At 43.1% G+C, this 144,179-nt stretch overlaps 7 protein-coding genes across 8 annotated transcripts; 2 read left to right on the top strand and 5 right to left on the bottom strand.

Annotated features, from left to right (window-relative positions):
- Nucleotides 1–32,346: 32,346 nt before the first annotated feature.
- Nucleotides 32,347–55,259, bottom strand: LOC306916110 (DENN domain-containing protein 2A-like). Its single transcript, XM_079493849.1, has 23 exons — nt 55,040–55,259; nt 53,265–53,336; nt 52,079–52,297; nt 50,901–51,544; nt 50,354–50,574; nt 49,546–49,829; nt 48,836–48,939; nt 45,055–45,152; nt 44,392–44,607; nt 42,490–42,583; nt 42,351–42,401; nt 41,632–41,864; nt 41,339–41,448; nt 40,436–40,505; nt 39,921–39,998; nt 38,522–38,662; nt 37,159–37,307; nt 34,931–35,108; nt 34,462–34,503; nt 34,043–34,142; nt 33,111–33,380; nt 32,662–32,748; nt 32,347–32,512 (listed from the first exon to the last, which is right to left on the bottom strand). The coding sequence occupies exons 1-23, from the start codon at nt 55,069–55,071 to the stop codon at nt 32,481–32,483; spliced, it is 3,525 nt and encodes a 1,174-aa protein (XP_079349975.1). The 5' UTR covers nt 55,072–55,259; the 3' UTR covers nt 32,347–32,480.
- A 5,011-nt stretch (nt 55,260–60,270) lies between these two features.
- Nucleotides 60,271–61,917, bottom strand: LOC306916399 (zinc finger protein RFP-like; the record flags this gene model as incomplete). The annotated part of the gene is made up of 1 exon (XM_079494237.1): nt 60,271–61,917. The coding sequence occupies one exon, from the start codon at nt 61,915–61,917 to the stop codon at nt 60,271–60,273; it is 1,647 nt and encodes a 548-aa protein (XP_079350363.1).
- A 5,487-nt stretch (nt 61,918–67,404) lies between these two features.
- LOC306916375 (integrator complex subunit 11-like) lies at nt 67,405–69,222 on the bottom strand (the record flags this gene model as incomplete). The annotated part of the gene is made up of 1 exon (XM_079494208.1): nt 67,405–69,222. One exon carries the CDS (start codon nt 69,220–69,222, stop codon nt 67,405–67,407), a length of 1,818 nt encoding a protein of 605 aa, XP_079350334.1.
- Nucleotides 69,223–70,443: 1,221 nt separating this feature from the next.
- On the bottom strand, nt 70,444–70,779 carry LOC306916374 (CDGSH iron-sulfur domain-containing protein 1-like; the record flags this gene model as incomplete). Its single annotated transcript, XM_079494207.1, has 1 exon — nt 70,444–70,779. One exon carries the CDS (start codon nt 70,777–70,779, stop codon nt 70,444–70,446), a length of 336 nt encoding a protein of 111 aa, XP_079350333.1.
- A 1,832-nt stretch (nt 70,780–72,611) lies between these two features.
- Nucleotides 72,612–91,800, top strand: slc37a3 (solute carrier family 37 member 3). 2 transcript variants are annotated; one of them, XM_079494923.1, is made up of 15 exons: nt 72,612–72,975; nt 73,672–73,750; nt 75,365–75,634; nt 79,523–79,637; nt 80,367–80,459; nt 81,320–81,403; nt 82,203–82,348; nt 83,639–83,735; nt 83,928–84,012; nt 84,238–84,482; nt 85,163–85,304; nt 86,622–86,723; nt 88,358–88,557; nt 88,693–88,758; nt 89,661–91,800. In XM_079494923.1, exons 3-15 carry the CDS (start codon nt 75,555–75,557, stop codon nt 89,751–89,753), a joined length of 1,548 nt encoding a protein of 515 aa, XP_079351049.1. In that variant the 5' UTR covers nt 72,612–72,975; nt 73,672–73,750; nt 75,365–75,554; the 3' UTR covers nt 89,754–91,800. The 2 variants fall into 2 exon arrangements, with proteins under 2 accessions (XP_079351049.1, XP_079351050.1); XM_079494924.1 differs by having other exon boundaries at nt 73,672–73,759.
- A 9,862-nt stretch (nt 91,801–101,662) lies between these two features.
- cdkn1d (cyclin-dependent kinase inhibitor 1D) lies at nt 101,663–108,627 on the bottom strand. The gene is made up of 4 exons (XM_079494412.1): nt 108,460–108,627; nt 105,177–105,378; nt 104,498–104,831; nt 101,663–104,372 (listed from the first exon to the last, which is right to left on the bottom strand). The coding sequence occupies exons 2-4, from the start codon at nt 105,372–105,374 to the stop codon at nt 104,314–104,316; spliced, it is 591 nt and encodes a 196-aa protein (XP_079350538.1). The 5' UTR covers nt 105,375–105,378; nt 108,460–108,627; the 3' UTR covers nt 101,663–104,313.
- A 20,943-nt stretch (nt 108,628–129,570) lies between these two features.
- sapcd1 (suppressor APC domain containing 1) lies at nt 129,571–139,863 on the top strand. The gene is made up of 4 exons (XM_079494032.1): nt 129,571–129,898; nt 135,262–135,438; nt 136,817–136,972; nt 139,594–139,863. The coding sequence occupies exons 1-4, from the start codon at nt 129,815–129,817 to the stop codon at nt 139,678–139,680; spliced, it is 504 nt and encodes a 167-aa protein (XP_079350158.1). The 5' UTR covers nt 129,571–129,814; the 3' UTR covers nt 139,681–139,863.
- The last annotated feature ends 4,316 nt before the right edge of the window (nt 139,864–144,179 follow it).

Genomic DNA, 144,179 nt, shown 5'->3' with positions numbered 1-144,179 from the left:
TCAATCAATAAGTCCGTATTTTTTGGATGGAACTAGGCTACTTTGCATCGGAAAGGATCGGGCCCGTTCGTTTGGAACGATGCCCGCTGGAACCAAGAGTTTGTTTGCAGAATCAATGTAATATATTGATGCCGTCGTCGGGCATAAAAACCTTGTATCTCCATATTTCTATTTCTTTTTGTACTTTGCACAAGTGTCACGCAAAAGTAGTGAAAACCACAGAAACTGTAAGCTTTTTATTTATTTATTTGTGATATTTTGAAAGTGAAAGTGTTATTTTAGAGCGTATGACTAAATACTGGGTCAATTGGAACACAGGTTCCTTTTTCAATTTCCTGAAAAGTAAACACCTTCAGACTTACGAGCTGTCTGCCCGACAGCGACGATATTCATAGCCTATTGTTTTGGTGAAATATCATTACTCAGGCTCTGGACTCACATTATAAACTTTAATAGAGCTTTGGGTTCAATTTGGCGTTCCCTACAATCTCTTATGAAAGAAAGAAAGAAAGAAAGAAAGAAAGAAAGAAAGAAAGAAAGAAAGAAAGAAAGAAGAATTATTTGTTTTTATTGTGTTTTATGGCTTGGAACTTCTTATTATTTTATTTTCAGACATCTCCTTTTGGGAGGAAAGTGTTCAAATGTTCCAGGGCCTGTGCAGCCAAGTTGACCCGTATCGTCAAAATCGTTTCATTAAACGCCTCTTGGCCTCTGCTCGTTAAAACGTCTCTGGTTTTGCTCACGGGCCAATTACGACCTCACGAACGAAGCGAAATTACGCCGTACAGCACTTTTCCTTCACAACATTATATTTTTCTCTCCCCGCGGCGGTTCAGACGACACCACCGTCCACCGCGTATACGAGCACGTTTGGGAACATCCTGCCGAGGGAGTGTTAGCTAAGACCTCTTCCATCACGCTCCCGAAAGCCTACCCTGTTTTGAAGACACGGCCCTGTTTGCCAACTGCCACACACACACACACACACACACACACACACACACACACACACACACACACACACACACACACACACACACAACTGTTCTTGTCACTCCTGGGACAGAGCTCAGTCGGTGGCTTGGACGCTCGACAGATAAGATAGAGTACAGCTCAGCCACTTCCCTCTTTCCCACATTTATCATGGCGACGGCCTGCTACCTCATGTGAACCGAAGAGACGCAGAGGGAGCGTGCATCCCCCCTGAACGCAGAGATACAGAGGTAGCTGGACGTGTGATGAGTTAACTGTGGGGGGGTACGTGGGTACCAGTGTTGTTTTTGGCAGCAAATTTTGATTTTAGTTTTAGTCATAGTCTCTTGAATAGTTTTAATTTAGTTTTAGTCACATTTTAGTCACCTGGAATGTTTTTGTGTTAGTCTAGTTTTAGTCGACTAAATGTCATAAGATTTTAGTCGACTAAATCTACAGTTGATTTAGTCGACTAAAATGTATTTTGGTGGGCCTTGATGCTGTCGTAATGACAGATTTTATACTTGCTGAAAATAGCAGATCTACAAGCTCACAACGCGTCGCAGCGCGACGTGTTGTGAGCTTGTAGATCTGCTATTTTCAGCATGCAACCAAGTGTAAATGACTTATACTGGATCTCTTGTCCACTATTCCCTCCCTAACATTTTTGTCTAGTTTTTATTTGTTGACGAAATTGTCAATATATTTAGTCTTAGTTTTAGTCATCATAGCTTAGTTTTCATTTAGTTTCCATTTAGTTTTCGTCAGTGAAAAAAGGTAGTCGACGAACATTTTTCGTCTTAGTTTTAGTCGACGAAAACAACACTGGTGGGTACGTGCTACTTATTTTTGCACGTAGTGTACCTATAGTGACTGAACCTTCCAAACAGAACATGATACCCATCTAACTATATGTATTAAAGCTCTGAAAACAAGCGGTATTATTGTGGTAGTCAATGGCAGACAAGAGCAGAAATCACATCGGTGGTGTCTTTATCTCTTTTTGGTCTGAAACAATAGGTCCAACCCTCAATTGTCTTGGCTCTTATAAAGTGATTGATAGCAGAGATTAAAACAAATTATGCTTGAAGAGGGAAAGCAGGGCTTCTAAGTTGATAAAGTGCATTCCAGATGGGAGCTTTTAATTTTTTTGGACGTATTTTGGACTTTCATAACTTATAAAATGTCACTTTTGGTCTCAAGCGTGGATATACATCATTCTCAAGAAAATATTTAGTGTTAATTCAGCCATTAGTAACACAGAGAGCGTGTGTTGTACTTTCTGAGTGAAATGAACACTGAGGACTTCGTGTTGTGCTCCTGTCTCCATGGTTCTTCACGGTCATTTGAGGTCTTCCGGAAACAAACAGCCGACAGACAGACTTGTTATTCTACATATGAAGTGGCTATCCCATATTGTCATGTTGTTGCATAAGGCTGTGCTTACAGAATGTCCTACAGTGGGAAAGGAAAACACAATTTGTCTTCCACAATGGAATGCATTATGTCCCACACCCAGTGACCCTGTTAACGTGCACATTGGAGTTGTCACAACAGCGTTGTTGTACTTATTTCTGTGTTCTTCTCACAAGAGGCCAGTATATTATATAGATCCCATTGCAGAATGACGTCACATGACTCTCACGCATATTGTACACAGACTTACTGTAGTACACCCATGTTGGGTATACTGTATTCATTACAAGAGTAGCCTACAACTCAACCCGTTTTCACCTATCTTCATATAGCCCTCACTAATGCACATTAGAAGATGGTGTTGTAATCTAAATACTGGACCCTCGTCTGGTTTGACAGACAGGTAGTGTGTGCAGGCTGGGTGGTGTGTGACAATCCTGTTGAAGTATTCCTTTGGTACGGCGACTGCGGCGGAGGCCGGCGGGTACCCGGGAGAACAAATTAACGAGACACGAGACAGTATCACGCTAAGGTTCACAAAGTTTATTACACAAACAGGAAACATATATAGTGCTGGATCATAATGACGTAACAATAAGATATGAGACAGAAGAACGTGCCTACTGCAGCAAGGCTGACCTTGCTGTCGCCTAGATGTCTCTCGTAGCCTATCTATAAAGTATGCTACAGTACCGGCAGTACACAATACATATCACGTACACTGTATCTCAAGTTCAAGTACATAGACTAAGATGTACTGTGCATGGGCTAATATCATAACAGATCATAACAGATGGTAACAGAGATCTGCCTACCAATGACATCATCGGTAGGCAGATTTGGTCCTTAGAGTATATATGAATAGAGACGGCACCCGAGTTCTCCTCCCATCCACTTGCATTAAGTTGCTCAAAAGCGCATGAGCCGATTTCACTGTGCATTCTGGGTAGGAACAGAGTGCATTCTGGGATGGATTGGGCCCAAACACATGAACGCGCTGCCGCTGACTATCATTGCAGGCATTCAGCGTTCACGTGTCATCGTGAACGTGCACAATGATAGTCACCGGACCAGCGCGTTCATGTGTTTGGGCACATGCTGCAATATCAAATTCGGCCACTATGTCCATTTCGCCTCAGGGTTTCATCCGGGTGCCGTCTCTATTCATATATACTCCAAGGTTTGGTCATATCAAATACGATTTATTTTCATTTTATGCCAGAACAGTGGCTTCTATATATCAGCATGCTAACTACCTAGGAAGAGAAAGGATGTAGTTGCTATTTGCTTGGAATCCCCATCGATGATGCGATGGTGCGCTACTGACAGAAATAGACAAATTGTTATCTTATTATGGACATTAGTGAGGACCAATTATATGAAGATAAGGTTGAAAATGGGTGCTCCTGTAAACCTCCAAATAGGAACTATCGTCTACTGAACCTATATTGTCTATAGTGTATGGCACAGTTTGTCTGGAGTGGCAGTTGCTTAGTGGGTAGAGCGGCCATCTGGCAATAGGAAGGTTGCTGGTTCGCCCCGCTGTGTGACTAGTCTGTGTTGAATTTCCCTTGAGCAAGACACTTAACCCCTTCTGCTCCCTCCCTGGGTGCTGTATTGGCTGACACTACTGACTATTCCTAAATGTCAGAAAGTGATATTTTACTTATTTTTGAATTTATAATAGTTTTTGTCTGTCTTCTAGGTACTTAATCGCCTGAGGACTAAATGTTAACTGTTTTAAACAGGGAATTGAATCTTCTCAAAATGTGATGACGAAATTGTCTGGAATGATTGAAGAGACATTAATGTCAACTGGAGCTGAAACTCTTTATTTAGCTCCAGTCTACATTGCGAATCAATCAATGCAAATGGACTCTGCTCATGTTGTGATGTCTCCATTTCCAAACTCATGTTAAATGTTGTCAATGGAGAATGTATTTGTATGTGGGAGACCCATACGCTCTGTTCAACGGCGGGTTGGGGAAACCCTGTTTTCTGCAACCCAACATATGTTTTGAACAGACCAAAACAGTAATGACATCATGGTACTGTACGTTCTACAAGTGAAGTGGCTGAACAGAATAAGAACCGAAGAATGTTCTTGCACAATGCTCCTAATAAATACCAGTTTATTGCTGATGATGGTGCATGTGAAACCTGTCCAAGAAGAGAAAGTTATGGACTTTGCTCTTTTGTGCCTATTTATCTATTTTATTCACGTTTTCTCATTAAATGCATTTGATGACTTGTGTAAAGCACTCTGACTTCGACTTGCCTTTGGGTGCGTTCGGATATGCCCACTGGGAATGTGCTACAAAACTTTAGTGCGTTGGGCGGTCACGTCACAGAGCGCACCAAGTGTGTCTTATATTTGCGAACGACCAGTTAAAACTGCTTGTTTTAACCAGTTAAAACGTGGGCCAAGGTAAATGATGAACATTAACTTCTGAGTAGGGTAACGTTGGCCAGTGGCAGTGCGGGCACTCTGTACACCCGGGGCGCAGCGCACCATATTTTCAAACGCACCGAGTGCACTGAATAAACGAACGACAAGAGGACACACCAGTGCGCACAGTGTGAATTTCCGAACGCACCCTTTGTGTATGAAAGGTGTTGTATAGACCTGCCGTGTCTATTTCTGTTCCTCTTTCCCCTCAGCTTTGTTCAGAACACTTTGGTAGAGGTTTGGGTTGTATTACTTGCCATGATGTAACTCCAAACTCCAGTGATTAGAAATTGATAATTCAAAAATGAAAATATGCTCCTCATTGACTATCATTGTACACTGAAACAGCTCTCTCTTTTAGCACATAAATGAACACAAAGTTGATTCAGACAATATAGAGCATCACCAAACCCAGTAGGCTACTGGTTTTTTTTAGCAGTGCACACCGCTCCTTTACATGGCTGTGTGTCCCTGTGTCCGTCTGTGTGTCCCAATATCCGTTTAGAGTAGGACCTTTGACCCTGCTGTTTACACTATTGACCCCAGGGCCCTTTCTGAAACCAGTCCCTTGACTTGAAGTGCTCTCGGGAGGTTCCCTCGTCAGAAAGTGCCCCTCCAGCTGAATCAAGTTCCCTTGATTAGGGTGCTGGGTATAAAAAACTGTTTGGAAAAGCCATAGAAATACACTCGCCCTCCTTGTGCAGAAACAGGAAACAGACACCATTCGTTGCCATGGTTACCATCACGCAATTGTGTTACATGTTATTTTGTTTGTACAGTTATATTGCATTGCATCGTGTATGTTTGTGACATGTGGATTTCATTCATATGGAAAAAGGACATGTCATATACATCCATGGTGTTTATAAATCATTGTGTTAAAAGTTGTTTTGTTTGTGTGGTTTCATAACTTTCATTTATAGTTTTTTCACGGTGGGGTAAATAAAGAGCCCTTGTGAACATCAGTTGGAATGTTGTCTATTCTGCATCAGATGAAGATTGTTTAGGAGTTTATTTATCATTTATTTGTGGTGGTACTTACATTTGTAGGTCGCGGTTTCCATGCGGACAGAGTCACAGAGAACAGGGCTGCACAAGGCAATCGAGTCTAGATCGGCACAGACTCGCTCTTGAGGGCTTTATAAGCCACTTCCACTCAAGGCTGCTTGGTTTCGGACGACACTTAATATGGCGCAGCCTCGCGTGAACGCGCATATCGAGGGCAAGTGTGTAGGGCGAGTGGCGAGGAGCTGGTTTCAGAAAGGGGGCAGGTCTCTCTCTCTCACACATTAGCAGTTTATATTATTTTAGCCCAAGTTCCTGTGCCATCTCCTGGTGACTGTTAGGTATGCGGTCTAGCCTAACTTTGACTCAGGGGGGTGGACGCCTCTGCCTTGCATGGTCCCCAGTGAATAGGCATGCATGACACACACACCCCAAACCAAATATGACGTGCACACGCAGGTACGGAACAGAACGGGGCATGCACGTGCACGCTACTACGTGCCCCATTCTTAATCATGACTTTTATTAATTGTCATTTTGCTAATTTAATTATATTTTTATGCTAATATCTTTGCACTTTGCTCTTTGTCTTAAGATTGTTGAGGACTTTTAGTTTTTTTACGCATTGCGACTAACACCACTGTCTGCCCCTAAAGGCAAAACATAGTGCAGGTGACAGAAGGGTGCGGGTTGTGAGGTTGGGTGGTGAGAGGTGAAGAATATATAAAATGATTTAAAAAATGAATGAAGTTAGTGAAGGAGTTACAGGAAGAGTAGAGTGGGAGTGGAACAATGGAGGGACGGAACAATGGAAGGATGTGGGCAGACGCAGTGGCCATCCTGGAAACCACAAAGATCTCCAGTACCGATAATGTCTTCATGCAGTCCCACGTGCACCGTCATCACGTAACGAGAGCTGTGACAATGACAGTGAACGCTGAGAATGTGGCCCTGCGGAGTTGTGCAAGATGTCGCCAACTTTGTGTCAATCCTTCATGTACAGTCCAAAACAGCTACTGTCACTTATCTATGTTTCCTGTTGGGGTGTCCTTATAGTGCCTCGTAGTTTATTCTCACAGTTCCTGAAACACTATATTATTGAGTGGTGCAACCACTCCAAGGAACAGCAATGTCCGTGTTAACCTATGTGACTATGTGACTCCGTGTTAACCTATGTGACTATGAGTACCTACCAGTAGGGGCAAAAGTGGCGCTGTTGTGCCAGAAACAGAGAGAGAGAGATAGTGCTGCACTGTTGCCTGCTAATGAGAGAGAGAGAGAGAGAGGGAGAGAGAGAGAGGGGGGGGTGGTGGGGGGGGCGGAGAGGGGAGTTGCACAACTATTCTGTTTTGCTTTTGACAGGTTGTGAGCCCAAGACATCCACAGACGTCCTGGGAAATCCCACTATGTAGTGCCCAAGACGTCTGTGGACGTCTTAGCAAAAAGGTTTTTTGCTTTTTTTTTGTTTTTTTGTGTTATGTAAAAAAGAAAAATAATGTAAAAAGTGGGCACCATGGGTTATTTTTTTGAAAGTGTTGTGTGGGCACACAATGTGTTAAGTGCAGATAAAATGGTTTTGTTTTATTTTGACGGAAGAGTCAGGGGGTTTCTGAAAGACAGTTGCAATACCTTCTGTAACGAAGACTCTGACTAGGACGTTGGGCTATATGACATACGACATGTTTAGTATGACAATCCCTATATTTGGGCCCGAGCCGACCTAGTGCTGATATCAGATAGATATGGTAGAACCATATATGGATAGATCTAACTGGCTTAGTCATCGTGACAAGCCTGGTCAGAGAATATATAGAGGGTCGGCTTCAGGGAGAAGGCAGAAGTCAAAGCATCCTGGTTTAAGTTCTAACCGGACACCACTGCGGGGGTCCTAAGCTAAGTAATCAGCAATACAGCCTTGAGCTATTTTATATGGTCCTTCGAGCCGGATTAGGGCTTACCGCAGTAACGGGATGCTGAAGTCTTCCAGACACATACGAACCAAGGTATCTGGCTTTACAACCCATATACCTTGAGTAGCCTCTATGACTCAGTGGCAAGATTCTAACCAGATGGTAACCCAGTCGCTGCCAGAGTCTGAACACTCTGGCAGTCCTGGCTGCTCCGCAGGTGAGCAGCAGCATCTCGAAGCGGTGAGATGCACTCTGTTGCCGCCAGAGCATGAACGCTCTGGCGGTCCTGGCTGCTCCTTAGGTGAGCAGCAGGGTCTCGAAGCTGTGAGACCCACTCTGTTGCCGCCAGAGCATGAACGCTCTGGCGGTCCTGGCTGCTCCTTAGGTGAGCAGCAGGGTCTCGAAGTTGTGAGACCCACCCTGTTGCCGCCAGAGCATGAGCGCTCTGGCGGTCCTGGCTGCTCCCTAGGTGAGCAGCAGGGTCTCGAAGCTGTGAGACCCACTCTGTTGCCGCCAGAGCATGAACGCTCTGGCGGTCCTGGCTGCTCCTTAGGTGAGCAGCAGGGTCTCGAAGTTGTGAGACCCACCCTGTTGCCGCCAGAGCATGAACGCTCTGGCGGTCCTGGCTGCTCCTTAGGTGAGCAGCAGGGTCTCGAAGCTGTGAGACCCACTCTGTTGCCGCCAGAGCATGAACGCTCTGGCGGTCCTGGCTGCTCCTTAGGTGAGCAGCAGGGTCTCGAAGCTGTGAGACCCACCCTGTTGCCGCCAGAGCATGAACGCTCTGGCGGTCCTGGCTGCTCCCTAGGTGAGCAGCAGCGTCTCGAAGCTGTGAGACCCACCCTGTTGCCAGAATCTGGATGCACTGGTGATGTGCAGGAAAGAGAGAGCACTGGTGATGTGCAGGAAAGAGAGAGCACTGGTGATGTGCAGAGCACTGGTGATGTGCAGGAAAGAGAGAGCACTGGTGATGTGCAGGAAAGAGAGAGCACTGGTGATGTGCAGAGCACTGGTGATGTGCAGGAAAGAGAGAGCACTGGTGATGTGCAGAGCACTGGTGATGTGCAGGAAAGAGAGAGCACTGGTGATGTGCAGAGCACTGGTGATGTACAGGAGAGAGAGCACTGGTGATGTGCAGAGCACTGGTGATGTGCAGGAGAGATGGAGCACTGGTGATGTGCAGGAGAGAGAGACTATCGGTCTTAGAGGGAGAGAACTGGTGATGTGCAGGAGAGAGAGAGAGCACTGGACATGATCACCTCCCTGAAAGTAGCCAGGGTTGAAGTGATGGCGTCGTGTTGTAGACGCCAGGGTTGACGTGATGGCGTGGTGTTGTAGACGCCAGGGTTGAAGTGATGGCGTCGTGTTGTAGACGCCAGGGTTGACGTGATGGCGTCGTGTTGTAAACGCCAGGGTTGAAGTGATGGCGTCGTGTTGTAGACGCCAGGGTTGACGTGATGGCGTCGTGTTGTAAACGCCAGGGTTGAAGTGATGGCGTCGTGTTGTAGACGCCAGGGTCGAAGTGGTGGCGTGGTGTTGTAGAAGCCTGGGTCCGAAGTTGTGGACCACCCTTGATACGATCAAGAGGGCGTTACTTCAAACTGGAACTGCATGTGTTGGCTGACTCTGACCCATTGACAGGGAACGCCCTTAATGGGTGGCATGTGTTTTGATCTTGAGGTTTTTATGACCCACCGTAACATCAAAGGAAGAAAGCGGGAAGCTTGGACGCCCTCAATGGGGTGGCTTGAATGGCTGACGTTTGCTGTTCAAGCCTCAGTATGCTTGTATTGGGGTGGCCTGAGGGGTCTACTGTTCAAGCCTTCTTGATATGGTACAGATTTCCATGAGAAATCTGGGGGTGGTGATGAATGTAACGAAGGCTTTCACCTAGAGCTTCATGTGTCATTGTGTAACGAAGGCTTTCACCTAGAGCTTTATATGTCATTAGGGCCAGAAGGCTCTGGTGGATATCAGGAGAGCATTGTCTGGACAGCATGATGATGCAAGGGCATCGGAGCTATATCAACCCTCCCATAGATGTTGGAGCAGTCGGAGGACGGCAGAGGCTTCGTTCACCGATAGGATATCGAGATGAAAGTGCAAGCTGACAGACCAGAAGTCCAGGTTCATAGGGACCGAAGTAGTCCAGCAAGGAGGCTGGACGGTCACTCTTGCAGAAATGACCATGAGCATAACCGGAGACGAACAGTCATCATGCATGGTACGGTAGTAGCACCCAATTCTGCCGATCGTACACCAAGCAACCAGCAAGACGGCAAGAAGCCGTATGTCAGTACTGTAATAGCGGCACACATCATCTTGGGGTATGCGGCAGGTTCAAACGACTGAGTTTAATGGCGAAACGAGATTTGATGTGACAGATGAAGCTGTGTTATCAGCAATGGACGTCGTCATGCAGGCAAGAAACTGTAAACTACAGACTAGGAGTGAAATGTGGTGGAAGGCACCCTCTGGCTCTTCACAGTATTAATAGGAGCCGGACCCGGTTGAACCGGAGAGCAGATGAACCTTTGCGGAACCCTAGGACACGTAAGATCGAGACGGGACAGGATTTACAAGAGGAATTACCGCAGCCAGCAATCTTGACTATAGCAGGAGAGTCCTTGCATGTGGGCTATCCACCGACTAAAGGGAGAAATGTCATGTTAAAGGTGTGCAAAGTTCTAATTTGCAATTGTGGCAAAGTAATGGAAGTATATGCAGTTCTGGATGATGGTTCGGGGCGAACCATTTTGTTACACCCAGTTGCCAAGCAGTTCGGATTGAGGGGTCAACCTGAAGAGTTGCGTATCAGAATCATGAGAGATCTTCAAGTTTTGCATGGGGTGGCTGTATCTTCCGAGGTATCTCCTGCCGTACAGCCAAACCAAGTCAATAATATTGAGGGAGCATTGATCGCCAAATAGCTTGGATTGTGAGTATACACTGATCGTCAGCAGACTAATGGAGAGAGATTAACATCTTCGAGAGCCTCCCTTGCTGGATAACTACCAGGCCTGGCCTGTTAGAACCTAGCCGAAAGAAAGGAAAATTGTCTGAGTCTTCTGGATGCGGTATAGATTTCAACGTGAAATCTGGGGTGGCTGTAACGAAGACTCTGACTAGGACGTTGGGCTATATGACATACGACATGTTTAGTATGACAATCCCTATATTTGGGCCCGAGCCGACCTAGTGCTGATATCAGATAGATATGGTAGAACCATATATGGATAGATCTAACTGGCTTAGTCATCGTGACAAGCCTGGTCAGAGAATATATAGAGGGTCGGCTTCAGGGAGAAGGCAGAAGTCAAAGCATCCTGGTTTAAGTTCTAACCGGACACCACTGCGGGGGTCCTAAGCTAAGTAATCAGCAATACAGCCTTGAGCTATTTTATACCTTCAGTAAATGACTAAAATTCACGCTATCATTTCGGAACAAAGCTCTTCTTCCCCTACATCTAAACCCTAGTTTCTTTGGGGTTTTTCGTGATCTATTCTGAACTCTGCTGTTGTGGCCACTGTAAGACATTGAAGTCCCTCTGAGAGCATGAAGCTGTGAAGTCTAGACTACAAGATGTGATGTAAAGCGGGTGTCGTCTACACTGCAGGGTCACTGGCAGTGGAGGCTCGGATGGAGAGATTAGGATTGCAGCTTTAACAAGTGACTGATGTTTGGGCCAACTTCTGCCTGATGTTTGACTGGGCACAAAATGCTACTGTCAGCACAGCCATTGCGTGCACTGGTTCTAAATGTGGCATGACGGTTTATGTCTTTCAAGCAGGCAGGAAACCTGACTCACAAATGTCTGTCACCTTCAGTGTGTCAGAGTTTGCGCGCATCTTTCGGTGTACATATACTGTGCATGTCTCTGATATGATGTACAGCAGAGTTTCCCAAACATTTCAGCTCCAGACCCATTGTTTGGATATACAGTAACCATATAGCATTTCATCTCATTGTGTCTTGTCTCTGATTGAAGATGGAACTTGATATTGTGGCAGCAAGTGCCTAAAATGTAATAATTATATTCCTCTGCACAAATAGTCTCTTGCATACTGTACACGTGCGGTGCACACACTGCACATGCACACAGACATTTCCTTGGACAACTGCTCCTTTATTACTACGCTCTCTCTCAAATCTATTCTCCATGTGCTCACAGGCTCACGTTGCCAAGTCCTCGCTCTCTTTCCCCAACTTGTCAAATCATATAAGTGAAAACATGTCAAATATATTCAGGCCCTCTTTTTTTTCTTTATTTTTTTTTCTTTTTCACAGATGGATTTTCAATATTTAAAGCATTTTTCTGTGTGACATCATGGTGGGCTATTAAAAGCCATTATATCACCAGCTCCGAGAGACAATAATGGACTCAATGCCATCCACAGGTTTGGAAACTCTTCTCCATAACTTCTCCGAAGCTTTCCAGACGCGTGTTGGTTAAGAAAATATAAAAACTACGGGTTGGCCCACAAATCATCGCAAAAGCCGGCCGAGGTGGAAAAACAGAAAGGAGCAGACTGCAAGAGGCATGTTTTCAATTACCGAATAATCTTTGGTGCAGAACAAAAGAATAATACAGCAAAGATGCAATGTTTAGACCAAATGCAATGTACGGTATCTGTTTGGCAGTTTGATAGCATCTTGTTTAACCCATTCTGTGTTATACTTTAGCTATTGGAAAAATAGCAGATCTACAAGCTCATAGCGCGGCACCGAGTGCCGCGCTATGAGCTTGTAGGTCTGCTATTTTTGAAACATCGTGAAAAAGTGGCACAAATCTTTGAATATACTGTATATTCTTTCAGCGTTTTTAACTCAAATCTACTTCTGGAACAACATATTTTCAAATGGGGGTCGGCGGCCAATTACATACTATATATTTGTGGGCGGCCAATTACATATATATTTGTGGGTCCTTGACATGAAAAAAGGTTGAGCACCACTGACATAGAAACAGGATTCAGAAGACATTTTTTAGAATCGGTCAGGTCTAAATGGGTTAAGATTCAGGGTGACCAGGTGTCCCACTTTATGTGGGACTGCCCAGGATTTAGTCCTTGTCCCATGGATGAAGGTGTCCCACCCTTTTCATTGTCTCAGTGCCTGGCGCCAAGTTGTTCAGACAGTCGGTTGTTCAGAACCGTCGATCCGACCAATATGCCCATATACTGTATAGAGTAGGCATACCATATATGGAGGACCTGCACTGTACAGGACTGCTAATATGCTCATATATACCGATGACATCAGGGATCTGGGTTTAAGGGGAGTAGGGGACCAGGACTGACAGATGCAGAGATCTCCACATATGGGCATAAAAGGGACACAGACAGACAGGCTGGTACAACGGGTACTCTGGCAACACGTATTGCATAACCGCATGCGGGGCATGACCGGTTTAACCTGTAATCTGCTGTGTGCTTCTGAATCGACCAGCTAAGCACCGGAATAGAAATGTTTATAACTATTATATCAAATGTTTTAGAGTAGACTATAGCTCTCTCAGCCTTGGTGACGTGTCCCACATTGTCCATTTGTCCCACAAAAACTCTTTGTTCCACATTTAGTTACAGGGGATATGGGATCTGGTCAAGATGTACAGGACAGCCTGATATCTGTGGAAAGTTGCGGGGGGGGGTTGGGGGGTCTTGGCCAAGAACACCAGAGCTACCTAAATCTAACAGATGTGATCTTGCGTTGTGTATCACAGGCCCTCGCCTCGTTCCCAGTTGTGTTTGTTTAATCTGACAGTGGACAAAAGTAGACACGAATTTTCCACCAATGAATATGTGCTTTAATCTGACAGTGGACAAAAGTAGACACGAATTTTCCACCAATGAATATGTGCTTTAATGGGACAATTGAAGAACAATACTGTAGGCACGTTATAAAGGGGAATTTTGTTTTCTTTAAACCCGGGTCCTATTTTTAGATCATTTGAACCGCATGAAAAGTATTGGAACTGGTCCATTTGGATGCATTGCCTCCGGAGTCCGGACGTTTCAGGTCTGGGTGTTTTTGGTTTTGGTTTGTTTTTTGCTTTGATTTGTTTTTACCCTCGGAGATCACTGGAATGTTTTCAGGCAGATAGGCCTATAAGAATAAACTGGCAATGGAAAAAGTATTTGAATTACAGGCTTGCCTTCCAGACGGACATGGATGTCTGGAGGCGAACGAATGGACCAGTTCCAATACTTTCACTCCCACGCTTCATTTGTAGGTCAAATTATGTAAAAATAGGGCCCAGCAGCCTGTGGTGAGTACAGTACATGACACATTACTGTATGTGCTAGATCTGCTATTCTTGCCCATCGACAAGGAGGAGGCGGAGTCCAGGCGGACCCAACAGGTAAGGTTCCTTCTGTATCAAATAATTAACTTAGGCTTCTTCTATTCAAGGTAAGGCGGCCAGGTTTCCTTCCTCAGGCCAACAGGTAGGTGAATGTTCTTCATTTTACTCTATACTCACGGGTGGGGGTCTACCGGGGCTCACTTGAACCTCTCTTGCCTCAGAGCCCAACGGTCACTTCAACATGCATCGGGTGAATGAGCCTAGGAGGCGAGAGACACATAATTACTATCTTGTTTGTTCACCATGAAATGTAGAGAGGGGAATATAAGCTCCTCTTACTAGGAGCCGCACGCCAGCCTGTCTCAGGGAGAGTCTCACGCAGAGTGAGGGATGACAGAAGCTGCTGGGTGTGGTCGTGCAGGTGGCAGCTCATCAGGTTTGATTGACATGGTAACGAGGGAAGTATCGCCCCTCCACAACGTATCCGAGTTGACAACGCTTCACTCCGCCACCCTCTCGCTCTCTCTCCCGAGGAGGAGTGGCGTGCGGTCCCGTACCGTGTGGCTCTTAGGAGCCAGATCACAATGTTTGAATGTGTTTTTTTGTGTTTTTTCAGATAGAATGTCTATGGACGTTTTCACAATATAAAATAAAGTGTCCGGAACATCGACATCAACTATGCCTATAGTTTGTCAGCCTGTGGACATTTATAGCAAAAGAATATACTTCTAGACAATAACAATATCATTCATGAGTGTCCTGTCCTGCCTATAGAAGAAGGTGGTCTGTCTGTGAGACTGTCCGGGGCTAAAACTGTATTGTGCACGCTGCCAGTATAGGTGAACTATTATGCTTATGCACAAGTTGTTGCACATTGAAAGGGCTGTTATAGGCTAAAGGGGTTACCTGAGCGGTTCCTTCCATTCTGTATTTACTGTAAGTGCTGCACGTTAACCAGACCTCGGGCTGACTTGAGAGAGGCCTCTGATGCTGCTTGTGCCGTCCGTTCAGCATAAAAGCACAGAAGAAGAGAGCTGTTGACAGCTGGGGAAAGGCGCCTCGAGACAGACAGAGGTTGGACTGATGGCGGAACGCCTCCCTCCAGCTATAAGTGGTGGTGTAGATTAACGCTGCTCTCGTTCAGACACAGAGGGGGCTGAAAGCACTCATGTAGCAGCTGTAGAAGGAAAATAAACATGGCAGCAGAGAAATGAGCATTTATAATCCGCGCTCGATGAACGACGGACTGGCAGCACTAAAGACGACATCTCACACAAACGGTGTACAAGTTGTCATGCGATTGTCTCTCTGCAAATAGCACAGCTCTCTTAAGGAGTGCTCCGAGTGCCCCCAATGCCCCCGTGATGCTATTTGTTCCTATTCAAATACCCTCAGTTACCAACAAAGAACAAATTGTATTATTCATAAAGGAGGTGAATTGTTATCTTATTTATGTTTTACTGGCATTGACATCGTTTCAAAAGTCTCGAGTTATGCCCTCCGTAAAAGGGGTTAACATACAGTAGAGTGTGCCTTATTTACTCAAGGCCTAAAATGAATTACTGCTGTTGTCAACAGCCCAGAACATCATATTATGGTGCATGTGGTACGTTGAATGTCTTATAATAAATTGTGTCTTATTCATTCAATGCCTAGCAATGAGTGGAAGTTGGCTAATGTTCAAGTGCGTATTATGTTCCCTGAAAGGCGATCCAATCCCAATGCATACACACTCACGCACTGTACACACACGCGTCTCATAGCTGATGTGAGAACCACCTGTTATTACACATTCTTATGCAGTCTTCATGGTGAACCGTAATTGTCACTCAAGCTGTTTTATGTCACCGTAAAGCCGTCAGAGTGCACGGAATTGAGCGCCTTCGCAGGTATGCGCAAGTGGCTCGCGTTTCACTGCATCTCATGGTCTTAGCAGATGGTGTGTCTGTCGTGGAGCAAACATCTCATGGTCTTAGCGGCGCACAGGCTGTACGCGGGGTGATTGGCGCTCGTTGTGTTGATGTTGGCGAGTGTGAAGGTGAAGGTTGAGGGCTGAAGACGAGACATGCGGTCACAAAGAGACGTGCACAAACACATAATAGGTCATTCTAGCTGATGCATATTGTTCAGCGTGTAGACTGCGACGTGGACTATTTTCTTTGACCATTATTCCATCGATGACTTTTTCAATTAAACAAATTGTTTTACATTTTCATCTATCAACAAATCGGTTAACATCTTATGCCCTATTTTGTGCTTAGTTCATTGCACTACAGTGTTATGCAAAGAAAGGGTTAAGAATAATGCAAATAGCAGATCTACAAGCTCACAACGTGACGCATCGCGGAGTGTTGTGGGCTTTATTACAAGTATTTTCACCGTTTTTGAAAGTTCGGTTTCTCTTTCGAGTATTCGCTTATAGTGGCATGCCGGAAATAACAACCGATTACTACAGTATAGAAGAAGAATCAGAAACCGGCATATAGCAACTAAAATTGGAGGGAGGGAGGGAGGGGGGGGGGGGGGGGGTACAGAACAGAAAAAGCAGTATGCAATCACTTTCTTTATCAGGAAAAATATGAATTAACCACTTCAACAGGCTTGTGCGAAGACAGCTAGACCACATCAAAAATGTGAAGGAAAAAAAAAGAGAAAAAAAAGCACCGGCACAGAACCACATTACTCACAAACAAAATGGCAGCGCCAAAGACATATGTGACACAAATCCGGGACTGTTGGCTCCCTGTCATTTCTAATCTGTGGTGTGGTGTCGGCTCAGCCGTTTGCAAAGCTTCAGAAATGTCAGATCAGGCTGACATGAAAGCAAGTAACTACAGGCCTACCTCAATCCCATCACATGTCTGACATGCAGTGGTGGAAAGTATCTAAGTAGATTTACTCAGGTATACTGTACTGTACTTAAGTACCATTTGGAGGTGCTTTTAATTTACTGTATTTGAACATTTTCAAGAATTATATTTTATATACTAGTTATAGCTAGTTACTTTGAAGATTTAGATTATTAAAGGATCACTCCTGCAACATGAAATGTTTTTTGGGCTCCCCTATGTGTCTTCTATCCCCACAAATACCCAATTTTTAACAATCAGGCCTTCTCATCAATGGGGTGTCTCACAACAGGCCAACTGATTTGGTGCTACTTGTGATGTCATATCTCCCTACTTTGTATAATCACTTCAGTTCCAAATTTGCATTTTGTCTGTGGCGACTGTAGGAGGGGGGGGGCGAAAATAATATGCATACATAGCTCCCTCACCACATCAGGACATTGTGGTACTGCAGCTATAACTGCTTTAGAAGCCAGACAGAAATTACATGGACTGGTTATATCAGAGTGGTAATTTAGGCTCAAAATACATTTGAGGGACATAAACAATATGATATTGAAACTGTTTTATGCAAATGCATTAACCAACCATTTTTCAACATTTGACTTTGGTTCTGTAAGTATATCTCGATGCCAATACTCAAGTAATGTTTTCAATACAGGCCTTTTATACTTGTAACAGAGTATGGTTATATTGTGGTATCGGAGCAGTATAATTCTTCCAACACTGCTGACATGTAATAAATGTTAAAGACACCCAAAATCGTTCAGTCCGCAGACACCGTAAATCCCAGAGGGCTGACACGAATAGCAAGAATAAATGCTATGAAGTTTGAATCGCCTGACTTATTTTTGAATATTACATTTTTGTTCTGGTAGCCAAGGCATAATCTGATGAAATATTACTGTTGTACTACACATGGCCCACACAAATACTCACATGCACACATGTCTACCCACCCACACACACACATGCACATCACACACTCGCACACACAGGCACGCAAAACCACATGAGGAGATACTGGATGAGTGTACAGACTACTAGACCACCCTGGAGCTGACACTCTGACAAAGCATCCGCAGGAAAGAATACACAAGACTGGGACCGTGTGTGTGTGTGTGTGTGTGTGTGTGTGTGTGTGTGTGTGTGTGTGTGTGTGTGTGTGTGTGTGTGTGTGTGTGTGTGTGTGTGTGTGTGTGTGTGTGTGTGTGTGTGTGTGTGTGTGTGTGTGTGTGTGTGTGTGTGTGTGTGTGTGTGTGTGTGTGTGTGTGTGTGTGTGTGTGTGTGTGTGTGTGTGTGTGTGTGTGTGTGTGTGTGTGTGTGTGTGTGTGTGTGTGTGTGTGTGTGTGCGTGCGTGCGTGCAAATCTTCTCACACTCGCATGCAGGGTCCATTTGGGTCCATTTCAGTTCAATTAGACACAAGCATTTTACTGTGTGGGCTCAGGTACTATCATTCTTTGAGAGAGAGAGAGAGCGAGAGAGAGAGAGAGAGAGAGAGAAGCAGCAGCAAGTGCGTGAGTGAGAGCAGATTTGGAAAGTATTTACTCAAGTACTGAAAGTATATTTACTCTACTTTTTCAATACTTCAGGACCTCCACTCCACTACATCTCAGGCAAATAATGTATACTTTACTTATTTAGATTTAGATTAGTAATACAAAACATACAGTAACCAATTAAGACCTATATTTTATACTCAAGCTATTCGAAATGATCCTACTATATCTATAAGCTTGTAGGTCAGCTATTTTGTCAAATCTTTTAAAATCTGTGAATAAATGTATGTTGACTTTGGTCCTGTAAGTATATAATTTGATGCCAATGCCTTGAAATTTCACTTTACCTTGAAAACAGGCAGTGTACTATTAACAGTAGTTATAGTATATTCTCTATTATGGTGTTGCTATAATCGGAGTACTTCTTCTACCACTGAGACAGAGAGAGATTAAATGGCATGACTAATGGTGTGGTGGGGTTGTGGACAGACATGGACACATGAGAAATACAGACAGCTCTGACTGACGGACGCGCCCTCGGGCCTGGAAATCTATGTGTGTGGTCATCTCTCTCTCTCTCTCTCTCTCTCTCTCTTCTCACAGGCCCACACACATGTTCCAAGTGTCCTAGGCTCTCTATCTAATTCAAAGGAGCTTTTATTGGCGTGACCGTCGGAAAAAATAACTGTGTGCCCAAAGCATGTCACAGAGCCTTGCGTCGGGGTCAAGGGGTCGGTTGATCGATTGGTTGTTGCACAGAATGTTGATCACATATACATTAATTCAACATACACATGAAAACAAAAATAGATGTTACAGTAGGCTACATGTTACAATGTTACAATGCATAAGATCTATGGTCGGTCGGTCGGTCGGTCTGGGTGTGTGTGTGTCCGTGCGTGTCTTTCATTAAAAGGGAACAAGGGGAGAGAACAGGAAACAAGGAAAGGTCAAGTTCACACACCACAATAGTTTTGCTCTCTGTCTTCCCTCACTTTCCCCACAGCCCCTCGATCCCCTTCCTGTTATTCCTCCTCGTCGCCTTTCTATCCCTCCTTTCTCCTCCTCCACTTTTCTATCCATGCCTTCTTCTCTTCTTCCCTTTATCCTTCACTTTCTCCCTCTCTCTGGGCGTGCGTGCATGTATGCATGTGTGCGTGCATGTATGTATGCATGTGTGCGTGCATGTATGCATGTGTGCGTGCGTGCATCCGTGTGTCTGTCTCTTTGTATTTCTTTTGTCTGTCTGTCTGTCTCTGTGCGTGTGTGCGTGTGTGCGCGTGCGTGCGTGCGTGCGTGCGTGTAGTGCTGTAGTGAAAGGGGAAATGAATCGGGGCTGGCATGCGTGGCAGGGCTGCAGCTGCATGGACGCAGCACCTGCAGCCTCCCACAACGTCAGGGAAACGTGCTGACAGCGCGCATGTTAGGGAATGTGTGCATGTGTGTGTGGTGGTGTGTGCGTGCGTATATGTGCGTGCCTACAGTATACTACAGTGTTGACTACAGCATCTGTGAGTGTGTGCATGTCTTTGTCTTTGTGCAAGTAAGCACGTTTGTGAAACTCCGCCCCACCCTGTGATCCCTCTACTTCCCTCCCTTTATGTCTATGTCTCTCTCTCTCCCTCTCTCTCTCTCTCTCACTCTATGCCTCTCTCTCTCTCTCTCTCTCTCACTCTATGCCTCTCTCTCTCTCTCTATGCCTCTCTCTCTCTCTCTCTCTATGCCTCTCTCTCTCTCTCTCTCTCACTCTATGCCTCTCTCTCTCTCTCTCTCTCTCTCTCTCTCTCTCTCAATCTATGCCTCTCTCTCTCTCTCTCTCTCTATGCCTCTCTCTCTCTCTCTCTCTCTCTCACTCTATGCCTCTCTCTCTCTCTCTCTATGCCTCTCTCTCTCTCTCTCTCTCCCTCTCTCTCTCTCTCTCTCACTCTATGCCTCTCTCTCTCTCACTCTATGCCTCTCTCTCATCTCTTCTCTTTCCTTTGTTCGTCCCACAGTTGTGTTCTGTCTATGGCTCTCAGACAGCTCTGTCTGCTCTAATTGATTTCTGTATGAGACAGCAGACTAGGGTAGCAGGTTAATACGGCCTATGGGAGTCTGTCGCTAACAAGCACACGGCCGCATCCGCGTGTGCGCGTACTTTTCCTATACATGTGAGGGCCAAACGTCCCCAGTATAGCGGTGCTCGCGTTTGTGTGTGTGTGTGTGTGTGTGTGAATTCTCACTTAGGGATCCAGTGCGATCCCAGAGCTCGTTAGTGAATTCAGATCACCTGGGAGCGTGGCTAATGAAATGAACCCTTTAACAAAGGCGCGCAGAGGCTCTGAGGTCTGGATTGAATGGAGGAAAAAAATGACATTCATCTTTTTGTCTTGATTGATGGTGATTACAACTCGGTTTAGCGCGCACGTCCCAGCCACCATAAATCATCCCATCCATAAATCACGTAATTAGCGATAGCAGAGCTCCTGAGACTATCATATGAGCTTGGTAACGGTTGAAACAGGGGGCGATGAAACTCCCATGATGCTCTCTGATAATCCAGCCAGTGGTTTAATGGCCCCTGATATTGATTGGTGGTAGGATCTATTTTTCCATAGTTCTGCTGTGAATAGTGCGGTGTAACACACACACTCTCACACATGCACACACACATAGCGGCTACTATAACTTTAAAGACGAGCTGAAATGGCTTTTTTCAACCATATCGAGAAGTACGCTATTTCCTGGTGAAACAGCTGGGCCTATACAGTATGTGTTTCTCAAGGCCAGTTGACACCAGCAGCACTGTAGTGCAGTAGTCTACTGTACAGAAAATTCCATGAACCCAGAAATGGTGATTAATGGTATATGGTCACATATTGTGCTAATTAATTACTCAAACGTGCAACTTTTAGCAACCAAGCTTAATCTCATCTGCTAAGCCTATAGATGACATTTGAATCACAAAAGTTTACATTAAACAACATTTCTGGGTCTAGTAACATGGGACCTATGGGGGCTTCCAGTAGACTACACAGTATTGACGTGCCACCCATAGCACCAACTAGAATCGCCATGCTGCTGGGAGAAAACAAATTGAAAAAAACACGCAAATACTTTTCCAACGTCAACGCGCGCTGTCCGGTGCACGTCTACCGGTGTTGGTTGGGCAGGTACAACCAACAGGTACATTATCAATAATCAATAATGCCCATTTTAATGACCATTTTAATGCCCATTTTAATGCCCATTTTTTAATGCCCATTTTCATGGGCGCCGTTCACAGCCAGTGTGAAATGGTTTGCGGCAAATCATGTCGATAGCGGTGGAGGGGGGTGGTCATTCACCACACTGGGCAACACCTAGCCGGTTGACTGTTTAAACGGGAGTACTGGAATTTGGCAGAAGCACCGCCCAAGGGAATGTCGTTGATGCTCTATCAATCTGTTTACATTCTCTGTGAATGAAACAAGCGCTGGGTTGAAAAAGATTGTTTCCGGGAGACATATACGACGGAATAGACACACTCTAAATTAGGTTGTGACCTCAGGCTTTTCTCCTCTGAGATGAGTAAAGGCTGGGAACGAGACTAGTCGTTCACCGACTGAATCAGTCAGCGCAACGAACACATTCAGCTGACCGTCCCGCCCAGTCCCCCCAAAGCTATAGGATTTAAACCAAAACCTTCGTTGCACACTGTAGCAAGTCAGTGCAGTACCAGGTTTGTTTTACTGCAACTCCAAGCAGGGTTGCAGTAACATAAATGTGTTTTTATGTCTGTAAGCAAACAAACATTTGTTTAATTGAAACCTTTTGTGAACACTGACAACAGAGTAACACCACCCTCTAGTGGTGAAATTGGTTCAAACATGCCGATGTAATCTCTGAATCGTTGAAGCCAGCTGTGTAGTTGGGTGATTGGTGCCTGGAGATCTGATTGAGGGTGGAGTCTGAAGAGTAGCCTATATAAAGGAAACGTCAGGGTCAGGAACGGAATCTGGAGAATAAGAGGACCCAATAATGCAGAGAGAGAGAGAGCCGGAACTTTGCTGACCGTTTTATTAAACAAAGAATACTTGCCACGCAGGGCGGAATCAAATGGCCCCAATACTTCTTATCCCCCACAGGGAACAGAAGGAGACATGTATAGGGCACCAAACAATAACATCTAAACGCAAACACAGAATGTCAGACAATCATTAGCGCACCTGGGCAAACGGGTGGCAATGTTCAGCAATCACTACAGTCTCAGCATGATGGTGGGAAGCATAGAGTATATAAAAGGATAGAGACTGATCTGGCGCGAAGCTCCGCCCCCTCCGCTATTCATGTCAGTGGAAGTTGCTCAGTGGCGTTTTGAAGCACCCGGAAGACTGCCGGAAGTCCCTCCTCCGGACCTCAACTTTGAGGTCCTGGGTGACGTAGGGCAACCGAGCGCTCAATGTTAAAGCCCAGCTGCACGGGGTTTCCCGGTCATGAATCCACGGGTCCGCCTGTAGTCCCTCCTCCTACCACTAGGACCCAGAGCTTCAACGTTGAATAGCCTCACTGGCCCCTTGGTGGGAAGGAAGGGAAGCAGCACAGGGGAAACGAGGGTGAAAACATGAGGGAGGCGACCCAGCCGTGGCACACTCTGGGTGTGACAAAAACGTAGTAATGTACTGTAAGTAACGTAAGTAATGTATTCTGCTATGGGGAGAACTTGTCACTGTGCCTCTCCATTAATTGTTTGTTAGATTTTTGTTAGATGTATTTATTCAGTTGCAATACATCTGGCATCGATCAAATTTTATTTAAATTTCAAACCTTAAAATGTTGTTTCTGCAAGCTTGCCTCCTGTTCCATTTAATTCATTTTATTTGTGCCGATTCGCCCACCCACTTTGTGACATTAGATTATGGTCATGCAAATGAATGAATGAATAAAAATACAAATATTGTCAATAAAATACATTTGACGAATATTTGCTGGAAATCTACAAGGTCAATGTGTGCATTGGTGCGTGTGTGACACTGTGTGTGCGTGTGCGTGTGTGTGTGCGTGTGCGTGTGGAGTGACTGGCTGTTTGTGTGTTCTGCAGCCTTTCTCATGTGGTTTTGGCAGCAACCACTAACGACTAACCTGTTAAAAAACCTGTTAATCTTTCCATTCTATAAATAGCTTCAAATAGATATCGTTAAAGCACAATAAACACACATGAATCCATGCATAATTCCTGCATGGGCTGTTGAACAGGTCCCTTCATTGGACATTTTCCAAAAGCACACTTATCTAGGTCAGGGGTTCTCAACGTTTTTGGCTGGGGACCCCCTGAAATGCTTTGGCCATGTCTCACGACCCCCTGCCCCGCCCCCTCAGTACAAATTGACCTCTACAATAACCTTAAAAATAGAGAAAATACATCATAAATAAATATTGAAACCAGATAGAATCATATATATGCATGCACTATGTGTACTATGTAAACTCTTAATTTCCATTTCCAGCCATTCCGTTTTTTTTCTTTTTTTTGGTAATAATCTGGGGACACCCCCAAATAATTTGGCGACCCCCAGGTTGAGAACCCCTGATCTAGGCTATACTACTAAGAACAGTGGTTCTCAAAGTGATGTCCGGGTAACCCCGGACATCCTTGAGTCGGTTCCAGGGGGGTCACGACTCACAAGCGACATTTATATAGCATCAAGCTCAGTTTAACCACTTTAACCCTATTTGCTGTAGCCTCCATCAAGCACCCAACGTTGTGAGCTTATAGATCTGAACTTTTTGAATGTTTTACACATTGTAAAGCAAATCTTGAATGGGGGTCCCTGACAGTCTGACATGGATATGGGGGACGGTCCTAGTAATGAAAATGTTTGAGCACCACTGACTTAGAATCAACAACACCTTAAATCGCCATGATTCTTCTCAATGACCACACTGGCTCCTATACAGTAGCTTTTTCTGGGGGTAACATTTTGCTGAGCTACATAACAAGTGTGGTTTTTGGCAGCAAATTTCTATTGTAGTTTAGTCATAGTCTTTGGAATGAAACTTCATTTAGTTTTAGTCACATTGTAGTCACCTGGAATGTTTTAGTGTTAGTCTTGTTTTAGTCGACTAAATGTCATGTGAATAGAGCGTCGCAGTCCCGCCTCCTACCCTGACCCAGGAAATGAAACCCAATGCATTATTCTCATAGACATTTCGTAAAGTATTTATTTAAAGACGGTTACGCCGCGGACAAAGCCAACTCGAGTCGTGACAACTCATGACAACACAAACAATATTTTGGACCAAACAAATAATTACAAAGAAGAAAAACAACAAAAAAAGTGTTGTAACCTGCCGTTTTTTTCTTCTTTCTAATTATTTGTTTGGTCCAAAATATTGTTTGTGTTGTCATGAGTTGTCACGACTCGAGTTGGCTTTGTCCGCGGCGTAACCGTCTTTAAATAAATACTTTACGAAATGTCTATGAGAATAATGCATTGGGTTTCATTTCCTGGGTCAGGGTAGGAGGCGGGACTGCGACGCTCTATTTAGTCGACTAAATCTACAGTTGATTTAGTCGACTAAAGTGTATTTTGGCGGGCCTTAATGCCGTCGTAATGGCTGATTTTACACTACGCAGATCTACAAGCTGACAATGTGTCGCAGCACGACGCATTGTGAGCTTGTAGATCTGCTATTTTCAGCATGCAACCAAGTGTAAAATGACTTATACTGGATCTCTTGTCCACTAGTCCCTTCCTAACATTTTTAGTCTAGTTTTTATTTGTCAATATATTTAGTCTTAGTTTTAGTCATCATAGCTTAGCTTTCATTTAGTTTCCATTTAGTTTTCTTTAGTTAAAAAAGGTAGTCGACGAACATTTTTCGTCTTGGTTTTAGTCAACGAAAACAACACTGCATAACAAGCTCACAGTGGGTTGCGTTGTGACGCATTGTGAGCTTGTAGGCCTACTGTAGATCTGCTATTTTTGAGTGGTGCAGCCACTCCAAGGAACAGCAATGTCCGTCCCTCCCTATGTCCCTATGTATTTATGTATGTTTAGGGTACCAACAGGTGCCAAAGTGGTGCTGTTGAGCTAGAAACAGAGAGAGAGAGAGTGTTGCACTGTTCCCCTGGGTGCGTTCATGGGGGTCTGGATGTTCCAGGGACCCCCCCCGGGGACCCTCACATGCAGGTAACTCTGTTATTTCTTAACCGTTTCGGACGCGCGGCAGCTCGCCAGAACCGGGCCGGCACCATGGGTGCGTTCCTGGGGGTCTGGAAGTTCTGGGGACCCCCACATGGAGTTGCACCACTCAGTTCACACGGGTGCGATTTTATATTGTAAATGGTTCTTCAAGCTCACAACGCATTGTGATGCGACTGTTAAAATAGCTAGGGCTTAAGTGGTTCTGAGGATTTCACTTTGTACAAACCCCTGTAAACACACTGATGCACGCGCACACACACACACACACACACACACACACACACACACACACACACACACACACACACACACACACACACACACACACACACACACACACAGAATTAGAGTCAACATGTCAGAGTGATTCTCTCACCACATCCATCCATCACCCTCTCACCTTGGAAGCACACACTGTAAAATCCATTTGTACAGTCACTCTCTTGGTTCAATTCACACGCTGCATTAGCAAGAGGATGCGCTCTCTCTTTTGGCTGTGTGTGTGTGTGTGTGTGTGTGTGTGTGTGTGTGTGTGTGTGTGTGTGTGTGTGTGTGTGTGTGTGTGTGTGTGTGTGTGTGTGTGTGTGTGTGTGTGTGTGTGTGTGTGTGTGTGTGTGTGTGTGTGTGTGTGTGATGTGCACGTGTGTGTGATGTGCACGTGTGTGTGATGTGCACGCATGTGCTTTACTTGTATTGCTATGTCCCCACAAGTATAGTAGAATGTGAGAAATAGACATTGTGAAGGGTTTAGGAATAGGATTTGGTTTAACATTTAGCATTAATAGGTTAGGTTTAGGGCTGAAGTTTTGTCTGATTTATATACTTAGTTGCTCGCCGGTGTACAATTGTCTATGTAGCTTAACAGTAGATTGGCTATTTTTGGTTTTAGGTTAAAATGGCAAAAATGCCAGAAAAAGCAGATGTCCTCATAACTATACAAATCATAAGTGTGTGTCTGCATGTGCGTGTGTGCGTGTGCGTGCGTGTGTGGAGTGCTCAGAAAGGCCCTGCGGCTAGCTACGCAGGGTTCACAGTGTGCACGGTAAGCTCAGCATGAAGACAATGTGCCACTATGCTCCGCCGGTGCACCTGTGTTATGCTTTGCTGCTGACGAAGACGTGCGCTCCCCTTTCGGCGTGAAGATCTGTTTTGTTTCCATGACTCACGGGACAGAAACAGCAACAGTCTGCCACCGACTGTAAACTGACGGTCTTTGTGGTTCAAAAGGGGCAGATCATTTATGACGTGAAGGCTAGCACGGGAAATGGGAATTAGTCTCTGAGTGAAACAGTTTACGTGTAGACTTGTTTTACTTCCTACTGGGACTTTTTTTTAGAATGCTCTGTGTCAATGGCTATACTAGCAATGGTGGACAAAGTACGTTACTCTGCAACCACTGAGCATTTTCCGGGCTATTAGATGTCTAAAATATGTCTAAATGGCCATCTAAAACCAGGTTATAACTGATCTAAAAGTGAACTTTTTAGTGATCTACGTTTCATTTCTAGACCACTATAACCCAGTGATCAGAGTTCCGTCAAGTTTGATGTAAATTAAACATCAAAACATTAAACGCCATTGACTTTGAAGGGAAGATTTACGGCATATGTAAACGAGCAAATCGGCTAACCAATCACATGTTGGAGGGAGCACTTGGCCAATAAGGGACCACCTTATGTACCTTATGTAGCAATGTCAAATGTCCGCTAACATAAATTGATGTACGATGACAAGAGTGCCCCTCATTTCACACAGGTGTTTTGTGTGAGTTTTTGATTTACATTAACTACTTGGGCCCTAGCATCCCTATTCTGGAGGAAAAGAGCCGATTGCATTGTAGGCTATTTTCGGCGTAGAGGTTTGTTGACGAGGGAAAACAGAGCGAACCAAGTACAGAGCCAATGGTCAAAATATTATAATATAGAGAGTATGCACATGCCTCCCTCATCTAGACTGAGAGCTAGCAAAACATTGAGCAGCATGCATGGAGCAAGGAGCATTGGAGTTTGGAAGTGCTAGTGGAAATCGGTGAGATCTTGTCCTGCTTACCACCTGTTTCTAAATTGCACATATTGCAGAAGGCAGCAGGGCATTGCATAATTGAAAACAAGCTCTGCCAAAATAGAAAAATAATCACCTGGGGCATTTTGCATTGAAAAAGCAGGCTGGCAAACTGGAAACTTGCCACCCTGCCATTAACTTTAATGGCAATATGGCCACCGTGTGAATATGGTCTTTAACATGTCTCTGGTGGAACAAAAACTTTGCAGATAGAAAGAAGTAATTCAAGCTTTCCGTACGTACAGGTACAATGTTGGTGAGTTCTTTTTTTCCTCTAAATTTTTATCCCATGATTTTGTAACCCATTTTTCACCCGGTGCCAATTACTTAAGCTGTAATCCTGGGTGTGACTCTCCCTCTGCCAACCTGGGGAAAGCCCCGAACCTCATGCTTCCTTCAATGCATGAGGATTGAGCAGGCTGCATCTTATCACCTGACATGGGGAGTTTCCCCGGTAGGGCGTAATGCGTGGAAGGAAGATGTTATTCCAACCATGTCCTTTCCCCTCCATCAGGTAGTATAGAGACCAGCATTACTGCATGTTTTTGTCTGGGTACCTATACAGTTGGAGGCCATCGATATTGTCCTTTTCTTTTTGCTGAGGTTTGCGTGATCTGCGCAAAAGGACAGTTAACCCATTTTGGGCGGGAACCCCTTTTGGTGTTTTAAACATTGTTATAATTTAGCTATTGAAAAATAGCAGATCTACAAGCTCATAGCGCGCCACCGAGTGGCGCGCTACGAGCTTGTAGGTCTGCTATTTTTGAAAAATCGTGAAAATATTTATTTCAGAAAACTGGAGGATTTAGAAGGATTTTTTTTTAAATTTTGAGGTCAGGCCTAAATGGGTCAAATGATAAGGGACAATATCGGTGGCACCCAACTGTACCTACCCTAGGGGACATGGGGAGAACAAGCACACTCCACACAGAAAGGCCCTTTCGCCAACCCCATGAGTATTGGCGCTGCTGTTGGCGAGTGTAACATCATTTAATATACAGACTTTTCAGTTTGGATGTACTGTATGGGCTGTCAAGGCCAGTAAGTCGTTTTTTGCCATTCAGTACGTAGGCGTTCCCACATACTGTAATTTCCAGGTACGATGATGTCATGTGCATAGCCTATATTGAGAGTGCTGTCAAAGAAGTTTATAAAGCCATCTATGAAATCTGAATAATAATAATAATAATACAGTAATCTGGTAAGCAAAAGGTCACCGGTTTGCCTGCTCCGTGTGCATGTGGTGCTGTCTGAGTAAGGCACTTTACAATAGATCTCAAATCTAACCCTGCTCATAATAATCTATATGCACGCTGATGGCATGCATGGTGATACTATATCATGTGTTGTAAACAAATGTTATACATATCTTTACGTTGTCATATCGGATCATCTGATATTTGTCTCATTTGTCAGTCAGTCAACGCACGCACGCACGCACGCACGCACGCACGCACGCACGCATGCACGCACACACACACACACACGCACACACACACCTCCGATGTCATTAATCATACTGTAATTTCTAGAGCTGTTAGCAGACGGTTGAGATAACCGGTTGAACTTTTGAAGTACTCCAGAGGAAGCTTACGACATGTAATTCCATATGTGTGATTATCAAAGGATCACATGAGATACATTGCTGAGACAGTGCCAAAGTTTTCAGGTGTCACCCAAAGAAAAAGGAAAGCAAACCCGGGGCAGTCGTGTGTGTAAACCGTGGAACGCAACTCGGTACATTTTCTCAAGTGCTCAATTGTTTTGACATTTAATACTTACTCTACTACTTCTCACAGGCATAGTGTACTCCACTACAATTATTTAAAACATTAGTGACTAGTTGCTTACAGATTTAGATGACAATGAAACCATATTAGATATGTCAGTATATGGTTGAAACCCCAATTGGTTTGCAATGGTTTTTGAAAACCATATGCCCATACCTAACACCATGCCAAAATTCAAAAAGTAGTGCATAATTGTTGTGATTTTTTACATTGCGTTTTTTGACATTGCGACCAAAGGTCGCAGCAAACTATGGAATCGAGCATTTCCCGTCAGTTAGTGTTTGGATATATTTCAGAACTCTAGACGGGCCTGCCCCAAAGTTCTCAACAGGCCCGAAAATGAAGGCCCGGCCCTACCTGGGTCCTCATCATACCCTGTACACTCAAGAGAATGTCCCCGCTACCACCCTTAGATCTCTATATATGGAGCTGACCTGTTCTGACATTCCATATGTTGATCTGTCCTCATCAAACCCTGTACACTCAAGACATGCTCCTTATATGGCCAGTACAGAATTCATTCCATATGGATCTGACCCCCCCATGCCAAAGCGCCAGTGCTCGCCCATCAGTCTGCCATCAACAAGGCGGATGCGTGCCCTTTAGGGCGAGGTCGCTTCTCGCCCTCAGGCGTCTTATACTGGTTACATTGCATATTGCTACTTCTACCTAACCACTTTAACCCCAGCATCTGAATTCTGTGGAAAACGTTTGCAAAAAATAGCCGACCTACAAGCTCATGACGTGCTTGTAGATCGGCTTTTCTCAGCGCAGATATTTTTTAATGAGTCAAAACAGCAACCCCGGGCCTGGGCTGTGGCTCAGCGGTCCAGGCACCTTGGCTGGCAATCCAGTGCCACGGGTTCGACTCCCGATCCCGACGGCCTTTACTGCATGTCATCCCCCCATCTCTCTCCCCATTTCCTGTCAGCCTACTGTCTGTCCCTCCATAAAAAATATAAAATAAAGGCGAAAGAAAAAAAAAAACAGCAACCCCGTAGGCCTATAGAGCCCTGAGGGACAACCAAGTATACGTGAAAAAAGTGTATACTTTCTCCAGCGGTGAAGGTGCAGCAGTTCGGCAGGCTCTCCTGTGAACTACAGCTGCTACTGTACCAATGATCCCATTCCAAACAAAGGCATGCAGGGATATAGCAGGTTTATTTATTCATCACATGCTCAGAACGCTCATCACCAAGAAAACAGAGCTGAAGCACAGCGTAAGGCAGTGTTTCCCAAACGATGTTGGTCTTTTTATGGGACCTTTATATATCCAAGTTGTTTTTGTTTTGTTTATTTTCCCAAAATAAACTAAATTCTACATAAAATTCTACAAATTATTTAAAAGAAAAGTAAAAAAAAAAAAAAAAAAAAGATTTCCCAAGGGGCTCTGTATCCACCAGATTTTCTGAAATTCAAAAAGAAAAGAAAATCTGAAAAATAAATTAAAAAGATATTCACAAATACAATTAAAATTTCAATAGTTTCCAAAACATATTAGTGGTAGAAATGAATAATGAAAATAGCTAATCTATAACCCCATACACAATGCATTGCATCATGGCACCTTTTGAAATAAGCTATAAACTAAAGTGATTATGTATCATGCATTTTTGTACATTTGGATCACGGGGAGGCACTACATTTCTCTTTAGGGTCTTGAGGCAAAACGTTTGGGAAAGTTTGGCATAGCATGTGTGCCTTTGAACGTGATCTATTTGTGGCAGCGGTGGCCGAACGGATAGCGGCGCGGTCTAGATACCGGAAGGTTCCCTGTTCGAACCAGCCGTCCGACACGTTAAAAATTACCACCGCTGAAATGCCCTTGAACAAGGCATCAACCACTACGATGAAATGTGTTCTATGAGCAGGGCCTGGCTGGAAACAAGTTCTTGAGCTTAGCCCAGATACCCTGGGTAAATATGCCCTCATTTCATTTCATTTCATTTCATGATTATCAGCGCCACTTGTCCAGCGAGTGAAGATATACTACTGCCCCCTGGTGAAATTATTAAGTACTACTGACTGACCTATGAATGCTGTTAAAGGTGCTGTAAAAGTGATATTGTTTTGTTAAAATAAATCTATCTTCTGATAGTAATCATTGCTATAGAGTGTCAGTAATAGGGGTCCCCGTATCTCCGGTTCTTTAGTAAACAGAAAATAAAATGTCAGGTCATGATAACAATTACATCTAGTCGGGAGAACTCATGCAGGATACTGGATAAACAAGTGAAATTGGAAGTGATGAAAAACAAATATTTTAAAACTAAAACATTGTTTAAACAGGCAAAAAAGAAAACACGAAGGAGACAACATTGTTACTACAACAATATAAAATTGAAGCTGATAAATGGGTTCTTTCTCCTGATAGGATGAAATTGGTGTAGGCTACCACCTGAAAATGTATTTAGCTGTTTAGTAAAAAGCTACAGAGACAGGGAGATCCTGTTACTGAATAAAGTAATCTAGCAATATTTGTTATAGTAATAGAAATATCACGTACAGCAGCTTTAACTGGTGGTGAATCAACAACAAAAAAGAACAAGCTTGTAATTATTCGAAGTAAATGATATCGCCAAGATTGCTGTGCTTTGAACCCACACTGACTGAACAGTATATCACTGAGAAGTCAGATGACATCCCTCTTTGTAAAAAGAGAACGCGCAATTCTTCCATCAATCATTAGTCCAAGTACACTGCGTCTCCAGCAGAGAGGTCGTCTCAACCTCTGTAGCCACTAGCCAGCATTATTGTGTCCATTGACAGATGTGGTGTCCACCGTGTCCTTGAGCAAGACAGTTAATTGAACAGCTGCCAGTGGGCTCGCTCACTGTCAAATCTCTCAGTTAACCACCTGTTTCTTGGAAAATAGCTGATCTACAAGCTATTTTCAAATGGCCCAAAAGTTCATAGGCTACTAGGGTTTTAAGTGGTTAACAAGTGAACGTAGAAAATGTTCCCCAGTCCCTGGAGCGGACCTTCTCGTTTCCACGATGACCGACCTCGGTGCACGGGTTGAACGACCGTCATCTCTCCACTGGTGCAGCTGTGGCGATTTTATTTCTTGGAGAGGAACTTCATCTTGTTTCCTAAAGCGTAACGGAAAACGATACAATGTTTTTGGTTAGATTGTTAGATTGTTTGTGTGTTGTTGTACCTCTGCCACCTGCAGAGAGCTGGCCTTCACACATAATGCTATTCTGGTGAAATGAGTTGGAGGGAAACAGAGGTTCCTTACCCAGGCCTTTCAGGAACCTGTTGACCCGACGGTGCTCGTTGTCACGAATGGACTCCAAATACTCCTGTACCCTCTGCTCAAAGAGCCCTAGAGAGAGACAGAGAGAGAGAGATGTTTAATGTCGCAGCTGAAATTAATTACTTTATGTGATGCCGGTTAGTTTAATATATAATAATACTTGTAAATTGATGTTTAATAAATTTAATTGTACATTTAATATAAATCTGCAACGTAACTAGTGACTAAAGCTAAAGAAAAAATAAACTTTTTTCTATTTCTTTTTATGGAATTCAAATGCGTTTCCTTTGCTTAATGTTGAAATGTGCTATACAAATACTATTTGCCTTGCCTTGCCAGGACTAAAAATATAAAGTATTTAAAAAAGCATTTGACTCAGAGCATCTAAAACCCCCGGCGAAGGCCTACAAAGGCCGGTTTAGGCGCAGTACCTCTGACGACCCGGCGGTGGAGCTCTCTCTCCTGGATGAACCAGCCGAACATCTGGGTGTCCATGAAGACCTCCAGGAAGCGGCGCGTCGTCTTGGACGACACCGACTTGCAGAAGCCCTCGCGGCGGAAGGAGCACGGCGCCGGCGAGGACGAGGACGAGGAGTAGCCGTCCTCGCGGTCAGACACCACAAAGAGCGGGTAGTGGCCGACCAGCTCCACGAAGAAACGGACAAAGGCCTCGGATACCACGGTGCTGTCAGAGCTGGAGTCTGGGGATCGCGGTTATGTTTTGAACCCAAAGACCTGAGGCTAAATGCCTTCGAAATCAGTAGTTCTCACACTGTCAAGCATTTTGAAAAATATTCAAAAATAGCAGATGTACAAGCTTGCAGCGCTATCTACTTGTAGATCTGCTATTTATAATGGTTTTTCGGTTTTTAATGGGTTAAAACTTAACCTCATGAACCCTAGTGTTTTTATCTCATGAATGTCGTAATAAATAGGTGAACAATCAACAAAAACAGGCAAATATTCTTGGAAAATAGCAGATCTACAACTTCACAATGTGGCGTATGTTGTGAGCAAAATTATTTAATATACTGTAGCATCACAATCATTTTGACCACTTTTTTCCATAACGTAGGCCTATACGTTGGCTATTAAAAAAAAAGCATATTGGCAATATTTGAAAAAATATAACAAATGTTTGGAAAATGTTGAATACTTTTATGTTATTTAAAACATTTTACATAACTCTTCTCCTGGCACAAAACCTGTCTGAGAACCACCAGTGATTAAACCCCAGCAATCTTATTCTAGGGAAAGCACTTGCAGAAAATACCAGGTTACACGGTGGTAACCTTGTAGATCTGCTATTTTCAGTGGCGATAATTATGTCGAGCAAAAGCAGAAAAGACACTATTCCCCTCACCATCTCCTCCTCTCTCATTGGCTAGCTCCTTCCTCCTCTCCAGGACATTCTCAAGTGCTGACTGGAGCTTGGAGGGCAGGATGGTGTCTTCATCTTCTAACTGCAAACAATCACACTATTATCACCAGTATCACTGTTACAACTACACTAAAAGTCCGGATAATCAAAATTCACTTGAGTAAACGTACGAAAGCGTTGCCATCAAAATGTATTTATAGTCCAAAAAGTACTAAAGTACTATAGTTATGCAGAATGTCCCCTCTAAAATGTGTATAAGTCTTTTGAAAATAGCAGATCTACGTGCGCACAATGTGTCACAATGCGTCGCGTTGTGAGCTTCTAGATCGTCTATTTTCAAAATAGCCAAAGTTTAAGTAACTAGTAAATAAAGTTTCCAAATAATTGTAAACGTGACGCACCTGTCTGAGCAAGCGGCTGTTTCCCAGGTCCACCACCAGAACCTGTGTAACGAAAAACAAGGTTCAGCTTTTTAAAGCACTTTGTGACCAGTTTATCTAGTCACGATAAGTAACTTTAAATAAGAGTAATTTTACGTACTTATTTTTTTCTGTTGTAGTTTTACTTTTATAGTTTTCAAATATCCTTTCATGATGTGTTTAAATGCTCGCGTCTTGATCACTTGATTTTAATCACTAGGAAAATAATCAACAGTTGCAGCCCTTTTTTTATACAAACTTGCTGCAAACCAAAAGCCTCGTTTCAGCACAATGAAGCCAAAATAGTCAAAAATGGACTACAGTTTGAATGTGTAGATTAGCTATTTTCACTATTCATCATACGAGAAGTTTGAAAAACTGCGTGTGTGTGTGTGTGTGTGTGCGTGCGTGCGTGTAGGTCAAGCTATTTGAAGTTTTTGAACTGTCGGACCTCTTCCAGGGGTAGTTCGGTCAGCTGGGGCAGGGAGCTGGACAGCAGGCCCACGATGAATGGCGTGGGGGTGCACACGATGTCCAGCATGGCCGAGGGCAGCACCGGGATGTAGGTATGCTGCCACACGAACGGGTACAGCAGTGCCACCATGGCGTGGCAGCACTGGGACAGCGTGCTGCCAAGCAGATTGATTGATTGATTGATTGAAGTAGTTTATTATTTATTAACGGCATGCAGAATATGTACATTTCAAGCACAACTCAATACAAAAACTGTTAACTGTGGACGACACCAAGCATTACACTTGTTTACAATAGGGTCCACCATGTCCAATTTATCAGAACATTTAGAGACGTACGAATATACCACTTCTATATAACAAAAAACAGGAAATCCTCATGAAAGGAGGTAAAAAGGGAAAAGAAAATATACAGCGAGGGGAAAAGGTGGTGGGGGGAGGCCAGTTTCGAATTTCAGCCGTCCGTAGGTGCCCTTTGAGAGCGGTTTTGAAGGAGTCAAGGGATTCACATGTCTTAATTACTGTTGGTAGGGCGTTCCACATTTTGGTGGCATAGGAGCGAAATTAATTTAGTCCCTTGTTTGTGCCGAATCTGGGTTGCACATGGTTTGTTGAAATCCCTCTGGTGTTGTGGGTGTCGTTGACATTAAGTATTTAGACAGGTGGGTTTCTTGGTGGTGTATCGAATCTTGTGGACCAGACCCATTGCAAGATGCTGTAGCCTACTCTGTCGTCAACCCTAAGCCATTCCGGCCTGTCTAGAATAGCCCGGGAGAGAAGCAACTAAAATAAAACTTGATTTTGTTATCATATATAGGATATCGGCACTCTCGGGTGGAAACCTTGTATGTCCAAAAACAAAAAAAGTTCATTTTTTGTATTACCATATTCAATTAACATGCAACAAGTAGGCCTATACAGATGTGTGAAAATTAGCCAATCTGCAAGCTCGCAATGTTATTGATTGTGACGTGTTGCAAACTTGTAGATCTGCTATTTTCATTACTTTTGTGTGACACTTTTGTATGAAAAAATGTACTTGAAAGGAGATACAAGGTTTCTGCCTGACAGCAAAGATATGTCTAATGCGTTTTTCTGGGTCAAGTCAACCACATTAACCCTATGTACTTTGTTGAATGGAGTCCCCCGAGGGTCTATACTTGGGTCGCCTTCCATTCCCTCCACAACAAATGCTTTGCCAAAAATAGCCGTTCTACAAGTTTTAAACTCAGCATTCCTATTCTGGACATGCCATTATAGGCTAAAGTTCAAAACAAAACATTCAGGAGATTTCAAGAAAAATACAAATTTTGGGGAAACAATACAATAGGGAAAATAGCTGTAAGGTGTAATGTGTACATAATGCGGTGTGAGCTTGCAGATTGGCTATTTCCAACTTTTGTAATTATAAAGCAGATCTTACTCTTACCACATGAGGGTGGTGTCACCTCAAATAATCGCAGTCTGTATGACTATTCCCTATGGTATCAACTTTTCCCAGGAAGGAACCCTACACACCACATAACTCTTTAATACACGTCATCCCGTTCTGCATTCCTGTCCTCGACTACTGTGACCCCCCTGGGCTCCCTCTGGGTTTATCCCCCCAAGAAAACAAACTAACTGACCCCGGTAAAGCCTTTCAACAGCAGGCTTCCCTCAGAATATAACCCCATGGCAAATTCCCCCGGACTGAATCCTTAAAACCTACTATTACAAGCAGATAAAAGAATGCAGTGAATGTCTGGACCACCCACGGGTATAACAACTCTTGATTAAAATATATGTACGTATAACTCAGTTACATTATGCGTTGTTTTTCTACTAGGACGAAAAAGGTTTGATATGCATTAGGTCACGGACCCTCATTATTACATTTTATTTCAGGGACTACAAAATACAACGTAATATGTTAATTTAGGGGCGCCCGCTGGCCTAGTGGTCCAGGCGCATGCCACATATAGGCTCTGGCCTGACAGCGAGTCACGTGTTCGAGTCCCTATTCATGACGACCTTTTCTGCATGTCCCCCCCCCTCTTTCCTGTCATTATTCACTTGTATCGAAGGCAGAAAAGCCTAAAAGAAATCAAAAAAAGAAAAGAAATTGAGAATACAATTGAAACCATTTGATAGTTCCTAACTATGAATTGTTTATCTGGGGACCTCCTGGTTGAGTGTGTGTGTGCGTGTGTGTGCGTGGGTCTACCTGAGCTTGTCAGCAGTGAAAATGACCCTGCGCTCCAGCAGCAGAGAGCCCAACACCTTGAAGAGCAGCCTCGGGTTCAGACAGGAGAACAGACACTCAAAGTCCACGTGCTCCAGGCGCGAGTCTGATGGACGACACAGCTCCATCGTCTGGGGAGACAGAGAGACAGCAACCGAGACAGACAGGGGTCATCCATATATTCCCCAGGTTCTATGTTTGATTGAAGTATTTATTAACAGTATGCAGAATTACAGTAAATTTCAAGCACAACTCAATACAAAAACTGTCAACTGTGAGTGGACGACCAACAAAGCACTACGCTTGTTTACAAGAGGGTCCACCATGTTCAATTCATCATAACATTTAGAGACATATACAGATATACACTTCTAGCCAAAAAACAGGAAATCATCATCATAAAGGAGATAAAAAGGGAAAAGAAAACATATACAGTGAGGGGGAAAAGGGGTGGGTGGGGGATTCAGATTTTACGGGGGCCAGTTTCGAATTGCAGCCGTCCGTAGGTGCCCTTTGAGAGCGGTTTTGAAGGAGTCAAGGGATTCGCATGTCTTAATGACCATTGGGCGTTCCACATTTTGGTGGCATAGGAGCGAAATGAATTTAGTCCCTTGTTTGTGCCAAATCTGGATTGCACATGGTTTGTTGAGCTCCCTCTGATGTTGTGGGTGTGGACTTCGTTGACATTAAGGAAGTATTTAGACAACATGGGTATCTTGGTGGTGTATCGAATCTTGTGGACCAGACCCATTGCAAGATGATGTCGTCAACCCTAAGCCATTCCAGCCTGTCCCTGTTCCCCACTTACCTTAGGTTTAGGTTTCTGGTTTAAGGACTTCAGTGTTTTGTACCATACAATTGTATGTATAAGTACAGAACAAAGAATGTTTGCTTTCGCCATCTTTGTCGAAGAAGAGTGTGGGCAATTGTCAGTATACATTTTTAGTTGGCTAAGACTAGATTAAAACGAAATAGTCAGGCCTAAAGTTCAATGGTGTGTTCAAAAACTGAGCTTAAATCAGAATTTGCTACTAAAAGTAACCCTAAGCCTAAATTGCTAAAAGGGTTATGGCTAGGTTTAGGGCCACCATGGGATGGTCAGCTTGACACTTTGCATGCATACATACTCCTAGTAGGCCAAGGAAGAACCTTACCTCCACCCCACATTTTGCTTTCCCCTGCAAATCTAAAAATGGACGCGGGCAATTCGTTTCTTGTATTTATTTTGGACAGAGCTACTGTAGAACACTTTAACCGAGTGAAAATTTGACAAATGCGGGGTTTAAAAGAGAGCAAAACTGTGCCTATACGTTCTGTAAAAACCTTTGATAGATGTGGGCCTCACCTCGGTGCCCGATCCAGGCAGGAAGGTTTTGATGGTGATGGTTCTGCCCGGGGCAGGAAACTGGGCCTCCATTATGGCTCTCATGAAGGGCTGGACCAGCGCTGGAGACAGAGCCCTGCGTCTCTCCACCTCATCCAGTACCTGGACGGAGCACACATACTGTATAAGCTAAAAAATGCACAAGCGCACACACACGCAAGTCCACATCCTTCTATAAATTCCACAAATCGCTGTTTTGCACTTGCTTTTTGTATACCTCTCTAAAATAATTGGTAGGCTGGTACGTTTCTTGTGTGACATCTTCAAAGTGATTGTTTTACATTAGGCTATTCCTTTTGGGGCTCTGTGACATTAATGACTACAGTATAAGCCCTTTTACAAGAAATGCCATTTTACAAGAAATGCTAAGTTAATAACAGCAACAATTCACGCAAACAGTTCTGGCTTATAGGCAAGGGTTCCCAAGCGACCCCCAAATAAATCATAATTTTAACTGGGGACCCGTACCCTGACAAGCACTTGGAATTGTAGGCATACATTTAGTTTGACTCAGCTAATCATCCTCCAGGCTATAAATGTTTGGTCTTCTCTCTGTGCCGATGCCAGATAGTTTCAAAACGCCAGTGCATGGTAACGCTTCTAGTCAAACTCTCTGTGTGTAGTAGTGTAAACCCTCGTGTAGCAGTAGTGTAAACCCTCGTGAATCCTTGGTGTTAGTGTTTTTTTTCAACTTTGCTTTTCGCTCCTCGTGATTTTTGACCCTTGCTCTTCTCCTCTTTCTCAGTGCCCATCCGACCTGCTCCTTTACCTTGCCTGCCTGCCACCAGCCTCAGCCTGCTCCCCTCGACCACTCCTAAGCCATCACCGAAAATAGCAGATCTACAAGCTCCCTAATTTCACCGTTGGACTTTGGCTTGTGTTCTGCTTTTGGCTCTGCCAGTTTTTGCAAATCGTGACAGCTGGCCTCTTTTTGAGTGGTGTAAACCACTCCTACAACTGGCTTTTGTGTGCAGAAAAAAATGACCACGGTTGCTATGTTCAAAATAATTTCTGACGTAATTAAATCACACCCGGGTGAACTGGATGACCGTAGCAACCGTGGTCATTTTCTCTGCACAAAAAAAGCCAGTTGTGAAATCACATCCGGGTGTGATTTCATTACGTCAGATCAGAGCTGATCAGGCTATATAATACCTTATTACGTCAGACCACAGCTGATCATGCTATATAAAATCTTACACCACTCAGTTCACACGGGTGTGATTTTTTACATAATATTTGACAATTTGACCAAGTTGGTGTTATAAAGGTCTAGATATGTGCAGATACCCTGTATACTGTATGTTGGTTTGTCTACTTTTGAGTGAGAAAATAATGTTGGACATCAGATTCAGTTTACCTTGGAGAACAGGTTGAAACATCCCAGGTGGCTCACAATACAGTACACCTCTGGAAGACGCTTCCCTCTACCACTGGGCTGAGAGGAGGAGGAAGAAGATGAGGAAGGAGGACGGTAAAGAGGGAGAAGGGGGGACCAAAAGAGAACATAAACATCTAATTCCATGCCCCGCAGAACATTTTGTACTGTGTAAAATTGGAGCCAATAAAACACTGATGTCACACTCGCGCACGCACGCACGCACGCACGCACGCACGCAACGCACGCACGCACGCACGCACGCACACACACACACTTCCTCCGAGTCTAGAATCTGAGACTGGACGCATTTTCCCACAAGTGCGTCGGCTATTTGGGTTATTTTCTTTATTTATCCAGCTGACACGTACTTGGTCACTTCCTGTCCAGTAGCTCCACAGAAGAAGGAGGGGGGGGGGGGGGGGGGGGGGTGGAGCCACAAATAAATAAGTGTACAGGAAATGTATTAATGATGTTTTTCTTTTTTTCTTATTTACCAGTAAACGCCGGCAGTATCCGAACCTTCGGCTCCCGTCCTCGCCAGTCAAAACAAAGGAGAACATTTCACTGCACAGAAAGAGCCAAGGAAAACACACAATAGCATCACTGTCACCTGCAGGAAACCTTGTATGTCAAGAATGTATCCAATGTAGCTATTATTTAGTCCCACGCTCTTTTCATACTTTTCATTGGTATAATATTCATTAAAAAACAATTAAGTTACTATACAACAAAGTAGGGCATCATTTACCCCCTCCAAACCAACATAAACATGTAATATGGAGATACAATGTTTCTGCTCGTCAGAACGATACACATCTGTGGCTGTAATTAATAGGAGTGATATGCAACTCAGGGGTGTCATTTGGCGCCCCAGGGGATGGCAAATACAACCCCTTATGGTTTACATTGATTTAACCTTAAATTCAGTTATTCTATGCATATTTTTTCCAGATCACTGAAGGTCACTGTTTTGCCACCCATATATCTCTCTCTCTCTCTCTCTGGACCTGTATTCATGTAAGGTTCCATTTGGCTACTTATTTTAGCGCATAATGGACTTATAATTCCATCCTTGTATAGGAACAACTCAACTACAGTACTGTTCTCATAAACTCACACTCACGCTCGCATACAGGCTGGATGATACAAACCTTTAAATGAAACGCATTCCTCCTAAACAACCACAAAACGCACATTTCTAAAGTTATTTCCACTCATATGTGCATTAATACACAAGTATAAATGAAAGGTTCAGTAGACAGCAATTTGCAGTTTGCAACGTTGTGATGTAACAGTGTTACTTTAGGGGGGAACTGAAGCTGAAGCTTTTAAAATGTTCTGTGGATGTAGTATTTTCTTTTTATATTAATCATCTACCTAAAAATGTTAACACTCACCTGGGGAAGCTCTCCACAGGCTGCCAGTCCTTGGCGTCAGGAAAACAGAACTGAGGGATGATCCTCAACTGGTCTTCTGTCTCCCTCATGAACTTAAAACTGCGTTCCAACTGCAAAACAAATATAGAATGGATTAGTTATTAGCTATTCTGTGGTGGGAGAAAAGAACGTACCAATTTATCCATCCACTGAAGTGCTGCATGTCCTTTTCGAAAACAGAGTAATTTACAATTACAGTATAGTGATGCAGAATGCATACGTATCAGCACATGTTGCAGTTCTCTGCTCCTAACCTTTACGGGGAACTGCTGTGTGACCTCCGGCAGGTAGGGGCCGCCAGCCTTGGGCCTGTGCAGTGACACGACCAGGAAGTACTCAAAGAGCTGCCGTTGGAGGAGCTCCTGTTTGAGTGTTTTGTCCAGAGAGATGGGCCTGCCGCCGCCGCCTCTGTTGTTGTTGTGGTGGACCTGGTTCTGGTTGGGCTGGCTCAGAATGGACTGGACCGACACCAGCCGCTGCCGCTCTGCTGCCAAGGCCAAAGGGAGGTGACTTTAGTAAGCCTGGATCTCTGATGATCATTTCATACTTAACCACTTTGCTATAGTGTCTTTTCAACCCTTGATTGTGACCTTGCAGTCACTTTTGCAACTATACACCATAGGGGGTCTTGGGGGGGCTTCCATGAGCTCTCCAGCTAAATGATCGATAGGTATTATGAGAATAGGAACCAAATGGACCCTTGTGGTTCTGTAACTCTGAGAGGTTACAAATGCAGCCACAAGTTGTACGAACGAATGGAAGAGGTCCATGGCATGATGCGCTGGTTCTCGAAGTGGGGTCTGGGGACCCCCACGGGTCCTTGAGGGGTTTCCAGGGGTCCCCAGCCAAATGGTGGAGGGACCCTTATGAGTCTATAACTCAGAGAGTGTACAAATGGAACCAAATGGACCGAACCACTCCTATAGAGCCACACCGTACAAATGTGTTCTTCCACTGTCATGCTATACTGTACCTTTAGCCCTCTCCTCCACCTCACTCTCTGAGTCACTGTTGTCGTCTGTAACTGCAAAGAGACAAATGGAGAATTTATAGCTGACGAAAAGACCCCACCAATTATTGAAACGGTGTGCGTATTATGGTCATGTTCTCACCTCTCCCAGAGCTGGTCTCTGCATAATGGTACACTCTTCTCAGATGTTTCTTCCCAATGCGAGCCTCAAAGATGCTGTTGATTTTCAGTACAACCTGTTGACAAAGAGTTGATGTAAATCGGTGGTTCTCACACTTTATCATGAGACAAACTGAAGTAAAATGAGACACAAGTAGCATGTGCTTAAATTCACATTTAGAAAATGTTTCTGAGATGATAGAACGGTGATGGATGATGATGGTCATGGAAGGGCAACCTTCTGAAAGCTTCATGGGCAAAGATAATAAACTTCAAAATCTAAAAAAAAATCGGTCAAAATGACCTCTCAGACATGCTAGTGATAAGAGACAATTTGTGTTGTTTTTCCACAATGTTTCAAAAATAACTGATCACAGCTCATTGCATCACGCTTGGCTTGTCGATTGGCTGAAGTATAAAAATTGTTTAGTGGTTAAACATGTTTTGGTGCTATATTAACTTATTTTGCGGCCCCCTTCCCTTGGAACCTCTTTTAAGGACACAAGGGGGCTCCCAAACCCCACTTTGAGAACCCCTGTAAATAACTACACTCTTTGCATTGTGTTGTGAAGCAGAATTTTACCCTTCTCTTCTGGAGCATAATTGATGCTGTTCTGACACACACACACACACACACACACACACACACACACACACACACACACACACACACACACACACACACACACACACACACACACACACACACACACACAGTGTAATAGATTAGAACACTAATACACAAGCCCAGGTGTAGGAAAATTGAGCATACGTATCAACAACCTCCAGTAAATTATATTTTTTTTGGGGGGGACGAACTAAGGGGAAACTTGGAGGCCATGTTGGAGTCAAGGAAAGTTGACTATCATGATGATGAAAAGTAATGTTCTGATGCCAGTGATGTATAAATATCTCACTCACTAACCATGATGAGTGAATGACGCGTTTGGAAGCTACAAAGGAATCTTGGCTGACATTCTGGGTCTGGGACAGAGTCCAGTGTAATTCAGATTTGGAATGCCAAAGTCATGGTGCATGGTAAAAATGTTATCAAATGTAACCCTTTGGTTACACTCTTGTGTACACTCATGCTGTGACTCACAATGTGTACAGTACATCACAGCACGATGTGTTGTGAGCTTGTAGATCTGCTATTTTTGGTGCACAACACTGACTCCCAATAACTAAACCTAACCTAATCTAATCCTAACCCCCACCTGAATCTCTTCCAAATTGTAAATCTAACTCCATAAATAACTTTTAGCCATAAAACAACCATTGCTACAGTATTGTGAGAACCATAGAATTGTCTAATCTGTAGGAACGAGGTGGGTGTCTGTTGTTAACGTTCCTGTATAAGAATTGTACTTGCAAATTATGTATATGGTGTTTGTTTAACTTTGTTTATAGAGGAGTCCTTGCACAACAAAACAAACTAACCGGGAGACGTATTATGTTATTTCTTGTCAGGTACAGTATGTTTTATATATGTGTTTTTACTGTTTTATATATTTTATTATCAATGTCATATTGCTTGTATATTTCCGTGTAGCCGTGTAGGGACGAGTGAGGAGTCCTTGCACTACAAAACAACCTAACCTGGAGACGTACTATTATTTAGTAGTTTACTAGTTATTTCTTGTCAGAATAAAAGGAGGTTTGTCTCCAAAGAGAGTTCTGGGTCCATCTAATCCCTTCAACACAACGCAGAGATAAAGACTACATCGATTACGCTTGTTTGTCTCTCACAAGTATAGTAATGTACAGTAAGGATGTGACATGTACACACACACACACACACACACACACACACACACACACACACACACACACACACACACACACACACACACACACACACACGTGCACAAGCGCACACACGCACGGTTGGTATCCTGCGGAATGTTCTGTTGTATGTGTCCCCGGTAAGCCAGGAGACTGCGTTTTCGGGGCTGGCGCAGGGAGTGGAAGGGGGGCTGAGCTGCGGTGGGGAGGGCAGCCCCCCAGTGCTGCGGGTGCGCTGGTGCTGGTTGACCCTGCGTAGGTCCAGCAGCTTAAAACTCCTGTTGGAGTTCTGCCTGAAGAAGCCTGGCCTGGAAGCCTGCACAGTAAAATCCTGAGAGTTAATAGAACTCCCATTTTTTTTTGTCCACATGTCAGAGTTACAAAGTGGACAAATAACAGAATGTGAGGATCATATCGTTGCTGTCTGGCAGAAACCTTATCTCCATATTCTAACTTTGTGTTTTTGTGTGTTTTTTTAAATAACCCCCTAACTGGTCATACTACAGTGTCACACAAAAGTATCAACAAGTATCCTAGCATGTCCACAAGCTTGTTTTGTAGATCTGCTACTTTTGAATGTCAATCCTTAAACCAGTTTTAATAATAATAATAATTTAAAAACATTTTATTTATAAGGCGCCTTTCAGGGCACTCAAGGTCGCCGTACAACAGGTTAAAACAGTTTATACAAACAAACTTTGAGTTTTCCAACCAGACAGAGACGATATTACCGTATATCATGTTTAGCATGTGCGTCGCTGACCTTAATGGTGGAGTCTGCGCCAGGAGAGGAGGGCAGGGACTGCTGGGAACTCTGACTGTCCACCTCAATGTCCTCGTACGGGTTCTCTTTAGACGAGTCTGTAGAAATAGTCAGAGAATATTGTCAGAATAATGTCAAACCTTGGAATACATTTCTTACCAAGACATTTCTTCACCAATGTGTTTGTAACGGTGTCTACTGTCTACTAACATATGCCACATTGGTTTCTATTCAGCCACCCTAGGGGAATTTTTGACAGCTGCTGAGTTGAGGGTACCATTAACAACCAATATAAGGCAAAATGTTCTAAATTTCATTATGCTTTAAGTAGCATGTGACGTGTCAAACTAGGGAGTTTTCAGTATTCTGAATACATTAGTTTTGCACAAAAAACACTCCTTGGGCTAAAAACGGCCATAGCCGTCATCATGAGGTCAGCACATTTGGGCAAGTGGATATGGGCATATGGCCAAACTTAGCCCAAGGAGTGTTTAGTGCAAAACTAATGCCTGGAATGGGTTCAGAATCATGAAAACCCTCTAGTTTGACACGTCACATGCTATTTAAAGTATAATGAAATTTAGAAAATGTTGCCTTATATTGGTTGTTAATGGTACCCCAACTTTCAGCAGCTGTCAAAAATTCCCTAGGGTGGCTGAATAGAAACCAATGTGGGATGTGTTAGTAGACACCTTTACAAACACATTGGTGAAGAATTGTATTAATATCCCCTGACTTAAAGACAGAGGTATAGGACTTATCGTTGCTGTCGGGCAGAAACCTACCATGTATCTCCAACTTTGTATGGTTTGTATGGTTTGCCGTAAATGAATTTGCCCTACTTCGTCGTACAACAGTGTCGCATAAAGTAGCAGAAACAGCCAAAATAGCCGCTCTAGAAGCTCAAGTAACCTTGTTGGACATACAAGGTTTCCACCCAACAGCGACGTCAGTTTGTTCATGTTTTCTTTCCAATCATTGTTTATTGTCTTCCTGCAATTAAAAGGACATATAGCTGTTCTCACAGTGGGCCTGCTGGGGAACCCCAAGGGTCATCGAGGATTAAGCCTAAATGATCTGCTTCTATTTTGTTTCCTTGTCAAACTGATGACAAAGTTATCTATTTGTACATCTATGTTGGGGTCCCCTCGCCAGTGAAACGTTTTCAGGACACTTATATAATACAATACACACAATGTTTATGAGTGACATACAGTTGGGTGCCACCGAAAAAAATCCTTCTAAATCCTCCAGTTTTCTGAAATAAATATTTTCACGATTTTTCAAAAATAGCAGACCTACAAGCTCGTAGCGCGCCAGATCTGCTATTTTCCAATAGCTAAATTATAACATAATGTTTAAAACACCAAAAGGGGTTTTGCGCAGATCACGCAAACCTCAGCAAAAAGAAAAGGACAATATCGATGGCCTTCAACTGTACACATACAGTATACAAATATCCTATATTACAATTGAAAACATGTGCCCAAAAGCACGCACAGGAACAAAAGGCACCAGCTACTACGTCACTGACACACTGCAACACGCTGCAACACACACTGCAACAACACACTAACACGACACAGCCTTACCCTCCGCGTCGATCCACGGCTATCTCCTCATGTCGCGCCGCACGACCACATTCCACAACACCCGCGTAAAAACTGTCATTGCACTGCCACTAAAGCCGCCTCCCGTCCACACTCACAAACAACATCAATATCAATAATAAACACAAACACGCCACAAGCACCGACACCCCCGCCTAATTTGTTGCCAGGTCTATGAAAACTAGCCCAGAAAAAATGCCATTCAACACGCTACTTACAACTCGCTTACAATTCGCGGACCTGGCAACACTGCATCCTGTTTTCCCATTGGCTACGGTTGCTACAACACGCATTTGCACTGCATGATGGGAGCAACACAGCTTAATGTAGGGGTCACCGATTGCTGTGCTACATCCCCCTCATGTTCTCAACACCCCCTTCGGCTACACCACACACACTAATGCAACAGGCCCCTTATTGGCTAGCCCCCTCACATGGCGATCCCCACGCAGCCAGCCACACACACACACAACGGACACGTTCGCAAATATCGCACTGAGCGCACTGTGCAAATGCAATGAAAACTAATAGGCGAGTGTGCTTCGGTGCGGTATTTCCCAACGCGCCCATCTCATCCACACAACGCGCGCAGTCGGATGCCAAGCTCTTCCGCGATTTATTCCTTTCCCAGTCTCACCACACCACGGACTCATTGTAACCTCGCATCAGTGTCACTGCAGACACGTAATCACACTGTGGAGGATTTGTGACTGAGTGACTGTGTGTGTGTGTGTGTGTGTGTGTGTGTGTGTGTGTGTGTGTGTGGTTTGATTTCAGCATTTTTTACACTGCACAGTTGCGCAGTGCACACCATGGGACAAATCGGCTTTTCACCCCCTGCCACTGTGCCCACAAACGCATGTACAAGAGGAAAACAATCTAAACATTATATACTAACGTCAGCATCGGGCAGATTAACACACACAAGCGTTATTAGTTGAGTTTTCTTATTGAAGTGCCTCTGATTTGTAACTGTGCGTTTATGTCAGTCAGCGATGCGATCCGTTGTTATTCAGCCACCAGCAGCAACATACGCACGGACTGGAGAGAGGCGACGTGTTTCTCTCCCTTCGGCTCATGTAGCCCTCATTGTAACTACAAATATTGTTCCCGAAGAAACAATGTGGGGTCACTGCAATCCAAAAGATTGTAGGCCTACTATAATGCAGTCAAGGTCCCCACAAAAATATACTACAGTATGTTCTGCTCCATTCTCAACATCTTTTGGTTTCCAAAAACACTAACTTATTGTAAGTAAACCAAAACAGTAAAAAGCAGTTTCATGTGTGCTTATTTTAAATTAATTTAATTTGCTTTGATGTGAAAATAAAATACAACAAATACTAATAATACCCATCTGTTAATACATGTGAAGGGCACAATACTGGGTTTAAAAACACAGCTGAAACATGAAGTGGAGTCTGTCAAATCTCGCAATTTCCTTCTTCCCATTGCGCTGCAACGGAACTAGGATGAGCCGCCCGAAGGGCGGCGAAATTCTAGTAACAGTACAATAGTGTTGTTGTGTCGTGCAAAAGTTGCAATAATATAGCAGATCTACAAGCTCTGAGCTTGTGAATTGATTATCTCAGATGAGCTTAGAAACACACATGAAAGTGGTTAACTGTGTGGGTTTTATATCAATCAATTAAAAGTATATGAATTAGTAATGAATTAATTATAGTAGACCACAATGCAATGGAGTGTAAGAGAACCATCAGCTTCTGTTTGTACACTGAGTTCAATTAACACAAGGGGGGGTGCAGCGTAGATTTGGTGTCCCAGCTATGACACAATTGTATCAAATGGGGGTCCGTTGTCTAAGCATAATTATCAAAACACGGGGGTCTGTCATCTGTGAGTATATTCCAAATGGGCCACCAAATAACTGGCGACCCTAAATTATATCGAATCCATCCCGGAACACAATCGATTGATTGATCATTAAAATAAACATGCTCTGAAAATGCACACGGACACAGCCTACTTCCCATCTGACCACTTAATACGGCAGCCACGAACGCTTTCGAGTGCCCTGGCCTGACCCAGGAAAGGTTGAGAATCCGAACCGCGCTATTTGAGGACAGGACACAAAGTAGAAATCAGGCTTTAAGGCTTGAGGATGTTTTCTTTGCTGTGTAGCTTAAAGAGATTAAAGAGAGGCTTCTGACCGGGTATGACTTCATAATGATGCTCCTGTGACAGTCGACGAGAGAAGAGCAGACCGCTCGACGGATCACGAGACTCTGGCAGGTCTTCAGACTCTTCAGATTTCCTGACCCAGTGGGCAGTTGAAAAGAAAAAAAAGTATTAGCAAGGTTTGTGGACTGGGAATTAAAAAGCTACAGTAGCACCTATAGCAGCCACATTTATACTGTTGAGCTAAGATGGAAAGCCTGTTTTGGCAGATAGAGATATTAGACTTTGAGTTTCAGGCAGTACTACTTACTTGTTCTACCCAACAACAGGGTCTAAATGTCTCAGTGTAAGTATGGAGACAGACCACCTCTGCAGATGTATTGTACTATAGTTATACAGTATATATTGCATGTATTACATAGCCTACTCTACGATACAGATTGGTTAAAATAACATGTTATTCACTAAAAGCTTTATGCAATGCAGCTTTCTTCTTTCTTCTGTCTTTTTTAAGCCAGCAAGACATTTGCTTACAAATTAAATGGTGTCACAAAATATATGGAGGGATTCATTGCAAATAACTTTAAAGGCTGAATAAATCAATTATTGCAATGAAATATACCTATACAGTACTGTCGTATATTATAATATTTGTACCCACCCACCCACGCCTTCTTTACACCATTAAACCTGTGATGAGGCAATAAAGTCGTTTCAGCATTCAGTCTCTCCCTCCGTGTACCTGTTGGTGGTGTCCCGGTAACGGCCACCCCGAGGCCTCTTGTAGCCCCCTGCAGCGGGGGGCTGTGACGGGGCAGGTGGCGGCGAGATGGAGGGCAGTGGGGGTAGGTTCCTCCCGCCGGGCAGGGCGGGGTGCTGAAAGGTGCGCTGGGGCTTTGGGACGGGGTTGATGGGTGGAGACCCCGGCTCCGTGTTGTAGAGCTGAGGACGCCTACGCCGTCCCTCGTCCCGGGCGTCACCGCAAGGACTGATCATGGATTCTATCTCCTTCCTCTTGGCCTCCACCTGCACAGTGTAGGATTTGTTAGAAACAGAAAAGAATATATATATATTATTTTTTTTACATTTTGGACGAATTAACATCTGATTAACATCTTTAATTGTTAAATTGCAATATCAATACTAAACATGTCATGCCGACATATGTACATTTCTTAAAGGAAATTCATGTATTAAATCGTCTGTCGGGTGCAAACCTCACATGTCAAAAAACTGTTACTTTTGTTTTCAGGATTCAAACTCGAAAATAGCAAATGTAGCAGATCTACAAGCTCAAAACGAGCTTGCGGATCTGCTACTTTTGATACTTTTGTCTTTTGTGTGACACTGTAGTATGATCACGTAGGGCATTCATTTACAAAAAACTATAAAAACACGAATATGGAGATACCGTAAGAGGTTTCTGCCAGAAAACCAACAAAATTCAGCCTGACTGCAGATAAAACATATCTCCACAGGCCACTAAAAATGAATGACCAGAGGGGGGGCGGGTATCAAAAGCAGAGTCATGGTTCACCACCGACCCTCACCTGTCTGTCCCTGCTCGGTGGGCAGAAGTAGTTCCCCAGTTCGGCCGGGGTCTTGCTGTGGTTCTGTGCATTCAGCTCTAGTTTTCGGAACAGGGTGAACACGGCCCTCTTCTCCTGGTCGCTGCGCTCCGCCGTCCTCCTGCCATCGCTCTTCTTCAACGTCCCCGTCGGCTGGTCAACGGCCTCCACCGGCGTACCGGCTCTCGGACCCACAAGATTTCCTACATTCAGATAAGGCATAAAACGTGCTTCTCGATTGTTCAATTCATCGGAAACGTAATGGATAGAATAATCGCTAAGAAAACAATGGCCCGACCTCCCATTAGTCCGACCTCCCATTAGTCCGACCTCCCGTTAGTCCGACCTCCCGTTAGTCCGACCTCCCGTTACTAACCCTATCCCTAACCTCATTACTAATCCTATCCCTAACCCTAACCTCATTACTAACCCTATCCCTAACCCTAAACCTAACCGCACGCAGAGGCCACGTATGTTCAGACTAACGGGATGTCAGAGTTATGGACAGTCCCCAGCGGCAACGCTATACCTGCATTCTCCTTCACAGGCTGCTGGTTCTCTTTGCAGGACGTGTTGCCGCTCTGGCTGGGCTTACCGCCACAGCCCTTAAGCGTCCCAGCATGCTCTACCTCCACAGGCGAACAGGGCCTTGAAGCCCAGAGCGTTGTGACGTTCTCCTTCCCGTCGGCGTGCTGTTCCTTGGGGGCCACTCTCCTGCAGTTCTCCCCTCTTTCCTTATCACAAGGTTTGCCACTGTTGCTGTCCACGGATTCAGCAGGTGAACAGGGCCTCGAACCCCCAACCCGTCCTACGTTCTCCTTCACAGGATTCTGGTCCTCTTTGCAGGCTGCATTACTGCTGCTCTCCCCTTCCTGGCTCTGGCTGGGCTTACCACCGCGTTCCTTAAACACTGGCGTATGCTCCGACCGGAGAGGCGAACAAGGCCTTGAGCCCCAGAGCTTCGAGATGTTCTCCTTCCCAGGATTGTGCGTCTCTGTGTACATTGCCCCCCTCTGGTCCTCACGGGGGTTACTCTTGGTCTTTGTCAATGATTCTGTCCTCTTCACAGCACTGGTTGGGCCCGCTGATGGTGATGGTGATGGTGATGGTGGATGTGTGGATTCCTTGCCCTCCCACTGCGAGATCTTGTCCTTGATGTTGGCTCGCTGGGTCCTGGAGAGTCAGACCAGTGGTGGAAGAAGTACTCATGATGTTTTACTTAGATAAAAGTCACAACACCACAATATAAAAATGCTCTGTTGCAATACTCTCCCACAAAGGCCAGCATTCCAAATTATTGTCATCAAATTGTCAGATATACTTGAATTGTATATTGTATTAACCTAATCTACCATAAAGATTGTATAACGTAACATTGTATGGAGTTTTAAGTCTAGTACTAAAAACTCATGTGAAGTGACCCACTGTGGCTTGCAGATTTATTGCCACTATGAATGCAGTGTGCTATTGTATAATAAATCTAAAACTAAATCAGTCACAAGAGACATGTATGCAGTGTGTTATTGTATAATAAATCTAAAACGAAATCACAAGATGTATTCATATTGGCCACATGGCGTCTCACGTCGTCATTTAGTGCCCTAAAACAAACATAAAAGTCCATAGACCTGGCTGCCATATGATGACGTCATTTCAAAAGCCATCTATTGGAAGGGCCCCTCCAAAAAAGTACTTTATATTAGTTACTTTCCGCCGATGCTGGAGACCTTGCCGCCGGCCGGCGGGGTGTTCTCTGAGCCGTGAGGGTCCGTGGTGGTCCGCCTCCTCTGGGACATGTTGGGCTTGGTGAGGTTGTCCAGAGGGCTGAAGGGCAGCTTCGGTGTCCCCTCCTCTGTCCCCCGGCCGTCTGCTTTGGGTCCCGCAGACACGTGGCTACGTCTCGTTCCAAAATCCCCCCTCTTGAACCTGAAGCAAATAAGTATACATCATTTATACTGTATGCTTGAATAGCCGAAGTACTGTATGAAATGCGATTAAAGTGGTCAAACTGATTTTTTTTTTGCCGGGGACCCCCTGTAAGCCCTTCAAGGACTGAGTTAGGGTTTATGGTTTATAGTTCGGGGACATACATGCGCTCAGCAAGTCATGGCAAACTGTCCATTACATTTTGAGATGTGAGGTGTTAGGTGTGACTTGAATGGAATTTGGCACTAGAGGAAAGGTAAGGGTCACCAACATCAGTAAGGGTCATTCTCTGGGACCAGAAGGTGCACAGCAAATGATGTGGGAAATGCAATTCAGCCTGTATCTTTTTAGATGTTTTGTTTTTTTGGTGGACCTTCCAAGCATTGCGTTGTGAGCTTATCTACCATTTTCAAGTCACAAGTCTTCTCTTTTGGGGGTCCCTGGCACTGTGGCACAACATATTTTCAAATGGGGGGTTTGCAGCCTAATTTGGGGGGTTCCTTGACATGAAAATGTTTTGTATACAATTCCATAGCGAGACCAAAAGACTGCATACTAATAGCCCCAGTGAATTCCCAGTACAGCTGATGGGACTGCCTGTGAGGGGACATCTCAGAGCTTTTTCTGGCGTCAGTGGGAAAGTCCAGGCCTGGTTTATAAGTCTGGGAGTAAAATGCCAGAGGACAGGCCTGTGACCGAACATCACTGTCTCACCGACCTCTCTACGTAAACACATAGTTGGACCAGAGCCTGCTTCATCAAACTGTTCTATTTCAACAAATAAATGAGAGGAAATGGGAAGGCCCAAGTTCAAAGACCTTCCATGACCATACAGTAGCCTATACGTCATATCCAAATGATGTTTGTTGGTTCCAATGAGATAGGCAGGCACCAATCCCATTTTCAAAGTGCAGTTTTAGAATGATTTTAGAATGTTCAATTGTCCTTCTGACTGTTCAGTCCTAACCTGTTGACAGTGGAGTAGATACAGTCTTGACCAGCAGGCATCCTGCTAGCAGCCGCCATTGTTGTTGTGCACCTGAAGGGAAGAGAAGTATGTCAGAAGTAGCCTGGTTAATAAACCAGACCGAATCAGCCGTTGGCAAAAAAAATTGCCTACCAGCGGATTACGGTCTGGCGAGGCTCAGTAGCACGCCTCTTTCCTACAACCGAGAACAGGTCGGACCAATCGGGACACGGTATGCAATATGGGGGGGCTTTGGTACAGTGACGTTCAATGCTTGAGACTTTTGACTGACAGTAGCTCTGACCAATTGCGTCAAAGAGAAAATGTTTGAACCCGCCCCCCGGGAAATGAAATCCAAGTGGAGCCAGCCCAGACTAATATACCGCGACAGTGTTGTGTGATATTAGTCTGGCTTATTAGCCAGGCTATGTCAGAAGTGTCAAGTAGGTGAGAGAGACTGACAGAGAATGAATGAGGATGAAGGAGAAAGATGGATACTGAAAACAATTCATCCTCTCTGCTCTCTGTGTGTTTCAGAGTTGAATGCGTTTCTCAGATTTGAGCCATCTTTTGTAGCCCTTTATTTATTTTAATTACCATATATAATTCACTTCAATTGAGAGCTTTAGTGTCAATGGGTTAGGACACTTAATCAATTAGTGGTCCACGGGGGTTAGCTTATTTGTAGGCCTTCCATTCTGCGTGGCACCCAACCACTTTGATTAGGAAACAGCCTGCAATGTTTTATGTTTAACTGTGAGGATATTGATATAATAATAATAATACCACGCTGTGATTTACTCACAGCTGGTATCTAATGGATACATTTATTAAGGCCAGCTGGACAGACTTTTGACTACGTCAGTGCAGCTCCCAAAATGGGTTCATGTATCACACATTACTCCAGGGAGTAATGACTGAAGGATAACTCAGAAGATAGCAGATCGTTGTGAACTTGTAGATCTGCTATTTCCATTGCATGTCACCAGAGCAACGTAAATCAGGCTTTACTCTGTCGTATCTGCTCTCCCACTTTATCTAGTATATATTTTTTATTTTCATCCCTTTGGCACTTCTCCCCTTTTTCACGCTCTCCTCTCCTCTACCATCTTTCCCAGAGCTGTGTTTCAGAGTTCAGTGACCTCTCAGATAAAGCTTTTATTCTCCCGTTCTTCATTCGTTTCATTGATACGAAGCCAAGTGACAGCTTGTGCATAAGCACACAGATGACATGGCCCCTTAAAGCAGTGGTTCTCAAACTTATTATTATTTCAATAATTAGTTATTAGGCCCCCACCCCCCCTTAACTCTGACAGTGTAGAGGTTGAACCTAAATGGACCCCATCCGTACACTCAGAGTTACAAACCGGTGTGTCCAATTGGTTCCTAGTTAACTATCAATCATTTTGCTGGGGACCCCCTAGAACCCCCTCAAGGACACCTGGAGGTTTACAAAAAGAGGAAAAGACAGCAGGCTGGAACGGCCAGCACTAGGATATACTGTTGAAGAACAGCTGTGTTTTATTCTGTAGTCACAATACATGAATAAAGGAAGGTATAGGAGTATCACACAGTCTTAAAAGCGCAAAATATATAATGTTTTAATTTCAATGACCCCTGGTTTTATATGATTTTTACCAAATCCTTAAGACCCCTGCGGGTCCTTGAACCCCACTTTAAAAGCCACTGCACATGTACTGTAGGTGTATACACATTTTATATATAGCCTAATTGTCATTGAATCTGTGTGAGGACAGATCTACAGTATTCCTTACCCGTTTGTTTTCCCCAGATCCTGTGCATTCATTGCAGGGATGGAAGCCAGTCGCCTCAGTAGAAACCTCTGAAAGAATTGTATCCATTGGTGTAACTTCCAAGCAAGGTGATCCTCACTTTTTTATGTTATTTTGTTGCAGCTTATATCCAATCTATATTAGTGATGAAATGGTCGTAATGCAGCCTACTGATTTATTATAATGTGCATATTTCCATGAAGCGGTTCATCAGATGTGGTCTTCCAAATGAATAAGAGAGAGAGAGAGAGAGAGAGAGAGAGAGAGTTCAAGTCCCACCCCAAAGTTTACTGTTTTTATTACCCCTTCCCCCTTTCCCATCTCTCTCTCTCTCTCTCTCTCTCTCTCTCTCTCTCTCTCTCTCTCTCTCTCTCTCTTCTATACATAACATAACATAACACAATGAACATGTTTTTCTCACTTGTAAGTGTTTAACTACTGCAGTACAATGCTTAGTGTACTGTCCACTCTGAGGAGGTACAAATGAAACCATTTGTACCCTCTCAGAGTTAAACTATCCAGATGTTATATGTATGCTGGCACTAATAATATAGCCTACATATTATGTAGGTGACCAGCAAAGTTACTCCCATACCTGTCTGTCTGTCTGTCTGTCTGTCTGTCTGTCTGTCTGTCTGTCTTCAATACTGCTGCTAATTCGTTGATAATTCCTTTTTGTCCGTATTGTGTTGCTTCATGAAAGAAACCGCAAACCAACAATGAAGGATTAAAAACGTAAAACAAATCAAAATAAATGTCAATAGTGGTGTAATAATAAAGTAATCCAATAACCATGTTAGCATGTTACGTAATTTCCCTCCAAAACCCATGCTGGAATCGACATGACAACTGTCTGCTCCACAGTTGCCATGCCAGCTGTCACAAACGTCCCATTGGAAGTACATAGGTTTAGTTTAATATGTAAACCTGTGATGTGACAATGAAGTTGATTTAACGATGAAATATCTAAAAAATAAAACACAATGCAATGTCCAAATTGTCTAAACTACAATGCATAATTAACCACAAAAGAAAAATGGCAAAAGTAAAGGTTTAATTTTATAATTATCACTATTATTATCATTATCATTATTATTATTATTATTATTATTATTATTATTATTATTATTATTATTACCATTATTACCATTATTATTATTATTAATTAGTAGTAGTAGTAGTAGTAGTAGTAGTAGTACACTAGAAGTAGGAGCAGTAGTATATGAGTAGTAGTAGTAGGAGTAATAGTAGTAGGAGTAGTAGTACAGTGGTAGTAGTAGGAGGAAATATTAAAATGTGTGACCTCTCAAGACAATTTAGCCTTATTTGAAAATTAACAAAAATGGTACAAACAAGCTCACAAAGCTTGTAGATGGGCTGTTTTTATTATGTATTATAATAAAAACAGCCTATCTACAAGCCATGACATTCTAAAAACATTCTAAAAATAGGGACGCCAGATTGAAAGAGGTTAAAAGCCTACACTTTACCTTCAAGTAGTGGTCAAGTTCAGTGGTGGATCCCTGCAGTTCTGTGCAGTAGGCTTGTTGAATGCAGTGTGTTTGCGGTGAAGGTTTGAAGCACACTTAGTAAGCTAAGACAGCCAATGGTTGGCCTGTACAGTGGCATAGTGACACGTGACAACTGGACAGCTGTCACTTATAAGAGACTGACTGCTGCACAGTAGTGCACACCACGGTCAACTGTACACTCCTGTCCGTCGTTCCACCCCTGGTCAGTTGGTGGCGGTAATACACCATCAACCAAGGGTGAAGTGATGTGGTCCAACTACAGTAGGCCTACTACACTCACACTGTTAATTTGTAAATCAGAGAGTACAAATCCCTTTGGTTAGAATTTACAATTAGTAATTTAGCTGCTGTCATCCACACTTACAGTAGACTTACAGCGACTTACAGTAAGTGTGCAATCAGATTACAGAGTATATGCATGAACCTTAACAAAGTAAATAATACAGTCACAAGAATGCAGAGAGAACAACATGGTATCCCATAGAAACAAGAATACACATTGCAATGGGTTCTGTCAAAACAACATACAAATAATAATCTGTACATTTGTGGTCAGGAAGAAACAAATCTAACTAACAAAAGCATTGAAAGGTGACAAGATGGTATACAAGCAGAGAGGCGTGCTAGGGGGTTAGTAGAGTGAAGAGGTGAGGGGGTAGCCTGGCTTGGCCAGCCTCATAGCGGGGATTCACTGAAGATTCTTCCCCGCATATGAGGAAACATCAGTGAACCCTCGCTATGAATCTGGCCGCGCCAGGCTAGTGAGGGGGAGTCTGAGGTGAGTCCTCAGACTACAGGGAAAATTGGGAGTGAGTCTGCAGTTCTGACTGCAATAGTTAGTTAATGGGTAGTTTGGAGAAAAAAAAGGTTATACCACAGGTGGTTTTACATCTATAAACCTGAGATGTGACAATAGAGATGATTCTGATTATTCCACAGTTTGGGGGCCAAGAGGGATACGATTCTCTAGAACTGACGTCAAGTGGGTCTTGAAGTGTCTTTAAGGTATGGGGGTTGCCATGCTTGTTGCCTTGGGCAAATGTAGATGGTCTGATATCGATATGTTATGTTTGGTATTCGTTTAATTCAAAATCAACTAGAAAAAGTGCCCCTCGGGGCACAGGTCTCCACCAGGGCAGGTGTGGCCTCCTGGTGGCGCTATAACAGGCCGTTCTGGAAAGTTTGGGGCAGAGGTTCATCGTTGGCATCCAGGGAGTGTGTGGAAAATTTGGCATCGACCGGGTTAAAACCCTTAGACTCCCGTTGACGGAATTGACGGATTTAATCAATAAGGTCTAATATTTCTACAACTGCTACAACACCTGTATATCCAGTCATGTTGGGGCTTAAACAAGAAGTTCAAGGATAAAATTAAGTCTGATAATGATGTACGGTGCAATGTACAGTATGTACAGTATGGGAAAGTCGTGGTGGGAGGGGGACTTTACCTTTGTTTTTACAGGGGCCAGTTTCAAAATGCAGCAACCCGCGTAGGTGCTCTTTGAAAGCGGTCTTGAAGGAGTCTAGGGATTCACATCTCTTAACGGCTGTTGGTAGGGTGTTCCACATTTTAGTTTTGGTGGTTTAAAGACCCCAGTGTTACAAGGAAGGACATTTCAAGTTCTAGGAATACACTGTGTCAGTCTGTGAGACACGAGGTCTCTGAACAACAATATAATACATACAGTAAAGAATAGTCTGGACACTGGATAATCTCCTCATGAACATTTATTGTAAAATCCACCAAATTGTATTTTCCATTGTTTCAAACATCAAAATCTTCCTCATTAGCAAATCCCAGACATGCAAAACATGCTGTCACAATTTAACATGAGATGAACACCAACATATACTATATGAAGGTCATCAATGTGACAACATGTTGTACCCCAGAACCCCCAAATCACAAGTCTTAACTTATACCCTATATACTTAAAACAGACCTGAATTGGCACTGTACTTGGTGCACTCTTTTTCACCCCTTCTACACAAAATCTCTTCACCAAAAATAGCAGATCTACAAGCTCACAACGCATGGCATTGCTAGGCCTTAAATGACGATAGGAGGAGGAGGTAACTTTGTCGCCGTTATGAATTTCCTTTGCTACACTGAAACCTTGAACTGTTTATTTTATTTCTATGTGTACCATGCTCTTTTTACTGTGTTTTATGTGATTCATGTGTCTGCCTGTTATGCCTTGTTGTAAACCAAATCGCCCTTCGGGGACAAACAAATAAATTAACCTGAACCTGAACCTGAACCTGTCAATTATTATTATTACATGATGGCCCAAACGCAATTTTTGCATAATTGTCAATGGTTTCCATGTTGATTTTTTTTTGGAAAGAACAAAATATTAAATGTCTGTGATTTCTTTGTATATTTCAGTTATTCATCATATCTGCCCTCTGCAACTTTTGCAAGCCTAAAAGGGAAACAGAAATACACATGTTCCAATGTACAATGCAAAAAACACTTAAATCATTAATCTCAAATATTTGTGTGAGAATTAATCGTCAACTTAAAGGGATAGTTCAGATTTTTTGAACTTAAGTTGTATGAAATACTTGCCAATAATATAGTGGTTGCAACTGTATTAATTGATTGCCCGAGTCCCATGGTGGGAGTTCTGCTCTGGTTTTGGGCAATATTAAGTAGTTCCGGTCATTTTGTGGGGGGCACTGGGGCCACGCAGTAAAAGTAAATGAATCCACAAAACGAACGTAATTTGTATTGTTGACCTATTTCTAAAATATTAGCGCGACTTTCGTTCAACTTTGACCCCTCTATCACATGGAACTATTTTTTGGGCGTAGTGATATGGACACAAAAAACATAGTTCTGTGTGATTAGAGGGGTAAAAAAAGAACGGAAGTTGCACTAATATTTTAGAAATAGGTCAACAATACAAATTACGTTAGTTTTGTGGATTCATTTACTTTTACTGCGTGGCCCCCAGTGCCCCCCACAAAATGACCGGAACTACTTGATATTTCACCAAAACCAGAGCAGAACTCCCACCATGGGACTCAGGCAATCAATGAATACAGTTGCAACCACTATATTAATGGCAAGTATTTCATACAACTTAAGTTAAAAAAATCTGAACTATCCCTTTAAGTTTGTAATCGTGACAGCGCTACGCATTGTAATGCGTTGTGAGCTTGTAGATCTGCTATCTTCGGTGAACGTTCCCCCAGAATACTGTAAGGATGCTAGGGTTCAAGTGGTTGTTTACCGTCATATGAACATTATGTACAATAACTGATTATTTTGTCCATCTTCTATGATTGATAACATCATATTAGATTACTACTGTACTTAAGAGACAATAAAATAATCATTGCAGAATCACTGCATTCCTATTTGCACTATTAAATGTTCTAGTATATTAGTACAAGACTGATGTATTCCTGGTAGATATCAATCTTGCCAATGTTGAGTAAACCTGAATGCCATAAAATCAAATACAATCTAGTCCCAATTCTAAACATGTTTTGCTTATTTAGCTACAACACATACACATTTGTGTTTCGATAGATTAATATAATATATATTTATACATCTGTTACGAACAACAATGGATTTATTTGAAATTAAAGTTGACTGACAAACCTGTATGAATTATTCTATACACACATTTGTTTTACATGAAAGAAAACCTTTCGCTGCGGATTGGTCTAATCTGTGTGATTGACAGGAGATATGATCAGAGGAGCAGAGTTTTCACCATTTCTAATAACACATGGACTGAAGTATGGATAGAGTCTCTCAGTGAAGGCGCAGCCAGTGTAAGAATAGAGGTGAACTCTGGTCTCCACGTCATAAAAGGAGACCAGACCCTCCTCATAATCCACAAACACTCCCACTTTCTGGAGCTCCTCTCTTACAGGGAGGAGGACACCAGGGCCAGCAAGAGCCTTGTACTCATTTCCATTCCTCAACCATATAGTCCAGTAACCATTGTTGGGACTCAGTGTGATGTCTCCCTTCCTGTTGATGGACTCTCTGGCCACTCCTACTGTCCAGGCAGTCTTCCCTTTTACCTCGACCTCATAGTAAAACCTTCCTGAGGAGAAGCTTTGTTTTCCTAAAACAATGACACATGTAGAGAATCTCTCTGGATTGTCAGGGAGATTCTTCTTTATGTTGTCATCACTCACTTGTTTTCCATCCTCAGATAGGATGAGTTCGCAGTGTGCTGTATCAGGGTCCAGAGTTACATCCACCTCATATTGCTGGATCCTCCTCAGCTCAGCATCATGCAGGTTCTTCTCTATCTCTTGACTGAGTGTCTTCTCCAGCTGAGCCACAGCTGTTCTCACAGTCCCTGCATGTGAAGACTGATGTACATTGACCTTTGTCCAGTCCTTGGTGGGTGGAGGGATGTTGATGGATGTGAAGTTCTGGAGGAGGTGGAGGTGGTCTTCAGTGTGTAAGAGCTGCTTCAGCTCAGAGCTTCTCTTCTCTAACTCTGTGATTTCTTTTTGCAGCTCTTTGATGAAGCCTTCAGCCTGTTTCTCTGTTGTTTTCTGCTTCTCTTCGATCACATCAATGAGCTCAGCCTGGCTTCTCTCAATACAGCTGATCAGAGCAGTGAAGACCTGCACACTGACAGCTACGACTGTATCCGCATCTTTCTTACCGAGCTCCACTGAGCGTCTGACCTCCTTAATCTTCACTTGTCTCTCCTGGATCATCTGCTGAACTTCAGCCTCTGTCTTTCCCAGCTCAGCCTTCTTTCCTTCATATGCCTCTTCCAGAGATACAGTTGTATGTAACTTATGGTCTGACTCAGTGCAGAACTGACAGATGCACATGAGGTCAGTCTTACAGAACAGCTCCAGAGGTCTGTCATGTCTCTTACACAGAATGTCTTCCAGGTTCTTCACAGGGTCGATTAGTTTGTGTCGTTTTAACCCCGGGAGTTTCAGGTGAGGCTCCAGGTGAGCGTCACAGTAGGAGGTCAGACACACCAGGCAGGACTTCAGAGCTTTGGGTTTGGTCTCAGTACAGACGTCACAGGAGACTTCATCTGGTTCAGCAGGTTCTGGGTTTGTGCTGGAAGTTTGTCTCTGCTGCTTTGACTTCCTGAACTGATCGGCCATCTCAGAGAGGACTTTATTAACAGACAATTTTGGTCTCATATTGAAGGTTTCTTTACATAGAGGACACTGACACACATTACTAGTATTCCAGTAATGTGTGATACAGGTGTTGCAGTAGTTGTGTCCACATGAAGTGCTGATTGGATCAGTGAACACATCCAGACAGATAGAACACAGGAACTGCTCTTCAGACAAGAGACTGCTGCTGGCAGATGCCATTTCTACACACTGAAAATAAAAGTGAAAAATATTTAGTTGGATGTTACTTCTCACAGGTATCCGAGTATCTGACTAATTACCTAAAAAAAGGGATTGACACCCACAGCCACAATACTAGAGGGAGCTAGAACAACGATCTGGTACCACACACTTAAATTCTCCTTCTACAGCACTGCCACCCAAGTGTGGAATGCCCTGACCCCCTCCCTCAAAAATGAAGATCACTGGGCGTCCTTTAAGACAGGCCTGAAAAAGTGAAAATCCACCTTTCAGCAGGCCAAAGGGAGAGGAAATGATCACTTCTCCTTTAGACAGGTGATTATCAATAGGCCAAAGATTATTTTCTTTTGTATAGCACCTTTAATGACATCAAATGCAGTCCAAAGTGCTTTACATAAAAAAAGAGATCAAAAAAAGAAAAATAACATTAATAATATTAAACCAGATTAAAAACAATAAGATCAAAAACATGATCAAGAACACAATTTAAAAGGAGGCAAGACCAACATTAAAATAACATAACATCACTACATTTTACACTTTTAGAAGAATTACAGACTCACAGATCTCACACCTGTTCATTCACTTTCACATTTAACCACACAGACTACCTGTCACCTATTTAGATAGATAGTAGATACACACTTCAATAAGGAACCACACATACTCTACCTATTGAAAGATAATATACTAATGTACATTTACAGGTAAAGCTAGAGTAAAAAGTGGATATTTGCTTTTAAAGCTACTGTATATGTGGTCGTTACCTGTCTCACGTAATGGGAGCTTGTTCCAGGCCAAATTGGTCTATAAAAGCAGAAAGATGTTTCCACCTGTTTTTTATAATTCATTTTTGGCACCTCGAGGAGGCCAGCAGCACTTAATGACCTAAGGAGACAGGTTGTGCAGACTCTTAAATGATAGTAGATTTTAGATTTGCTTTTTACGTTATTGGATTCTTGGATAGGCTGTTGAATACACATAAAACTGTGTTGGAACATATTTGGGCAGGCAACAAGAAACATAGGAATTAATTATAAGGTGCTACACAATTTATACCTCAAAAACAATTAAAGGCATTTTTTAATTCTAAAGGTTACCGGGAGCCAGTGATCTTAAAGATGTTAAAACTGGAGGAATATGTTATTTGAGTAAGGCAGAGGGGCAGACAGACAGACAGACAGACAGACAGGCGCATGACAGACGCACACGCACACACGTCTCTCACTAGCCCCATATGTGCCCTCTCCCTACGCTCATTCTGTAGCTCCGAGATGAGGTCACAGAAAGAAACCCCTCCCACCCCGTTCAGAAACGGCGCATGTTTCCACAATTCCCCATTGCTTACCCTTTTCTTAACAATGCACCAAAACCTTGAAGTGACGTTCCGGGTTTACACTAATTCAACGTCAACAACGGAAAAGAAAATCCAACTTTAAACGGTTACACGAGCGTTACAGCGGTTGTTTAGCATGTTTTTCAAGGAAGTTGAAAAGCTTTAGCGCCTCCCCGGCGCCTCCCCTGGTCGAAAATGTCCAACTGACTTCAGTTCACTCGACATGCCCGCGCACACGCACCAATCCCTTGATAAACATGGAAGCGACTGACAAAATTCGCTTCGTAAAGGCTCGGTTCAAATCGCTAGTTGGATTTTCTTTTCCGTTGTTGACGGTAAATTAGTGTAAACCCGGAACGTCACTTCAAGGTTTTGGTGCATTGTTAAGAAAAGGGTAAGCAATGGGGAATTGTGGAAACATGCGCCGTTTCTGAACGGGGTGGGAGGGGTTTCTTTCTGTGACCTCATCTCGGAGCTACAGAATGAGCGTAGGGAGAGGGCACACGCACACACAGCAGCTCAGCTGAAATCATAAAAACGGACTAATATAGCTTAATTAATTAAATTTAGGCTAAATAATTTGGGAAAGTGAAAAACGGGTTTATGATGGTCATGTGAGGAAATCAGGATTAGAGTTTAATAGACAGACTGACTGACAGAGGCAGGTTTCCTTATTAGGATAAATCATTAACTAAATGCAGTACTTACCAATGTTTAAGTTGTCGGTATGTGTGTAAAACGTCTTGTTGAAAGGTTCTGTCTTCTGTAGACTCAGAGAGTAGCCTAGTAAGCCTACTAGAGACTCTAGACTATAGAGTGTCGCTGCCACCAAACTTTTATCTGTTAACTTTCGTTTCTCCAGATTTCATTAGATTCCATTTCCTCACTGAGGAACTGTAGCTGTTAACCCTTTACTGCCACCTGCTGGACAACAACTCAGATTGTGTACACAACAATTTGAGAACCCCAGCATCTAAAATTCCAGCCAGGGAACATTATCCAATCTACAGTGGTGGAAAAACTACTCACATGTTTATATTAAGTAAAAGTATCAATACTGCAATGGAGAACTACTCTGTTACAAGTATAAGTCCGGAATTCAAAATGTACTTGAGTAACAGTACAAAAGTATTGGCATCAAAACATGTACTTAAAGTACCAAAAGTAAAAGTAGGCTAGTCATTGTGAGAATGTCCCATTTCAAGATTTCAAATGTATAAACATATTTGAAAATAGTCGATCTACAAGCTCACAATACGTCACATCCGACGCATTGTGAGCTTGTAGATCGGCTATTTTCAAATGGCAAAAATGTATAGCCTAGGGTTGAAGACTGAAGTGGTTACTGTATGTTTAGTTATAATAATCTGAATCTACAAATTAACTAGTAAGTAAAGTTTTCAAATAAATGTAGTGGAGTAAAAGTACAATATTTGGACCCCAGATGTAGTGGAGTAGAAGTAAAAATATTGGAAATTGGAAATACTCAAGTACAGACTCAACTCAGTTCCAGTTTGCTAAGTGTAAAAGCCTGGCCCTGACCTCCTAGCTGGGAACATTATATTTGCTCTATAGAAAGATGAAATAAATATATCTGCCGCTAGACATATTTAGAGATTCATATCATGGGCACAGTTTAGTTACAGTACGGTAAGAGGATAGGTGGGTAGACTGGGCACCAAGGAAGAGTGGGCACCACTGGGTTAAATTGGCTATTTCTCCCAAAATATATACAAAAAAGTTTGTTTTTAAGAAAGGTATACTTTGCATGATTAGAAGAACATGCTTTAACATTAGACAATTAAGGTCTAATATTTCTACAATTGCAACAACACCTGTATATCCACTTTATCCAGTCATGTTGGGGCATGAACAAGAAGTTGAAGGATAAAACTAAGTCTGATAATGATGTACCGTGCATGTTCACATCATGCCTACATTTTTCAAATAATTTATTTTTTAACATTTTGGACAAAAGAGTGCCCATCTATCCTGAATCCCTTTCGACGTCATGGACTCCGAGGGCCTAAACTTTTATTAGACAGGTGGTCCTCATTATAGTAATGATTATGTCCTGATTGTCCTGTGACCCCCATAGTAAAATGATTTAGCTCCCGTTGTCATAACTGTGCTGCAGGAGAAACACTCAGTGGTGACACTAGGGCAGGGGTTCTCAACCCGTGGGTCGCGACCCCTCGGGGGGTCGCCAAATTATTTTAGGGGGTCCCCAAATTATTAAAAAAAAAAAAAAAAAAAAAAAAGGGTTTTTTTAAAACTTTATTTTCACGATTTTTCAAAAATAGCAGACCTACAAGCTCGTAGCGCGCCACTCGGTGGCGCGCTATGAGCTTGTAGATCTGCTATTTTTCAATAGCTAAATTATAACAATGCTTAAAACACCAAAAGGGGTTCCCGCCCAAAATGGTTTAAGGTTATTGTAGCAGTCAATTTATATTGGGGGTCGGGAGGGGGCGGGGCGGGGCGGGGGTCCCGAGACATTGCCAAAGCATTTCCGGGGGTCCCCGGCCAAAAACCTTGAGAACCCCTGCACTAGGGTACATGTTTGTATGGTAAAACATTTCCAGTGACTTTTAATCAGTCAAATTGTGCCACCCTGACCTGATCCCTCAAGGCAGGGGTCATCACCATGCTGGTTTGTGGTGGACGTTTCTGTCAAAATGTGCCACAAAGAGCTACAATAGCCCTGAATGACCACAGGTCTATGTAGATAATGTAGGTCTATGTAGACATTTTGATATTCTGTCTCTCGAACATGTACAGTATAAGGATAAATGTCCACCTACTTTTTACATCTGTAAACTGTCTGTCTGTTATGTGACAATAAAGGTCTCCACCAGGTCTCCACCAGGGCAGGTCATGTTGTGGCCTCCTGGTGGCGCTATAATAGGCCAATGTTGAAAGGGTGCCATTTCTTCATACGCCTTTGATGGCAATTGGATGATTTGAAGCATTTTGTTCCAAAAATGTGTTTTGCAAAAAATAACCTGTTGGTGGCGCTATAACAGGCCAATGTGAAAAGGGTGGGATATATTCCTCAGCCTAGTAAGAAAATGTGTGAAAGATTTCACGTAAATTGCATGCTGCGTTCATGATTTGAGGCTTTTGTTCAAAACGGGGCAATCTTGCAAACTGTGAAAGCCAATTATAGCCAATTAGGATGGAATATGAAATATCGGACAGATCCGACTTGAGCACATGACCATAGAGATACTGTGTAACGATTTGTGAGATTTTTGGACAGAATCTGGAGGAGTAATATCAAAAAATGTGTTTTACAAAAGTCGGCCTCCTGGTGGCGCTATAAAAGGCAGATGTGGAAAATGCAGGTCAAAGGTTTGTCCTTGGCCTCTAGGGAGTGTGCATGCAACGTTTCATGCAGATCGGTGCAGTTTTAGGTAAAAAATGTGAAAAGCTGCCTCATGGTGGCGCTATAACAGACCGTTCTGGAAAATGTGGGGCAGAGGTTCATCGTTGGCATCCAGGGAGTGTGTGTGCAAAGTTTGGCATCGACCGGGTTAACGGTGCCGGAGATTAGCTGGTAACGGACGGACGGAAGGACGGACACACGGACGGACGGAGTGCAAAACATACTCTCTCCCCATGCCTTCGGCCTGGTGGAGACAAAAAAACCTGGTGAGTCCTTGATTGAGAGACTGAGCTCCTCTCAGGTGTTAGGTGTTGGCCTAATAACTGCCCTGTGCAGTGGTTTAATGGCATTTATATCTCGGGGACCCCAATGTATATTGTAAAATCAATGATAATTTAACTCTGAGAGTGTACAAATTGAACCAAATGGACACGATTGTGGTAACAAACATTAAATGCCATTGATAATGAAGGGAAAATTTACGTCATATGTAGACGAGCAAATCGGCTAACCAATCACATAAATCCAGTTGTTCATGAGATGATGTATGATGATGTATAATGATAAGAGCACCCCTCACTTCACACAGGTGTGATTTTTATTTTGTAATGATGTTTAACCACTGAACCCCTTCAGTCTTCGTGTACTTGGACCGCGAAAATAGTGGCCACACGTTGTGAGCTTGTAGGTTTGCTATTTTTGCCCAATGCTCCCGACAGAAGAGGAGACTGCATGGGGCTAAAGTGGTTAATAATCGTTCTTTTCAATAAACATTTAGAGAATTTGACTTTTGTCCCGAGGGAAGTGGAAGTCCTTTTTCCAGGAGAGTAAAAAGATAGCGTCCGAATTCTTCATCCTGATAACTCCAAGAGAGCTTAAGAACCTTTGTGTTGCTGTCTTTAGCTGAAGTGCCCACTTTGATGACTATAGACTTCACCGTGACCGTGTTGTCAGGGAGGTACTGGATCGTGTAACCTTTTAACACACTCTGCAGGTGTGTGTAGATTCTGTGGACGTCAGGGTCACTATGGGGGTCCTGGAGTTGCACAATACAGGTGAAGCGTAACTGATGTTCCTTGAGGCCCAGTTCCATCAAAGCATCCTCCGGCGAAACCAACTTCCGACTGTTTTCTTTCAGGATCAGCGTTCCATGTATGGTGCGAGGTTTCTTTGGATCTGGAAGAGGCCCCCCGTAACCCATTCTCCTCTTGAGCAGTTTGAGTGAGATGTCCACTTGTACAATAGGGTCGGTGGTCACGGTCACGGTCTCTCCATTACGTGGCATGTAGCAGTTTATGCCAAACTCCTCAATTTTGCCCTTGAGGAACTCCATCTTCACCGTCTCCCCGTGAACAAGTAGCACGTTCCGAGGCTCCGCCATGAGGATGAGCTGCATGATGCCCTTGGCGTCTGCGTGGGCACTGAAGGACATGTACTCCACCTGGAGATTCACGTCCAGCGTTCTGCCGTCCATCTCCAGCTTGCGCTCCCCGTTGATGATCTTGTTTCCGATTGTCCCTGGGGCACAAAACCCAGGCAGGATTATCATGTTCTTGTCATCACTGGCCCACTTCTTGAAAAGGTGTAAAGACTGACCACCAGACAGCATACTTGGTGTGGATAACACCACCATAGATCCAGCATTATCTGCATAGGAGTGCTCAAAGGCTTTGATATGCTCGAAGTCAAACATGTTTCTCTGTACAAAGCTCTTGCGAATCTTCTGGTTGGTCCATGTTATGAAGGCCTTGTAGTAGTGATTGGCCTTCTCCGTCATCCCAGTGCAGAAGTAGATTGGGGCCTTCAGGTTCATTCTCTTCCAAAATGAGTCCAATAGGATGCACAGTTCCTGTGCTTTCCCCAGGGCTGAAACCGGAATGAGAACCTTTCCTCCTCGTTCTACTGTCTTGTGTACTTTCTTCAGAAAGTCTCTCTCCCTGCATATCTTTGAATCACGGATGGTGGTGGCATATGTGGACTCTGAAATGAGGAGGTCTGGATGACACTTATCGATCCATGCAGCCCCTAAATGCGTGTCGGACGTCATGTTATAGTCTCCAGTGTAGACCACAGACTCTGATCCTACTGTGATGAGCACCATGACTGCTCCAAGAACATGGCCTGCATAGTAAGCCTTGATCGCCAGCACATCGTCTACCTGCACAGTTTGATGCAGGTATAACGGAATCACTTTCTTCATGCAATCCTTGATCATTTGCACAGTGAAAAAGTTGCCATCTCCCTTTTTGTCAACACTCATCTTCCGGAAGTCTTCCAGCAAAAGAGGGCAAATGGCTTTTGTGGGGAGGGTCATGTAGATGGGCCCATTGTAGCCCACCATCTCACTCATATATGGCAGAGCACCGCAATGGTCCAAGTGGTAATGGCTGATGATCACGCAGTCTATATTCAGACGTCCGTTCTGCATTATGTGGGTGAAATCGGGGAAACGTCTATCGTCATTGTGTCCCATTTGCATTCCACAGTCCAGCATGATGTTCTTGCCTCCAAATGACACAAGGATGCAGCTGCGACCAATATCCTGTCCAGCACCCAATGGTGTTACTTTGATTTCAGGCATTGCGCTTATTTGTCCTACCAAATCTATATGTTGGCCAAGTAGACTGACTTTTTGAAGCTTTTAACTATGAGCACAGCTCCCGCTGTGGATGTAACTGTATTAATGAGTCAACAAGGGCTCTCACATTTATTTACACATACTCTCCCAAATTGGTGCGTCACAGCTGCACATCAATTGGACATGTATGTCGTTGACGACATGAGAGATCAAACTGAAATAGCAAAGGTTTCACACCAAGTATAGATCAAAATGTCACAATGCATAATTGCGATGCAACCCATTGTGAGCTTGTAGATCTGCTATTTTTGAAAAGGATTTTACGAAAATTGTAGATTTGCGGTGGTGGCTCAGGGGTAGAGTGGCTGGATGGTAACCGCAAGGGTCCCAGTTCAAACCCGGGCTCCCCCAGAGTTAGTGTCGAAGTGTCCTTGAGCAAGACACTGAACCCCTAAATGCTCCTGATGTGCTGGTTGGTGCCTTGCATGGTTTCTGCCGCCATCAGTGTGTGAATGTGTGTGTGTGAATGGGTGAATGTAATGCACAAGTAATGCACAATATATGTAAGCGCCTTGGATAAAGGCGCTATATAAATGCATTGTGATTTTTGTATGCAAAAATCACACTCGGGTGTGACGATCTATAGAACACAATGGCTCTGAACATCCGGTCCTGGGACCACCAGGGTTCCAAATGGACCGTTACAGGCCTGTAGGACCATTTGTACACTGAGGTGCCAAATACCAAAATGGGGGTCCTTGGAAATCAAAAGGACGAGAAGCTGGTTTAGGCATCAGGCCACGGCCCTATACTGTCTGTTCCCCTCTGCTCAGGGTTGGGGATGTGTTGGGGGTAATGGTTGACGGAGCATGCAGGTGATCCTTTAGGCACACATACAGTTGGGTGCCACCGATATTGTCCCTTATCATTTGACCCATTTAGGCCTGACCTCAAAATTTTAAAAAATCCTTCTAAATGCTCCAGTTTTCTGAAATAAATATTTTCACGATTTTTCAAAAATAGCAGACCTACAAGCTCGTAGCGCGCCACTCGGTGGCGCGCTATGAGCTTGTAGATCTGCTATTTTTCAATAGCTAAATTATAACAATGTTTAAAACACCAAAAGGGGTTCCCGCCCAAAATGGGTTAACTGTCCTTTTGCGCAGATCACGCAAACCTCAGCAAAAAGAAAAGGACAATATCGATGGCCTCCAACTGTACACGTTAGGCATTAATCTCCACCGACGGCGTACGTCTCTTAATGATGAGCGGTCCAACATTGTCGCCCGTCTCCTCGTTGTCCTTGTTATGGGAGCCGTCACAGTGCGGGAACGTCTTGGACTTCCAACAGCGGCAGAAGACAGCATTGGTGCCGATGTCCTCCATGTCAAAGGTGTGGACCACCTTGGGGCTGTCTTTGCTGATGCACGAGTTAACCCACTGGGCCTTCTTGTGGCCGCTGTGTCTGCCCAGGTACCGACCCACCAGGAAACCTGCCGTGGCTGCCATCAGCGCCACCGGGACTGCAACAATTAGCTGCTCTTTTGATATCAATTTCATTGACATCAATTAGATTTTGACCTGTTTCTGTCCTGTTTTTCTATTCTCTCCTGCTTCTGACTGTCAACCTCTACCCTCTCTCTTCCCACGAAAACGACCATATGACGGAGCATGCACAGGAAAAAAATATTTACACCTCTGTAAACCTCTGATGTGACAATTAAGTTTGATTCCGATTGTGATTGTAGCGAAGAGATTCGCTTGTCATGTACTCCCCAGGTACCGGCGGTTGCTGCTGTATTGTCGAGGGAGATTACAGAAATGTGGCAGAGCAAGGTCAGCCCGGCGTTCTACACGTTTACTTATATATCCCAAAGCCCTCCCAAAGTAATGTGTCACAGATACACAGCACTGATTTGACGTCATCATGGTTGCTATGGAGATTAAAAAGCATTTCTATGACATGGCTTTAATGGTGCGTTCACACGGGCAGATGTAAAAGATGCAGTCTACCATATATTGTCAATGGAAGCCAGCGACATGACGATGCAAAGACTCAATGATGCATGTAGCTGCTCCAAAATTGACAATGAATGGTAGACTGCATCTTTATACGTTAGCTATGTAAGCGAAGCGATGATTTAAGATCAATTTAGAAATTCAGTAGGGAATTCAGGGATTCCATACCTTCTGGCAGAGCATTCCACACTGAGGCCTCTTTTCCACTAAAATAACGTAGGTTCTAGAACTTGTTCCGTTCTAGATTCTTGGAACCTTTCACAGAACCGGCGACCATTTTTTTGGCTCCAGTGGCAGTTCCAAACCCACATTCAGGGTTCTGATCTGAACCAATTCATTTTCGTGGAAACACTGAATATTAGGCAGGAGAAAATAACTGAACCAGTTCAAACCCGGTGGAAAGGGGGCCTGCAGTGGTGGCGTAGAGCAGGGGTTTTCAACTGATTGTGAACCAGGAACCACCACCCTGACTTTAGAATCAACCTGGGGACCACTGTTGCATTGGGTGGGGAATCTGGTGATATGGGCTAAGATTAATGCTTTTGTAACACTTGCTATGCATCCCATGTGTATACATTCCACTGTCTGTTTCTCTCACTGTCCATTGACTACTAATAATTTCCTAATAATAATGACTCAACCAGACAATCAGCTGCACTTCCCCCTCTTGAGATTTCTAACTCCCTTTTTCTGTTGAATTTCTTGACCTCCAATTTGTCGGTAAATGACTACATGGACGGTCATCATATAGGTCACCAGGTCATTCAGTTCACTGTTTCTCAACTAGTGGAATGACATTTTTAAAAATCAACAAATCCTATACATTACTAAATGAATGGTCAGGGACCACATGCAATACTTCCAGGGACCACCAGTGGTCCACGGACCACCTGTTGAAAACCCCTGGCGTAGAGCCAGTCTTTTGTTTCCCTCGTACCTGGCCTGCACAGCACACCTTATCACAGTAACCTTGGTTGTATGTATAGCATTTAAGCTGCCCTGAGGGCAGCATTCAAAAGCTGCCCTGCTACCACCCTACTACTTTTCCCCATACTGTACATGTTTTTCCCTATTATGATTTCCTGTTTTTTATAGAAGTGTATATGTGTATGTCTCTAAATGTTCTGATGAATTGAAAATTGTGGACCCTGTTGTAAACACTTCTCAATGCTTTATCATATGGTTCGTCCACAAGTGTTTTTTGTATTGACTTTGCTTTCGTTTTCAATCAATCAATCAATCAATCAATCAATCATGTTTTACCTTCAACGTGTCTGTTGTTCCACCTCTGGCCAGTTGGTGGCGGTAACACACCATTAGTTAACGGTGACGCAAATGTAGTATCCCATATACTGGAGTGCCGGTGTTGTCAGGCAACTGCGGACGCGTGGAGACAACAGATTTATTTGGGCTGTTTTACTTAAGATCAATAGGCCTATTATATAAAACTATAGCATTAACCCGAGTTAACCGCTATGGCTATATCGCGAGAGACCTCACTTGGAAAGACGAATTGACTACTACACACAGTCACACCATCATCACCATGAGTCACACAGACAACACATTTAATGTCGTCTCCATTGGTAGCGCAAACCAGCCAATCACAAGCACGCCTGTCCCTCCAGGCTATGGGATGCAGAGCCTTCCTATCAGCATCCTGCTGTTGCAACAGTAAACACACTAACACAGTGACAGTCAAAGCGGCGCAACGCTACAACAAACACAACATAAGAGGTAAGATTTACAACTCTACTGCTATATTTGTATCGTTCTTTTATTATTATGTCTCAACTGTACGCGTTGGCTCTATGCTCGTCTGTTATATTAGTGTTAAATGAGCAGAGAGTGATGTGGCTATTGTATTATTAACATATGTTTCTAGTATGGCACATATGTGCCATACTAGAAAAAGATACAGACATACGTCTTCAAGAAAACTGTTAAGTATAGCTGCTGATATTGCCAAGGGCTCTGTTTATTTCCCTACATGTTTAGAAAAGATGTAATATGGCTCAGATCCACCAACAGTCTCAGACTGGTATTAAAGCAAATCTGATCAACAAACGGAATATGGGTGATTCTGGGACACCAGCAAAGCAAAGCAGAGCAAAGCACGCCTGTTCAACCGGTTTGCTTGATTTTTTTTTGATTGAATATTTAGGCCTATTACAGTTGGCAAATAATACAGTGGTACTGTACGTATACTGTACATACACAGCAGTATGTCTACATGCCCTTCAACAGAGATTATCTGGATTGTTATAGTCTATATAGGTACAGTACAGTCCATCATCAGATTCAGAACTGGGATTTCAGTAAATATTTACTGATGCAAATGCTTGGACCACTTGATAACCCAAATAACAACAACAACACCCAGTCTGTAACTAATCTCCCTTTCCCTTTCTATGTGGGTTTCTGGTATTTCAGGGCGGAGGGCTGGCCGACATACCTGTCTTATGGTGACACGGTGACACCTCGTCTTACCTCATCCAAAGGTGCACCAGAGGTAGTTACGGTAGATGACTAGGATTTTACTAAGCTTAACTTAAACCTGAACCTGATGTTGTATGACAAATAGCAAAAAATACACATCACATCATGTCATCATGTCATGTGGCAGCGGTGGCCGAACGGATAGCGGCGCGGTCTAGATACCGGAAGGTTCCCAGTTCGAACCAGCCGTCCGACACGTTAAAATTACCACCGCTGAAATGCCCTTGAACAAGGCATCAACCACTACGATGAAATGTGTTCTATGAGCTTAGCCCAGATACCCTGGGTAAATATAGATTTCATTTCATTTCATTTCATGTTGTGAGCTAGTAAATGGGCAATTTATTTAGGCTGTTATTGAATTAAGAAAAAATATATATATATATTGATTGATTGATTGATTTTTTATTGCACAGTAGGCTATGCAGAATGGGTACATTTCAAACGAAAGCACAAATCAATACAAAAACTGTAACTTTGTGGACAATCCATGATAAAGCATTACACTTATTTACAACAGGGTCCACCATTTTCAATTAATCAGAAGAATGCAGAGTCCAGTGTTTTATAAAGTAAACAATTTAGTCCAAAATTGAGACCCCAGGGTTAATGTAGCGTACATACTTCTATATTTCTTATTAAATTGCAATCATCAATCATATCATACAGATTACATTTCCCAAATGGAAATGCATGTATTTAAAGGACCACTTTTCAACCCATCTTCATATAATAGGTCCTCACTAATAATCATCATAAAATAAAACTCAGTCTGTCTCATAGGAGGGCTGTGGGCAGTTCAGAAACCCGTCCACCAGTGACATCATCGTTAGGTAGATTTTTTACAAAAATGTTTAGATTTTTATTATCGTGAGAACGATGGCTTCCTTTTTCACATTGCAACTTTTCAGGACTAGAAAGCCTGCAGTTTCTATTAGCTTGGATTCCCCATTGATGATGTCACTGGTGGACCGGTTTGTGAACTGCCCACAGCTTTCCTATGAGACACAGACTGAGTAGAAAATAATTGTGCCATTTTATCATGATTATTAGTGAGGACCTATTATATGAAGATAAGTTGAAAAGTGGTGAAGTGGTCCTTTAATTCAGTCCGACCTGAAGGAGGGTTAAAACATAATCCATTACAGCCATAAAAACAAATGACAAAATCAAATGGCAAAATCCAACCTTGTGTGTATCGATACATGCTTCAGCATACAGCATTCCACCATAGCAACATCTCCAACTACTTGTACTAGTTCCAGGCAGCCTGAAAGCGTTGTTCCCTAGGTTCCCAGACCTTTTCAGCTCGAGACCCAAAAGATTAATTTGGTGTCTCCCTGGGACCCATATTAATTAAACTCTTAAGCCCTATTCCAAAAACAGCGAAACTAGCCGAATCCAAGCTCACGATGCGTCGCAATGTCACGTGTTGTGAGCTTTGTTGATGTGTTTTGTTCGACTTCCTTTTTGTATGTCTGAATAATGTTTAAAAATACATCTCTCTAGCAATAAACGTAAGCAAAATGTTTTTTACTCGTGACTCATTATAATTAAAGTCCTCATTCAGACTTCTACCAGGGTATCTAAACATGAACTCTGGCCGGCGTTTTCATTTCATTCACAGACAAAGCTGTTGTGTGTGTGACTGTGGATGTAGGCCAGTGCGTCCTCCTAGCCGCCATTGTGGACCACCTTAGCTGATCCCCTCCTCCTCCTCCTCCTCCCGTGGCTGTTCCCTGAAGTCACACCTGCTCCACCTCCCCCCCCCCCCCCTTCACCATCCTCCGTCCTCCTCCCAGCCAGCTGACCCTGTGATGCCTCCCTCCTCGTGCTGTGGCTACCTGTCGCAGTACACCCATCATCACCTCGCAGCCTTCCTCCTCACCTTCTTTAGGTAATCTAGTTACGCAACGCTTCCCCGCCTCTCTTCGCAGATGGGTGGGCCTCGTGTACTATTCCGATTCTGTACAGTACAGAATCGGAATAGTACAGACTGTACTATTTGGCCTGCAGAATAGCCTACATCTTCGTGATGTCACTGATCACATGGCCCCAAGTTCTAGACCTCCAGTTCTAGGCTAAATAAAATGCTTTCTAATTTACATTTAGAAAGCATTTTATTTACAACACACTCGGTACACAGAACATTCCCCAGTGTTAATTCATCAAGAGTCTATTTAATGAACAGTGAGGATTTGCTACTGTGAGTGGTGAGTTAATGTTTGACTGCACAGTAGTTTTAAATATCCAAAGTGTGAGCCCATTTCAAACGTACTTATCAGGAAAGTCTAGATAAGAAATGTAAAGTGAGGTGTGCAGCTGTGCCTTTAAGAGACTACACTCACACTTGAGACAAAACCCCAACGTGGCGGTTTTGGACCACTTCCAGCCAACCAGACCACTCTAAACCTTCTAGGCCTAAAGTCTTACTTAGTTGCGCACCACGTAATAGTGTAAAATGCAAAAATATCAGATCTAGGGGTAATACAATTATCAATAATATATATACTGTATATTTTTCAAATCGTTCAAGAAATGGCAAAAATAGCCGATCTACAAGCTCACAACGTAGCATATGTGACACGCTGTGAGCTTGTAGATCGGCTATTTTCGCTATTTGTGTGCCACACTGTTGTACAACAAAGTATGTAAATTGGGAGTCTTTCTCCAACCTACAATTGTTGCCAAAATAGACTAGTCTCTTTGAGACCCATGAGTGCTACTAAATGATAGGCAACTCGTTTCAGAACTGCAGTTACCACTGCCAGACCCCTCAGAGTTAAAATGATTGGCTCAGGATTTTTGCGGTATTACTGTGTTTCTTCTCCTAATCTCCCTTGGTTCTTTTGGGCCTGCCGCTTTTACACTGCAGACTGAGTAGACGGAGGCTGAAAAGAAAACCACTTTGAGAACCTGTTTGTCCGGTCTGTCACACAAGACAAAACCTACACCGCAATGCATACGTAGCATTCAAACACTGCATCGAGCTACTATTATGCGAGTATGCAGAAGTTAGAATAGAGTATGTACTGAATGACTGTGCTATTGTGTAATACGTTTGAGCTCACTGCAGATCTATAATGGCAATCAGTGATTAATGCAAAGGCTTGCGTCTACCTAAACAAAAGTGTGACATGAATTCTCACATTGTTTGACGACTACACAGTAAAATCCACAATCCACATTTGGTGCCATTTGTACCCCCTCTGAGTTGTGGAGAAAAAAAAACCACCGCTCATCTATATATGTATATATAAAGAAAGGAAGGCTCCGCACAAAATCATATTGTTTAATTTTTTATATCACAGATTCTAAATCCTGACCTAAGTTTTCTGAAAAACTCAAAAATATTTATTCAAACAGTTCAAAACATTTATATTGCTATGTACTGTGTACTGTACTGTACACTGTACCAAAATGTGTTCCTGTCTTGCAAGGTATAGTTACAAATAGGCCGTTTCCCGCCCACAATTTTACGGTACGCTTGAATATAATTATGTGCCGTGCAGGCTACCAGGTTGTTGCTTTGCTAAGATACTCTGGGCCCTATTAAGCAAGTGGAATCTAATTACATATAATTTTACAGTTTTTAAGACGTGGGGGCGGGTGCAATGTCATATTACAATTATGGGCCAGGTAAGAAGCGCTTTCGACACCCCGTGGTGTGAGCAAAACGGCCTTGAATTAGTCATGGGAGTGTTTAAGGGAGTTTTGAGGCTTACCCAATGAACATGTCCGTACTATTCTCTTTACGACACCAGCTGATGATGCGCCTTTTTCGGCAAGTGGTATTACATTTCTGCAGACTGGCACCATAGACATGACATGACTTTGTCACATTTGGGTTAATTATTCATATTGCACTGCATGCTGTCACCTTTATGCCTCCAAAGAACAGTTCCACAAGCTGTCACAGCCATGATGTGCATAGCTTGTAGGCCTATGTCTCTATTTTGTTAAGTAACTTGCAGTTTTCATTGGAAAGTCATTACAGCGGCGCAGCCATATGCTAAGGGAGGGAGATATACGCACATCGTCACTTAATTTGTTTCTGTTCTAAGCATGAAAAACAGCTGTAAAAATATGTATTCTAGTTGATTTGATTCATAAATGAATAACTAAGACTTTGAAATGGCACCTACCTATACCTTTCAGATCGGAATGGAACTGCGAGTAGATACGCAGCATTGGCTGGCAAATTGGCAATCCATGCGTAATGTTCCCAGAATCGTCTAACCCCCGAACATACAAGTTCGTTTGATATTGTTTAATTCGATAAAAATAGAACCATGTACCATACAGCGAATGAAAGCAAGATTCCTAAGGAATATGGGGATTTTTACATTTTAAAAAACGGTTGAGAAATGAGAGAACCATGAGTGTTTATAATATCAAATATTATAAGAATAATATGAAAGACAAACGGGCTGTGAAGAGCTCAGCTCACCATCCCGACAAGGAGGAAATATAGCCTATAGTGCATGCACGTATATGCACTGACTGTTGCACACACGCTCTTTATTTGTTTCTATTGAAAAACACCAGTAAAATAACGTTTATTTTATTTTATTTCATTCGAGTCACGACGAAGGAATGAGTTGAAATGGCATACGTGGGCCATGCGTATTGCTGCGGCCCCAATGTTATGGTCTTCGCTCGTAGCATTTTATTGAAGAAGAATTGAGTGGGGTGTGATACAGCGTATGAAAGCAAACCTCCCAGTGATTATGGAGATGTTTTAATTTTTAAAAAAGGTTTAGAAATGAGCGATATATGACCCTTTATAATCTCAACGAGAAAGCCAGAAAACTCGCTGTTGCCATGTCTCATAGAAACAAGTAAATAGGTCTATAAACATACTCCCAAAAGAATCGCATATAACAGGGGTCTACAACCTATTTTAAATGAAGTGCCATGTTTTTATTTTCTAGACAGTGAGTCTGCCATATCAAGATTCCTTTTAATGACACCACATTAAAATTTCCAGCATATTTTGATTGTCCACAAATATAAAGTTCTTCCTTCTTTTTACATATTTTCTTGCACATTGTTATAATGATCATTATAAATATATATCCCCCTGCAGTCAGAGTTCATTGTTTTAATGAATGAATGTGATGCATTGTGAGCTGGTAGATCTGCTATTTTCAAAAGTAATCTTTGAAAAAAGTGACAATAAGAATATTTTTGAAAAATGTTATTGAAACATTTAAAAACACAAATCTGTCATGGGGGTCACTGGCTTAGTTGGGCAAATGCATTCATCTGGGGGTCCTTGCCATGGGAATGTCGCTGTGTGAGGATCACTGGTTTAAACAACATTAGGAGAAAAGCCCAAATAAGCACTTTAGAAACAAGAAAAGCAACCACAACTACCAATATTTACAAGCAACTTTGCAGAAAAAGAAGCCGCTTATAATAAACAGACATGGCAACACTCCAGCAGCACTCCAGAGCCGCTCAAGTGTCAAATCAAACAGTGCTTTTTGCTTTTAAGACGTGGTCAGACCCAGGCGGAATCGGTATGCGCTGAGTGTTTTTAGGTCAAGGGGCTTAATAGCAAATTAGCGCAAAGCGAAAATAATTAACATATGGACACTCCCCCAATGCTAAATTATGCAGGAACGTGGTATTCCATATGAGTGAGCGCTCACCACGGCTTCCATAATACGAAAAGGCGCAGAGCGAGGGCGAAATCTGTATTACCGCATGGGTTTTTCGTCTTGCTTAATAGGGCTCTCTGTCTCTCTCATTATCTCTCTCTCTCTCTCTCTCTCTCTAGCTATGTGCTGCTGCACGCGTCCAGGAAGACGTTCAGTAATGTGAAAGTGAGCATCTCGGCTCAGTGGACCCCGTCCGTCCACAATGCCAGCGAGCCCCCGTTCTCCCCGGGAGAGGTAACGTATTAGCAATAATCATCTGTACAGTATCACTGTAATTCCCTGGAACACGTGACGCATTTAAAACCTAAACACCAGTCTGTAATAATTTAAAGCCAAATGTTTATTTATGGATATAAAATACACTAGAACACGAGTCACCTCACGAGATCACCTAGTGTTCTAATTCTAAACACGTATATATGACTGACTTTTGATTGTAAAAACTAAACACATTTATGTTTTTAAAAAGTGTTACCGGCGATTAAACATGTTCTTCAGTTTATAATCTAAACACTGTGACACCTTTAAAAAGTGTTACAAATAAGTGTTTAGAACCTAAACGCTTATATGCAACGCAGCGCGAGTAGGACAAGAGAAGGTCACCTCCATTCCAGGGGAATTGTTCCACTGGCAAAAATTATAATAATTGCACTCCAAAGATAGAGCAGGTTACACTCCCCCCACCCTGTGTAAGAGGTCATCTGTGGGTGCAATCACAATAGACCACTGTTAGATAGACTCCCCTCTCCTTTTGTGTTGTGTTGTTACTCAGTATTGTACTGGCGGAAGTGGTTCCGAATATAGTGGAGCTTATCAGTTGTAGCAACATGGTCTGTCAATATGCAGAGATCCATGGAATGTACCGTAGAGTATAGAGGGTATGTGCATGCACATACCCTGAATGAAAAGAAAGAAAGACTATGCTCGGTTAAATGGTTATTCTGATCTTTGTGTGTGTCCCAGACATGGGAGGACAACCGTCTGTTTAAAGATGAAGAGGAGGCCACACTATTCCTGGGAGCCCTGGACACCATATTCCTCTTCTCATATGCTGTGGTGAGTGAGCACTGAATGTCAACATACATGCACATGTACATGTACCGCTACTCAACAAGTAGCTACTGGGGCAGTAGAGTTCTCATGTGTAGGGTCACCTTTTTTCCCTCACATAGTAGTAGTTTTAATTATTTTGTTTGTTAGTTTTTGGTAAATGTACTAACCTTGCTTTTAGTGCCTGTTGGGCACTGGCCTACTTGGAACGATGCATGTTGTAAATGAATGCCCCACCCAGTTATTATGTCTGTGTCCCTTGTATTTCCATATATGGATTTATTTGTCAGGCATGCCCAAATATGTAGTCCCCAGCTCAATAAAGGAGATATGGTAACCAAATAGACCGTTAGATCTTTAACTCTTGAGAGCGTAAAATGAAACCAAAATGGACCCTAAAGGTCTCCACACACCGGGCGCGAATCGGATGCGAATTCGGATTTTTAGCTGCGTTTCTCCATCGGTTTTCCGAAAAACGTGGCCGGTGTGCAACCACCTTTACGGTCCGGCTCCATTTGGTTTCAATTTACTCTCTCAAGTGTTACATTTTTGTTAAATAACTTAATTTACAAGAAGTCTACACAATTAGGCTAGAGAATGTAAATGAATTGTTATTTTGATCAACGTTTACCTGTTATCTCTCCTAATGGTGCCACATCAATACAGCATGGAAATGTGGACAAAATCGCATCAAACGACAACAAAATATTCTAAGTCTTCCATTGGTCTGAGAGGCTAAATCTCATCATGTGGTGGTCCGTGGCTCAAAAGTCGAATAAATAATGGGCCTAGATATGAAAAGGGTTGAAAACCACTGGTCTTCATGTTTTCCTTCTCCACGTGTGTTCTTGTCCTTGATGTCACAGGGTCTGTACATAAGTGGTGTAATCGGGGACCGACTGAACCTGCGCTATGTGCTATGCATCGGCCTGTGTGGCTCTGCTGTGGTGGTGAGGAGTTACTGTACACGTCTGTGTGCACACACACACACACACACACACACACACACACACACACACACACACACACACACACCACCTGTATTGTAACCTCTGTTTGTCCAGGAAAGGTGACCAAACGGATGGTTTTTCGCATAATATAACAAAGGCGTGGAATAATATTAGTTTTTGCGTGAATTTGAAACATTTCCACTTCCTTCAAGTTGCAATGACATAGTCACAACGTTTTCAAATAATGTAATCAACATTTCGATTTAAAGTTCGACTTGTGTTAGTGCCTAATTAAAATATTCCCATTAAATGGGCGTTAGGCCACGGACTCCCATTTCGTACGATTACGTTACATCTCTGGGAGCCCCATCAATTTGGGGGTCCTTGGCACGAAAAAGTTTGAGAACTACTGATTTAGAAGGCATTTGTAGAATCGGCCTCAACTAAGTCTCACTTTGAGAGCCCACGCAAAACTGCCCAAAAATCACTTTCACCTAGAAAATCCATTCACATTTTTTATAATTCAGCTGACTGTGGAGACACATGCTGGAACTTTTTACTTTGAAATGTTTTATAGTTTCTGAGTTATTTAATTTAAACGCCCAATGCATTCTCAATGGCGAAAACACAAACTTTGGCACCACGTATTAAAAGAAAATGATTTAAAAAATAAATAAAAAATAAGACGTCTTGGGCACTGCCCGTGCGGTAATACCAAAGACGTCCACAGACGTCTTGGGCAATTGATGTGTTAATGGGATAATAAAGATAAACATCTTCTTTTCGGGTGTCTTTGCAGGAGTTTGTGTTCGGGACCCTGACAGAATGGCTCCATGTCTACAACATCTACCTGTACTGTGGCCTGTGGGTCCTCAACGGCCTGCTGCAGTCAGCCGTGTGGCCGTGCGTGGTGGCTGTCATGGGAAACTGGTTCGGCAAGTCCGGGTGAGTCTGGGACTTCTGATCTGCTACTTTGATGCTTCTGTGTGATGCTGTAGTATGATCAAGTAGGGCCTTAATCCATTGAGACCTGGAACGCATCCATGTCACGTTAGCGTTTAACCACATTAACCATTAATATATAAAATAATAATAAAAAAAAAGTTAGCCCGACAGCAACAATATACATTGTGTTACGAATATAGCGAAAATGTACAAGTTCATAGTCTCTCAAGACAGAGTTGTTGTCTCTCACAATTTTCAAACACTTCCTTCCGCCAAAATAAGGTAAGTGGATGTCCTGGCCTTTGCAGTCGCATAAAACCGTTTCCTACTTGGATCCAATTAGTTACCTATCTAGCTTAGCAGAAATGGAATTATTTATTTATGAATTATTTATTTAAAATTGTATTTTCATGGAGATAAAGGACACAAATGTCTATCACAACGTTTGCGATGCGGAGTTACAGTCTCTGCAGCATTCGAAGATTGTGGAAGAGTTTCAGGGACGAACAAGCCCTCACGTTTTAGATTTGCCCAAAATGGTGATGCGGCGTGCCAGGGTTAGTGTTTCAAATGGATAATGTAATTAACCCACGATTTGGTAGCGTGGGAGTGGAGAGTTTGCTTCAGTTTAGCAAGTTCATGTCATGTGAGATACTGTAGATGAGAACTCTGTATGGTAAATGCCTTCTGTAAACTCAAGGGAATGGCTCAATGCTGCTTTGAGCTTGCCTTTCAACCATTCCCTTTAATCTCAGAAGGGCTTGTCCTTATCCACAATCACTTTATGCTGTTGACATTGCAGAAGAATATACTGTATGCGAGCAAGGACTGGGTGTGTGTGTTTACCAAATTGCAGGTTAATAATCTATCCAACATCTGACCTTACAACATGTCATCACGATGACCATAATCTAGAAATACACACACACACACACACGCACGCACGCATACATACACACACACACACACACTCACACTCACACATCCCCGCACATGCACACGCACATGCACGCTGAATCATATCCATTCATGCCAGTCTGCAGCCAAAACACAGGCACCATTCAGGGGCCTGAGTCACAGAATGTGCTTTTTTGGCAGTTGGAGGACTTGTAAACATAATTTGGGGATTTTAATAGCAAGAGTTAGGAATTCTGTTCCAAAATGTGATATGTGCCATTTCAACAAATCATGACATGATTGCACAATTTCAACAAACGGTCCTCTTTTGAAGAATCGTACGAGGTAATTTAAGTAACACTAAACACAATCAATATCCACTTGGTCTTATAGGCGAGGCTTCATCTTTGGGCTGTGGAGCGCGTGTGCCTCTGTGGGGAACATCCTGGGAGCCTTCCTGGCATCCAGTGTGCTCAAGTATGGATATGAGGTGAGACACACACACACACACACCACACACACACACGCGCGCACCAGTGGTTGGGGTTAGGGTTTTTTAGTAAAAGTAGCAATACCACAATATGAAAATACTCATTGTTACAAGTAAAAGTATTTGTACTAAAGTACAAGAGTAGATGGCTAAAGTGGACGTGGTTCTGTCTGTGTGTGTGTGTGCGTTCAGTATGCCTTCCTGGTGACGTCTGTGGTGCAGTTTGCTGGCGGCGTGGTCGTGTTCTTTGGTCTGCTCACCTCCCCCAAAGAAGCTGGTAAGTGTCCCAACGTGCTTCTTGGATATCGATTGCCGTACCCAGGGGTTGAATGTGTGTGAGACTCGCGTTGAATGCGTGTTGGTCTCACGGTTCATTCTAACCTGTTGTTAAAGCTACGATCCGGGACACATGTTTACATTTCTGTCTAAAGTATTCAATCAATCACAGATTGTATTGAACATGGCTCTCTGTCTCTCTCTCTATGGTGCGTCTCTCTGTCAGGTCTGAGTTTGGAGGAGGAGCCGTGTGTGCGGCGGGTGGACACGGTGGACACGGACAGCCACCGGCCTCTGATGAGTGACGAGGAGGAGGAGGGGGAGGAGGAGGAGGGGGAGGGGGAGCGGGAGGTGGAGGTGTGTGACGGAGGCTACTACTCCATCCAGGGACAGGACGAGACGCCGCTCCATCCGCCGCCCCCCGTCCCCATCGGCTTCTGCCAGGCCTTCTGCCTGCCCGGCGTCCTGCCCGTGAGTCTGCATTATCTTATTAATACAAATATCTCAATTATAAAGCGGGGGGGGGGGGGGAATAAAATCATCAAAATCAATAAAAACTGTGGAAAGGGTTGGCTAGGGAAAGCAATATTGAAGAGGTGGGCATTGAGGTTGGTTTTGAAGGTTTAGAGGGTGGGGGCATCTCAGAGTTTTGGGGAGTGCATTCCACAGGGTTGAGGCAGCAACGGTAAAAGCTCTGTCGCCCCAGGTACGGTAATTGGTCTTGAGGACGTCTTGCAGGTTTGCATCACCAGACCTGAGGGTGACTGAGAGCTTGCATATCTGCTATTGCCAATACAAATATTGAAGACACTTCGTTGTCTGCCTCTGGGCATGTCACGATGCTTGTACGAAATAAGAACACCGTGTTGAAAGTGGTTAAGATGCATTCCAGCTAGGGGAGAGTCGCACAGGACACAATTCTAACTTGTGACGTCCTCACTATAATATTGTTTTATTTGTATAGCATCTTATACAGGCCTCATAGAATTCCAGTAAGATAAAACAATAAAAGTTAGATAAATACACATTTAGACAAAAAGAAGAGCTAAACCTCGACAGGCGTATGTGAGTTTAATGAGTTGAACCCTGAGTTGAATTGATTGATTTGATTGATAATTCTCATTACCCCCCCCCCCCCCCCCGCGTTGCAGTATTCCCTGTCCTACGCCTGTCTGAAACTGGTGAATTACTCCTTCTTCTTCTGGCTTCCGTTCTACCTGAGCAACAACTACGGCTGGAAGGAGGCCCAGGCCGACCGACTGTCCATCTGGTATGACGTGGGCGGGATCATCGGTGAGTGACGAGCGTGCCCCACCAATAGTATTGAAGACGACACCGAGTGTGTTCACGTCGTACACGTTGATGATACAGCGAACCCATCGTACCCCGATTAGGGCATTACACCTTGGATATAGGTATGATAATGTAAACATCACACCATTATGGTAATCTGATTAAGTATTAGGGTATACTTAAAGGACAGCTTCACCCATTTTCAATCTTCATGTAAACGGTTATCACTTAATCCTCATTATATTATGTAGGAACAGGAGTTAAAAGTTTGCGAGGCAGATGGAAAACTTTGAGTGATTGTGAGACCTTTTGTCCAAGAAGGATAGGGAGATAAAAGACATCACACATTGTTTCAATGTGCAGCAAAGACTAAATTTCTTGCCTGGGCAGAACTGGCCAAGACTGTCCACACAGTTGCTATTTAGATACCTCTTATATAGGATGCACGTGATAGGAACATGTGATATATGTCTTCTTTTATTGAAGTGACAAAGGTCATAATAAAAATAGACAATGCTCTTTGACTTCAATGCATTCCGTTCCAGTTCGCCTCCCAGTTCCTAGAAGAATGAGTTCTCTGTGTTCCAATATACAGTGTATACACAAGGTTTGAATTGTGAAAACCGACTGCAGTGACTTTTTCTTAACCACTTAAAGGAGCATTCAGTGATTTGAGTGATTTGGAAAACCACCCAGTCCACCCCGGTAACAAAATGTGCACATGCACGCTCTACAGTGGGGGGAAGTGCAACAGGCCAACAGCATGTGCACAAAGCCCGCCCCCACACGATCATGATTGGAGGAAGGCCTCTCTCATCCTGATTGGATGAAGGCTTTGCCACCCGCCACCAAAACTGAAACTAGGGTTTTTTGACCCCAGGGGCTCACTGGGGACAGGGAGGAACTCCTTATATGGTCAGCAAACTCTATAGTAGGGAGGATTATCCAGAAAAAAAGAAAAAATAAGTGATATTTAGATTAAGTCAAATCACTGAATATACCTTATTGTGGACCTGATTTACAAGCTCATTGTGACACAGTGTAAGCTTGTACAGTACAGTAGATCATATCAAAAAGATTTTCACCCCATCCCCCCCAGCAAATCGAAACGGGTATACTTATTTAATTGATCACACCTGTGCTGGGTAGAGTCAACGAGACACAAGTGGCTTGAATCACTTGTGTCCATTGGTCTGTTTGCTTTGCCACCAACCAGACCTGTGTCTAGTTGTGCTTCCCATTACAAATTCAGTGGAGGTGAATGGGAACTTCTCGTAATGCCCTTAATGCCGTTCCATTTGTCCCCGTCTCTCTCAGGAGGTACAGTGGTTGGTCTGATCTCTGATTGCGTGGGAAAGCGAGCGCCTGTGTTGGCGGTCAGTTTGCTGCTGGCCATGGGGTCCCTGGTGGGCTACAGCCGTGAGTCTGAACACACACACAAACACACACAAACAAACAAACAAACAAACTTATTTTTTATTAAATATTTGTATTAGTCAAAAATGTAAACAGCATGTGGTACAGTCAGACATGAGGTTAAAACAGGGTTCCCACTGTCATGGGATTCCTGTAAATATTATATGAGAAACACAATTAAATGCTTTGGGAAATGTTTGTATATACATTGTTTTTTACTATTGATTTTGTAATTTGTTCACAATAAAAAAGAAACTGCCCCAAACATTATGAGAAATACCTGTGGCTTAATTGGCTTAGATGTGTACAGGACGTCACATGACAAAAGGAATGGAACTAAAAGCTGTAAATCTGCTCTTTTTGTCATTTGACACCTTCTCTAGAGTCGGTCATCGATGGCACACAGGTGTAAGAGCCTCGTTATTGCACTGTATGATTGCTATTGTTACAAATGTTTGGGAACCCTGCTAAACCCTGCTATAAAGACAACACATACATGTCCTTTGGACTTGTTTCCATTGTGGTACCATAGCATACCATAGCATAAAATAACACAATAATGCCATCAACAAAAGAAAATTTATTCGTATCTCTGAAAGTGTATAAATGTAACCAAATGGACCCTTAAACTGAAGATTTTGTGTATGTCTGATTCATATAATGTTAAAGTTTCCACTGTTAGCATATAGGAGTGGTGAGCTACCATTGAATAGAGTGTTTATCTAGGATAAATTAAGGGTGTGGCCAGGGTGGGCTTTTTCCACTTTGAAGACATTGGTTCCCATTATGAAAACAGAGGTGAACTTTCCCTATTATGCCTTTTTATGACCCCTGGTGGACTACAGGTGTAAATACAGACTTGTGTTACTGAATCATCCAAATTGTCATGGAGTGGTTCTCAAACATTTTCAAGTACCCTCAAACTGACACGTATCATTGGGTCACGGTCGGACAAATAATTCATTTTTTATTAGATGTATTCATTTCTACAGCAGTGGTGAGAGAGAGTTAAACCTATGATCTGAATGGGCAGTCTTACTCATTGGGTGAAATAATGGTGACATTAAACTGTCCCCCATTTTGCTAGGGAGTGGGACCCCCTGGAACACACCCAAGAGCAAGAGGGGTGTACTTTGAGACCACTTTGAGCACTTTGAGACCACTGATATAAACTTGTTGATGATTTGGGACCATTACTGGATCAAAAGTAATCCGAACTATACTGTACTATAACAATGTGAAACATTAGCCAAATTGTCAAATAATATAAGAAAGAGGTAAAATGTTTGCTCTAGACGCAGAAATAGCTGGTCTACAAGCTCACAAGCCTCGCATTGCGAGCTTGTAAGATAGGCTATTTTCACAATATTTTTCTGTGGAACTGAGTCAAAACGAAATGTAATGCCTCAACTTCTACAACTTAAAGCTTGTCAGGGTTGAGGGTCAGTTCAAATATGACTTTGTGGGGGTCCCCACTTCAAATATGATTATTTTGGTGGCCTGAAAAGTTTGAGAACTACTGGTCTATGGGACATTTTAAGTATGTTTTCTCATGGACAATCCAAACCTCAACCTCTTCATCATCTCATGTTTTACCCCCCCCCCCCCCCCCCCCCCCTCATCTCTCTCTCTCTCAGACTCTCCTGATGACAAGGTGGTGAATGCCGTTCTGTTGGCCATCACAGGCTTCTTCATCGGCGGTCCGTCCAGCATGATCAGCTCGGCCATCTCGGCTGACCTGGGCAGACAGGACGCCCTGAGGGGCAGCAGCGAGGCCCTCGCCACCGTCACGGGCATCATAGACGGCACCGGCAGCCTCGGAGCCGCAGGGGGCCAGGTACAAAACACCTAGTAGTGCTCAGATCTTGGACCCCTCTAAGCCATTAGAGCACGTGCCATGCACTTTTAGACATGGACGATCTGCGACGATGAAGTGTTAAGTGACCATGAATAACACGTTCTTGTCCTGCAGTACCTGGTGTCGCTGATCGAGAGCAGACTGGGCTGGATCAGTGTCTTCTACTTCTTCATCGTCATGGTAAGATACTGTGTATACACTTTTTGATTTCAATACCATAACAGAACTCTCAGGGTTACAGACCTGCTAATGTCCATTTGGAACCCCAAATACATGTAGCCTCTGGCTGCGGCCCACCTATTGTCAAATAGACAGTGTACTGTTAAAGTGGTTAAACTGATTTTGATGCCGTAGCAGATGAGGCAGGTTTACTCTGAAAAGCCCCGCCTTCCATTACCCCCCCCCCCCCCCCCCCAAATCCGGGAGGCATAATATTCCATTATTACGTTGCGCTCTCACATCTAAACTCTCTCTAGAAGTGTTTATATTCCAAACGAGATGCTTGCTGAAGTCAGAAATTAGTACAGAACATCAGCGTTTTGGTCAAAACCATGGAGAGCGCCTGTAGATTTAGAGTAAAACTTTAGTCGGGCCGTAAACAAGGAAGTGAACGGCAGTGCGCATGCGTGAAACAGGTCTAGGATTGCTGAAGAAGGAAAGGCCAAAAAAGAAGAAAGCGATCTTGTTTGATATCATTAAAAAGGACCTAAAGACATGTATACACGTCCAAGGCCCCCCACGGTTTGATTAGAAAAGACGTGTATACACGTCCTTAGCATAATTAGTGTTAACTAATTTAGCTGGGGGACCCCCTGGGCGTCACCCGACCCCACTTTGAGAACCACTGCCTTAGAGTAGACCATGGGACTCCCATTACATACACATTCTTATATCTGTGATACCCCAACCTATTCTGTAAAAGAAATGTGTACAAATCTCCAGTGGATAAGTAAATCTCTCCTGATGTCACTGCTGCAGATTGAACTGGCAATGAAATCAGAGTGATCTAATTGTGTGTGTGTGTGTGTGTGTGTGTGTGTGTGTGTGTGTGTGTGTGTGTGTGTGTGTGTGTGTGACTACAGACGGGATGCAGCATCGTGTTCATCGGTCCCCTGATCTTCAAGGAGCTACATGCCTTGTGGAGAGACAGGCGGGCTGTCCTCCGCCAGCTCTGAAGGCCTTAACGTTCCTTCTGCCCTTGTGGGGGAGTATTCTGGCACGGCAGTCTTTCAATTTTTCCCCGTCCACGAACAAGTCCAGCCTTCCGGGGTAAGCTTAGATACTTCGGAAAGGTCTGTCTGTCCGCATAGTGGCTCAGTTATCTGTACAGAGGAAAAGGTTTTTAGATATATAATTATACAGCATTGGATTTTGGGATTCTGCGGTTGTCGATGTCGTCTCCTCCTAACTTGAAGGTAATTGTGAACGATGGATGCACATCTTGATGCAGCGCGCTGTTGAGCAAGAGACAGGAAATGGCCACTGCGCTCTCTCTCTACACGTGACTGTGGATTGAGGAAGCAACGGAGGAAAAGTCGAAAATGTGAAATGTACTGTAAATAATAGTTCTACTCGTACACGGTCTTAAGCGGTCATCACGGTATCTTAGTTTGAGCTGCGTTGCAGAATCGCCCGTCCTGGATTAGAGCTTTTTCCTGGTTGAGACATTGTACTGTAGGACCAGGATGCAGCTTCTCAGTCGGACCTGCCTGTGGATTATTTCACTGTCAACTCGGAATGTATTATTATGTATAGTTGTATTTGTGCAATTGATATTTAACTTTTTAAGATGTGGTTTTACTTGAACAGCGTTGAGCTGAGCCGAGTCGGGTGAAAGGGAAATGCCAATTGTAACATTCAATAAGTCATCCATGTAGAGTCTTATTTTTAGGATATATATTGTATACTGTAAGCCTTTGTTTGTTTTTATCTTGTGTATAGAGGTGCTCCGATCGATTGCCCAGCGATATGAATCGGCTGATTTTCACTCCAAATGACTCGATCGGTGATTGGCAATTTTCCAGATCTGGAGAAACCAATGTTTAATACCATTTAAGTGGAATAAAAGTCAATCAGATATACAGTATAGCATAATATCACTTTGCGTCTTTGTGACAGTCCTAAACATTCTCCCCTTCCTCCCCACACACACACACACATAGGAACAGTTTTGACATATAATATATATATTTTAATTTCCAAAGATCGATATCGGCCCCAAAAAAACCTAATCGGAGCACCCCTACTTGTGTACGCAAAAAAATAAATAAAAAATTAACAGACAAACAATTGACACTTTCACAGTAGACAATAATTAGAAACAAGAACTTTAAGCAAATATGTATAGGCACAGTGTGCCTGCTATTTCATGTGTGGACAGGGGAAAGATCTTAATTTGGATCGAAATCGCTTGACTTTTATATTTTCGTTGCACTACAACTTGAGTACACAGATGGGGCACAATTACTTATTTAACTGAACAAACACACTACGTGTGTATCGATTAATGCACATAAGGGCCTTCCTTATATTGAGAGTTGTGCCATTGAGGGGGGCAGAAAACAGCGCCAGTCACATGGTTCATGTAACTCAAATAGATGCCCATAAACTCCAGTGCATTCCGTAAACTTCTGGTTCAGGGCTTTGTCACTATTCGCCAATAGGTGTGTGTGCGTGTGCGTGTGCGTGTGCGTGTGCGTGTGTGTGTGTGTGTGTGTAGAAGGCCTGGCCCGATGACGTGAATGGAGATGACGCAACTCTCTTCAATATCTCTGATGCACACATACCAAAACAAGGAGACTTTTTCAGTCCCTCTCAAAATGTCTTGCGCCACAACATTTTTTTAAACTGTACAAGCAGAAGTTGGTAGGTTTTCTTTTCAGCTTTTTCAGCTGTGCCAGTGTTGGGGAATATATATGTGAATATATATATATATATATATATAATATTTTAGCCCTAATAAAGAAAATCCATGGAATGCTGTTGCACATTACTTGGTCCTTAATGACTTCATTAGGGATGCTATTTACACTATTCTTGTGCTATTCTTCGTGATTATTTCATTGAATTACTTTTGAATCAATTAATTGAATAATTAAGAAGCATGTTTTATTGTTTTTTGAGGGGCACTATCCTCTCCAATGTCTGGCTTTTGAAATTACATCATATTGCTGCAAAGTCTTTGGACCTTTTGTTTGTTTAGAGCACTTTAAACATACATTACCAGTCGCCCCTCACGAGTGATTCTTTATATACCAACTGATTGATGAACCACTTAAAAGTGTTGTCGTACAACCGTGTTATCTAATGGTGAAAATAGCGGATCAACATGTGCGTTGTAAGCTTGTAGATCAGCTATTTTCACTATGTATTTTTTTGAGTGGTGCAAACCACTCCAACAACCAGCTTTGTTTGTACCTGTGTATGTGTGTACCTGTACGTGGGGCCACGTACAGATGAGCACGGTTGCTATGGTTAGTGTGTGACGTCACTGCACCACTCAGTTCACACGGGTGTGATTTTTTCTTTTCATCTATGATTACATCCCAAATAAGCGATAGATTATTGATTATTTCATTAAATTATATAGATTAAAACAAATAGATAAAATTAACTTGTTAGATTAATTGTTGGACCCGTTAATGCATGTTCTTTGTTTAGCAATGGCCAAAAGTGCAAACGTAGTGCACTGTTAATGCTAAAATACAGCATTTTGTCTTTAGTGAGTTTTGTTTGAAGCTGACTGAGTTTCCCTTCAGAACAGTGTGAGCTTGCATGTTTTGAGCATGATTTAAGAAGACATTGGGCTCCTCAAAGCACAGGTCTCCCCCAGGCCTGGTCACCTACCTAGGGCCCTCTAAGTTTGGAAGCCAGGGAGAGTCAATTGGAATGGGATCTGACCCCAGAGTTAATGTGTACCTAATTGTGTAGGCGTAGTAGCAACATGTGTTTTGAAGAAAACGCACAATGACGGAACATTTTATCTTGCACAAGCAGGGCCTATACATTGTGTCATGATCCAAGGAATCCAGGCGGAAAAGATGTTTATTCAACTACGCCGGGTGGTGTGGTGTGGTCTCCCCAACAGGAGTGTGTGGTGGAGACCGCCTCCAGCCACTGCAGATCATGTGCTAGCATATTCTACTGTAAAACTAGTATGCATTCAAATCCCAGATTGAACATTTAGTACTCATTCGGGAAACTGAGTTCTCTAATTTCACTCTTTTGACATTGGTAATCTGTGCTATATAGTAGAGCCTTCAACGTGCATCATGGTGGGTTAGTTGTAGAGCGTAAAATCGGACTGTTAAAATGTGTATTAAAGTTTAATTGTGGTTGAGGGTGCAGCCCATAAGGCTTGTGCACTGTGCAGCTGTTCACTCCTTGCAAAAGGTGTGTTCACAGGGAAGAGTCACGTGTTCCAGAAAACTGTCAAGACAGATGAGCCAGAGACCCACCATGACCTGTTCAGAGCTTAGCTGGAGTCGTATGAGGTAGCCTCTCCATCGAAACGCAAACCTGTTTATTTTAGATGTGGGTCCGTGGAAGCGAAGTGGGTCATCTACAAGAGCTTGGCTATCTGCGACATCAGCTCAACAATCGGTAATGTCCAAATAATTGCCAAAACCCTCCTTGCTGGTGTTGTCCTGCACACATTCTCATTCTCAAGAGGATGATGTTCCGTCTGAATTTGGGATTTCAGCTTTGCAACAGCTTGGCAGGACTGTATGTAGTGTCTCGTTGTGTGTTACATTAATTTGGGGGTTTTGGGAGAGGCAAAATTACAGATTAATTTCATGGGGGTAATCTGGAGAGGCCATTGAATCTCAATTTACATTCAGGTTGTCTGTGTGATCGTTGTTACTCTATCTACCTTATCCTTCACCAGAAGATGTCGTCAATGTTCGCCCAAACCATGATACCGAAGCATCAAACGAATCTTGCACTGGATTTCAGTCGTTTTTATAAGATTAAAGAGTTCTTAGAATGGGTCAAACTAAGAATTAAATGTATGTTCTATTGCTTAATTGTAAATTGATGTTCAGAAGCATTCTTTAACGTCTTTGAATGTGCAGTTCAACTTCTTGGCTGTAATTTTATATTGTTCAGGAAACACAGCACTTTTTCTAATCCCTGTGAATCTCACAATTTCAGTTGTGAGATTTGATTTTGCTTTGAATCCCTGAGTTAGTATATTTTATTTCATATTTTCTTTTACATATTACATTTACTATTACATATTTCAATGTGGTATACCACTTTTTCAAAAACGGTATACCACTTATGCTATCACAATAAGTAATACTGTAAAGAGTGTAATACCGGTAAGCGTAATAAGTGCAATAGTGTAATAAGTGAAATAGTGTAATAAGTGTAATTTCGACCAAAGGTCGCAGACTATGAAACTTTGCGTTTTTTGACACCTAACCCACAATGGAGGACAAAGACTCGGAGTAGAGTCGCTGCTTCTTCGCCTGGAAAGGAGCCACCTTAGGTGGTTCGGATACGTGCTAGTCGTATATGTCTTATATCCCAACGTGCTAGTCGGATATCCCCATGTATGGAGACTAAATATCCAGTATCAACTCTCCCAGATCTGATAATATGAATGGAGATGAGTCTTCGTTACAGCCTCCCCAGATTTCCCGTGGAAATCTATACCTTTCTTTTTTCCTCCCAACATGTCCGACTCATCGTACTTAACTTGCCTAGGCATATATTGTGCCTAGTTCTCGTGACATCACTATGACATCATCAGGGATATTAAGCCCATATACGGGCGGTGCAATGCCCGGGATTGAACCCTAAACCACTAAAGTGCTTGACTGAGCTACCTGGACACAATCTTAAAGGTACTAAGTTGGCCTACTGACAGTCAGGGATCACACACAAACTGGAAAATTTGCTCCAGACAGACAGCCACGCGGACATACGCTTACATGGACGACTAGCCTCGTGATTGGGATTGGCTGAGAAGCTTAGAATACGTCACGCCTCTGTGGACAGACTGGGTACTTAAACAGTAACTGATCAGGCTTCTCACAATCAATCAGGCTATTCTCTGTCATGTCATGTCACTCATGTCAGCAGGCTAGATGGTTTTCGAAAACATGTCCAAGAGCAAGAAACCTGAGGAGCCCTTCCAGTGGGTAGAATCGGAGGGAGGAGACGCGTACGACGACCTGGGCGTAAGGCCTCAGGTGGTGCGAGTGAGCGCCAGGAAGAAAACGGCCGTGGTGAACTTCACAGACATCTGCAGACTGCTGCGCCGCCAGCCCAAGCACGTGCTGATGTTCCTCTCCGCCGAGCTGAGCTTGAGCGGCTCCATAGACGGCAGTAACAAGCTCGTGTTCAAAGGAAGACTGCTTCAGCTGAAGCACATCGAGCAAGTGCTGCGGAGCTACTTCAAGGAATATGTGGAGTGTCGCGCCTGTCTCTCCCCCAACACCGTCCTCAAGAAGGACGACGCCGTCGCCGCCCTGGACGTCCTACAGTGTGAGGCGTGCCACTCGCGCCGCTCGGTGGCCGGCCTCAGACCCGGTTTATTATCCCAGGCCATCGCCGTCAAGAAGAAGGCCAAGCTGTCTGACCACACGGCATTCGATCCCAAAATGACCACGAAGAGGAAGAGGAAGACGGCCAGACGGTGGATTTCCTTCTACCTGTCGTATTTGTACCTACACTTCATGTATTGTGTTGTTGTCTTGGGTTTTGGTCTCGAGCCTGGCATACAAAGCCTTGTGTGAGATGGCAGCTAAAAGTGGAAACGTTTTTCTAGAGCAGTGTTTTTCAACGTTGGGTCTGCGGACCACCGGGAGTCCAAATGGACCCTTCCTGGGTCTATAACTCTTGAGTGTATAAATGGAACGGGGGTCCATTTGGTTCCATTTCTACACTCTGTTAAATGAGTGTAGATTGGGGTTCCAGTATAGAAATGATGTTGGTGGTTGTGTAGTCTCTTAGAAACCCATCTCATGTCATTTCAGAAAACTATAAAAGGTGACAAAGTGCCCACATACAAAGCTATAAGTTCAATGTCAAGTCATGATGAGACGTGAGCTTATAGACCTTGCTATTTTGAAAATAATAATAATACTTTTGAAAACGTTGGTCTCTAATGACGTTTCCAAAATAGGGACGCCCGTTTGAAAGCACGCATATATAACATTTAGACGGCCATGGATTGAGATTGAATTTCAATAAATCTAACCTTCACAGGTGTAAAGCAGTGGTTCTCAACCTTTTTGAATTTGACCCATTTGTACACTCCCGTTCAGGTCCATTTTGACCCCTGGTGGTCCTCGGCCCAGACCCCACATTGACACCCGTGGTATTGAGAATATATATGTACATAAAATAACTGAATAGAAGATTAAGTGCAAACACTGAATATTGAATACTAAGTACATCTGTAACGCCAAATGGATGAGACACAAAACGGTAGAAGGCTTATACACTCAGTACAGTATCCACTCATTCAACACTCAAACAAACTGGACAAACGACCCTAAATGACCCTGTCCTCTCCAGTGTGCTCCTCTTTTTTTCTCCACTGATGTTTTTCTTTCATCCCGAGAATCTGGTTTTAACTTTCACTGTTGTATATGCACCACATAACAAAGAAGTTGGTGACCCCCTTCATTTGCCTGCATCACTGTAATGGTCAGGGGGATTGTTTCCGCCCACTGGTTGTCTCCACCAGGCCAAAGGCATGGGGAGAGACAGGCCAAAGGCATGGGGAGAGAGTATGTTTTGCACTCCGTCCGTGTGTGTGTCCGTCCGTCCGTCCTTCCTTCCGTCCGTCTGTGTACAGCTAATCTCCGGCACCGTTAACCCGGTCGATGCCAAACTTTGCACACACACTCCCTGGATGCCAACGATGAACCTCTGCCCCGCATTTTCCAGAACGGCCTGTTATAGCGCCACCATGAGGCAGCTTTTCACATGTTTTACCTAAAACTGCACCGATCTGCGTGAAACGTTGCATGCACACTCCCTAGAGGCCAAGGACAAACCTTTGACCTGCATTTTCCGCATCTGCCTTTTATAGCGCCACCAGGAGGCCGACTTTTGTAAAACACATTTTTTTATATTACTCCTCCAGATTCTGTCCAAAAATCTCACAAATCGTTACACAGTATCACTATGGTCATGTGCTCAAGTCGGATCTGTCCGATATTTCATATTCCATCCTATTTGGCTATAATTGGCTTTCACAGTTTGCAAGATTGCCCCGTTTTGAACAAAAGCCTCAAATCATGAACGCAGCATGCAATTTACGTGAAATCTTTCACAAATTTTCTTACTGGGCTGAGGAATATATCCCACCCTTTTCACATTGGCCTGTTATAGCGCCACCAACAGGTGGATTTTTGCAAAACACATTTTTGGAACAAAATGCCTCAAATCATCCAATTGCCATCAAAGGCAAACATGTTCTCCTAAACATTTTGCCAAACATCTCACACAGTCCTATCCTCCTGGTGGAGACCTGTGCCCAGAAGGGCACTTTTTCTAGTTTGTGTCTGTGTCTGTGGGCAGCCAATCTCGGATACTGTGGGCAGTGTGGGTGTTCTTTGCATTCACACTCCCAGCACCTCCACCCCACATTCTTCAAATCGGATTGGGTGCGGAGGTGTTCAAGCGTGACCGTCGATGCCTTTGGTTGGATTAATGCATCCATGTTTCTGCATTTATTTGCATGATTCGTAAAGACATTGGTTGTACAGTAGGAATTGATTGACTTGAACTTAATGCTCAATGCCCTAATGTAGCGGTTTTCAACCTTTTTGAGGGGTGCTCATTTCAGGAGCCCCTAGTTTGACATGGATTAGTCCCCAGACCACCACTTGCTACCATTTCTCTTAATCTCTGGGACCCCAATCTACACTGTAAGGGACGGGTCAATTTATAACTTTCTATTAGAGTGAGCAAGCATATTATGGAAACAGTCTATAAGAAACTGATAGAGGTAATCCTGACAATCTGCAGCGAATAGTGAACCTAGCCTCAAATATTGGGAAGCGACAGAAACAATTAAGTTGTATCTACAAGGAAGTACTTCGGAAAAAAGCTGTCAAGATGGCAAATGACCCCTCTCATCCACTCTGCAGGGAGTTCGAACTACTTCCCTCTGGTAGACGGTACAAAGTATCTAAAGCTAATCTTTAAAAATGCCTTCATTCCTGCCATTAAGGCACTAAATGATACCATGTCTCGTTAAATCTGTTTTAATGCATTTGCCACACCAATTTTACACAAATCTTTTAAACATGTTCACTACCTTTTGCAGTCTCTGAATATGTATTTAAGTGTAAAGTAAATAAAATGGGGGTTGATGCTACATTAACTCATTTCACTTCGAGAACCCCTGTTCTATATGACTTATCAATGATGACGTCACCAAATTTGGCCACAGCTTCAGGACCGCTTTTACTTCCATCCATTATAAAATGTTAGTTAATTTTATAGTTAAAACTATAAAACTGTTTGGGGAAAAAAAACTCCTTGTGCGGTGCACAAGAAATCTGTCGGTTTATCTCCAGACAAACGGACACATGCACACACAACACACAGACCACATATATGTATGTACATTCATAATAATTTGTTCCAAACACTATTTGTGCTGCACTCGGTTAAGGCAGAGGTTTAGCCCTTCAACAATAATCTTATGTTGCAGGTTGACCTCTTTATTGATATATAATAAACATATCGCCACCTTCCTAAAATAATGTCGTTTTTTTTAGTTTTTTTTTTTGCTTGATCATCTCTTCGACTGGTCAAATCGCCTATATCCTCATGCTATTGCGTGTTTCTACCCCAGTAGTATAATTTTATTTTGCGCATATTTGTTTGTCAATAGGCATAATTGTTACAAACTTTGTTGGTGAAATAACTAAGAAATATTCACGTAATTCAGGCCTAAAAATGCATTTCCCAGTTGTCTCCATGTATATTGGAATGCTACGTTTGTGATGTAAACACCTGGGACAGCTGTCAAGTTTTGTGACATTTCTGCTTGCATTTGTGGAGGACAAGTATTTTTTGGGGAAAATCAAAGTTTCTTTTCTATGTTTGCCCATAATGACATAGGCGAGGACCCTTTGAGAATCACTGACTTGCACCTTTCCACACATAACATACCTATGTGTCACGGTATATTTGCAGCTTGCACAAGAACTTTGGAGCTGATCAGTCCAGTGGTTTGGCAAGATTAGCCCTGGACACACTCGCACATACAAAGACACTTTTGTACAGCAGGTTTTAGAGCAAGTCTTCAAACGACCCCCGTGGTATTAGACCACGGACCCCCACAACTGTAATGGTCCATTGGTTCCTAACCATCATTTAAATGGAAACAGCTCCTGGACCTCACTTTGAAAACCAGTTTTATTGCATGCGTTTGTGGAAATTGCCAGATACAGGAGACGGGCACTGAACAGCAAATAGAAACCAGGAAGCAGCAATGTGTGTGGCTTCTCTCTGGAGAGCTAATCTCATCCCCTCTTGCTGGGCTTCAACAAAGTCCAGGAAGGGCCTCATACAACTGAAGTCTCCGGAGCAAAGTGTGTGTTTTTACTTGCCCACCATGGATTGGAAAGGAGCTGACACATTATCACGGGCCTATGTGGCGGTCCAGCCACGCAGCACCACCTTTAGTTTAGAGGGGCCTTCACTTCCAGCAATGATGTTTATGGATTACTGTAACTCTAACCATGAGGAACTTAATTCGGAGATCAAATAGTAGAGAAAAACCGCCAGTGCTATGAAGACCAGGAAGTTAACCCACCTGGGGACCGGGCTAGATGATTGTGCTGCGTCCTTTTTAGCGCACCCACTAGACCTTGGTGGCGCAGTAGAGGAGACGCGCCTGCTTGTGGACGGTGGTGTATCGTAGTGGCACACGTTCCTCATGCACGGTCCGTTTCCCAGTCCGTCATTTCTGACCTGTAGCCTATGTGCGACATCGGTGACATCCTCTTCTCTGCAGTAGGCTTTACAATCAGGGCTTGGTGTGGCTTCTTTCTCGTTGGTCATGGCTTCTCTCAGCTTCTTTTCATACAGACTTCTGGTGCTGTCGACCACAGGGCCATGTTTTATGCCGTAGTCGTCAAGCAGGTGGCTTAATTCGTCCGCAGACTTGAAGCTTAGCAGGGACATGGCTGTGATTTACGTTTACCTTTGAATTGAAGCTTATGAGCACCAATATTCAACTCAAATGTTCTCTTATCCTGGGGATTGATGCAAAATGTCATTGTTTTTATTTGACAATACTTTATAAGACATTTACGTGGTTGTGATGACAATGTTGTGACGTCATTGTGATGATGTCATGTGTCATTTGTTATTACCTAATGTACACAAAAATAAACTACTCGGCGGCGGGCACTGCATATAACCATATTAGGGATGTATGATATAATCTGTACTGGTAGCATATCGAAATCGGCAATATCGGCCATAAAAATGCCGTATCGGATCGGTCTCAAAATAATCCAAATTATTTTCACATATTGATGATGCAATAATAATGTGACTGTCAATGCCTCTGTCGCTTTTGTTTTGTGTATTTCTAATGTTTGAAGGCAGCATAATCTAAAGATTTAGCTAATGTAAAATATGGGGTTCCGCAATAAGGTTCTGTACTTGGTCCAAAGCTTTAATTGACTATTCTAAAGATGGTTTGATAGTGGTTTGATCAATATATTTAAGTAAAACTAAGTTTGATAGTTGGCAAAAGGAAAATGTATTATGAACCTACAATTAATTATATTGATATAGAATCTTTCTATATCAATGTATGAAAATATTTTTTTGGGTGTAATAATTGATGGAAATAATATAAAGAAAATGCCTGAAATTATTATTGTTTATTATGATGGTTATTATATTGGTTTTATCAGGCCTAGAGAAAAGAGCTATAAGAATAATAACTAGAACCGATACTGTGAGTCATTATGAGCTAAGCTTGTAGATCCTCTATTTTCGCTAATTGGGAACACAAGTGCTAAAAAACACACACTTTTACTTTGTCTGCCTTACAGGTGCAACAGTTAATCGGACTAATCAATATAATTGATTATAAAACATAATGCCCCAAAAGATTTGGGGACAAAATAAATGAAATGTATTCAATAAAAACTATTTATTTGTATTAATAGCAAAAATAGCAGATCTACGAGCTCACAACATGTTGCGATGTGACATGTGAGCTTGTAGCTGTGCTATATTCATTTCAAACGATAGATATTGTGTATAAAGCTAAACATACTGGCGCCCGCTGGCCTAGTGGTCCAGGCGCATGCCACATATAGGCTCTAGCCTGACAGCGTGTCGCATGTTCGAGTCCCGTTCATGACGACCTTTGCTGCATGTCTCTCCCCTTCTCTCTCTCTCCTTCTTTCCTGTCTGTCTTCACTAACTATCAATCAAGGCACAAAAGCCAAAAACAAAAAAACGTATACACAGTCAAACTGGCACAGCTATAAAAGAGCTAATATCAAAGTTGTGTTGAGAATCACGGGTTCAGACAAATCTGTAAGGGATATTGTAGCTTAGCCTGTAAAAGAGAACCTTAGCTTATGTCATAATCATGATAATCTTTTCTCCACTTCACTCACATGTAGTTTAAATGCCAAATAGACCAGTGTCAAACAGACTTATGTGGAATGGTTAGTGTACATACCGGTATATTAGCATGTCATTGCCAGAAATATACCAGTAATAGATTATAAAAGTAAGCCCTGACACTCTAGCCTAGCAGCACTACCAATTGCAGTCCATACTGTATGTGAAAAGGGGTCTCTTTTAAGCGGTGGTTTTCATGTCGAGGTTCCTAGAAAATGGTGTTAAAGTGGTTGGTCTCAAGGACCCTACTTTGAGAACCTTTGTCACTGTACAGCACTTTGTAACAATGTTTTGAAAGGTGCTTTATAAATAAAATGTACTTACTTACACATGAAGTCACATGAGAAGCCACATTGTAGATGAGATGTAGTGTTACTTTATGACCAGTAGGTGGTGCTCTTAATGCTATTTTCAGAGTTACTGAGATTCTAACAGCCAATTATTATACCAAAACTGATGTTTTTTTCAATGCCATTTATTAACATTTTGAACACTGTGCACAACCAAATTATACCAAAGTCAACAGTGCACAACAAATTGTATTTTGTTTTATACAGATAAAACCCAATCAAAATGGATTTGATTCTGTTGAAGTGTTCCCATACAATTACATCATCTCATCATTGCATGTCTAAAAAAAGATACATGGGCCAATATGAATTACTATAAAAGTATCACAAACTGTCTATACTGAGATTACTATGCATTCAAGCATATAATTGGCCATAGGAATGCTATAATTGAACCTGGATAGGTCAATTAGGAAAGCTAATGTTTGTTTTGGGGGTCATGGGGGGGCACTGATGGGCGCAAGGTGTGAAAATGACAACCTAGTAGCTATAAAGTTATGTTTTATGGAAATGTACAACTGTCTGTTTTTGACCACCAGATATATGATCTATGTTAACCCATAGACTACTATACAGGCTGTGCCCCAGCCAATGACAGGGAAAGCAAGTTTTCTCAAACACTGCCTAATATGTGTACATAAACACCATGAGTATCATAATTATCTTGTCAAAAATGTAGTGCAAAACATATATTACAAAACAAACATCAGTTAGTTATATCAAAAATAGGGCATTTGTAATTATATCCCTCTGAACAAATGGAAATACAAAATAAGTTAATATACTTTTAAAGTTTTTGTTTTGAACACGCTGAGAAGAGACACACGACAGACACACACACACAGGAACAAATACACACGTGTCATTTCTGGAGCATAAAACCTCACTGAATGTCTACAAAATAATCTCTGCATGTTCGAGATTCACCGACAAGTAAAATTACCCACCATAATCCGGTTTATTAGGCTGAACTGAAAAGAAATCCGCTGTTAATGTATCTATTTGTAACTCTGAGTGTACAAATCAAACTCAAATGGACTCTTGCGGGGGAAAAGATTGCTCGGTTTCAGTTTGACTTTAGATCCTATTGTTCTTTTTTCTTTACTTATTCATGTGATTTGTCCAATAACTTCTTTTTGACAAATCACTTGAATGAGGTAGATGTTAATCCAGATTATGGCTATTTATCCAAATAACTCTAAAGAAATTAACGTTTCCCTCCGCTTCTTGAGTAGGTAATGGCTCAGTACAAACGAATATCAAAAGTCACTCCAGTCTGCGTTGAACCGATTTTAGTGAGAGTGTTTACCATTAGATGGATTTGAAGACGAGGGTGTTTTTATGAGCTCTGTGACCCACCACAGTCAAAGAAGAACTTGTCGATGATGCATTGGTGTTTAACCACTTTAACCCTATAGCCTCCCTATTGTGGGCACATAAAGAAAAGACATTTTTACCATTGTCGTTCGACAAGTATATAGGGCTTAAGTGGTTAAATGGCGTAGTAATATTCCTCTTTGGTTCAAATCATCTCAGCTGCCATAAAGGGTAATTTAAAACGAGTGACACCCACACACACACACACACACACACACACACAGGCAAACGCACCACACTGATATACGTACATGTAAATATGTACAACACACATGCGTCCCATCCATACTACTGCACAGCGGTAGAAACATGACACATTTCACCTCAGTGAAAACAACATAATATCCACTCCTTACAACTGTCAATGCTACATTCCCTTCATAGAGAAAAGAGGCGTGTTCAAAGTCCTACAGATTTGCAAAGAGAAAAGTAGAAGATGCTACATTGTTAAAACCCATCAAGCTGACAAAAATACACGCACATAAGGTAATCTCTGGTCTGTTAACCACAACAGCAAAATCCTAGATTTTTACAACCCACTATGCAAGTGATACAAAGCAAGATCGATAATAAAATACAGGTTAGGCACAAGGTATAATTTTTTGCTTTCTAAATGATCGTTTTGATTATTTCGGACAGAGAAGTCAATGGTTTAAGATGGAAGAAAGACAAAGTGGCAACGGTCTGGAGTGGATTGTCGCCCATAATGGGTACTCTTGCCTTGTCTAGCTGTTTTGTTTACCTAATGCATAATTTAAAGGCAATGGCACAGGTTTCAAGAATGACCTTATCTTCGTTTTATGCATTTGTTGTTTTTTGGCTTTCGTTTTGTTGCAATTTGTTACTTTTTTACGACCTAGGATCGCGAAAGGTAAATAAATAAACCTTTGTCAAAATTACATTATTAAGAATTTACTTTAGAAGTCCCTATTGTCCACTTAGAGGAAGCGGTTTATAATTTATGTAAAAAAAATGTCACATGAACCCTAAGAGAAAATAACAGCCAAGGCCTGCACCTGAGAATGAACCTTTCTAGACCTTGAGCCTAATCATGGTCATTCTCTGACAGAGTGCACTCAAATAATTTCACAGTATAATTGAACAAAACAAGTTTTAAAAACATTACAAGCTAGAAAAAATGTGTATAAACTATATATACAGAAACGGAATCCAAGCCTGGTGGACTTGGGAGAATGGTAGCTTCCATGTGCTGAGAAGAACAAAAACAAGGTATCTGTTGTTGTTGGAGGAGCTTTTAAGCCTGCGTTAATTGAGGTTTTGGACAGTCAGTACTTGCTACATACAGAGGATAGGAGACTTCGGTGGCTTTTGCAGAGGAGTTGTGTTGCCACTGAGTGGGTCAGTTCTCAGGTCTCCTCTATTGTCGAGAAGAGCCTTTATAATGTAGGAGCCTCCGCTTCTTCACCCTGAAGAAATCTGCAAAGGACCACAAGAGGGCAGGTGTTAGCGCAAAGAATTTCAAAACGGTTCCGACATTTTTCGAGAATGGCACAAAATGGAGAATCGTCAAGCTATTCGTTGTACCATTGAAACTGACTGACCTGTGATGTTGGCCTGCTTGCGTTTGATCGTCCTCTGAAGTCTGTAGCACCTCCTGGTGGCCAACTCCAGGTATTCGTCGCCCGACCCGGCTGAGCTGCTGCTGGACCCCGGGGAGCCCTCGTCGGATGAGGATGGCGCCGGCGACGCGGGTGACACGGACCGCCTTAGGACAGCCTTCCTGTCAAGGCCAACACCCACCACGGCCCTGTGTCTCACCGTGCAGCTGCGGAAGAACGCCGGCACGTCCTGGCAACGTAGCACCTCCCATTGCACGGCGGACCCCGGCGTGGGCCGGTCACCCTCGAAGTCGAAGCTCCAGCGCTTGGTGGCTACCTGACGCAGGGAGGAATGACCGTCGGCCATTAATATTGTCGAACAAATGATTGCAATTAACAATTCATTGTGTTTTTATGACTGGTACAAATATATATATATATATATATATATATATATATATATATATATATATATATATATATATAATTATAATAAATAATGCACTATATGGGCAAAACAGGCCATGACTTTAATAATTTTATACTTGTACACATAGAACGTTCAAACAAATGGATCCGCTATTTTTCAACTGATTAATTCATACAGATGGATGGAAACTAAATTATTGTGATAATCTCAAATAATAATGAGTCATTATGTAATAATCATGACAGGCCTTACCTCCACGTTTATGCTGAGCATCCTCTGGAAGTCCTGCTGGAGCTGCCGGTGGTCCACCGGGCCAAACAGGTTCCTCCGCACCGGACCCACCTTCAGGTTCAGGGCCTCGATGCCCCCCAGGTCGGCCAGCTCAGCCGTCAGACGGTCAGACGGTCTGACACCCGAAGCTGTTGATGTCGATGAAGAAGCCATCGCCATTTCCCTGTGTACACACACACACACACACACACACAAAGTTTAATCCACTGTCTGGTTCTCAAACATTGTCATGTCAAGGTCTTGCATATTGATATGTATTCGACGACCGACCCCCATTCTTTGGGATTTTTCTAAATCTTTCAAGTTGTGGAACCCCCTTAGGAACCGCTGGGGTCTTAAGGGGACTTTGAGAACCACTGGTTTAGTGTTAGTGTTGTTTAGGGCCTGCAGAGTTTCAATGAGGCGTGATCTCAGTTTTATGGGCGTGGATTATGTGTGCACACAAAGGCAAATTAAGTGCTTAAACGCCACACTTACTGTACACACATGCACCCAAACCCCTAAACGAGTAACCTCTAAATTTTTAAGCCTAACCTAACCCCAACCCGAGTCTTTTCCTAAGTGTAAAAAGCTTTATCTTGCAGGGACCAGGAACGTTTTCCCCACAATGACTATCTCAAATTCTACTATAGTTGCCGACACGTTTGGCCCACGGCATTTTGACCTCCTGTTCATTGGCGTTTTTATGTGATCAGATACATGTGTTCCCCGCCTAACACACTGAGTAATTACTACAGGGAATGACTAACAGAATAGAACGACACCAAATAAATCCCTGTCGGTATTCACCCATAGACCCTGCCCCGTGCACCCTGCAATGTGCACCCTGGTTTACAACCGGTCTGTTTTGAATTAACCCAAAATTCAATCGTGTGTGTGTGTGTGTGTGTGTGTGTGTGTGTGTGTGTGTGTGTGTGTGTGTGTGTGTGTGTGTGTGTGTGTGTGTGTGTGTGTGTGTGTGTGTGTGTGTGTGTGTGTGTGTGTGTGTGTGTGTGTGTGTGTGTGTGTGTGTGTGTGTGTGTGTGTGTGTGTGTTTGTTCTCTGCTCTCTAAGGAAGTAAGGTTGGGAACCACTGACTGACCCATTGAACCCCATCCTCCACCTGCTCTGGTGTCTGGCAACCAGAGGTCAAATGCAAAAGGTCAACTGTAGAAAGAGACCATAGCATGGAATGTTGGGCCAGTGTAAACCCATGCATGCCCACAGCCAATTGTTGATTATAAACACTTGTAAAAACGGCTGTATTTGCAAAGCCATTTGCAAAAGTAACAGTAATTTACTTGGCATCATGAAGTGTCATATTAGCTAAATAGACACCTAATTACGTTTGGCACCCTTTGGCTACCTAAATACTGTAATACCACCTAGCTAGCTCGTTTTAGAGCTGAATCCACTTTATTGAACAATTATTAACCTCACAGGAGTCTCCAAGAAGCAAAAAAAATGTCTTTGTATTTTTAAGTAAAAATCTTGCTTTTATTTTTTAACGAAGTTGCAATTGAAAGTTATGAATTCTCTTTTAATTCCATGTTTATCTTAACTAGAGATGTAGAATCCGAGTTCTACTAACCCACAGACAGATCTCTTTATGCTGTGTAGACTATAGTGGAGGTCCCCCGCCACCCTTATTGTTTGACTGGATAGCCTTCCCTTTTCTTGCCCTGCTGGCTGCTGTGTGAACCCTCACCAACGTCTACATTGCATAATGTTTTCCCCCCTTCCCATTTTGCCTCCTTGCGCTGCCGTTTCACCCGCCTGACCAACGGCCAGGGCTGTAAAGTAACTAACTCAAGTACTTTTGTTTGATATACTTCACTACATCTCAGAGGCGAATATTGTACTTTTTTGGAAACTTTAGTTACTTGATTATTACAACAACATACATTAACTACTTCAACCCTATAATACATTTTCAGCCATTTGAAAATAGCTTATCTACAAGCTCACGATGTGTCACATTTTCTAAAGATTTTTTTATTATACAGATTGTATACATTTGAAAACTTGTGAAATGGACAATTCTGCATAATGAGTACTTTACTACTTTCTACTTGTAGGTACTTTAATTAGATTGATGCCAATAAACTTTTGTATACGTTCACTGACTTCACTCAAGTACATTTAGAGTCCTGTACTATTACTCGTAACAGAGTACTTCTGCATTGCGGTATTGACACTTTTAATCAAGTAAAACATGTGAGTACTTTTCTCCACCACTGCCAACAGCGTCAGGCTGGCATCATGAATCTGCTCCAGTAAAAGGAAGGTGTGCCCAGACTGCCCACTGCCATGCAGAGCAGACAGTGAGTCACTAGTAACGGACTGTGAATGGCACTCATTATTCCATCACTTAACTAGCCGGATTTAATAAAAGCTCACACTTTCCTGCAACAGGCAGAGGGCAATGTGAGCAATAGCCTAAATGGGCTTTTTATTCATCATCACCAGGTATATAAGTTGTGTTGTGTGCCTAAACAGTGAACACCAAAACGGCCTATATGCTCCTTTTGAACAAGAGCAATATTTAAAAGGGCGACATTGGAGACTGTTCCTGCCTTTCGTTTGTGTTACAACAAGTAGGCTACTCACATTTTTCAATTGTAACTCCGAGTGTAATTCACACACTCGGAGTTACAAGTTGGTGAGGATTTGACCCGTATAAAGGGTCATTTGGACCCCTGGTGGACCCCGAACCTAATGTTGAGAACCATGCCGTTCTAGTGAAAGCTGTTTACGTGGAAAAGGTGGGCGCGGTCGGTGCTTTGTGCTGATCTACGCCCCCTAGCGGTGTCCCCGATACGACACTACTCGGGGGAGAAAAACACCTTCAACTCCACATGTTTTACTTTTTACAAAAAATGCAATATCTCCCTGTTTGTACTGTCGTAAAGTATGGAACAACGACTAAAACTGCATATAAAACACATTGAAATACATTGTATATCTCCAACACACAAGTGGTCCGACTCCAGTCCAAATGTGACCGTTTTACCGTTCACTGCATTGACTAATATCTGGGTCAATGAGATGCGAGTCATGCGACCCGTCTTGTCAAAAACCAGATGAGGAATTTACTACCAAAAGACAGATAAATAATCTTGGTTTCTGATTTAAAAATATATGCATTTTTAACCTCCCCAAAATCCAGGCTAATCGGCTGATGCATGGACTTTTCATGTCTTACAGGCACAATTACAACGAATAGCATTGAAATAGAATAATAATGTTTTAAAACGTCTCTTACCATTAGCGTCGGAAACACCAAATGTAGTACAGTCCTGAGGAAACGGTTGTTCAATTTTCTTTCGGCTACTTTGGCTTTTCTTCTGCTGCTTTCTGAGGAAAAAACAAGCACTTAGAGCTCCAAAAGAGACGATCCGTACTCGGTGACAGTCTGGAAAAACAATATCACACGTTGAAGTAGTAAGCGTAGGTTGTAGAGACACTACCCACCTAAAGCCGTCCCCCTTCTTCTATGCGATTTACACACACACAGCGTGTTTGTTATGGACCTGAAGGGGGTAGGAGGAGGAGGGGGGGGGGGGGTCCTACATCACGTGGTATCCATCAAAACAATCCCAATGTTCTTGGAATCGAGCCAGGGCGGTAAAACAACAACCTCTACTAGACACGTGAGTGAAGTCTTCTACCCCTTTCTCCATTTAAGGATCCCTGTCCTCAGTCCTGGTGCACAGCATTTTATTATGTGTCTTTAATTCTTGGGATCCCATTATCTACACTGTAAAATTGCGGTGCCAATGTTAATGTAACTCCCATGTGGTAATTAAATGGTTATACAGACCTGTAAAGGTGTGCATTTATTTTAGAGCCCTGGTAAATAATCAACATATATGCACTCCAAAAGAGCCCATGTCTGTCATAATAGGCCTAACTGATTAACTTTTGTTTAATTGCATTGTCATTAAAAAGTTGTGTTCATGAAGGAAGTACACTGAATTTCTGGGAATAGTGTTGAAATGCACCCATTAGTCATAAGGAATGCTCTTCTCAGTTCTCAGTTCTCATTTCTCAGTAGCATTGCATGCGACAGTGCCAGTGGTTCCTGGGATTTTTCCGCACACAGTAAAAATCCAGAGTGTCCTTTTAACTCAAAACGTAACCAAACGGAATGCTAAACCCCTTTGTAAAAATGGACCCGCCTGGTCCCCCTCCCATTCATACACTGAGTTAAATTGACACTGTTTTTTATTACAGTGCAGGGGCCCCCAGCCTGAGTGGAGAGGAAGAAGGAATCTTGCTCAGTGGTATAAAGTAAAGTGAGTACATTACTACATTTACTCAAGTACTGTACTTAAGTACACATTTGAGTTTTGGTTTTTTTAAACTTTACTGGTGTGTTTCCAATTTTCAATCTTTGACTGGCACCTCAGACTTCTACTCCACTACATCTCAGAGGCAATTTCTTTTACTCTTTTTTTTTTACTTTTTATTCATTATTTGACAAGGTTATAGTTTATTACATAGCATGTATTAACCACTTCAGCCTATGCATACTTAGGCTATTTGAAAATAGCCGATCTACAAGCTCACAATGCAACGTGTTGTGGGCTTGTAGATCTGCTATTTTCTAAACTTGTGAAATGAAGTGAGTACTTTTACTTTCAGTACTTAAGCACATTTGAATGTGAATACCTTTGTACTTTTACTCAATTTTGAATACCAAACTTGTATTTGTAACAGTCTTTATTCTACATGGTGGTATGGTATCAGTGTACCGGTGTACTTTTAAGAACAAAATGTGAGTACGTACTTCATCCACCACTGATTGCAGTGCAATGGGGGGCCCCCCAGCCTGTGCGGAGAGGAAGAAGGAATCTTGCTCAACTCAAACTGTGCCCCTTTTGAGTTCAGGCAGAAGTGGGTGAAGTCCCCCGAAGTGACCTACATTCCGATGCATGCATCACGTCACAGTCTTGGCACCCCTCCAACTGTCCGTATACGTTGCAGTGGGGGCGGAGGGGCCTATAGCTCACTTCAACCTATAGCTTCTCGGCTCTCTCTCGCTCAAAGTTTTTGGTGGGCAATTCATGTACAGAACATCCAGAGGCGAGGCTGAACATCCATCATGGGTCACCGGTGTCCTAACCTTAACCTTAAGAAAGGTTATTCTTACATAACGTTACTGAAGATTATATAACATAGGCCTACAGTATATGATGGCTTAACCTTATATTAACTTCTTTGACCTATTTAACTTTTTAGAGTGAATAAAATATGATTTTTACCAATCTGTATGGTAGAGTATGTTAATGCAGTAGCCTATAACTACAATTAGTGAGACATTGGTGTGATCGTGTGGTCTGGTGGAGTGGTGAGACAACTAGTGAGACATTGGTGTGGTCTGGTGGAGTGGTGAGACAACTAGTGAGACATTGGTGTGATCGTGTGGTCTGGTGGAGTGGTGGGACAACTAGTGAGACATTGGTGTGATCGTGTGGTCTGGTGGAGTGGTGGGACAACTAGTGAGACATTGGTGTGATCGTGTGGTCTGGTGGAGTGGTGGGACAACTAGTGAGACATTGGTGTGATCGTGTGGAGTGGTGGGACAATAGTGAGACATTGGTGTGATCGTGTGGTCTGGTGGAGTGGTGGGACAACTAGTGAGACATTGGTGTGATCGTGTGGAGTGGTGGGACAATAGTGAGACATTGGTGTGATCGTGTGGTCTGGTGGAGTGGTGGGACAACTAGTGAGACATTGGTGTGATCGTGTGGTCTGGTGGAGTGGTGGGACAACTAGTGAAACATTGGTGTGATCGTGTGGTCATGGGACAACTACTACTGGTCAACCGCTCTATTACAGTGTCTCAGTGGTAACTTGCTATATTCATATGGCATTAAAACAAACAAGCTCATCAAGCTGCATTGGTAATAAGGTGGACCCCGATGAAAAATCACTATGTGGATTGCTTCTGGACGGTGTCTAATGTTGCAATCTGTAAGTTGTACTTTGTGTACGCGGGATTCAAACCGTGGTCGTATTCTGTGTGAGAGACCAAAGTGTTTTGTTTTGTTTTATATTTCAAATAGCCAATCTACAAGCTCAAAACGTGTCGATGTAGATCGGATTTTCACAATTTCAGAAATGATTAGAAATGTCTACCGCTGATTCAAGATGGAACTCTCATTACTCCTATGAGTTCCAGGCAGCGCTACTTGTCAACCAGTAGGTGTGTTGATACATATTGATACATATTCTATATGTGATATTGTTTGTTTTATGTACTGTAACCTGTTATTCATTACAATAAATTCCGGATTGCAACTTCAATCATGATGAGACAGCTTGGCTTGTCAAACGAGTAGGCTGCATAACGAAAAACACCAACACTGGTGCATTGATGTATATATTTGTACATTTCTGTCTTATTGTGACTGCTCATCGGCGTTAAGTCTGTTGCGACAGGTGTTCTCAGTCTTGGGATCGTTGTGACATAAAGCTCTTTGGTTACAGGTTTGCTCCCGGCTTACTGATGGATGACTGACGCGTGACATCATGGTCACCTGAGAGGCCCCGTTTCGTTTGCAGAGCCAGCGCCAGCGCCCCTGGCCTGTGGAGGTGAATTCCAGGTAAACACGCTGGCGTTAACTGCTGTTTATATACATGGAATCAGCGACTGTGTACATCACATGTCCTTTGTCTGCACGTCCAACGTGCATGCACAAGGCCATTTGAGCCGAAGGTTACAAATCGTATTACGGGTTCATGGCGTGGACATGGTCACTATACAATTATGGGAAGTCCTTAATGTCTCTTAAATTACTCATTGACGCCCCATAATAATAATGGAGAAGGAACTCTCTGCTGTATATATATTTTCACAATGAATAAGCAACTACATGATGCTCATGTAGTGTGTACCGTACTGTAGTAGGCTTTTTTCTTCTTTGTTTTTACTAAATTGATTAGTCTGATCAACCTCTTAAAACTGTGTCATACTTGGATGTACAATGATGGCTCACAAAAAATGTTGCAACACGTGTCTATAGCTCAGCTATTTTCACTTTTTGAGTGGTGTAAACCACTCCTACAACTGGCTTTGTTAGTCTGTCTGTCTGTCTGTCTGTCTCAAAAAATGAGCACGGTTGCTATGGTCACCCAGTTCACACGGGTGTGATTTCATTACGTCAGACATTACGTCAGACCACAGCTGATCAGTCTATATAAGACCTTACACCACTCAGTTCACACGGGTGTGATTTTTTTATATATAGGTAGCCTAATCGTACATTAATTGTAATCGAGGCAAACGTTTCATATAATCTCTATTGATTTGAAGTCCTATCACCCAGCCGGCCCTATACTGTAGTTTATAGTCAATGGTCAAACCACAGAGACGAGGCGACTGTGTAGTGTTTGTGCACGAGTCTGACAATGACAGCCAGCTAGGGATTACGCTACTACTACTACTACTAATCTGAGTTCCCAGAAGTTCTCGCCAGTTCTCTGAGTAGGCTACTACTAATGACATCAGCACTGCGGAATGTGTCTGTTAAGAGGGCACTATTTTCACATGGGACATAAGTTAAGCACTTTCAACCCGGCATTCCTATTTTGGGCATGCCATTATAGGCGAACATTTTCGAACTCTATAAGTAGACCTAAAATGGTCTTTTGTTTCTAGTCATGAATTCGTTTTATTCAAATGAGAGCTGCCTCATTTTGCAATGGAACGTATTATATTACTTGTACTGGTGGTTGCTGTAATGGTTTTGGTTCATTGGAATGACCTGTCGTTGCATGATTATTACAATGCTGTGTTTTTGTGAGATGTTGCCCCGGGTCCTTAATCCCCTGCTAATCTGTGTGTCAAGAGGTCTGTACACATTGTGAAGTTTGAAGGGTCATCATCAACAAACAATAACGCCTCGCCAGTGTTTACAATCACCAGCCCGTCCTTATTGTTCAAGATCCTAATCCCTGTCCTGTGTGTGTGTGTGTGTGTGTGTGGGGGGGGGGGGGGGGCTGATTTAATTTATGTGTTTGTGTGTGTGTGTGTGTGTGTGTGTGTGTGTGTGTGTGTGTGTGTGTGTGTGTGTGTGTGGGTCTGTGGCTGTGTGTGTGTGTTTGGCTGTGTGCACACATTTATTCTGGCACACCCGAACCTTAATCCCAACATTTCGCGTTAATAAGCATGCCGTCATTACGCGTTGTGTGGTCATTAAGTCCATTGTCTCTATTCTACCACCCATGGCCTGTGAATACGCCCTTTCACCCAACAAAGAGCTGCGTGTCTCTACGAAGGTAGAGACGTTCTATCCAAACATGGCCATTTCGTTACACTTTGTAATAACATACCATTCTGACTGCGTATTACACTACTAATGATGTGGAACCTGTTATACAAGAATTACCACAGCGATCAGTTGTGGAGTGGTTCATTCCTAGCTGGCACTTACTTCACCCACATTACAAATACACCTCGTAACTGTAGGCAGATTTACTGTATATCAATGTGTTTTTGTGCTGGCATTTGAATGACATCTATTTCCATTCGTAGCTAAAACAGCCTCTGTTACATAATCTATCCCTTCTCGAGACTCCGGTCCAGGACAGGCTTCAGACGCGCCTCCTCAGGAGACGAGGCGGCTGTTGTGATTTAGCTGCATAAGCACATTGATAACCATGACATGATGATTGCCTACTACTGTAGAGGGACTCACTGTATGTACGATATGAAATGAGATGTAAGCGTGCTTCCTGCTTCCATTCTGTTCTTATCATGGTTTCCTTAATCTACTAGGGACGTCATAGATCTACTGTCCTACTGTATATATTACTCTGTGTGTGTGTAATAAACTTGAGAATGCAAGGTAACATATCACTGATGTGTTGTGTTTTCCGCGCCTGCGACTCGCAATGGATCTTCACCCACCACCCAAAGGGATTATATGTAGACTTCTAGATGCCTTAGAAATGGTCGCCCTTTTAAATCATTACAGCGGCGATCTGAACCCATTTGATTTGGCGTTAAGGAACCCGTTTCGACCACATGCCCTTGCTGAAGTCGACCCCAAGCAGGGTTCGAACCCACGGTCATCCGCACGGAAGGCATGTGCTCTAACCCAATGGTTCCCAAACATTCTAGCCCGTGACCCAAAAGAGAAATGTGATGTCTCTCTGAGACCCAAACTAGTGAAAATAGCACATCTACAAGCATGTAGATCGACTAATTTCACGACTTTTTAAACAAAAACAAAATGTAGGATCAAAAAATAAAGGGACCCTATATGTGAAATGCGACCCACAAATGGGTCCAGGCCCTTGGGAAGCAGTGCTCTAACCTCCAGGCCCTTGAGAAGCAGTGCTCTAACCTCCAGGCCCTTGAGAAGCAGTGCTCTAACGGTACCGATACACACAAATGGGTCCAGGCCCTTGGGAAGCAGTGCTCTAATGGGTCCAGGCCCTTGGGAAGCAGTACACCGATACACAAGGGCGGCTCTAGCCCTGTTCCATAATGAAACTGGTAAAGAGAGAGATGTTTAAGAAATGACATGTCATCAATGAATTGTCATGCACTGTTGTTTTTCATAATATGATGACAGCGAGATAAACACAGATTTTAAGGAGAAAGGAGAGAAACTGGGTCTCCTGCCGCAGATGCTGAATTTGTAACCACTGAGCTAATGGCTTGCTCAGGGCGGCTGTGGCTCAGGAGGTAGAGCAGGTCGTCCAATGATCCATGGGTCGGTGGTTCGAATCCTCCTGTCTACATGTTGAAGTGTGGGGCAAGACACTGAACCCCAAATTGCTCCCGATGTGCTGGTTGGTACCTTGCATGGCTTCCGCTGCAATCGGTGTATGAATGTGTGTGTGAATGGGTGAATGTAATGCACAATCTATGTAAAGCGCCTTGGATAAAGGCACTATATAAATGCACCATTTACCATTTACCATTTGCTCAGGGGAGAAATTGAATTTGGATCTTCAGGCGTTACCACATCATCAACCACCAGTCGTGTCAAACCAGAAATACAGCCATACATACCAATATAATAATGTACATTGTATGTTAATACATGGACAAAATAACAATACGGTGTAATACAAAAAAGTTACATAGTACAGAGTTAAGTACAGTATTGAGTAAATGAACTTGGTTACTTTCCCCCACTGCTTGTGGCAGACTGTAGGCTGTTTATGCAGACCATAAATGACTGACACACCAGAGCCAATTATGAGGATGAGGAGAGGAGAGGACAGGCATAGAGGCACCAGGCGGAAAACCAAAAAAAAAGCAGACGGATGAAAAGATATGTGGCAATTCTGAGCGAGAAATTGAACTCTAATTATGCTATTAGCCTACACCAAACAAAAATCAACTACAGCTGCCCTAGAGTACAAAATGAAAGGAAACAAATATGACAGCCTATACTGTATATTGATTTAGTTGTGCGTCTGTACCCCAGTGACACGTTGTCATGTTGTAGATCGGCTATTGTCAGCGCCATAGAGGTCAGCGTGTGCAAATGTGGAGTCAGATTTCTGGCCTGATGTTGATTATACATGAAGTAGAGATGGCCTCCAGCCCACTGTTTGCATTCTCCCTTGCTGTGTTGGTTTGTCGTAGAATTTGGGGAGGTCAGTTTTGCTCGTGTGTGTGTCTGTGTGTGCGTGCGTGCGTGCGTGCGTGCGTGCGTGCGTGCGTGCGTGCGTGCGTGCGTGTGATTGGGGTCAGAGTATATGAGGGGCGGGGGGGTGTGGTTTACATGGAGTAATAAAGATCAGTGAACCCAAAAATGGAGGCCACACACACACACACACATGTGCGCGCGCGCATACACAACACAGCACGCACGCACGCACGCACGCGCACACACACACACACACACGCACTAAATGGGCGGTGCTTGGATCATTGGACTGCTCACCCAGCTGTGATGGCCACAGGCGGGGGTGTGCGGGAGGAACGAAAGTAAATATTCAAATTCAAAAGCATCAATAGTAGCAGATCCACAAGCTCGAAACGCGCCGCTTCCCACCGCGTTTCCAGCTTGTGGATCTGCAACTTTTGATGCTTTTGCGTGACACTGTAGAGTGATCGAGTAGGGCCTTCATTTACGAGGGGAAAAAAACCCACATAAAAGTTTGAGGTTTCTGTCCGACAGCAACGCTATACGTGAGAGCTGCGTGTTGCTGCTGATGTTGAGGTGTAATATGACTGTGGACTGGGAGCAGAGGGAGGTATGCAGTTTGGAGGGGGGGTGCCTGCTCCGTGTTGCGGTGTAGTCGGGGGGGAGGGGGGGGGGGAGAGGCAGGCAGGCAGGCAGGACGGAGCTCGCGGGGTGCAGCTGGATATTGTCTGGGGTGAACGGGTTTAAGATGAAATGTACCCAGCGAGGTCCTGCCTCACTGTTTGTTTGTTTTTTGGGGGGGGGGGTTCATGGGGGTTCATGTCGTTCAGCGAGCGGGGGTGGGGGGGGGGGGGGCAGTGCAGCAGCGCACAGGATCGGGGGTCTCAAATTAGCTTTCTCTCAGTGACGGGGCCTTCGTGCGTGCGTGTGCGTTGTATTACTATACTTGTGAGGGCCAAATATCCACACAAGTAGAGTTTGATGAATAGATACTGCCTGTGAGGACTATTTTCCTGGTCCATGAAACAACATCCTGGTTGTTTTATGTGGTTTGGGGAGTTAGGCCTCTAGTTGAGAGAAGATTTAGCTTAGGGTGAGACATTTAGAGGTTAGGTTTAGCATGTAGTTGTGGTCTGATGATGCCTGATTTATGCTTAGTTATGCGTCTGTGTCGTGCACCGAACATTGCCGGGATTGTAGCTTTAGGGTTAAAATCACACCCGTGTTAAGTGAGTGGTGCAACTCCGTGTGGGGGTCCCCGGAACTTCCAGACCCACAGGAACGCGCCCTGGGTGCGGTTCCGGCGAGCCACACCGCATCCGAAACGGTAGAGAAATGACAGTTACCATGTGGGGGTCCCCGGGGGGTCCCCGGAACATCCAGACCCCCAGGAACGCACCCAGGGGGCCGGGCCGGTTCCAGCAAACCGCCCTGTGTCCGAAACGGTAGAGAAATTACAGAGTTACCGTGTGGGGGTCCCCAGGGGGTCCCTCTACTTTACTGTAGGTCTACTGTACTGTCACTGTAGTGTACTGTCACACCCAAAATCATCATATATACTGTGCGTGTGTGTGTCGCTGCGCAACAGTGACACTTGGTTGTGAAAACCAACCAAACGCTATTTTCGTACTCGGACACAGCCAGCCAGGGACACACAAAGCTCCGTAATGGAGTGACTGCACCACTCAAAAATAGCATTTTTTAATTATAAATAGCATTCATTAAACCGCCGTCCTAAAATGTTGATGTCCTCACTAGTATAGTATTTAGTAATACCAACGTGTGTGTGTGTGTGTGTGTGCGTGTGCGTGTGCGTGCGTGCGTGCGTGTGTGCAGGCACATCCACGTGCATTTCTCCATCAATTCAAAGCCTGTTCCTTTTCAAAGTGCACCCACCCCGAGCTCTGACATGATTATGACATTATGCTCTTTGAAATACTGTTTTTACACAGAGTGTTCTGGAGGGTGGGCAGAGAGAGGGGGGGAGGGGCATGCAGGGCGGGGTCCGGCTGGTGTAAATCGATCCTTTGTTTTTCGTCCCAACATATGTGTCTGAGAGAGAGAGAGCGAGAGAGAGGGGTGGGGGGGGGGGCTTGTTTTGGTCTTCCTGAGTGGCCTCTGGCACTGACTTTGAGGATTGCTCAATGTCAAAAATGAAACCTCACATGACACTGCAAGGCAGTGGTTCAGAATCAGGAGAAATGTTATTGTCAGATCCCAGTTTTACAGACAGTAAAGAAGTGGGAGGGGAAAAGTATTTTTTTGGTCAAGTTCCATTATACGTATTTGTCAGGGGAAAAAAGGTGAGTGAGCGAACAAAGGAAAAACTGCTGAAAAATAAAATCTAAGATTATGTAGCCTACATGTACCGTATATTCAGTATTATAATTAAGCTGTACTGTAGGTACCGTATGTGTATGAGTTAGACATGTGTTAGACATAAGGTGCAAAAGGTTCTCAATGGTTTTTCATTTCAAGGACCCTTAGTTTTAGGCCACAGACCTGAATAACTCTGAAAAGGTACTAATCCAAATCCATTTGGTTCCAGCTGTACATTGGAGTTACATTTGGGTCCTAACTATCAAGCCTGGGGCCCCTCTGGAACGCCCTCAAGGACCCCTGGGGGTCCCCCAGACCATAGTTTGTAGATTGGCAGATCTTTGAAAAGGTTTAACAAATATTTTAAAACATTTTTCAAGAAAATGTTAAGTGGGCCATTCATAAAGACTACATATTATATTTTGACGGCAATACATTTGTACTTTTACTCAAGTAAGATTTTGGGTCCAGGTCTTTTACTTAGTAATTTTATATTGTGGTATTGTTACTTTTACTTTGAGTACCACTATTGGTTTGTAGCAGTGTTCATTTTTATCGACTAAACTATGATGAAAAAACGAACCTATGATGATGATGATGATGACTAAAGCTATGACTAAATATATTGAGAATTTTGTCAATAAATAAAAACAAGACAAAAAATGGTAGGGAGGGACTACTGGAGATCCAGCGTCATTCAAGTCATTTTATGCTTTGTTGGTAACTTGGTATAGATCTGCTATTTTCGTCATGTAGCTAAATATAAATCAGGCATCATGATGCCATCAAGGCCTGCCAAATAAATCAACTATAGATTTAGTTGACTCAAATCTTCTGATATTTTAGTCAACTGAAACTAGACTTAAACTAAAACATTTAAGATGACTAGACTATACTAAAACTAAATCAAATGTTGCTGTCAGAATCAGATCTACATGTTTGTAGTGGTGTGTGTGTGTGTGTGTGTGTGTGTGTGTGTGTGTGTGTGTGTGTGTGTGTGTGTGTGTGTGTGTGTGTGTGTGTGTGTGTGTGTGTGTGTGTGTGTGTGTGTGTGTGTGTGTGTGTGTGTGTGTGTGTGGATGTAAGGTGTAAATGTGGTTTGCATCAGCTGGTGTGTTTTTTCCCTTATCTCCATCTGGGGCACATCTGTTTTGCATCTGGTCCTCCTGAACTGTGTGCATGTGCGCGTGTGTGCGTGCGTGCATGCATGTGTGCGTGCGTGTGTGCATGTGTGAAAATAGCTGATCACCCCATATGTGAGCTTATATATCGGCTATTTTTGGCTTCAGAGTTGGGGTTGAAAATGGCAAAACAATTGTAGAAATGGCATTCATATAATTGCCATTGGCATATCCTGAAATGCTGATGTCCTCAGAAGTATAGTAATACGAACGTGTGTGGGCCTGTCAGTGTGTGTGATTGCATGACTGAGTGACTGACTGCATGAATGAGGATAATGACCTTTAAGCGACTGTCAGTACACAGTCAGCTCCTGAGTGGTAATTTGACACTGAAAGTGTAAAAATGTACCTCTAGGATCTAAATTAATACTCAGGGATTTGGCAATCAAGGGTTGCCCAACTCTCTTTAACCGAAAAGAGGCAGCAGTGAGGACTTATTATGGGACATACCTCCAGATGTTAAACATCCCCAAAAAAGTGTGTGGATGGGAGAGGGAACAAGAAAGGAGGAGGAGAGATTGGGAACATTTTAAACTGAGCTTAGAGAAGAGGAAAATGTGGGCCTCCAAGTTGGGGGTTGAAGCCCTCAGGGTTTGGGGGCCCCTGGAGCTGATGGTAAATGTGAAAGCTGAGTTTTAGCCACGTTTAGCGAGGTATGTGGCGATGAGCCCTGACTCACCGGGTGAGGCGAGGGATCTGTGAGGAGAGTGGATGAGAAATGAGCTTCATGGATGTGAGCTGCAACATAAGGTGTGTGTGTGTGTGTGTGTGTGTGTGTGTGTGTGTGTGTGTGTGTGTGTGTGTGTGTGTGTGTGTGTGTGTGTGTGTGTGTGTGTGTGTGTGTGTGTGTGTGTGCGTGTGCGTGTGCGCGCATGTGCGTGCACGCGAGTTTCTCCTTTTTATTAAGTGTTAACTATACTGTATCTATATTCTGATTCTAATTAATCATTGCTATAGTGTTTGTTCTGTAAGAATGTCTCTTCAGGTCGGGATAACAATTTCATCCAATCGGGAAGTGAAATTGAATGCGAGCAGTCAAAATTGGAACTGGAACAAAATTGAAGCTGATAAATGGGTTCTCATGCCACAGTGACACAGTGGTAAAGTGCCTGCCAACCACCGCGCAGGTTGTGGGTTCAAATATGGCAACATGAAAAACATATATAGACACGTTAGGGTTAGCAGTTGTTAATAATAGTAATGCACTACAAGAACAACCTCTACAAGGAAGTAGTTGCTGGCTTCCCGTTACTAAGCACAAACCAGGAAGAGCAACTTCCTCAGAGACTCGTAGTGCCTGTTTACTCAGCCAGTCCTCCAGTCCATTGAGATATGGCTGTGTGCCACTGCTAATGTTATAGATGTCAACACAAGCACATAGAGAAACAAAACCTAACTGCTAACCTATGCCTCCCATATACTACAAGAGTTTTAACAAGATTTGGAAAGAGTTTTAAAAGACTATGTTCTAGTCTAATGTAATCTTTCTTAAATCTTTCCAAAATGTTGTAGCGTAAGATAGTCGATAGAAAGTCATATTTTCCAGATTTAGCTGATACATCTGTGAACTTCACGTGTAAAATGCTAAACTATACTAGAAGAGTCATCCCAAAGACTATAACGCTTGTGCAAGGAAGTGCTGTGATTGGCCAGTGCACTTGTGCAAGGACGCGATGTGATTGGCCAGTTGTCACTTTGAGTGGCAATTGGTGCAAAATCATGTTTTGATTTGTAAACACACACAATTCACACACACACACAATTCTGTGCCTAGCGGGACGTAAGCGCTGAGTCGGCCCAATAGAACTTCGCAACGCTCGGCCCGGCGACTTGCTCGCTCGCTGCTGCCTCTCGTGGCTCAAATTCGCTTGAGACGGCACGCGTCTGTCGCGGCCTGTTGTAGGCAAGAGGCTCTTTCGCGTTGGCTAAAGAAGCGGGATGTGGTTATGAGCACAAACGGTTTTGGCTTTGGTACTGTATATCGCGACCAAGACTCACTCCAGTACAGATGGTTTGGGATGGCAAACGCTTTCTTTACAAGGCCCAACTGAAGCCCTTCAGTCAGCCCTGCACGGCCTGAGCTTGTCACAACTACAACTACAACTACATATATAACGCACCTGTGATTGATGAGCTAATCTATTGTGTTTTTTTATATAATGTCTACTAAACAGAAACCAGCCAAGAATTGGGACTATCCGTTTTAGAACTGTTCTTGTTATCCTTTTGTATCGAAGGGTCCTTGAGCCCTAATTGCTGCTGATGAGCCCTAATTGCTGCTGATGAGCAGATGGTGATGAGCAGGCTGGTGCCTTGCATGGTTTCCTCTACTGACGGTGTGTGAATGTTATGCACATTGTAAAGTGCTTTGGATAAAGAGGCCTATAGTGCACACTGCACTATATTCCATTTTGAACATGCCTCAATGAACATTGTAGAAAATACATGCGCCATGCTGCTTTTGGCATCACTATCTATAATCCTTAGGTCACAGTAGATATGGCTTGGACCCATGGTTGTTATACAAGAGTGGTGCATAACAACCTCTTAAACATGGGGCCCCAGTGGGGACAAGGGGGCAGCTCTGTCCTTTCATTCCTGTGTGTGTGTGTGTGTGTGTGTGTGTGTGTGTGTGTGTGTGTGTGTGTGTGTGTGTGTGTGTGTGTGTGTGTGTGTGTGTGTGTGTGTGTGTGTGTGTGTGTGTGTGTGTGTGTGTGTGTGTGTGTGTGTGTGTGTGTGTGTGTGTGTGAATAAATGGTGCATTTATATAGCGCCTTTATCAAAGGCGCTTTACATAGATTGTGCATCACATTCAACCGTTCACACATCTATGGCGGAGGAAACCATGCAAGGTACCAACCTGCACATCGGGAGCAATTAGAGGTTCAGAGTATTGCTCAAGGACACTTCGACACTAACTCTGGGGTTACCCACATAGGCATATAAAGGTAGATGACCCTTCTGGCTCTGCAGCGTATGTGATCAAGGGGGGGGGCAACATTTTCCCGTGCATCACAGCGCGCATGTTCGGGTATGATAAGTCCCGTAAACGGTGCGCTGTGATTGACCAGTAGTCACTTGAGTGGCAGCGTGACGTCCCTTCCACACTTCCGGAGTACTTCCTCCCCCAGTGTAAATTGTTCCGCCCCTCCTTCAACACACATGGCTCCAACGAACTGCAGCGGCCAATGAGGCATCTATTTTTTTTTAATTATCTATGGTTATTGGTTACCCAGGATCGAACTGGAAACCCCACGTTACCATCATGAGCCACTGCCACCCCCTGGTCAACACACATTGATGGGACAATCAGCTAAATATGACGAGCTATAGCTTTGAAAGCCTCTTATCAAGTGTAATGGAAGGCTTTCTCAAAATGAAATTATAGTGGGGGTCCCTGCTTTGTCTCTCTCTCGGCTAAGGGGTCCTTGGCCTGAAAACTCTCAACCTCTTTACTAACAAGAAATGCATTTTTCAGGTTGGGATGATGACCAATTTTTGTAACCAGATTTTCTTTTTTCTAAATCTCTCCTGATTGGAGGAAATTGGCATTTGGCAACCCACCTGAAAATGTATTTTCAGTTACATTTAGGAGAGAATAATCCCATTTGTTCTGGGCTAATACTGCATGACCCGGGCCTCAAGGAACTGTGAATAATTCTCTATTGAAATACCAGAAAATTACATTGCTCTATTTAAAATGACTACACCCTAAACAGGTAGTGTGAGTGCTAGTAACTCTTACTTAGAATATACAGCTTTATTGGTAGTACTATAGCACACATGGTTATTTTAAAAATGGTGTGGTCGTTTTCGGTTTCGCCCCGGATAGAGAATTACTCACAATTCCTAAGTTGTTTGTATTAGCAAGAGCAGTTGAGGTAGTCTCTCCTAAATTAAGTGCATACATATAGCTTAGCCACGCAGGCCTTACTATATGTTAAACTAAGTATAATTTACACATGACCAGGGTCCCCCAGGGGCCTATGCTTGGTCCGCTCTTTTTCCCCTCTACTTTTTCCCCTCTGCATGTGTGTGTATGTTGGGTTGTGTATGTTGAATGTTAAACTTGTTAGTAAAAGACTTTCTACAAGTGGTTAAAAATATCAATGTATGGATCTACAGTATATCTATACTGGCAAGCAGAGGGAGGAGAGAGAGTGTGTGTGCGTGTGTCTGCGTGTGTGCGCACGTGCGTGCGTGTGCGTGCGTGCATGGCTGTGCGCGCTAAAGTCGTCTCAGTGCAGTGACCGGGAGAAGTATAGGTTATTGGCGGGAGTGCGTGTGTGCATGTTGGAAACGCATGCATGTGTGCCAAAGTTCAGTCTGTGTGTGTGTGTGTGCATTTCCTTCATTTACACAGTCACAGTATACTATTTGTGTCTGTCTGAGTTTGCTATTAGGGTCAAATACAGACACACTCAGTTCAGTATGTGACTGATTTTAATGTTGTGGTCGCGTACATAAGTGTACCAGCTACAATGCTATTGATTAAATAGGCAGATGGGTCGATATCCAATTCATTGTGAGTCATGGGTAAATATTCCGTTTTTAGAATAATTTCAAAACATTATCAAAAAACAAAATCATGAAAATGTGTCTATGAGTCTCCAGCAAAAGAGTTGATATAGCGTCACAATCATTTTGACCAATTCAATCATATTTTATACAGTACTTTGGCTATTGGGGAAAATAGCAGATATACAGATCTGCTATTTTTTTTAATCGTGAAAATGTGTGCAAATCTTACAGCCTATGTTTTTTTTAATTGACCGTTTTAACTCAAATCGTTGCTTCTGGAAGTCCCGGCATATGACAAACATTTTTGAGATGGGGGTCCTTGAAATAGTTTGAGAACCTCTTCTCTAGACTTAACTTGACCTGTGTTAGCCCTGTACTATCCCCATCTACACCGCTGTGAGCTTGTAGGTCGGCCTTTTCTGGGCAATGTTCCAGAATATGGATGCTCGGCTTCAAGTGATTAAACTCTGTGAGAGATTCTGTTGTACAGTAGCCTATATACCTGTATCATTTGTGCTTGCATGATTTCTTGTGCAACTATAATTTGATTGTACTGTATAGTAGTAGGCTAAGTAGTAGAACTTATAGTAGAACTTCCACCTTTGTTGTAGCCAGAGACATCAACATATATCAATGTGTGGGTCCTGACACGGTCAGTGGCTTACAAACCAATTTTTTTGAGATTCGGGAAATGATGCCTACTGTACTTGTTGTCTACTCTCCCACGGGGAACAAGATCATGATTTGAGGTGTCTGCTGGATTTAACACAAGCACATCTCTCTCATTTGAACAGTTTGTTCCAAACTGGAAAAAAATAAAGTAAAACAATAGCAGCATTCACAATGCAGTCACGGGGAGTTGACAGAGTGCAGAAGATTGAAAACATTTTACATACCTTTTTTATGTATTTATTTATTTATTATTTACTATTATTTTTACTAACTTTTGATGACCTACATTATTCACTCCATTGAAGACGCTCCCTTTGGTGTTTTGCAGAAACTTATTTAATCTTGCACTAAATTATGTAAGGCATTGGTTCTAACTATTTGACATACTTCTTTCCCGCCAACTTTTGTAAAATGCATCTTGCTGGACATTATGTAACTTGGAACTTAACTTTGGATGACCTACACATTATGCACTCCACTGAAGACGCTCCCTCTGGTGTTTTGCAGAAACTACTGCATCTTGCACTAAATTATGTAAGGCGTTGGTTTGCAAAGTGGGGTCCGGGGACTCCCAGGGGTCCTTGGGGGCGTTCCAGGGGCTCAAACTATTTGACACACTACTTTTTTCCCGCCGACTTTCGATGACCTACGCTCCCTCTGGCGTTTTGTAAAAGCTACTGCATCTTCCATCTTGATCGACATTATGTAACTTAATTGTAACTTTCTATTACCTACATTTAGCAATCTGTTGAAGCGGTTGAACCATAGACTGTAAAAAGAAAATGTTGAACACGCTCACTCTGGCATTTTGCAGAAGCTACTGCATATTGCTCTACATTATATAAATTATTTAAAAAATATTGGTTCTCAAAGTAGGGTCCAGGGACCCCCAGGGGTCCTCAGGGCGGTTCCAAAGGTCCCCAGCAAAAGTATAGTTAACATAGCGTGTTACTAGTGTCACAATAATTTTAACCACTTTAATGGTTGCCTATTAAAAAACAGCAGATCTACAAGCTCACAGTGCTTGTACATATATCTACTAGGGGCGGCTGATAGAGCAGGTCGTCCAATGATCCCTGGGTCGGCGGTTTGAATCCCGGCTCCTCCTGTCCACATGTTAGTCGTTGTGAGCTTGCCACCATTGGTGTGTAAATGTAGGAAGTAGGACGCTGGCGTCGACTGTTCGCAGCTTCACCTCCCAATGTATGAATGAAAGAACCATTGTAAAGCACGTTTAGCACTTGGAAAAGCACTATAAAAATGCAATTCATTCATTATTACTATTTAAAAAAAAATATTTGGAAAATGGAATAATTGAGATTTTCTTTTCTTTTCTATTATTTTTTTAATAAATAGTCTCTTCTGGGGGTCCCTGGCACAAAGCATTTTCAGATGGGGGTCCGTGGCCAAATTCATATACATTTTGGGGTCTGTGACTTGAAACGTTTTGAGAAACACTGATGAGAGGAGCCCTATGAGACTGAGAGTAGCAACATGTCGTCAGCCTTGATGTTTCACAGCAATGCCAGGCAGCACGCAGCTTATAGCTCTCTCTAGTGGACGTTACGCAGCACTGCGTCTGTTTCCAGCTGACTCTTCTCCACTGTCTCTCAAAGTGGGGTCCGGGGACCCCCAGAGCCAGGGGTATTTAAGGGGGGATTCCAGCCGGTCTCCAGCTAAATCGATTGATAGTTAGGAACCAAATGGACACTTACGGACCTGTAACTTGGGGTGCATGGGGGTGTCAAATAGGGGTCCGTAGCCCAATCCATATCAAACAAACAATGAAATCACATTTAACTTTAAAAAATGGAGTGCCGTGATTTTTATCCACCCGAAGACATGATCATCAGGTATTATTAATTATTATTATATAAGGAGGAAGATTTCTTTCAAAAAGGTGTAGGCCTACAGCATTTGTTAAAATGTCGTTTCTATGTGGACACGAAAAATCACGGCACCCCATCTTTAAAAGGTTCAAAGTCACTGCTCTTATCTTGTCAGCAGTATGCTGACTGCCATATATCTGAATATGTATCACTAGTTGTGTATTTATTGTTTTCTAGTTGCCTCCATTGCAGGCTTTCCTATAGTAGCTATTGATTGACCCAGAGCATTCTGACAGTGACATGTGTCAGACTGTCAGTGATTTTCTATGTTGGGAGTGACCAGTTAAAAACGACTTTGTGTTGATCGTAACGATTTTTGCCGGTCATGATTGAACTGTTTGTTTTACACGTTCAGCCTTAATTCCCTTATACCGCTCCGCCCTCTATTCAAGCCCTTGCCTTGTTTTCACGAGCAAATAAGTGTATCTCAGAACCTGAAAAACAAGCTTTTTGTTATGCATCTCTCCCCCAAACAGCTGTAAATGAAAGGTACACAGACAACAGAACCCTGCTATGCTCATATAATGGGTGGCGAGATGTCTCGTCTCGTTGCCAAAGTTCTGTCACATTCCTGCGAGCGTGTCGGAACAGAACGGACACATTCTCACCCGAAACCTTAATGGCCACTTTATACTGTACTTGGGCCGTGCGGCGGTGCCACGCCCCGAAAACAGCACATCTACAACATCACAGTGTGGCGCGTTGTAGATCTGCTATTTTGCTAAGAAATTGACAGAGTAGTCTAACAACTCCCCTCATCAAGAACATAACATATTATATATATTAGGCAGCGGCATAAAGTAACTAAATAAGTTTTCTCAAGTACAATATGTTACAGTTGGAGGCCATCGATATTGTCCTTTTCTTTTTGCTGAGGTTTGCGTGATCTGCGCAAAAGGACAGTTAACCCATTTTGGGCGGGAACCCCTTTTGGTGTTTTAAACATTATGTTATAATTTAGCTATTGAAAAATAGCAGATCTGCAAGCTCATAGCGCGCCACCGAGTGGCGCGCTACGAGCTTGTAGGTCTGCTATTTTTTTTAAATCGTGAAAATATTTATTTCAGAAAACAGAGGATTTAGAAGGATTTTTAAAAATGTTGAGGTCAGGCCTAAATGGGTCAAATGATAAGGGACAATATCGGTGGCACCCAACTGTACTTTGACTTTACTTGATTTCCATTTCACAATACTTCATACTTCTGCTCCACTACATCAGAGAGGCAATACTTCATACTTCTGCTCCACTACATCATAGAGGCAATACTTCATACTTCTGCTCCACTACATCAGAGAGGCAATACTTCATACTTCTGCTCCACTACATCAGAGAGGCAATACTTCATACTTCTGCTCCACTACATCAGAGAGGCAATACTTCATACTTCTGCTCCACTACATCAGAGAGGACAATACTTCATACTTCTGCTCCACTACATCAGAGAGGCAATACTTCATACTTCTGCTCCACTACATCAGAGAGGCAATACTTCATACTTCTGCTCCACTACATCAGAGAGGACAATACTTCATACTTCTGCTCCACTACATCAGAGAGGACAATACTTCATACTTCTGCTCCACTACATCAGAGAGGACAATACTTCATACTTCTGCTCCACTACATCAGAGAGGACAATACTTCATACTTCTGCTCCACTACATCAGAGAGGCAATACTTCATACTTCTGCTCCACTACATCAGAGAGGCAATACTTCATACTTCTGCTCCACTACATCAGAGAGGCAATACTTCATACTTCTGCTCCACTACATCAGAGAGGCAATACTTCATACTTCTGCTCCACTACATCAGAGAGGACAATACTTCATACTTCTGCTCCACTACATCAGAGAGGACAATACTTCATACTTCTGCTCCACTACATCAGAGAGGACAATACTTCATACTTCTGCTCCACTACATCAGAGAGGACAATACTTCATACTTCTGCTCCACTACATCAGAGAGGCAATACTTCATACTTCTGCTCCACTACATCAGAGAGGCAATACTTCATACTTCTGCTCCACTACATCAGAGAGGCAATACTTCATACTTCTGCTCCACTACATCAGAGAGGCAATACTTCATACTTCTGCTCCACTACATCAGAGAGGCAATTATTTGGAAGCTTTACTTGTTTGTAGATTTAGCCACTTAAGCTCTGTTGGGCTATTGTCACATTGCGACGCATTGTGAGCTTATACCAGATATATATTAAAAAAAAGTAACATACTTATTTACCCAAGTAAAATACGCATTCAGCACTTTTACTTGAATATTTCAACACTGTGGTATTGTATTGATACTTTTACTATACTAGTAACAAAGTCCGACTAGCCTACTTCTACCACCACTGGGAAAGATGAGGTTTTTTTTTTTTTTTTTTTTTAATCTTGAAAAGTAACCGTTTTGGACATGTGAGGTTTCCACCCGACAGAGACGATGCAGACATCCTTGTTGTCAGGCAGGAACCTTGTATCTCCATAATTTCTCTTCACGCCCCACTTCATCATACAAGTGAGAACTACAAGCTTGTGAGCTTGTTGATCGGCTATTTTCACTAGTTTATTTATTATCATTTTAAATTAATTAAAAAATAGGACATAGCCTACAAGGTTTTCCACCGGACCAGCGACAAAAATGTTGATAACAAAAAAATCACACCCGTGTGAGTGGTGCAACTCCGTGTGGGGGTCCCCAGCCCCCAGGGGGTCCCGGAACATCCCGACCCCCAGGAACTCGCCTAGGCCTGCGAGGCTGCACACCAGTGAGACTTGGTGGTGTGTTAGGCTGTGCAACAGTGACACTTGGTGGTGATAATATGCTATTTCCGTGCTCGGACCCATGCAGGGACACAACGTCCCAGCCAGCATAGCTGTCTATAGGAGTGGTTCCACCACTCAAAACACACCTCATGACGGTGACATGTGGAATTTTTCATTAGCTCGCCCCGGGGGCACCAGGGTGCTTGTCTGTTCCCAAAACCATCCTGTTGCTGCCGCCCTTTTTTTCCACTCTCTCTCTCTCTCTCTCTCTCTCTCTCTCTCTCCCCTCCTCTCTCTCTCTCTCTCTCTCTCTCTCTCTCTCTCTCTCTCTCTCTCTCTCTCTCTCTCTCTCTCTCTCTCCCTCTCTCTCTCCCCTCCTCTCCTCTCCTCTCTCGCTCTCATTCTCTCTCGCTCTCATTCTCTCCCTCTCCAGTGTTATTCAGTCAGTCAGCTGGCCCGTGGTGTGGTGTGGTGTATTGTATTGTATTGTATTGTGTTGTGTTGTGTTGTGCTGTTTGTTGTTGGCGTGCAGTGCCGACAGCTGTATGTATGAATGTATGTATTCATGCATGTATGTATGTAGGGGGCCAGCAGTAGCCGTGCTGGTCTGCTGAGTGACGGTGTGTCTCCTCCCCTCCCTCCCCACCACCATGGCCTGTCCCTCCTACACCGTGGTCATCATCCCGCTCAGGACCAGCCTCTACAGCTTGGACGCCCTGCGCCTCTACCTGTGGGTAAGGAGTGTGTGTGTGTGTGTGTGTGTGTGTGTGTGTGTGTGTGTGTGTGTGTGTGTGTGTGTGTGTGTGTGTGTGTGTGTGTGTGTGTGTGTGTGTGTGTGTGTGTGTGTGTGTGTGTGTGTGTGTGTGTGTGTGTGTGTGTGTGTGTGTGTGTGTGTGTGTGTGTGTGTGTGTGTCGCAGTGGCGGAAAAAGTACTCACATTTTGTACTTGAGTAATGGTGTTGATACTGCAAAGTAGAACTACTCCGCTACCGTACAAAAGTATTGGCATCAGCATGACGCATTGTGAGCTTGTAGATCGCCTATTTTCAAATGTCAGAAATGTATAAAAGTGGTTAATGTTTTTTAATAAGAATCCAAATCTTACTAAGTAACTAGTAACTAAAGTTTTCAAATGATTGTAGTGGAATAAAAGTACAATATTTGTCTCTGAGATGTAGTGGAGATGTAGTGGAGTATTGGAAACTGGAATTACTAAAGTAAAGTACAAATACCTCAAAATGATACTTACTTAGTTACTTTCCACCGCTGCGGGTGGGTTGTGGGTGTGTGTGTTTATCAGGTGTGTGTACAGTAGGTGTGTCTATAAATGTCTTTCCACTGGAACACCATAACATTGCAGGATAAAATCACAAACTAAATTGCTGCCATACATAGGCAGTGGAGTCATTATCTCACACTGCCTCGCTTGTCTTGCCTATAACGATTGAGGGACCGGAGTGTGTAATATTGCATTCATATTGCAAAAGTATCACAATACTCAATATGATCAATGCCATATTTGATATTCACGATTCATCAATATCGGCCAAAGCCTAGTGTGTCTACTACACACATGCATTAGTTCTGGAGTGTTATTATCAGCAAGCACTAAAGTACATGACACGGAGGTAGGAAGCATACTTTGCTTATGATACCGAGTGCAGTATGAAATGACAGCGTACAGTACAGGCTTGTCTTAACAGCAATAGGCTAAATACCTGTCTGGTGATGTAAGTAATTTGTCCCTCAGTGCCTCAAGGCTCAAGCAGACGTCAGTGTTTCGCTACTTGCTTTATGTGGGAACGGCCCATAGATCCGAAGTCCCGTTAGTCCGAACATGCATTAAGGTTGGCGAACATGCACTGCTCCCGTGCTTGCAGTTATATTTTAACATTTAATTTCATTTAGATGTTTCTTACTTTAGAAGAACTATAGTAAGAGTACCTGGAGGACAATTGTTTTGGATATTATATTATATAATATTTGAGGATTGACTTGCGTGAACAAAACATTTGGCGATGATCATTGTATTTAATCTTCATATTCCTAACCCCAACCTGAATCTTTTCCTAAGTGTATCTCTAAAGATATCACACATAAAACAATTTATCTTGTGAGGACGAGGAAGATTATCCTCACGTCTAGCTCTTAAGTTCAAAAGTACACACACAAACACGCACGCACGCACGCACGCACGCACGCACGCAAGCACGCACGCACGCACGCACGCACGCACGCACGCACGCACGCACGCACGCACACACACACACACACACACACACACACACACACACAGATGTGAAAACATAATCTCCCACCCGCCTAAAGCCTGGTAGAATTAAAGACAACAATAGAGAGGTGATTGACCTTTGACCTACAGACTGGTTCACACAATGCTGTAGTGGCTTTGTGTTGAGTGATGCTTTCACAGTACAGCCTGCAGTCATTATGGACGTTTACACATGGAATACAGCCGTGTTTCCCAACCTGAGGTCCGGGGCCACTCATACAGTAACTTGTTTCATACCGATTTTGTTTTTGTTCATAAAGTTGCAAAAGTATCTAATCCACAAACTAGATTGTGCGTCACATCGTGTTTATTTGGATAGTAGCCTACAGTTGCGGTAGACAGGAAACAGGCGAAGAAAGACAGGGAGTGGACACACAGCAGCGGTCATCTGGCTCGGGAATCAAACCCACGACTCACTGTCAGGCTGCATTAGAGCCTATATGTGGCAAGCTCCTTAACCACTTTGTGACAGACAGTGGAAGTCAGTTGATGTGTAGCCTCGGTACCCAGGCTTTTATTTTCGTTCGCATTCGGCTCAAAAAGAAACGCCCCGGGAAACGCTTTGGAAAATCTGGCATAGGAAGCCCCACTTCCTTGTATTTCGCTAACCAATAACAGTGCCAAGGCTCCAAATTTGGTGACTCCGCTGTTTTCAACCTTACATTGTTGACTAAAATAGTTGTACAGTAGCTTCCCTATACTAGTTTGCAGTCACTCCTTCCATCCTTAACCACTTATATGGTTGACCGGAGTCCCTCTGGGCTCTGTACTGTACTATTCTACCTGTTATATGGTTGACCGGAGTCCCTCTGGGCTCTGTACTGTACTATTCTACCTGTTATATGGTTGACCGGAGTCCCTCTGGGCTCTGTACTGTACTATTCTACCTGTTCGGCTTGTCTTTCACTGTCGGGGAAAGCTTTTGCTGAAAACTGCCTGCAGAAGCTTTCCCCACGATACGGATGCAAAGGTTTAATCCATTCAGTTAAACCAATTTTGTTATACTTTAGCTATAGAAAAATAGCGAAAGTGTAGCGCAAAGCTTTGAATATGTATGCTTTCAGAGCGAACGTTTTTAACTCAAATCTTTGCTTCCTGGAACAACATATTTTCAGATGGGGGATCCACTGCCAAATACAGATAATCCTGGCAGTCCTTGACATGAAATAGCTTGAGAACCACTGGTATAGAAACAGGTTTTTCAGAAAACTCATGAACCTGAAGACATTGAAGTCATGATTTAGATTAGAATATGTGTAGAATCTGTTCTCAGGTCTAAATGGGTTAAGTGCGGTTAATTCAGACCCATGTGTTATTGGGTAATGATGACTAGTGGTCACCCCGATGACACATTCCCTCACGCAGAGCCCTGGAACTCACAGCTTCCCGTCAAACTCCCTGTGGAGTCAGTATTAATAGCTGATGCTGTTCAAGTTCAAAAGCAGACCAGAACCAAATCACAACAATGTCACCATTTCATTGTCACCAATGAGGATTTACACAAAAACACTGAAGCTTGTTTCCATTGTGGCAGCGGTGGCCGAACGGATTGCGGAGCGGTCTTGATACCGGAAGGTCGCCAGTTCGAATCAGCGGTCCAACACGTTAAAATTACCACCGCTGAAGTGCCCTTGAACAAGGCATTGAACCACTACGATGAAATGTTCTATGAGCAGGGCCTGGCTGGAAACAAGTTCTTGAGCTTAGCCCAGATACCCTGGGTAAATATAGTAATCATTTCATTTCATTTTATTTCATTTAATTTGGTCCACTTTAAGACATGGAACAACACGCAACAAACTATAGATAGGGATTTAATTTTCTTTGTTGTGTATAGGTTGTTTGTATAAAGTTAGAAGCAAGATGTGCACTAATTGTCTCCAAAATCGAGATTGGCTTCGGACTAATAAGACATCAGTCGGTGTCTGGGAAGCACTTTGTAAACATGAATCAATCAATCAGATTATATTGTCATACAAAATACCGTTCTCCACAACTCACGATGCTTCACATTTAAAAACAATAGACACATTAAAAGAGGCAAAGCCTTTTAATAAAAACATTAAAAAGTAAAGAGAGCAGACAACATTGGCAGGAGAATGTGCTGATGCATTCAAAGTGCAATATAAATAAAGTGCTATTCATCTCTCAGGGTGTTGGCCTTGGGGGCAGTATATGGCGAGCATTCAGTGTCCTGATGGTTTGGGGGAAGAAACTGTTGGACAACCTGCCGGTGCTTCCTCCTAGGCTAATTCTATATCTCACCTTCGTAACATTGCCAAACTAAGATCAGTTGTTTCATAGATCTTAGTTAGAAATGATTATTCACACATTTGTGTCATCATCATGTCTTGATTATTGTAATTCTCTTTTTACCTCTCCAAAACCTTGTTGGATGGCTTGCAACTGGACCAGAACACAGCTGCCAGGTTACTGACCAGGTCCAGGAGATCCTGTCATATAACACCCGTCCTTGCCTCCTTGCACTGGCTCCCAGTTAATTATAGAATACATTTTCAGATTATTGTTGTCGCACACAGAGCCCTCCATGGCCAGGCACCTCCTTATCTGTCTGACCGGCTCCAACTGTATGTGCCCAGATGGTCTCTGAGATCCTCATCCCAGGCTTTGTTGGTTGTTCCTCAGAAAACGAAAGGTGATCAAGCTTTTGAAAGTTTTGCCCCTAGGCTATGGAATGAGCTCCCCTTCCACCTAAGAACTGTGGCCATTCAAAGTGCAATATAGATAAAAAGTGCTATTCATCTCTCAGGATGTTGACCTTGGGGGCAGTATTATGGCGAGCATTCAGCATCTATTTTATTTTCTATAAATAAATAGAAAACATGCATTATGCACTTAAAGCTTATTTTATACTTGTACTGGCTGGTCAAAGTTAGACAATCTACAAGCTTTCAATGCATCGCTTTGGAGAAAGATTTTTTTCCCCTGTTTTTTACTTCTTCCTCAAGTAAAATGTTGAATACAGGCCTATTAGCCTACTTGTAACTGTATAGTAAGTAAAACATCAGAGCACTTCTTCCTCCACTGCCAGTTTGCTCTGTCGGTTGACTGGTGACCGTAATTTTATCCCTGTTTGACATGCTTGGTTTCCCTACTGATGCATTGACAATGGAGCCCAAAATGGCCTCCCGTGGCTCCGTAGATTGACTCTGCTGATAGACAAAGACCTGGGGCCCTCTGGAAGACAACAGACAATGCTGCGCTGCTGGCCGTCCAGAGCTGTTAGTGTTGACTTGGGACTTGTTTGTCAAAAACCCATGGATACCAAGGTTGCCACGTTCACCGTGTTGTTATAACTACTTTGGGGCTTGTTTTTTCTGTAAAATAACTTGTATATATTGGTAGTTGGCGGATTGCGGTTATTGGTGTCTTGAGTGTACAGGGTTTGATGCAGTCAGATCAACATATGGAAGGTCAGCTCCATATATGGAGATCTAAGGGTGGCAGCGGTGGCAGTATATTGAGTGTACAGGGTTTGATGAGGGCACAGGTAGGGCCGGGCCTAAATTTTCGGGCCTATTGAGTTTTCGCCGGCTAAGTTTTCTACACTAATGGCTGAATATAGGAGGGGCTAGCGCCCCTCAAAAATGGCAAAAGCAGCAGCTCGTCGCGTTTCGAGCTTGTGAATCTGCTACTTTTGATGCTTTTGTGTGACGCTGTAGGCAGTCTGTTCAAGTAGGACGTTAATGTACGGAAAAGGTTTCTGCTCGACGACAACAACGCTATCCTGTGTGAGAGCCTTCTTGGCTTGAAATGTCTGAGGAACCACCAACGGCTTTGTTTCAGGTGAAGCGTCTCAAGGACCTGGAGATGGAGAAGGACTCTCTGTGGTGTGGTGTGGACGTTCTGGAGCAGGCCCGTCTGTGGTACCGTAGACGCCTGGAGGAGAACCGGAGCCAGCAGGCCGGTCTGGAGACCCAGCCGGGCTTCAATGCTGGCGGATCTGAAGGGGCCCTGCTGCAGGTATACGCTGTGGAATACTAACCTTTTAGCCCTGGCTCTCTGCGTCAGGAGGAAGGCAGTGTCGTGTCTTTGTACAGTAAGGTGTACAAGAACGGTGATGAGACCAGCTATGTTGTATGGTTTAGAGCAGTAGTTCCCAAAGTGGGGTCTGGGGACCCCTAGGGGTACTTGAGGGAGGTCCAGGGGGTCCCTAGCTAAATTAAAGATAGTTATGAACCAAATGGACACTTATGGGTCTGTAACTCAGAGAGCATACGAATATAACCAAATGGACCCATTTGGTTCCATTTGTACGCTCTGAGTTAAATTAACAGTGATTTTACAATATAAATTGGGGGTCGAAATGACATCGAAATGACATTAAATGGGGGTCGGTAGCCTAATGTATGTCAAACTGGGGGTCCTTGAAATGAAAATGGTTGAAAATCACTGCTAGAGCCGCAAAAATCCTGTCTTATCGGGGTCCCTGGCGTATCTTTTCACATGGGGGTCCGCGGACTAATAAATGTCGATTTGGAGGTACTTGACATGAGAGAGTTTGGGAACCACTGGTTTAGAGACAGTCGCACTGAGGAGAAGACCGGAAGCAGAGCTGGAGGTAGCAGAGACGAACATGTCGAGGTTCTCTCTTTGGGAGAAACAAGGATGGATAGGATCCGGGGGCAGCATCAGACAGACAGCCCATGTCATGTTTTGGAGATAAAGCCAGAGAGGCCAGACTGAGATGGTTTGGACACGTACACGATAGTGAGTATATCGGTAGAAGGATGTTGAGGTCGGAACTGCCAGGCAGGAGGCCTAGAGGAAGACCAAAGAGAAGATTTATGGATGTGGTGAAAAAGGACATGAAGTTAGTTGGTGTGAGAGAAAAGGAGGCAGAGGACGGGGTGAGATGGAGGCAGATGATTCGCTGTGGCGACCCCTGAAGGGAAAAGCCGAAAGGAAAAGAAGGTGCTCGGTGGTTTGGTTTAGTTTAGTTCAGTGGTCCGGGGTCTGGGGTCCCCCAGGGGGTCCTTGAAGGGGTTTCCAGGACCCCTGGGGTCCCCTTACATTTCACACCAGTTGTAGTTCTCAGACTTTTTTGTGCCAAGACCCCCAAATTGATGTTTTTGGCCGCGGACCCCCATCTGAAAATGTTTTGTGCCAGGGACCCCCAGAAGAGAAGATTAAAATAAATGTGTGTTATACATATACGGTACGTATACAGGCTATGTATAATTATGCTGAGGACCCTCTGGAACCACCCAAAGGACCCCTCACCCAGGGTGAGGCTGGGGGTCCCGGACCGACCCTACTTTCAGAACCACTGCCTTTTTACATCACTCCTCTTCAGCAGCAGACATGTCTCTTGAAGCACGTTTCCCCCTCTGTCCGGCAGGCCAGGTGTTGCCAGCTGCGGTGTCGTATCCAGAGGGTCAACGGCTCTCTGGGCAGCATGATGAGCGAGCCCCAAGTGACCAGTGGCAGCACTCACTCCCTGCCCGATGCGGTGGCCGACAGCGACCTCCGCTGGCACAATTCGGTACTGGCTCAGGTAAGGAAAATATAAAGAGAGAGGCCTATTCAGTATTCACAACACAGGGTGACTTGACTTTTACCGTGATCAGCAATTGGAGTAGAATATCGTTGCTGTCAGGCAGAAACCTCTTATTCCCATATTCTAACTTTTTGTGGGGGTTTTTCTCGTACATTAACACATACCCTAGGCCTCTTGATCATACTACAGCGGAACACAAATGTATCTGAAAAGGCATAATCTCAGGACTTTGGTCTTTGGCAATAATGGTTTTAGATGAGATTATACGGAGACCATGAGGTTCATTGGTAAACTGAAGCAAGTGCAATTCTATTCTAGCTGATCTACAAGCTCACAACGCGTCACACTGCCACGTGTTGATTGAGCCACAATTTCCTAAATAATTGTGACGTTCTTTTTGTGGTCGAGTGGATAAAAACGATACCATTTTCACCTCCTTTCCTTGCCTGTGGCTCTATGTCAGGGGTCTTTGACGTTAGCTGAGAGAGAGAGACGAAGCAGTCTAAAATTGTTTCATAGATATCATAGATAGCACTATCAGGTTTGTTGTGTATTTGTTTACACACGATCTTCTCTATTACTGTTGGATTTATGTTGTGTATTAGTCGTGTATTTTACCACTGAAACCCTCGCTTGGTCTGCTCTTTTTCCCCTCTACACTGAACCTCTTTGTTGAAAATAGCAAATCTACAAGCTCACAACTTGCTGTATAGAGATGATACTGGGACGTTGTTTACATAAAGCAATGAAGCAGCTACTGAAAAAATGCTGTTGGTGTATATACTTTTACCAATGCACGTGACTCTCTCTCTCGCTCTATCTCTCTCTCTCTCTCTCTCTCTCTCTCTCTCTCTCTCTCTCTCTCTATTATTATTATTCATATAACCTATCCTGCTGCATTGTAGATCCTTTATTTTCGGCTAATGTTCCCCTGAAGTGGTGTAAAACCAAAATCACACTTGTGTGAAGTGAAGGGGTGCCCACTGTGGCTGTTTGATTGCAGATTCACTGCCACTATATACATTCAGTCAGATAACCAATATTTATTATAGAAGGAGAATACAAGAGTGCATATAATATTTTATCTTGGTGTTCGGCTCTGCTACATTTTTCTCCCTGCTCGGCACAATTAAACACCATCATTAAACATTAAGAGCAGGGAGATAGATATACAATAAAACCCCCCATGCTGAATGGAAATAACAGAGCCCACCGGTGGTGCTGGGGTGGTGGTGGGAGCAAACATCACATAACAACCAGGAACCATATGCAGAAGAAAGGCAGGAAGAAGCATGCAGTCTAGTGAGCTAAACTTCCCCGCCCGGTCAGCTGACTTCCACATCAGCGAATGACATGTGGGTCTTGCACACACTGAATACACCCACATATAGTAATGCAGCATATTAACCCCTTGAGTATACAGTTGGAGGCCATCGATATTGTCCTTTTCTTTTTGCTGAGGTTTGCGTGATCTGCGCAAAAGGACAGTTAACCCATTTTGGGCGGGAACCCCTTTTGGTGTTTTAAACATTATGTTATAATTTAGCTATTGAAAAATAGCAGATCTACAAGCTCATAGCGCGCCACCGAGTGGCGCGCTACGAGCTTGTAGGTCTGCTATTTTTGAAATTTTTTGTAGGTCTGCTATTTTTGAAAAAAGAATTACATTTTGAGGTCAGGCCTAAATGGGTCAAATGATAAGGGACAATATCGGTGGCACCCAACTGTATGTATGCACCCCTGAGCACAGCATGAATCCCCTCGAGTATATCTGACTGAACTAACTCCGTAAGCTACGTATCATTTACGAGACATGAATGCATTGTTATTGTATAAAACACTATACACGTTACGATATGTATTTATATTAGCCACATGATGTTTCACGTCGTCAATGTCTGTTTAGCCCATTCAGACCTGAGGCCGATTCTAAAATAATCTTCTAAATCCTAAAAGTTTTCTGAAAAACCTATGTTTCTAATGTCAGTGGCACTCGGTGGCGCGCTATGAGCTTGTAGATCTGCTATTTTTCAATAGCTAAAGTATAACATAATGCTTAAAACACCAAAAGAGGTTCTCGTCATGAAAGGTGTTAACTGCTGCAAAGTCTATAGACTTGGCTGCCATTAGCTTTTTGTTGAAAGTGCTCTAAACAAACGGAGACCCCCAGAAGAGAAGATTTGTGTTTAATTCATTAATTATTCATTATTGTCCAAACAAGCAGATATAAAATAGCAGATACAGAATAGCCGATACACATAGCTTGTGTATCTGCTATTGTTGAATAGCCAAAGTATAAAATATGGTTAAAGTAGTTAAATTGGTTGTGATGCTATTAACTTTACTTACCTTACCTTACCTTACTTTGAGAACCACTGCTTTATACAGAGGCAAACATGTTTACCTTTTATTCCACTACAATTATTTGTCAGTTTTAGTTACTTATTGCCGTTTTAGATTATTATTATTACAACACATGATACAACAATACATGAACCAATTAACCCATAGCTTAGTAGGATATTCAAAAATAGTAGAGTAGATTTGATATTTAATAAGTTGCCAGTACTTTTTTCAATGTGGAATTACTTCCTTCTTATTCTTCCTCTTCTTCACAGGAAGTGACTGAGAAAAATCGACAGATTTCTATTTTGGAAATTGAACGAGAAAGACTCCTTCAGCAACTTGGGCAACTGTATGCATAATGATGGCCTGCATGCATGCGTGCGCGCACACACACACACACACACACACACACACACACACACACACCAGATTTGTGCAAGCAAAAAATATGCTCAATTTTACATTTCAGTAAATGTTCTGCTATTGTTTTAGTTTCTCTAACCACTGTAAATACGCATGTAAAATAATAAAGTCTATGTTGGATGTAATATCAGATCGTGTTTTGTTTTCATCCCTGATGAGAAATGTTGCTTGTGAGTAAAAGGTGAGTATTGGGCAGAAACCTCTTATCTCCATATTTTACTTTTTGTGTTTTTTTTAATAAATTATTGCCCTACTTGATCATACTACAGTCACACAAAAGCATCAAAAGTAACAGATCCACAACGTTTTGATCTTGTAGATCTGCTGCTTTCGCTATTTTTTTATTTTAATCCTGAAGAGTAGCATAGTAGTATGATTTGACCATGTGAATGTGATCTGTTTTCATAAAGCGCAACCTGTCGGCCTACTCCTTCCCAACCTTTTCTCGATCTGGGCCCACTTGAAAATCTGGAAAGTGTTCTTGGGTCCACCCACCTCACCCCTTAACTTAATGGGTGGGCTGCATGCATTCTCAGAGCTCAGTTGTTTTAATGATCAACAATCACTTGTGTTCCGCTAAGAACTTAGGCTACTTTAAGTTCTTATTATTTTATTATGACAGTGAAAACACATTTTTCAAGGCTTTAAAGAAAAATGGCGTGGTGTGCACAGTTAGACACTAGGTGGTGCTAGCGCACCTGCCCTTTTGCCCTCTGGACAGCAAAGTGCCCTTTTGAAAGTTCTTTTTTTTAACAGTTTTTCATTTTATTTTTGTTGTGTACAGTATGTGGCCCATGATGACATCGATCAATTCTGGTTTAAATGCTTCTAATATATTATTTATGCTAGTCCTGAATCTATAAATCTCACACACTATTAAGGCAACCATGCGCAGCACAAGGTGCCCTTTTTTCACTTGAGCACCTGCCTCTCTAAATGTCTGTGCACGCTACTGGTGTCCAAGGGGGAAAAAAATAGGCTTTTAGCAGACGGCCTTTATCCAGAGCGACTTAAGCAAGGTAAACACAAACAACAAGAGACTGTGTAGTGCCTCAGTAAACTAGGATCACAGGTAGGAATAATAATCTGTACATTGAAACTATAGGCTGTCAGGTAAACGAATATACTTGCCAGGTAAATAAATAACATGCAACGTTTAAACGTATAATTTTGATGGCATAAGACCACATGGTCCTCAAGAAAGAAACTGTCGCGATGGCTCACACGGGGGCAGCCCATTGTTGAGGAGTCAAGAAGCCTCTTGAGCAGTGGTGGAAAAAGTACTCAAAGGTTTTACTTAAGTAAAAGTATCAATACTGCAATATAGAACTACTCTGTTACAGGTAAAAGTCCGGAAATTCAAAATGTACTTGAGTAAAAGTATGAAAGTATTGGCATGAAAATGTACCAAAAGTAAAAGTAGGCTACTCATTATACAGACTGTCATTTCAAGTTTTCAAATGTATTAAAATAATCTGTTGAAAATCGCAGATCTAGCTTGTAGATCGGCTATTTTGAGCTGAAGTGGTTAATGATCATTGCTTTGTAATAATAATAAAAATATACAAAGTATATTTAAAGTAACTAAAGTTTTCAAATAAATGCAGTGGAGTAAAAGTACAATATTTGGATCTGAGGTGTAGTGGAGTAGAAGTTAAAGTATTGGATATTGGAAATATTCAAGTAAAGTGCAAATACCTCAAAATTGTACTTATGTACAGTACATAAGTACATGTAGGCTACTTAGTTACTTTCTACCATTGCTCTTGAGAGCCTCAAGAAGCCAGCCTCCTATTTCCGTCCCAGTATGTGGGCCCTCTCTGTCTTGACACGTTGCATGCCCTCTCCCTGGTGGTCTGCTCTGATGTTGACTCGACTGATAAACCTTATCTCACCTACCCATCACCTCTCTCTCTCTCTCTCTCGCTCTCTCTCTCGTTCACTCACACACTGTGTACAATACACACACTGACACACATGTATACTACACTGTCTACACACAAGGGGTTGCACTTGTGGCCTAGCTTGCACGCATGCAAACAACAGAACTGTACCGCACTTGCACACGTACCATCAAGTATAGCTACTTTACTTTTATGCAAGTCAATAAAGAGCACTTCCCGATCAAGCAGAGCTTTGTTCTCTTTCATTGTTTTTATAGATTTACACAATTGCGTGCACATTACAACGATACTTACTTGCGGGACAACGTACACTACACACATAAAAATAAAAAACACAAGACAGAATCAACAACATTCTCATATATGTGTCACTCCCATACAAATTACTCTTTTCCATTCTTCTTTTAATTTTAAAAACGTTGCAATTGGTGACCGAACGAAATCAGAGTGCCTCTTAATACATTGTATACACCACTGTAAGGGGCGACTCACACCTTCGCATCTAGCATACAACATTGATGCATGCTAGATGTATGAAAGGGTTTGTTTACATCTTGCCCCAATGCATTTCCAATGGAAGTCACATGGTTTGACACAACATTTGTGTTGTACGGCTTTCGGCTGTGTTTCGACTGCCCCCCTCCCCCTCATACAACACAAATGTTGTGTCAAACCATGTGACTCCCATTGGAAATGCATTGCGAGCTTGCATCAGATACATCTCATGCATCAGCCATACATCAGTCTGTTGTAAAGGTGTGAGTCAGGCCTCAGGCAGAACCCAATATATTTCAAAACGTTTTGTTTTGCCTTACTTTTTGTTTTCTCATAAATGTAATGCCTTACTTTTTGTTTTCTCATAAATGTACTTTGTCATACTACAGTGTGACACCAAAGTAGCAAAAATCACAGACGTGCAGCTTATATACAAAAAGCCGTGTGGCAATATGACGTGTTTTTTGCTTGTAGTTCGGCTATTTTTTCTACTTTTGATAAAAGAAAATAAGTGAAAATCAAAGTATTTTACAACTAGAGTAAAATACAACTATAGAAACCATAAAATAATTAGGGCTGTCAAAAAAGTGTGCATTCAACTACATTTATGGAATCAATGCATACATTTATTTTAATCAACTTCTTCTCTCCTCTGTGTTCCCAAGCATAAAAAACATCCCTGCATTGAGGGGACACTCCTGTATAAAATGGCACAGAAACCACATGCCTGCAAGGAATCCACGCACCACGACTTCGATTGCAATCTGTGCGTGCGCGTACAAGGAAAAGAAAACATCCATTACAGCCGAAGCTTTCCTTTAAGTAGCTCAGTTTTTGCTATCTTCACAGAGCCACTGAACCATCAAGGCCAGGGTACCAGCACTTGGTTAATTATCGGGTCTAATTCACACAGCACGCACAGCCCAAACGCCTTTTGTAAGAGACGGGATGTCACGCTTGAATGGCGCTGAACGCTGTTCTTCCCTTGAGGCACGGTTCGCTGGCTCTCAACCCTGCTGGTCTCATGCCGCTCCCCGTCGGGCCTGTCCTGCACACAGTAATAACACGTCCTTTGGTTTTTTGATCTGTGAGCTTTTTCACTCCGAGAGGATATTGGAAAATAACGTGTCGTTTCCGTGCAGGTTGGCGGAGGCGTGAAACATAAACACATAGATGGAGAGAGGAGGATTTGGGGAGGAGGCACATTGCAGATTTTTCTCTAGCGGGACTGAGGTTTCCCTCACAAATTGAATTCCTCAAACAAGACTGAAGCTGATGCCATTTTCATTTCCCGGGCCGCCTCATTATGTCTGAGCTCTGAACGCGTTCACAAAGTTCAAAACGCATTGATTTACCAGAGCAGAGATTATGCTGTCTTCATGGTCACTCCAAAATGATCTAATAAGCATAATCTATTGATAAACTATAACTTACTTATGGGCTAAATTTATAGGCTATATTTTGTCTTCAAAATCCCTTCAAATGACCACCTCAACCATTTTCAACCTATCTACAGTACATACAGTAATTGGTCAGCTGAGAAACCAATGCCTACCAGTGAGTGAAATCATCAGTAGGCAGGTAATTTATGCAAGATTAATGCAAGAACAAAGGAAAGTTTTACATGCCAATTTTACAGGAAGAGAGTCTATAGTTTCTATTGGCCTGGAATCACCATCCGTGGATGTCATTGGTAGGCACTGCCTATAGCCAAAATCATCCATCGTCAACCATGGATCGTATCGCTGTTATCGTATCGTTACACCCCTAGTAGGCAGGTTTCTTAACTGTCCTTCACATGAAAATATTTGAGAACCTGGTTTAGATTGCCTTGGGGGACCCTGGTCAACTAAATGTAATGAGGTAGGTGTGAGTGCCGAATTCTAAATGCGGGGGCTGAACCTCTAGGAAAACTGTGGAATAATAAAATATAGACTAAAACAATCCTCTACTGTTTTATTTAAAACAATTTACAAAATTTGTCAGAGATTATTTAGAAAAAGGTTTTCTCTGAATTATATCCTATCCACATTGTA

The sequence above is a fragment of the Electrona antarctica genome, assembly GCF_951216825.1.
Source record: "Electrona antarctica genome assembly, chromosome: 23".
Lineage (NCBI taxonomy): Eukaryota > Metazoa > Chordata > Actinopteri > Myctophiformes > Myctophidae > Electrona > Electrona antarctica.
The sequence above is the reverse complement of the archived record's forward strand: the minus strand, read 5'-3'. Positions and strand labels throughout refer to the sequence as shown.

Coding starts and splice junctions, on each gene's coding strand:
- LOC306916110 (XM_079493849.1), bottom strand. CDS start 55,071: ATGAATGCACAGGATCTGGGGAAAACAAACGG. Junction 40,506..41,338: donor CCTGTGGAGAGCTTCCCCAG/GTGAGTGTTAAC, acceptor CTTTCTGTGCAG/TGAAATGTTCTCCTTTGTTT. Junction 34,504..34,930: donor CCGAACTACCCCTGGAAGAG/GTCCGACAGTTC, acceptor TTCGTTACACAG/GTTCTGGTGGTGGACCTGGG.
- cdkn1d (XM_079494412.1), bottom strand. CDS start 105,374: ATGGCGATGGCTTCTTCATCGACATCAACAGCTTCGGGTGTCAGACCG. Junction 104,832..105,176: donor TGCTCAGCATAAACGTGGAG/GTAAGGCCTGTC, acceptor TCCCTGCGTCAG/GTAGCCACCAAGCGCTGGAG. Junction 104,373..104,497: donor CAAGCAGGCCAACATCACAG/GTCAGTCAGTTT, acceptor GGTCCTTTGCAG/ATTTCTTCAGGGTGAAGAAG.
- sapcd1 (XM_079494032.1), top strand. CDS start 129,815: ATGGCCTGTCCCTCCTACACCGTGGTCATCATCCCGCTCAGGACCAGC. Junction 129,899..135,261: donor CCCTGCGCCTCTACCTGTGG/GTAAGGAGTGTG, acceptor GCTTTGTTTCAG/GTGAAGCGTCTCAAGGACCT. Junction 136,973..139,593: donor ACAATTCGGTACTGGCTCAG/GTAAGGAAAATA, acceptor TCTTCTTCACAG/GAAGTGACTGAGAAAAATCG.
- slc37a3 (XM_079494923.1), top strand. CDS start 75,555: ATGCCTCCCTCCTCGTGCTGTGGCTACCTGTCGCAGTACACCCATCAT. Junction 79,638..80,366: donor CCCCGTTCTCCCCGGGAGAG/GTAACGTATTAG, acceptor TGTGTGTCCCAG/ACATGGGAGGACAACCGTCT. Junction 85,305..86,621: donor TGACGTGGGCGGGATCATCG/GTGAGTGACGAG, acceptor CGTCTCTCTCAG/GAGGTACAGTGGTTGGTCTG.